This window comes from Melanerpes formicivorus, unplaced genomic scaffold (assembly GCF_026170545.1).
Source record: "Melanerpes formicivorus ecotype bairdi unplaced genomic scaffold, bMelFor1.0.p_v2 SCAF_37, whole genome shotgun sequence".
Taxonomy (NCBI): domain Eukaryota; kingdom Metazoa; phylum Chordata; class Aves; order Piciformes; family Picidae; genus Melanerpes; species Melanerpes formicivorus.
The window spans coordinates 3,909,768-4,050,073 of record NW_027142389.1 but is presented as its reverse complement, the minus strand read 5'-3'; the positions used below and the strand labels follow the sequence as shown (position 1 = coordinate 4,050,073).

Below are 140,306 nucleotides of genomic sequence, written 5' to 3'. Positions count from 1 at the left end.
TTAGCCTAGAAAAAAAAACCAACCCAAAGTTTAATGGAGAATTTAAATGTGAAATCAGAGTGCCTGAAACGATGCTGCCTGTTGTTGTCTCTTCTAGACACTGAGCAAAGAAATTCACAGTCAACTTAGATGATGTGTACAACTTTGTGGGTTTAAGTACTGCTGAAACAGGCTATGGAGATCACAGAAATCTCCTTTATTGTCGCTTTTTTGAGAGATTAGACTGGCTTTTGGCAGCAGCAGTCACACTTCAGAGTGGCAGCTCCTGCTTTCAGTCTCAAAATGCTTTGGTCCTGAAGTTGGTATTAACACAGCCCCATGCTTTCCCCAAGACAAAAATAGGGGAAACTGCCAGAATGTGTAGTTAGGATGGAAACGTGGACAAATCTGCAGTCACCCATGCAGAGTTCTGAGACTTCACCTCACAGACTACCTCTGCATCACAGGCCCCGCTCCAGGAGATCCCTCACGCAGTTCAGCCGGGCTGTGTCAGACCAAAAGGCAACTTAAGAGCTAAAAATGGTTCTGAAAATCCCCGCCTGGCTGTTTCCCAGCCCCAGAGGCAGTTGTATCCCACGGTCACCCCGCTTTCGGCCCGTGGGGCCGGGGCGGACAAAGGCCCTGCGCGGGCAGCGGTAAGGCGGGGGGCAGGGGGGGCAGATGGGGCGGATGGGGCAGGGGGGGCAGATGGGGCAGATGGGGCAGCTGGCCCTTTCCAACAGGTACCGCAATGGCGGGACGCGGCGCTGGCGGCCGGGCCAGCCCAGCCCCTCCTCCCCGGCCCACAGCCTCTACCGCCGCCCGCCCTCGGCTGCCAGGCCGCGGCCCCCCGCCGCCCTGCGCGGCGGGAGGCCCAGAGCCGGCGAGGCGGCCATGTTGTCGTCCTGCGGCCTGTGGTAACTTTCGGGGAAGTTTCTTTCCCGGCCTCTGGGGGGAACGCGGGGAAAGAGGCGGGAGAGGAGCGGGGGATCTACAGCCGCCGACGTGCGCGGAGACGCTGGGAGAAGCGGAGGGCCGAAAGGTGGTGGTGGCGATGCTGCTGCCGCCACCGCGGCTCAGCCTCGCCTGCGCGCCCTGTCTGCCTGCCGCGGGGCCGCGCTGGGGCCGCCAGCGGCGCCCAACCCGCCACCGCGGCGGCGGCGCCGTATTCACCGCGCGCTTTAGGCCGGCGGGGCTGCGCAGACAGCGTAGAGCCGCCGTCCCTCCGCCTGCGAGCGTCTCCGGCGCTACGGCCGCGCCCCGCCCACTCTGCCCCGCGCCCCGCCTCCCGGGCCGCTGCCCGCGCTGCCATTGGTCGCGGCGGCCGTCACTCGGCGGCTGGGCCCATCTGGCGCTCCCCATTCATGCAGTTTGGTTGCGTGTTGGTGTATTTGACTGTTTGCAATAAAGAGGGGGGGATTTTTTTTTGTTCAGTTTCTGCTGCAATTAACTCTTGGTCCCTTAAACATTTTTTTTTTTCCCTCTCTCCTTTTCATTTTTATTTTTTTTTTAAATTTTTTTGTTTTTTGAAATAGCGATTTTGCAGAGCGGTTGAAACAGTTGTGTTTTTTTTCTTTTCGGCGGTTCCATTTATTTTTTTTTTAATACCTATCTCTCTATCTATTTTGCAATCAACTATTAAGGTGCAACTATGCCCAAAAGAAAGGTAAGTACGACAAAAAAAAAAAAACCAAAAGCATAACGAGAAGGGAGAGAGGAGGGGAGCGAAGGGGAGAGATGGAAGCAGCGTTTGCGGAAGGAGCTGTGAACATTTTTTTTGCGCGCGCGTGTGTTGTGTGGAGTTGGGTTTTTTTTTGGGGGGGGGGGCTGTTTTTTGGTTGTTTTGGGGTTGTTTTTTTTTTTTTGCATTTTAAATTTTTTTTTTTTGTGTACGTCCTAAAAGCGGAGCTGGGACCGGAGGGAAAGAGGCTGGGGCGTGTTGGGGCTGCTCGGCGCGGGCTAAAAAGAGTGGTGGTGGTGGTGGTTGGGGAGGGGGGGGGGAGGTGTGTGTGTGTAGTGGAGGGGGGGGCGGGTAAAAGGCTGCGAGTTCACTTCGGGCTGTTTTGTTCGCGAGGCGAAGGGCCGAGCGGTGTGTTCTCCATGCTGGATTACAAACAGCCATAGTGCTGCTGCTGCTGCTGCTGCTGCCCCTATGGAGAACGCAGCCAGGCAGCGCTAGGCACCGAAGGCTCTGCCGCTCGCCCAGGCGCCCAAAACCCCGCCGCCGAACGGCCTCAACCCTCCCAGCCGCCTCCGGCGATGTTTTAAGGCGGATCGGGCAGTTCCTGGGGAGGATTTGGGTTTAAACGGTGCCTCTTTTCTCCTGCGTTTGCCTTTGTTCTCCTTTTTTTTTTTTTTTTTTTTTTTTTTTTTCCCCCCCCCCTCTCTCCTCCTCCTCTCCCACTTCTTGTCATACCAGATGGTTGTGCAATGGTAATTTGGTGCCATTAGGCGGCGCAGAATTTGAAACTGGCCTTGAAGGAAAGCGGGGAAGGGAATTTCACCACCATAATTAGTAACTTTACCTCAGCGGGGCCCCACTGGACCCCCCTCCCTTCCCCCCCCCCCCCCGCCTCCTTCCCCCTCCCAGCCTCGGCCGGCCTCGAGCCCGCCGCCTGAGTGCTCTGAGGCCGCTCCTCAGCCGCCCGCGGGGCTTCGGCCTAGCCCCCGCCGCTCCCCGGACCCTTGGATTCCGAGGGAGGGGGGGAGCGCGGGGGGGAAGCGGCGGGGGCGAGGCCGAAGCCCCGCGGGCGTCTGCGACGCGGAGCGTGTCGCCGACATTGTCCTTGCGCGGGGCTGGGGACGACCTTGTTGTGGCAGGTAATTTGGCGGGAACTTTTTAAACGAGGCGACGCCTCGGCGTGGTGACGTCGCGCCGGCGGGCCCCGGGGCATTGTGGGAGTTGTAGTTGGCGAGGCCGCCCTCGGGCTCCCCTCGGGGCTGGCGCTGGGTGCCGGGGGGGTGATGGCGACTTCTCACCTCTGCTTCTCGCTTTCTTTGCAGGCTCCAGCTGAAGGCGAGGCAAAGGAGGAGGTAGGAGCTGCTTCTGCTCCAAGGATTTGGTGCTCCACATAAATTGCGAGGCCTCCAAAGCCCGGGGGTGGGCGCAGGCTCAGGGCCTGTGCATGGCTTTGGAGTGCCCAGGCCCGTTCCTTAGGCCTGGGTGGGCGCTGAGTGCCGCCCTGGGCTGAAAGAGAGTCCAGTGGAGGGCTGCAAAGATGCTGAGGGGACTGGTGCCCCTTTCTGACAGGGAAGGAAACCTGGGGCTGTTTAGCCTGGACATGCTGTGCTTACCAATGGTGAAGGGTGGGGGTCAAGAGGATGAGACCAGGCTCTTCTCAGTGGTGCCCAGATACAGCACCAGGAGCAGTGGGCACAGACTGGAACCTGGGAGGTTCCATTTGAAGACCAGGAAGAGATTCTTTCCTGTGAGGGTGAGACAGAGCCCTGGACAAGGCTGTGCAGAGATGTTGTGGAGTCTCCTGCATGGACTTTGCAGTTCTGGGCAACCTGCTGTGGGTGACCTGACTTTAGCAGGGAAATTGAACTAGATGATCTCCAAAGGTCCCTTCCTGTGACTGTTTGAGGTTGTGTCCAAACCACCACACTTCCAGACCCCACCACACTGGGATTCTGAGAGCCAAGTTCCATCGGTTCCAGTGGGAACCTGTCCCTGTTTAGTCTTACAGGTAGCAGAGCCTAATGGCACAAGTCCTGGAAGCAGAGAACCTTTATCACTTATCCTCTCAGTGGGGTAAAAGGCCCATTGCATAGAGTGAGAACTCTTGACCAAAACTGCACTTCAGGGAATTCATCTCCACGCTGCCTGTACTTCCATGGAACCATGGGATACCTCAAGTTGGAAGGGACCTTTAGGAATCATCAAGTCCACCACCCTGGATTTCATAAATGCTAGAGTGCATGGGGCTCCCAGACCTGTGCTGTGTCATTCTGGGTTGGAGTTCTGAGTAAACACTGCTCTGTATGCTGTGAATTGTAGTGACACCTCTTTCTTTATGCAGCCAAAGAGAAGGTCAGCTAGACTATCTGCTGTAAGTATCTTTATTTATGCTTTTAGTACTGCAACACACAGGATGCCACCTTCTAGGTGGCAGGTGGAGAGAAGCATCTGTGTTCATTAGCTTTCAGACTGGGCACATGAGCCTCAAGAGTTGAGGAACACTGATTTCAGGATTCATTTGTTCTCTGTTGGTCTTCTCCATAGCTCTGTGTGAATTACCTCCTCTCTGCTCATGCCTGTTACATGCCCATTGATCTTGGGTAAACTGAGACCTCCAGGGTATAAATCTGTGCCATGTGGTAGGCACAGCCCAAAGCCACAGCCTGAAACAGGCTCTTGGGATCCTTTTCTACGGTGCAGTGTACCCAGCACCGTTTTAAGCCATGTTGGAACTGCCAAGTTGCTATTTAAAGAGGAAAATACTTCATTTTAGGGAAAGTTAAGCTGTTTATTGGATAGAGTGAGTTATGCTCAGATGATAATCTTTCATTTTTGACATACCCCTGCCTTCAGAGCAGACAGTAACCTCCAGACACAGTCATGAGCCACTTACTGCTGCTATCAGCACCTCTACCTTAGCTACCACTGCACACGTGAGGAAATGAGGGTTTGGATAACACAAACATAGTGTCCTGCCTGCCATCTCCTCCTTTATGCTGCAGAGTGAAGCAGGCAGAAGCATTTTGTACCTGAATAGTCTGTAACAAAGTCACCAACACTTTGCAAAAGCATTTACATGGTTGCCCTGACTCTCTGTCCTCTGTCTGTTCTGTCCAGAAACCTGCTCCGCCAAAACCGGAGCCCAAGCCCAAAAAGGCAGCACCTAAGGTAAGTTGTTTCAGATCTGCCAAACTGAAGTTGTGCTTTACTTTCTCAGCATGTTTATAGGGGGGAAAAAACATCCACAACTAACCAGGAGAATAAAACCAGCATCCAAACGTCTAGAGCAGCAGGACTAGGGCAGGGACTGCCCTCCTATACTGGGCACTGGGGAGATGACAGCTTGAGCACTGGGTTCAGCTTTAGGCACCTCGCTACAGGAAGGACATTGGGGTGCAGGAGTGTGTCCAGAGAAGGGCAATGAAGCTGCTGAAGGGTCCAGAGCACAAGTCTTGTGAGGAGCAGTTGAGAAAACTGGGATTGTTTACCCTGGAGAAAAGGAGGCTGAGGTGAGACCTCATTGCCCTCCACAACTCCCTGACAGTAGGTTGGGGCCAGGTGGGGGGCAGTTTCTTCTACCAGGTAGGAAGTGACAGGACTAGAGGAAAGAGCCTCAATTTCTGCAAGGGAAGATTTAGGTTGGATATTAGAAGAAAATTCTTCACTGGAAGGGTTCTAAATCACTGTAACAGGCTCCCCAGGGAAGTGATTGAATCCCCATCCCTGGAGGTGTTTAAAGGACACAGAGATGTGGTGCTGGGGGCCATGGCTTAGCCCCAGGCTTGGTAAAGTTAGAGAATGGTTGGGCTCAATGATCTTGAAAGGATTTGCCAACCAAACCAATTCTATAACTGAAGGGAAGAACCATCCACAAGTAACCCTTTGGGGTTTTCCTACTTTTCTTTTAGGAGTTAAAGTTGAATTATGTGAGTTAGAAGAACTTGAAAGATGTAAAGAGAATCCTATCTGCTTCCTTGTGAAGGAATGTGGTAAACTGAGCAGATCTTAAATCAGTTGTGGTGAGGCTTTGCTGCTTGCCTTACAAGGCCATCCCAGAGTTTCACTTAGTGCATTGTTAGGAAAAGGATGTTTGGAATAGAGATCAGAGAGCCCATTAGAGAAGGCATTGAAAATCATGCTTTTCATTACAGCTTCTCACACTGTTTCCATTCAGAGGCACTCTTCTCAGTCAGTTATCAGTTGGTCAGCTTGTAATCATTGCAGATAAAATTCTATAGGCTGGATTCCTTAAGCTGGGTGTTTTGGGGCGTGTCACCAATGCTGGCATACCTGACCTGGCTGAGAAAGTCACTGCTTGAAACTCCTCTTTGCCTTGCAGCTACAGTTTGCCATTTCAGAAGGGACAGTTCTGCAGTCCATGAACCCATGCAGTCCATTGCTTGATCTCCCTTTCCTGGCACAAGGCTCTCCAGGAGTCATTTTTGCAGTGCTCTTCCTTTTAGAAGTATCTGTAAATGTTCAGTATTGCAGGGTTACAAACCCTTAGTGTTCATTTTAACCTGTTCCCATCACACCTGCTGGTTTTGGATGGTCATATGAGCAAAGTGCAGGAGCAAGAGATGTGTTGGAGGAGTTCATGGGCTTGGGAATCAGGAGGTGTTTTCTATACATTTAAAAGGCCTGGGAATGGCACAGCAGACTTCAAGGTGATTGAAACTATCCTACCTCTCAAGCCTGCTGTGTGGAGCAGCAGAGGTGTCATAAGAAATGGACAAGGAGAACCCCTCTTGTTGTTTTGGGCACCTCACATCTCAGCTCTGTCATCAGAGCAAGTTTTTCATGCTGCTTTTGGGTTGTGCAGCTGGATTTCTAGATCCTGTTACAGAGCAGCCCCCAGGAGCTCAGCTGCTCCCCATTCCTGTGGTGCCAGTGGCTGGCACACTGTGGTTGGCACCTCCATCTGGTGGCTGGTACCCTGGGAAGGGGAGGGCCTGCCACAAGTGGTTGCTCCACCAGCCCAAGTGGCAGCTGGCTCAGGGATCTAAAAAGTCCTGTGCTCACCCTCTGCCAGTCACCCTTGCAGACGTCAGTGCAGCTGCCTGTGGTGCATGGTGTTGGTATTTTCATGGAAACACCTCAGGGTTTATACACAAAACCTACACCAACCAACTCTTCAAAGCTGTGAAAATAAGCATTCAGAAGTTAAGGACTGTCAGTGGCTGCCATAACCTAGTTTGGTCCCTTCCTGCACGAGCTGTGTGGTCCAGTCTCCCTCTGGGATCATCCATGGTTCAGCTCTGCTGGCTGGGGTGCATTGGTTGTTGCCCCTGAGCTGGACTTGGAAAGCATTGATCCTCTTGCCTCTAAGATGCTGCTTTGAAGCCAGGACTCCTGAGCTGCATTTTTGGCTCTCCAGAGTTCCTAATGCTGGATCAATACCTATGTGAAGGGGGATGTAGTAGGACTTGTGCAGCCATCTCTAAAGCTTCTTTCCCCCAAATGCTGAACTTCACATCCTCCAGGTTCTTCAGAGGTTTTTTTTCCTTTGTGTGTCAGAACAGATTGCACTTTTCAAACTTGGAAAAGCATAGAGCTGGGAGGAAAGTTTCATCACTTGGTGAACCACTGAATGATGTTGCCATCTGTACAGGAAAAACACTCAGGGACACAGACAGAGTGGTGTTAGCTCAGCACTGGCTGAGAGGATGGAAGAAGCTTGGAAGTGGAAAAATGGCTTTGTCCTTGGGGGTGTTTTTCTTCCTCAACTCATTCATTTGTGGAAGGGGGCCTTATCCCTTACAGAAGAGCTCTTAGCTTGACCCCAGAAGCCATGGAGAACAGAGCAGAGGTCCCAGGATCTCAGCACTGTCCCAGGGCACAGTGTCAGCTGTGTGCTGCCAGACACTTTCTCTCTGATCAGTCCAGCCCTGGAAGCCAGTTCCTGTGGACTCCCCTTGAATGCTTTCTTGAGAGGAGCTTTACCAGCAAAGAGCAGGCTGCAGAGAGCTACCCTTTGAGCTCTGCTGGTGCTTTGTTGTCTTTTTTGAATGGGGTAAGGGAAGAGAGAGCCTTCTTCAAACAGCCTGAGCCTTTAAAAGTCTTTGTGGCTGGAACTGGAAGAGCAAGTGACCAACACACCAGTGCTGGTGAGCTTGGAGCGTTCTGGTGCTGCTGGAGGAACCCTTCACTGGTAATGTGCTCTTCAGAGGTCTGAGGAGGTCTGTTGGAGGGGCACAGAACAAACCAGTGCCATAGTGGTACTGCAGTTCAAAATCTTACTGCCAAAGAGCACTGCAATACTTGGGTGCTGATCTCACTGTGCCATTCATCTGTGGGGTTCTTTTTGCCTCTTGAAAGTTGGAGGTGGACTGCTCAGCCAACAGAGGGGGAAGAGAGTGAGTGGTGGCATGCTCTTCTCTGTCCTCCTCTGGTGACTCTCTTCCATCCTGCTGATAACCCAGTTCCCAGAGAGGAGGAGAGGCCTGCTGAGGGCTGAAACAACCCAGGAGGAGGCAGCTCCTGACACCATGTTGTTGGCTTTCCCAGACAGGCTGAAATTCCCTCAGTGAGGTCAGACTGGAGAGTGGGAGATTAGAAAGAGACCCTCACCCATTTGAGTGCTGCCAAGCCCCTGTCTTAAATATTTTCCATTGTGATAGGAGTTGGTGTTAATTTTGGTGAGCTTTTAATCATCACTGTCCTTGGTGGCCCTGAAGTTCCCCCTTAGCAAGCAGCTCGTTCCTCGTGTGACTTAATTTTCAACACTGAAAAGTGAGGGGTTTAAGAAATCAGACATTTCATGTTGTGGTAACTTCTGGCCACTGGACAACTCCATCTTCTGGCTGTATAGTGCACAGTAATTACCTTGCCTTCACTTACCTGTGAGGAGTAATTTATGGTCCCTTTGTTGGAGCTGGGGTGATCAAGCAAGGAACTGAAGCAGTTTGCTTTGTGCTGCTCCTCCTTGGCAGCAAGAGGCAGCTCCTCAGATGTGAAACTAACGCTGTACTGGGGTGGAGATCTGACCTTGCCACGTGGAAAAGTATCATGCAGAAGTTGGAGCATCAAGTTTTGTTTGGATTTGGCCAGATCCACATAGAAGGAACCAGGCTTAAACAATAAGTGCAGAGTTCTCTCTGTTCTTGAGGCGATGCTGCTGAGCCCCCAGCTTGGCTCTTCCCACACAGACGGTTTGCTGCAGTGGGGAATAGTTCTGGTGGGGAAGGGGGGAATGTCCCTTTGCCTACAGCTTTGTTACACTTCTGAATAGGCATTAAGAGCACATCTGAAGTATTCTGGTATTTCCCCTAGCTGTACATGTTCTTTTTGTTCTGTGGCATGCCTTTCAGCAGCACGGCACAAATACAGGCCAGTTCAACATTTTTTAGCTAATTTAATTGAATGCCTATTTAAAATAGGAATTCTTTTAACCCCAGGCATGACTGCTTTTACATTATGCACTTCCCAGTAGCACACTGAGGGTGGAAGAGAAGGAAAGCACTTCTCCTTGGAAACTTTCCTCTGTGTCACTAGGAAGTTCAGGGTGCAGGAGGAGGTTGTGTGGATGCTTTAGAGCTGAGAAGCTGCAGATGTATGTGGAAGTGAGCATTTACCATATCACTCTGCTTTCCTAACAGAAAGAAAAGGCAGCAAATGATAAAAAGGAGGACAAAAAGGCAGCAACAAAAGGGAAGAAAGGAGCCAAAGGCAAAGATGAAACTAAACAAGAGGATGCTAAAGAAGAAAACCACTCTGAAAACGGAGATACCAAAACTAACGAGGTACTTGAGCTGCGGTGCAGATGGGAATGAAACCCCAGGTATTGGGAGGACTCTGCAGGAGGGAGTGATCTATCCTCCTGGCTGGAAGGCAGTGGGTTTCACTGCCATCATGTGCAGACAAACCAGGAGCAGTGTCTGCCCAGGGCAGCTCCCAGGGAGAGCCTGAATGACCAGTGTTCTCCTTCAGGCTCCTCCTGCTATGAGATAGAGCCCTTCCACAGGTGGTCTGTGCTGGCCTAGTGTCCCTCTTGGGGCTGGCACAAGAGTATTGCAGAATGTCTGAGGAACAATAGAGCTCAGTGAGATGGCTGTCCAGCCCTGAGCTGACTTTGCATATCCTCTCTGGCCTGCTGGATTGCCTCTCTGCTCAGCACAGGCTGGTACAGTGCCAGAAATCTGGTTTGAAGTTTTACACAATTCTCTAAACCAATTCTCCTCAGAACAATGCAGCGAGGTCTGCGAGTTCTGCTTGGGCTGCTCCCTTGATCTGCAGACCTCTTCCTTACAGGTTCTTACTCTGTCAGCTCCTTGCCAGAGAGCTGCCATTTGCTAGCACTAGCTCTGAGCTCTGGTCACCTCCTGATGGCCTTTTGCTGGCAGATTCCTTGCTGATAGTAGAAGCAGAAGGTTTGCTACAGGCTGCTTTTGCCCCTGGAGACAGAGAGTAGCCTGTTGTGTTCTCTTGCTTCTGATTTCCTCATGCTCTGAGTATCATTATCCACTTAATGAGTCAGTTATTCTTTCATTTTGAAAACAAGTTCAGGAGCTTTGCTAAAAATTAGTAGAGGGCTGATGTACTTCAAAGACTCTTTGAGAGGAGCTTTGCCATTTTGATGTGTGTACTCAAAACCAGAGCTTTCCATGGAGTGCAGGTGAGAGCCGATTGCCCCAAAGTTGGGACAGCAGACGAGCATCGTGGGCTTAGGTGTGGGATTGTTACACTTCCCTGTATCACACTAGCACCAAGGTTGAAAGAGACCTCAAAGATCATCAAGTCCAACCCATCACTACAGACCTCATGACTAGACCATGGCACCCAGTGCCACATCCAGTCCCCTCTCAAACCCCTCCAGGGACGGTGACTCCACCACCTCCCTGGGCAGCACATTCCAATGGCTAACAACTCTCCCAGCGAAGAACTTTCTCCTCACCTCCAGCCTGTGGAGATGAGGACCTGAGCTTCCTTTAGTGTAGGATTAATGCTAACCTAAACCCCATGTTAAACACTCCCAAACCAACTCAGTCACCAAGTAATGCTTCATTTGCGTGTTGATTTTTAGCACCACCAGCTGCCACGCCACGGTGCTGATCTCTCCCGCACTAGCTCTGCCCTGGGTTGTGCTAACAAACTCATTCCTCAAAGCTCTACACAGAGAGAGTGATTGCCCATTGGAATGGGCTGCCTGGGGAGGTGGTGGAGTCACCAGCACTGGAGGTGTTCCGGAGGAGACTTGACAGGGTGCTTGGTGCCATGGGTTAGTTGATTAGGTGGTGCTGGATGGTAGGTTGGACGCGATGATCTTGAAGGTCTCTTCCAACCTGTTCTGTTCTGGTCTATTCTATTCTATTCTATCATATTCTATTCTATCCTATTCTATCATACTCTATCCTATTCTATCCTACTACCCTACTCTACCCTACCTTACTCTACCCTACCCTACTCTATCCTACCCTACTCTATCCTACTCTATCCTATTCTAGCCCAGCCTATTCTATTCTATTCTATTCTATTCTATTCTATTCTATTCTATTCTATTCTATTCTATTCTATTCTATTCTATTCTACTCTATCCTATCCTATCCTACCCTATCCTACTCTACTCTAATGGAATCCAAGGAGCCATTCCAAGTAACACTTCTTTGCCCACCCCCTTTCCTAGGCACCAGCTGCTGAAGCATCTGACGAGAAGGAAGCCAAGTCTGAGTAACGTCGCCCCTGCCCTCTATCTCCATCGCTGGGTATCCGTACCTCCACGCTGTATTGTTAACAGAGAGGAATATTTTTATCAACTATTTTATAACTGCAGGTTTTTTTAGCATGAATTTAATTATGGAACATCCTCATCTCGGTTACTTGGGGGGAAAAAATTCGATCCCTTTGGAAAAAAAAAACAGAATAAAGAGAGAGGGGGAAAAACACCAACAACAAACCACAAACAGACAGAGCAGGAGATCATTGTTTTTAACCTTTGTGATTGTAATAGTTTGTATGGTACATGGAAAGAATAAGTGGTGGTAGCTTTTGACTTCTGTCAGTGTGTCCCTTTTTGTGTAAGTCAATGCTTTACAAGACTTCAGATTTTCATTTGGGTTTGGGTTTGGTTTCTTCTTTTTTGGTTTGGTTTTGTTTGTTTCCCCCCCCAACCCCACCCCCCCCCACACCCCTATCCCCTCCCTCTTCCCCAACCCCCCCCCTCTTCCTTTCTCTGTGTTGTAAGGTTTTCTTAAAGTGGGGAGGTCTCAAAAAAAAAAAAAACAAAACAAATACCTGTGTTCAAACATTCCAGTGGTTCTGTGGGTTGCTTTTATAAAAAATAAAAACAAAAAAGAAGGTGAGAAGCTATTTTCATGAAGAAAAAAAAACACAAAAAAAACAAAAAAAAAAAAAGCCCAGAGCTGGACATAAAAAAAAAAAAGAAGAAGAATAAAAAAAGATGAATCTGTTGTTTTTTTCCCAAAGGTAATTTTTATTTTGTCAGTTTTGAGAGAAAAAAATAAAAAAAAGAAGAGGAAAAAAAAAGAAGAAGAAGAGGAAAACAAAAAAAAGAAGAGGAAAAAAATAAAGAAGAGGAAAAAAAAAAGGAAGAAAAAAGAGCAAAAAAAACACAAAACCACAAAAAAAAAAGAAATAAAGACCTAGAAAAAGGAAGTGTAACCATGTTTTTAACTGAACTCACAAAAAGGCAAGAGGGCAGGCTGGCTGTGTGTACCCACTGTTAGGAATTTTGCTGGATTTATCTTAATAAAAAAGACTCCTCAAAAAGCTGGTGGGTTGGTTTGTTGCTTGTGCTGCAAATATGCTGCTGGAGAGGCACCCAAGGCCAGGAGGGAGAGCCTGTGCAGGTGCCAGGCTTTGGGCCTTCAGCCCCTGCCCTCTTCACTTGGGTGCACCAAAATGGGTTTGGAATCATGCCTTGGCTTGGTTGGGAAAGACCTTCAAGATCATTGAATCACAGTATCACTAAGGTTGGAAGAGACCTCGAGGGTCATGGAGTCCAACCTGTCACCACAGACCCATGACTAGACCATGGCACCAAGTCCAATCCCCTCTTGAATGCCTCCAGGGATGGGGACTCCACCACCTCCCTGGGCAGCACATTCCAATGACAAATGACTCTTGGTGAAAAACTTTCTGCTCACCTTGAGCCTAAACTTCCCCTGGCACAGCTTGAGACTGTGTCCCCTTGTTCTGGTGCTGGTTGCCTGGGAGAAGAGACTCTGAGCCTCCTCCTCTCCAGGCTAAACAACCCCAGCTCCCTCAGCCTCTCCTCACAGGGCTGTGCTCAAGGCCTCTCCCCAGCCTTGTTGCCCTTCTCTGGACACATTCAAGTGTTTCGATGTCCTTCTTAAACTGAGGAGCCCAGAACTGGACACAGGGCTCAAGGTGTGGCCTAACCAGTGCAGAGTCCAGGGGCACAATGACTTCTCTGCTCCTGCTGGCCACACTTCCTAATGCAGGCCAGGATGCCATTGGCCCTCTTGGCCACCTGGGCACACTGCTGGCTCATGTTTAGGCGGCTGTCAATCAGCACCCCCAGGTCCCTCTCTGTTTGGCAGCTCTCAGCCACTCTGACCCCAGCCTGTAGCTCTGCATGGGGTTGCCATGGCCAAAGTGCAGCACCCATTATCTAACTCTGCCAGGTCTGGGGCTAAACCATGGCCCTCAGCACCACAGCTCTGCCTCTTCAATTTCGAGCAGCTACAGGGATGGGGAATTGACCACCTCCCTGGGGAGCCTGTGCCAGGGTTTGAGGACTCTTTCAGCTTCTAATATTCAACCCAAAATTCCCCTGGTGCATTTCCTCTCACCTTAGTACCTGGGAGAAGAGACCAAGATGCCCAGCTGACTCTGACCTTTTAGGGAGTTGTAGAGTGAGCTCTAACCTCCTTTTCTCTGGACTAAACCACCCCAGTCCTCTCAGCTGCTCCTCACCAGACCTGTTCTCCAGACCCTTCACCAGCTTTGTTGCTCTTCTCTGGACCTTCAGCAACCCAATGTCCTTCTAGTGAGGGCCCCCAAACCAAACAGTACTCATGGTCCAGCTTCCCCAGTGCCCAGTACAGGGAGATAATCAGGTTCCTGGTCCTGCTGCTTACACTGTTCCTGAGGAAGGACCTTGCAGACCAGCCCCTCAGTAGGTGAAGTGGGGCTAGGTGATTGCAGAGGATGTGAGCTGGGAGCTTCAGGAGCAGTCAGGGGAAGCAGACTGTATAGTGAAGTAAAGCTGAGAGACTCAGTGGTGTCCTTCAGCACTGGAGGTGTTATTATAAATTCTAGGGGGGGGGGGGGGGTTATTAATTGATGATTCAGAGGAGGCTTCTTCCACCTTAGCAGTTCTGCAGAAGCTTAGAGACCACCACGTTTGCCTCAAACCTTACCAGTATAAACCAGCTGAGCTGTAGGGATGTTTCTAGGCCTGGCTAAAGCACCTAACTTCCAGGACTTGTTTGTAGCCTTCTTCTGGAAGCAGGTCTGACTCCCAGAAGGTTTTCTTGTGCTGGCTCAGCTTCTCCTAGCACAACAGCACATGTGTGCACAGAAGTGTTTTCCATCAGTGTAAGCCTCCCTGTTCTGGGAAGGGACTGGCTGGAGCAGGCAGCATTTAAATGAGGGGTTAGCTGTGGTTTCTCCCAACCTCATTTTTTTGTTGCTGCAGCTATTCTCTGGGACTTTTTCAAGGACACTTCCAATTTTTTCCCTTAAAGCCTTTTACATAAAAGTCTCTTCCTGCTGATGACCAAATGCATGCTAGGCTTAATAAGAAGAAAAATGTCTGCAATGCAGAAACCTTATCTTTCTTTGCATGAAATTCCTTTGCAGCCCAGAAACGTGCAGTTCCAAGGGCTTGCATATTTTATCTCCTGCCCAAACCCTAACTCAGCATCTCAGTGCACAGCATCTTGTATTAAATGTCTGTGCCAGGATCAGTACCCCAGGGCACTGGCTACTAGGTGATGTTTAATGTGGATTTCATTTCAGGGCCTAAGGCAGGGGGCATTTTTATTCCTGCTGCACTGCTTTCCCCTCTGTAGGGCTGCTCTATGAGAGCATTGGGGTTAACTGAGCTAGATCCTCCTCAGCAATGAAAGAGAGGCCCTGGTGAGGCTGCATCTGGAATATTGTGGCTGATTCTGGGCCCCTCAGTTCAAGAAGGACCTCAGGGAACTGCTTGAGAGAGTCCAGCACAAAGCCACAAAGATGCTGAAGGGAGTGGAACGTCTCCCTGCTGAGGAAATTGCAGTGACTTACTAAAACCAGGAAGATTCTGAATGTCCCAGATGGATAAGGTTCCAATAGTTCAAATATCATCATGGCTCTTTACACTTAAGCAATATTTACTGTATTTAGCCTGCTTTGGAGGGTAAAAGATCACCAAGGTGCACACCAGGGTGCTTTGGACCCCTGGTATCATCATTTTTAGGGGCTGGCTGCAGGCTGCTTGAAGGATTTGATGATACTTCAGTCAGTCAAAGAGAAATGCCAACAGGGCTGAAAATGCAGATTGGAATGAAATGTTTTCACAGAATCCCAGCATGATGGAAGCTGGAGGAGACCTCTGGAGATCATCCAGTCCAACCTCCCTGCTAAGGCAGGGTCCCTCACAGCAGGCTGCCCAGGGTTGCAGTGTCCAGGTGGGTTTGGAGTCTTTCCAGAGCAGACGACTCCACAACCTCTCTGAGCAGCCTGCTATGGGGCTCCAGCACCACAGGGAAGTTTTCCCTCATGTCCAGGTGGAATCTCCTGGGTTCCAATTTGTGCCCATTGTCCCTTGACCTGTTGTTTGGCACCACTGAGAAGAATCCAGCCTCATCCTCTTGACCCCTGCCCTTTAGATACTGCTAAGCACTGATACTACTTTTATACCCACATGTTCCCCCACCCCCAGCAGTTTCTCTGCAAGGGCTTAAGACAGCAAATCCAGTTGTGCAAGGCCAGTGAGCTCCTTCTGCAAGTGCTGGTACCACTGAGCCATTTCTCTGTGGCTTTATCCTCCAGCCACTGAGCATTTCAAGAGCTGCTCCTTAACTAACAGCAGACACTGTGAATGTGGTTGATGTTTTCCTCTTAGCAAAGGGCTCATCCACATGCCAAGGTATAATCAGCCCATCCTACACTAACTGAGGTTGTTCTCTATGTCAAGTCATGTTTCTCCATTTTAACAGAGAGGTTGTTCTACAGAAACATACAATTGGGTGTTTGGTTTTGTTTATTTCTTCTTCTTCTAGTGCCAGGGTGAGAGTTGTTCTTAATTCTATAACTATTGTTAGAATCAGATTCCTGTTTCCAATAAGTACAGAAAATTGCTTAAGAACTTTTCAGGCAAAACCTCCTTGCCCAAACCCATAACTTCTCTGAGCAATGGGCTATTGAGCGAGTTGCACAACCAAGCAGCTTGCCCTGCCCCCTGCCAAATCCTCCTCATCTCTGCTGCTCCTGATGGCTGGACACAAAACCCAACAGCCAGCTCCCCAGCAGCTCACACACTTAGCTCAGTCCAGAAAGCAAAGGTTTTGAAGGGAGGAAGCATCTTCCTGGGCAAGTCAGCTGGGTCTGAAGCTGCTTTCAGATCAAGTTGGGGTATGTGGAGAAGCTGCCTTCACCAAGGCCCTTGGCTGGCTGGCCCGAGTGCAGGCAGTGCACTCCCGTTGATGGGGTTGCTAGACAAGGCAAAACTGGCTGAGGGAGTTTGGTTGTCAATATTCATCATAACAGTTACAGGATGCCAGCATGCTGGACACTGACAAGAGTGGCTCCAATCCTCTTGCCCCCTGCCCTTTAGATATTGATCAGCATTGATCAGATAACCCTCTCAGGCTGCTCTTCTCCAGGCTCAACAGCCCCAGGGCTCTCAGCCTGTCCTCCTCACAGAGATGCTCCAGGTGCCTCAGCATCTCTGTAGCCTCCTCTGGACTCTCCAGGAGCTCCCTGTCTCTCTTGAGCTGGGGAACCCAGAAGTGGTCCCAGTACTCCAGGGGTGACCTCCCAGGGTTACAGACCTTAGAAGATGCAAGGTGGCAGACAGATTCACAAGTCTAAAGACAGGGATAGTTCTGAGCTGGCATAGGATATTTTAAGCTAGGGGGAGAGCTTTAAAGTGAGGCTGGCAACAACCTGCAATGGTGGGACGCCTGTGCAGCTCCTGAACAAGACACAGACACAGCTGTTGGGTTGGTGAACGGAGGCAACACTGCTGGGGATAGTGGCTTAGACACTAATTGTCATTTCACAAGCAGAAAGTTATCCCAACCAGTGCTGTTAACTGCTGAGCAGGAACCCTGGGAATCAGTAAAATCCTTGAGTTCTACAGGGAATCAGAATCACAGCATTGTGACCTTGAAGACCATTGAGTCCAAGCATTAACCTACCACTAGCAAATCTGCTAATGACTCATGTTCTAACAAGATCTTCAACAGAGATTGAGCAAGACTTTGCTTATTGCTTTGTCAGAACAACAGAAGGCTGGGAAGAGCACTGCTCACTCTCTTGAAATGGGAAGTCTGAAGTAGACCTCTTGACTTCTTCTTGGTGTTCATCATGAGCAAAGTGCTGGAGAGGAGGACAAGGAGAGAAAACACAAGGACCATGATGAAAATCCTTGGGATTTAAAAGCAAAAGGGGAAATTGAATGTTCAAATGGGGGCAAGAAAAATGAATCCTCCCCTGTCCCCCCCAGCCCACGTAGGAGAAAGGCATTTGTAGATCCATCCTACATCCACCTTTGCTCCCTTGACTGAAGCGACTGCACACAAAAGCCCAAGAACGTGGTGGGTCTGACTTGCAGACCAAGGGCAACTTCCCTGGGGTTACACTGGTGTTAATCTGATGAAGTAGAAGGAGAATGGAATCCCCTGACAGAAAGGGATGGCTGTTCTTTCTGACTGTCCCAGTGGTGATGTTCCTTCCCTGTGCAGCTGGTGGTGGAGCCCCTTCTCTGAAACCTGATGCCTGGGACAGACTCCAGAGAGCAGAGAACACCCCTCAGGCCCCGCTGCTGCGTGGCTTCCGAGGAGCCTCTCTCATTTGGAGAGAACAATGTCAGCATGGCTGCTGGCCAGGGACCATCCCCGCGCCCCAACGAGAGGGGAGCGGGGCACAGGCGGCGCAGGAAGTGGGCGACAGAAGTCATTGAGGTCTTTTGACCTCCATCCCCTGCATGATGAGTATTGGGCTTGGGGTGACTCAAGGAGGGGATGGGGAGAGGACCAGTGTGCTGCTTCCACACCCTTCATCGGCCCCTGCTTAGCCACCTCTGCTGGTGCTGCTGGGAGAGGACAGTGAGGGGCTGTTAGGAGAGGATCTGGGAGGGATGAAATGCTGCCTTCCTGTGACACCAGCAAAGAAACTGCTCAAAACATGTCAAAGGGGAAAAGCTAACTGATGTCTAAATGCATCAGTGTGAAGTCCAGACTGATGGCACAGCTGGGAGCAGTGAAATGCAGGAGGTGCTGGGGTGATAGTAAAGGAGCAGAATGACAGGTCAGAAAGTTCTGTGTCTGAAGGAGTGGAAACCCAGCTGACACCAGGAAGCTCTCAAAGGCACACTAACATCTTAAGCATCCCCAGACCTTCTGACAAAAAAAAGGGGGGAAGCAGAAATATAACAACAGGCAAAAATGCTGCACTGAAACCTAAAACCAGAGCGGCCCAGACTGCCTCTCCCACCCCAAGTCAGCATCCCCAGCACAGAGCCAGTGGGGCTGATACCCACATGCAGTCCCCTTGGCAGTGCCCCACTCCTGGTCAAGTGAGGTGTGTTGGGGATGAAGGGTAGCATGAGGCTGGAATTCAGTCACAGCTGCTTGAAAGTTATCTGAGAGCCCAGACCCAGAAACATGGCCAGGGGTTTGTTTGTTTAACATTAGGAGTTTGGGGGGGGGGGAGGTGGAAGTACATTTCTTGGAGCTGAAACCAGATGTGAGACATCTTAGCCATAAAGCTTTCTGCCTTTCTTCTGTTTGTTTTCCCCCCCAGTAAGATAAAAGAAACTTGCAGAGAAGGTTTAGATTGTGGCCACTCATATTTCCTCCTGGCCAGGAGGGTGCTGGCAGATGCTGCTCAGCAAGACCACAAATGAGCTTGTTTTGTTTCACTCATACAGAGCCACCCACTCCCTGAGGCTCAAGACCTGTAGCTAGAGGGGAAGCTGTCACCAAGCCTGGGACTGAGCCTCAGGTTTCTGTGTGGGCTGAAATGTTACTTGGTTTGATTTCTGCCCTCACAGAGGGGCTGGCCATCACCAAGTCACTGCTCCATTTTGCACAGAAAGCATCATCTCAGCTTGGGAAGGAAGGGCTGGAGTGGTCTCTCCAAGCCTTGACAAGGGAAAACCCTGCAGCATTTGCTTCCCCTAAAGCCACCTTCTGTAAACCTTCCCATGCTGCAAACAGCAAACCTAGGCTGAGCTTTCCCTGCTCCCCTTTCTCTGCCGGTGCTGTTACAGAGCAGCTGCATCAACGCTGCCCCTTGGAGTAACCGCTGGCTTCTCTGCCCCATGTTTGTGCCTGTGTGGGCCGCTGGGCTCCTCCTCTGTACCTGGAGAACTGCCCTCAGAGTAATTGAAATAATTAACAAGTGTCATTACCCGTCGGAGGGTAGAGCTTTAGCCCATTATATGAGCAACAATTAAATCAACTACCCTTTTTGTCTTGCCAAGAACTGACACAGGGGAAAGCAGGAGGGAGATGCAGAATCCTGGGACTGACAAAGTGAGCAGAGGTTGATGGCTCTTGTGTGGGAAGACAAAGCAAAGAGCAGCCACCAAGTGAAATTACCAAGAGGCAGATGCAGAACAAAGAGATTTCACCTAAATATTTCTCTTCTCTTCTCTCTTCTCTTCTCTTCTCTTCTCTTCTCTTCTCTTCTCTTCTCTTCTCTTCTCTCTCTTCTCTTCTCTTCTCTTCTCTTCTCTCTCTTCTCTTCTCTTCTCTTCTCTTCTCTTCTCTTCTCTTCTCTTCTCTTCTCTTCTCTTCTCTTCTCTTCTCTTCTCTTCTCTTCTCTTCTCTTCTCTTCTCTTTCTCTTCTCTTCTCTTCTCTTCTCTTCTCTCCCCAAAAGATGTGTAGACATCATGCTCAGTGACATGGCTTAGTGGTGGCCTGGCAGTGCTTGCTTAACAGTTGAACTTCATGATCTTAAAGCCTGCCTAAATATTTTCCCTTCCCTCCCTTTACCTTCCCTTCACAGAGCCATTCCAACCTCAATTTTTGTCTTCTGGCCTTCCCTCTGGCACCAAAAGCTGTGTTCTTCTGCCCTTCACCTTCTCTCCAAGTAAGCTCTCAAGCTATCAGTGGTTTAGTAGGGCATTAGGCAAAGTCATGGAAGGTGGCCCAATGGGTTCATTGAACACAAAGATGTGTCCCCAGTGCAGGACAAGCCAATGTCACAAAACCACAGGAGGGGGAGAGAGGACCTGGAGCCATCCCCTGGCTCTGCCCTTCCCTGACAGCTCTGGCTGGAGCTGGAAGCAAGGGGATACAGGCTTGGACACAGCTTTGCTCTGAGCCCCTCTGGCCACACTCCTGGCACCTCAGAAGGAGAAAAGCTTTGCCCACCCTCACCCTGCACAGCTCTGTGGCTGTTGGTGGGAAGAGACACAGAGCAGTGGCTCTGGTGTGCACCTAAGCAAGGTGCTGCAGGCTGGTGAGCTGCCATGGGTGTCCCTGCCCAGCCCTGTGCTGCTGGGCCTTGGCCTCTCAGCAGCTGGAGCCAAGGGAAAGCAGCTGCTGTGTCCATCCCCTCTTCAGGCCTGTGCTCAGCAATCCTTCTCCACTGGAGCTGAATCATGGCTCCTCCTCACCCCCCCTCAGCCAGGGGAGGATGCACAGGAGGAACAGAGCTCTGCTGCCTTCTGCTCTTTGCAGAGCTCCTTCCCTAGAGGCATTCCCCAGGTGACAGCTTTGCTTGCTGCTGCCCTTGGCTGCTCATGCCCCAGGGCTGGAGTTAAGGTGAGCACCAGCACTGGGCTGGAGGAAGGTGGATCCAGACACCCAACTCTCCTGTGGCTCCACTGGGGCTCAGGAAGTATTTCCAAGCCCTGGGTTTGGCCCATTTGGGCTACAAACCTTCCTAGCTTCATTTAGTGCTCTTGCCTCTAGGTGGTGGTCATGTCTGAGTATTCTTGTGGCACTGCACTGCAAACACAACGTGAGCAGCAGGAAGGACCCTGAGCCTGGGAGGTTCCTCAGCTGGTTGCAGGGGGTGAGGGCACTGTGAGCAGGAGCAGGCACCACAGCTCCTCTGGGCTGCTGGGATGCTCCTGCCTGCCTGCCCTGTGGCCTCTTTGGTGCAGAAACTTGGGGTGAGCGTGTCCCCATCCTCTGGTCCCCAGTGGCAGGGAGCAGGGGCCAGGGTTTGGACAGGCAGCCATGCTTTCCCCTCAGGATGCAACAGAGCCTGTGGGGCCCTTGGTGGCATGCCCACGCTTTGCTGCTGCCCTGGGGATGGTGGCTTGTGCCAGTCCTGTGGTAGGGAAGAAGCAGGCAAGGGCTCTTGCTTCATGTTGCACGTCCTGCTTACTGAAGTATGTGAGCTTGGAGGAGAAGAAAGAGCAGTCTGCAGAAATCCAGGTGGACATGAAGATGAGGTCATCCCTCTGCTGCAGTTAGCAGAAGTTCCTCCGTCAGACAGGGCCATCCCCAGGGCTCTGCCTGCAGCGCCGTGGAGCCCTTCACTGGGACACAGCCATTGCAGCACTGGTTTAGGTTTATTCCATACAGCTCACATTTATCTGCCAGCATTTACACTGAATAAACTTCTGGAACAAAGCAGAGAGACCATCCAGGAGCTGAAAGAGAACAACTGATGAGAAAAGGCTGCTGTAGAAAGGTCTTCTGCACGTCCAGCCCTGCTGCCTCGTGTGCCACGGGGGGGTTGGCTGTCTGACATGCTCCAACTTGTCAAGCTGTCCTTTGGTCTTGGGAGTCAACCTTGTTCCATTTTCCAGAGACCAAGCCCCTGTGCCCATGCCCCCAGTGAGCAGGCAGGACACACTCTCTGTGGGCACTGCGCTCCGTAACTGGAGCTGCAGAGCCTGGCAGTGGAGAACTCCAAGCTGTAATTAATGGCTTCTCTTGCACCACCACGAGCCTGCTGTTACATAAACCAGGCTGGAAATGATCAGTGCTGAAATGCCACCAGAGCAAGGTCCTGCAAGAACAGCCTAATGAAACCCAGAGCAGTGAGCACTGGGAGTCCTGGTGCTGGCAGCTACCAAGAGAAAACCACCAGCTTGCTTTCACAACCCTCTCTTGGCTGTGAGCTGGGAGCCAGCTGCTGAACTCGGGGCAGAGGAGTGATGCCAGCACTAGGCTGCCATGGGCCAGCCTGGCCTGCTGCTTTGGTCAGTACCACAAGCATTAGGCACAAACAAGTGGTTTAACAGTGCTGGAAGACACATGCTGATGACTGGAAGATGTCTTGCTTGGCATTTGCAGAGGTCAGTGGTGTCTACCTGTGTGCCATGTACAGCTGCTGGGGGCATCAGTGACAGCCAGGGTGCCTATCAATCAATTGTGTCTATGGAGGCATCTCACCAGGATGCTTTCTAAAGCTGCTAGCAACTGCCTCATGCACAGGTAAAAGCCCTGGTGCAGGTGGAGTGTGTTTTAGGAATGACCCAAACACATCCAGGCAGAGAGGAGCACAAACTCTCTCCACAGAATCAGAGAATCCTAGACAGAGGTCTTTAAGATCAAGTCCCACCAATAACCCAGCACTGCCAAGCCCTCCACTAAGCCATGTCCCTCAGCAATACATCTACATGGAGTCCCCTCCAGGGCTGGTGACTCCATCACTGCTAAGGACAATCTGTCACAGGGCTTGGAGACCCTTTCAGGGAAGAAATTGTTCCTAATGTCCAACTTAAACCCCACCTGGTGCAACTTGAGGCCATTTTGTCTTGTCCCATCACTTGTTATTTGGCATAGAGACCTGGCTCCAAACTCCTTTCAGGCAGTTGCAGAGAGCAAGCAGGTCTCCCCTCAGCCTCCTTTTCTCCAGGGTGAACAACCCCAGTTTCCTCAGCCACTCCTCATGAGACTTGTGCTCTGGACCCCTCACCAGCTTTTGATGTCTTTATTTGGAGTTGCTCCAGCACCTCTGCAAACCAAGGCAGGACAACAGATGAGGAATATGTGCTGTAGAAGCTCCCTAATTAGTGCCTGTGTTGGGTAGAGTGAGTGGTTTTAATCTTTGGGGCAAATACACCTCGCTGCCAGCAGCTCCAGTGTGCTAGGAACAGAGCTGTGCCTTCAGCCTGGAGAGCATGGTGCCAAGCCACAGCCCCCTCAGAGTCACAGGATTCGTCTTTTATCCATAGAAAGCTCCAGTCATAACTCAGGGCATCACAGAGGAAAGGCTGGCCCCATCCTCTTGACCCCCACTCTTTAGCTATTGATCAGCATTGAGCAGATGCCTCTCAGGCTGCTCCTCTCCAGCCTTTCCTCAAGAGAGAGATCTCCCAATCTCCTCAGCTTCTGTTGGACTCTCTCCAGTAGTTCCCTGTCTCTCTTGAACTGGGGAGCTCAGAAGTGGACCCAATACTCCAGATTGGCAGGGCAGAGCAGAGGAGGAGGATAGGTTGGACACAATGATCTTGAAGGTCTCTTCCAACCTGGTTTATTCTATTCTAGTCTATTCTAGTCTGAAACCACCCTCGAGCTGCCAGCCCCACTCTTTCTGATGCTCCCCAGGAGATGTATTTGCCTTCTTGGCCAATATCTATAATCCATCTCCTTTAAAACAATATAGAGTGTTTGCAGGTCCCATGGTGGATGCTGGGAGCCCTGTTTGATGTTCCAGCACCCAGCACACCCTCCCTGCACCACGCTGCTCCACCAGCATTTCCCCCTGCCCGCTTCTCCTCTCTTCCAGTCTGTGCAAACCCCAGGGGGTTTGGTTATTTCCTGGTTCCAGCCCTCAGCTCCGGGGCTCACTCCAGTCAAGATCTGCATGACAAAACCACCAGCTCCAGCTCCTTTTGACAGCCACTTGCACCACGAACCTTCAGAGTCTCATCCAAAGCTGGGGAGGTTTTAGGGTCTCGGGTTTGATTCAGGGCGGCACTGGCTGACAAAGCTCATTACATCATCTGTTTGGAAGAGAAATTCTCTGCAGCTGCTTGTGTGGTGTTGGGGAGGGGGGGTGGGGGGGGCCGTTTCAAAAATCAGACAGATTTGTGTTCCTTTCTTTCAGGGCAATTTTCCTCCCAGTTGCTGGAAAAGCAGAGGCGAATAGGCTTCAGGAGCGGGAAGGAGAAGGGCAGCGTGCGGCACTTGGAACCATTCAGGCTTGGTTGGGTTGTTGGTTTCCTTTCCTTTTCTTTCTTTTTTTCCTTCTTTATTATTTCTTTTCCAAAGACATAGAAGGGGGAAAACCAGCCCCATTACCCCACTCAGCCAGCCCAGCCAGCCAGGCGTGAAAAGCAAAGCCAGTGTCATGGCAATGGCAGATGGCACGAAGCGGGAGGGAGGGCTCCAGCCCCGACCTCCGGATGGACCACGCTCCTAATTAGCCCTGGAGCAGAGAGTAATTAAACCTGGTGGTAAGGCAAGTCATTAGTTTTCCTTGGTGAGTGCTTGCAGGATGAGCAGGGGTGGAGTGTGGGAGCAGGGCTGCTCCAGGTGCCCGATGGAGGCAGAGCTGGATCCATCAGATATTAACGCTGGGAAATCACTTTAGCCTCAGCTCAACCCTCCCATGCTGCCAGGGAGCAGGGAAGCCACACCAGCTACCCCTCCCTGTCCCCACATGACCACAGGCTGCAGAAAGTGACATAAAATGTGGCACTGCAAGGAAACAGAGACGGAAATGAGAGAGGCAGCATCTGGACTCTGCACCCAGGGTACAGACATGGCCCCCCCCTTACCTGCAGGTCTGCTGAGACCCCACCTCCAGTACTGCATCCAGCTCTGATGTCTCCAGCATAAGGAGGACACAGAGCTCTTAGAGTGGGTCCAGAGGAAGTCACAAAGATGATCCAAGGGCTGGAGCAGCTCTGCTGTGAGGACAGGCTGAGGGAGCTGGGGGTGTTCAGCCTGGAGAGGAGAAGACTCCAGGGGGACCTCAGAGCTGCCTGCCAGGACCTGGAGGGATCCTGCAGGAAGGATGCAGAGGACTTTTCATGAGAGTGTCTAGAGACAGGACAAGGGGGAATGGTTTGAAGCTGAGGGAGAGCAGGGTTAGACTGGAGCTGAGGAAGAAGTTCTTCAGTACAAGGATGGTGAGACCCTGGCACAGGCTGCCCAGGGAGGCTGTGGCTGCCTCCTGCCTGGGGCCATTCAAAGCCAGGTTGCATGAGGCCTCGAGCAGCAGAGTCTCATTGAGAGATGTCCCTGCCCATGGTGGGAAGGTTGGACCAGATGATCTCGCAGGTCCCTTCCAACCTAAGGAGAAATGTTTTTCTGCAGCCCTGGTGCTCTGAGCCCCAACTTCAGGTGAGGGGTGGGGAAGATGATGGAAAGGTTGTGATGAAGGAGAAGGTTTGCAGAGGCAGCTGGATTTATCTTGGGAGGGGCACAAGAAAGCAGGGGAGAGTGATGGGGGAGGAAGAGATGGTAGTCTGAGTCTCCTTACTCACCTGTGGGGTGAGCTGAATGAAGCAGCTGAGCATGAATACATATTTACTGTTTGGGCTCGGTGTGTTTTCACAGGAGCTCATCAGTGCAAAACCTCCCAGTCCAAGCTTGCCCAGCCACCCCTACTGGCAATTCCTGCTGGGCTGGGGCTTCCCTGGGCTTCCTGAACAAGTGGGGAAAGCTGTGGCTCTGAGGAGCCTCCAGCACTTCTTCATGCATTTACAGCCAGATGCTCTGCACCCAGCACACACAGGAAGGTTGGCTTTTCATAACACCAGCTGCCTTTTTGCTTGGCTTAAAATAGCTCCAGCTCTGGAGCAGGAGCACCAGGCCCAGCCCTCCATCTAAAGCAGCATTAAAGTCCCTGGGGACTTTATGAATTTAATAATAATATCTACCCCTTACAGAGAATCATCTGCTGGAGAGAGTCCAAGGGAGGGCTACAAGGATGATGGACTGGAGCACTGCCTGGTGAGGAAAGGCTGAGAGCCCTGGGGCTGCTTAGTCTGGAGAGAAGACTGAGGGGGGGTCTAATAAATGTACAGAAATAGCTGAGGCCTGGGGGTCAAGAAGGAAGGGACAGGGACAGGCTCTGCTCACTTGCACCCTGTGATATGGGCAATGGATGTAAGCTGCAGCACAGGAGGTTCCACCTCAACACAAGGGGGAACTTCTTTGCTGTAAGGGGCACAGAGCACTGGTGCAGGCTCCCCAGAGAGGTTGCAGAGTCTCCTTCTCTGCAGACTTTCAAGCCCTGTCTGGATGTGTTCCTGTGTGATCTGAGCTGGATTCTATGGCCCTGCTCTGGCAGGGGGGTTGGACTCAAAGATTTCCAGAGGTCCCTTCCAACCCCTAACATCCTGTGAGCCTGTGAGCTGGAGGATCTCAGGATCAAAAGGCACCAGGTCTCTGCTTCCTAGCTGAAATGTTGGACAAGTTTGATGTCTGTTCTGCACTGGATTAGCCAAGGCTCTCTGCAAGGCACAAACAGGGGTGCTGTGCTTTCCTCTGGCCTTATGTTTTACCTCATAAATGCTCTGGGACCTTGACAATCAGGAGAGGGGCTCAGCAGGCTAACTCCCATCTGCTGCCAGGGTTTGGTCTACCAACAAGGTGCTGGTGTGGCTCTAGCCTGGCACAACCTGCAGCCTTGCTCAATGGCACATTTCCCTGACACAGAGATGGTCAAAGCTGGGAGGTTGGACTTGATGCTCTTGGAGGTATTTTCCAGCCTTAATGATTCTGTGAAAGTTATTAGCTGCAGTTTAAAAAGCAGCAAGGATTACAAGACACCCTGGGAACATTTCACCAGCAGCACTGTGGCTAAACCACCATGGTCCCAACCCAGCTGGGATGCCCAAGGGATGAGAAGAGCCAGGGAGAGTTTGGCATTCCCAGATAAACCACTGAATTTCCACCCACTGCTCCTGTTTCATGTGGAAGCCATGGCAAACCAAACCTGGCTGGAGGGAACAAGCAGGGAAATGTTGTTTGGGACTGGTTGCAAGAGCTTAACACTATGTCCATCAAAAATATTTAGCAATAATTAGTCCTTGCTCACTGCCTTCAGCTTCAGACATTAATATTCTGCATCCCACATCAGTCAGGGTAACTTCTGCTTAGCAGCAGCTATCAGGCTTTCCTGCAAGTGCAATTTAACTTCTGCCTCTCAGGGTGTTTGTGAGTTTTTGGTTTTAACCCAAGAGAATAAAGCCAGAGCTGATGGACAGCAGCGTGGTGGGGGAGGAGGGAGCCAGCAGCAGCTCCTTGCCGTCCCCAAAGCAGCCAACATCTGCTCCTAATGATGCTGTTAATAAGCCAATTTGTTTCAGTTACTGGAGTGGGGAATCTCAGTGAGTTGTGTCAGAGGAGTGGGCACTTTCTCTGCCTGCAAACAGAACCCCCTCTCCAGTCACAACAGGCAGAGGGCAGGCAGGCTGCTGGGCATTGCTGCACCAAGTTAGGGAACAGAGGGCATTTCAGTCCAAATTTCAAGCACAATTTAAGGTTCATGCTACCCATGAGAGTGGTGGGAGCTTCACACTGATAAGAACTGGGTATAAAGTGCACTGAAAGGCCAAGTTGCTGCTTCCTTTTCCCTCCTTATATGAGGACAAAACTGCCCTGGGATCGTAATGTGCATGAGGTTTCCCAGGGAGGTGGGGGAAGCCTCATCCCTGGAGGTTTTGAAGGCCAGGCTGGATGTGGGTCTGGGCAACCTGATCCAGTGTGAGGTGGAACTGGATGATCCTTGAGGTCCCTTCCAGCCCTGACAGTGATTCTGTGCTTTTTTTCAAGACTCCAGTATTGCTGTTGACCAATGCAGCAGTGACCTCAGGCCAGTAACCCCTCCTGCAGGAAGGTGCTCTCATATGTGCTCTCTGAGAGGACCCCAAGGAGGACACACTGTGCTTCTTCAGGGGTGCCTGGCTCTGTGATGGAGCTGAGCCAAGGTGGGACCATGCTCATCATGTGACACAAAGCTAAAGGGTAGCTCAGGCACCAGGGCTTCCAGACTAATCCTGTTGGTGACACTGCTGGCATCCCTTGGGGAGCTTCTTGCAGCACTGGAACTCTGGGGGTGGTCAGTTGCATTTCACTGCTGATGGGAATTTCTCTGGGGACAGGCTGAGAGAGCTGGTGTGGTGGGTTAGAAATTCCCCACTACATCAACAAACAACCCCAAAAGGCTGGAGCTGTTCAGGCTGGAGAAGAGAAGGCTCCAAGGAGACCTTCTGGTGGCCTTGCAGTAATTAAAGGGGCCTGGAAGCAAGCTGGGGACAGACATTTTAGCAGGGCTTGTTGTGACAGAACATGGGGTGGTGGTTTTAAATTAAATGAGGGGAGATTTAGACTAGATAGAAGGAAGATTTTTTTTGTGCTGAGTGTGGTGAGAAACTGGCCCAGGCTGCCCAGAGAGGTGGTAGATGCCTCATCCCTGGTTACATTCCAGGTCAGGTTGTCTGGGGCTCTGAGCAACCTGCTGCAGTTGAAGATGTCCCTGATGACTGTAGCAGAGTTGGGCTAGGTGACCTTTAAAGGTCCCTTCCCACTCAAACCATTCCATGGTTCTGTGGAATTGATTTTTCTCTTTCATGTGTGCATCAGGATGTGGTAACAGGTCAAGAGTTCAGGAAGGTCAAGAAAAATTAAGAAACAGAGGATCTGTCTGCTGCTGCTGCTCCCTGAGCATGCAAAGTTGCTTTCCAGTGCAGATTTTATTCCAAGGTAAGTTATTTTGTTGCCATAGTAATATCATTCAGGTTTTGAGCCACTACTGCTTCGGTTTTCTTTGGGGCTAGACTTGTCACAAGCAGTCAGCATCTCCAGCCCCTTCCCGGACAGCAGCTTCCCACCGCAGTGCGAAATACCTTGACACTTCAGCTCCAATCTGCATGATGGAGCATCGCTGCTCTCTGCTACAGCATGGGGGGAGCAGGGGACCCCAGATACTCAGGGGAGAGAGCTGATCAAGCCAGGGTAGAATCACAGAACTGGTGAGGCTGGAAAAGACTTCCAAGGTCATCACACCCAACTATCGACCCAGCACTGCCAGGTCACCACTAAACCACGTCCAGCAGCATCACATCTACACAGCTTTTAAACCACTCCAGAGATGGAGACTCCACCACTGCCCTGGGCAGCCTGTTCCAGGGCTTGACAACCCTTTTGGGGAAGAAATTTTCCTTACTACCCAACCTAAACCTCTCCTGGCACAACTGGAGGCTGTTTCCTCTTGTCCTGTCACTTGTAACCTGGTAGAAGAGCGCAACCCCCACCAGGCTCCAGCCTCCTTTCAGGCAACAGTAGAGTGCAAGAAGGTCTCCCCTTAGCCTCCTTTCCTCCAGGCTAAACAACCTCAATTCCTTCAGTCACCACTGCCCTGGGCAGCTTGTTCCAGGGCTTGACAATCCATTTAGGGAAGACATTTTCCTTCCTGTCCAACCTAAACCTCCCCTGGTGCACCTGAGGCTGTTTCCTCATATCCCGTCACTGTGTGGCATCCCTGGACGGCTTGGACAAGGGCAAAACTTGGACCCAGAAAATGACTCCTCTGCTCATTTCTTATCCTTTCTCCCCAGCCCTTGCAACAAGACTTTGAGAAGGTTAAAGATAACCCAGTGGCTTTTCTAATCAGCACTTATTAGCACCACTCATCTGGCCGTGGTGCCATGGTGCTCCCTCGGCTCTGACGTGGGCAAGAGCAAACCCCTGTTTGCCCCAAAGGGCTTAAAACCTCTGTAAATCCTATTTGTTGCTACACAGGTGTCTCATGTCTTTACCCCAAGCCTAATGGATTTAATTCACCACTGAGAGACCTGTACTAAAATAAAGACTTTAAATCCAAGGGTCTGTAATGACATTAAGGAAGATGCAAAGCAAAGGGCTTCCCCGGTGAGGGGCTCTTCCTGGGGGTCGTCTGGGTGAAACGGGGTCTGGGAGCGTGTTGCACATGAATATTTCATGGGATCCAGTCACCTATTAAATATTTAATCAATCTGTAGCATTAAGATAATAAAATGCTTCCATTTCAATTGGAAATTCTTTTGGCTATGGTTAATGTGATTAAAGGAGGCACGGTGTGCCACGTATTAGCCCCAAACACTCTGCTGCATGGGTGCTGGGCTGCAGGTACAGCCGGGAGCCTGGGTGCCTGCTGCCTGCCACAGTCAGAGCAGCTCAAGCACAGCAGTTGTGAAGGTGTGGGTTTGGGGTTTGTTTGTTTGGGGGTTTTCCTCTTCGTTTGTGGGGGTCTGTTTTGCTTTATTATTATTATTTTCTTTTATTTATTTAAAGCAGAAACCCTTCATTTCCAGATGGATAAACCAAAGCTATGCACACGCAGAAGACCTGAGACACCCCCCCGCCACACACACACACACACACACCCCCCAACCCCCGCCCCACCCCGTAAGCCTTGCCGAGATTGATGCATCTGGATAAATCCAGCGCAGATTAGAGCAAAGCTTTCACGGCACAAACTCTCCCCGAAAGGAGCAGGATGCTGCTGCCCCCGGGAGAAGGATGGCGCCGGGGAGAAGGGGCAGCAAATGACGAGCAAATGAGCGGTGGTGGAGGTGTGGGGCTGCCGGTGCTGTGCCGAAGGCGGCTGCGTTTCTCTCGCCGGGGGACTCAGCAAGGCAGAGCCATTGCGGGAGCCTTGCAGCCGCGGCGGCTCCTGCGGGGAAGGAGCTCACCCCCGGCTCTGCCGCTCCCCGACAGCAAAGCCCCTGGAACACAGCTCTCTGCAGGAACACAATAGCAGCCCAGAAGGAAGCGGCCGCTTCAACGAGGAGTTTCTTTGCTTTGATAGGTTTTAGCAAAGCCCATTGTGTTTCCCAACTCCCCTTTTTTTCTTTATCTTTTGTATTTAGATGTCGAACGTCTTTGGCTGGGGGAAGGGTTGGAAGGGGCACCCAATTTAATTCGATAATCCCCCTAAGCCTGGCTTAATGCAGTCACTGTGGTTTGTGTCTGTGAATCGCAGAGTGGTATTTTGGGCGGCTGGCCAAGGTCCCATCCTTTACTTCGCAGCTCTGCGAGGGCAGCGGCTCCCGGAGCTGGGCAGCCTTGCTCATCAAATACACACTGTCCAAACTCGCAGCCCAGATGGGGCCGGACCTCGGGGCTGCCATGCCGACTCCTGGGTAAGGTAGCTCAGAGGCTGGGTGCAAACTGAGGAAAATCAGTGTGGAACCATGAGGGGGATTTCGCAGTTGGTGAAAAACCTCGGGTTTGGCGGAGGAGGTGGGTGGAGCTGCAGAGAACAAAGCCAAGTCCCCAGCTCACGGATGCCTGAGCTCCCCCGGGATGGTGCTGAGGCGACAGGACAGGTCCTCCTCGCTTCCCAAACCCTAAACATGGCTCACACTGTTTGCCCTCAGGGTGGCCGAGATGGAAGTGCTGCAGGAGGATAGTTCTAAGAGATTTCTTGTTGTCCTGTTGCTTGCTTCTCCTGACAAGGAGGGGCTGCAGCAGTGTGGGTTGTCTCATGGTCACAAGACAAGACTCTGAAAGAGTACCCCCTTGCTTCAAGAAGGAGAATGTGGTGCTGGAGCATGTTCAAAGATGGGTAATGAAGCCAGTGAAGGGTCCAAAGCACAAGTCCAGTGAGAAATGGCTGAAGGAATTGAGGTTGCTTAGCCTGGAGAAAGGGAGGCTAAGAGGAGACCTTCTTGCACTCTACTGTTCCCTGAAAGGAAGCTGGAGCCAGGTAACAATTAACAGGACAAGAGGAAACAGCCTCCAGTCTCCAGGAGAGGTTTAGGTTGAACATGAGGAACAATTTCTTCCCCAAAAGGGTTGTCAAGCCCTGGAACAGGCTGCCCAGGGCAGTAGTGGAGTCTCTATCCCTGAAGGAGTCTCAAAGCTGTGTAGATGGGGTGCTGAGGGACGAGGTTTAGTGGTGACCTGGCAGTGCTGGGTTAACAGTTGAACTCAATGACCTTAAAAGTGTCTTCCACCCAAATCAATCCTATGATTCTGTGTTTCTATTGAAGCATCTCAAGAGCCTCTGCTCTCCTTAAATTCCTCTGATGATGCTCAGCTCCCAGCACTGTCACCATCATTGGAGGTGTTCAGGAGGAGACTTGTTGGGGTGCTTGGTGCCATGGGTTAGCTGTTTGGGTGGGTTGGATTGGTTGATGGGTTGGACACGATGATCTTGAAGGTCTCTTCCAACCTGGTTGTTTATTATTATTATTATTATTATTATTACTTCTCTGATGTTTGCTCAAACCTGATGCACCCAGCCAGCAGTGAACAAAAACCTGTGCCAAGAGATCAGCATCACTCTCACTGGGATTAGTCAATGCTCTGGCTTAGGGTGCATTGTGTCTCCCAAGGAAATGTTCTTCTGCTGTTCTTGAAGCAGCTCAGGAAGAGTCATAACAAAGACAAAAAGCACAAAGCCAAGGGCACACAGGGCTGGGATAGTCAATAAGCAACAGCAACAAAGTCAAGCTGGGAAGAAAGGTTTGGAAGAAAGGTCAGGGTCTGAAGTATGGTAAAAGTCTTTTGCAATCTGAACATTTCTATGGCTCAAAGTTACTTGAAGCAAACTAAGAAACAGGAGAAAGGGGTAAAGGAAGGAAAAATAAAGCAAGAGATTGAGATTTCTGTTTCAGCCCCAGAAATGGAAGACAGGAAGAGACACCAGAAAACACAAGGAGAGAAGAGGATCTTCAACAGGAAATTGGCTTTTAGACCTCACGGAGAATGTGGAGAATAACCAGGCTATGCTTTTGTTTCTCACCTCTGCACTCTGTGCATTGCCTTCCACCTTTATCTTGTAATCCAGCAATAAGGATGAAACACCCCAGGAAAATAAAGACTGATGAGAGAGTTCTGTCTTCATGGCCACCATCTGACTTCACAGCTTCACCTCAGATCTACTGCCTGGAGTGTTGTTTTCCATCAGACACCAGCCCAGCACTCAGCCACAATTAACCTGGAGGCTTCACCAACTGTAGAGCAAAGCTCTTTTACAGGTGGAAAAGAAAAGAAAGAGCCAAAAGGCCAAGTACTTGCAGGTGTCAAGAAACACTTCACCAGAGATTAAATTAAATTAGCCCTTCTGTCAAGAAAAGCTTTAAGGAACCTTCCAGGAACGTGAGTCATCTCCAAAAGGAGCTGGCAGAGAGAACATGTTCCAACAGGATGGATCTCCAGCCCTAACAAGTTAAGTCCCCCCCAAAATAACAAAAAAGGGGAGAATCTGAGAACTGAACTTCTAAGGCTATCAGAGGAAAGAGCTTTGCCAAAGACATGAAGCTGGAAGGCTACAGGAGAATGTGGATGTCCAACAAATGATGGAAGTATGAGAACCACATGAAATGTGTAGGTCACTGCTTAGCACAGAAGAATTTATGGGAGTCTCCTTGTTGGGGTATGAAGGGCTGGAGAGCAGCCCTGTGGAGAAGGTCTTGAGGGTACTGGTGAGTGAAAGGCTGGAGCAATGAGCTGGCAGTGTGCACTCCCAGCCCAGAAGCCATCTCCTGGGCTGCATCCCCAGCAGTGTGGGCAGCAGGTTGAGGGAGAGGATTCTGCCCCTCTGCTCCATTCTGCTGAGTCCACCTGCAGTGCTGGGTCCAGCTCTGGAGTCCACAGCACGGAAGAGAATGGGACCTGTTGGAGCAAGTCCAGTGGAGGCCACATAAATGATCCAAGCACTGGAACCCCTCTGCTGTGAGGACAGGCTGAGAGAGTTGGGGTTGTTCAGCCTGGAGAAGAGAAGGCTCCATGACTTTCCTGTAATTAAAGGGACCTGTAAGAAAGGTGGGGACAGACTTTTGAGCAGGGCCTGTTGTGATGGGACAGGGGGGGATGCCTTCAAACTGAAAGAGGGAGATTTAGACTAGATAGGAGGGAAACATTTTCTGTGCTGAATGTGGTGAGACCTGGGCCCAGGTTGCCCAGGGAGCTGGCAGGTGCTCCATCCCTGGGGCCATTCCAGGTCAGGTTGTCTGGGGCTCTGGGCAACCTGCTGTAATGTCCCTGCTGACCACAGAGGGCTTGAACCAGATGACCTTTCAAGGTCCCTTCCAACCTAAACCATCTGATGACTGTGTGAAAGCCTTTCTTTATGAGGGATAAGATGGAGAACTCATCCTGTACTGCAAATCACTACAAGAGGCTTTAAACTGAATAAACTACAATAGCAGGAACAGAATTCCTGTGTGGGACAGCATTTTGAGAGCTGCAGAGGAAGTGCTGAGATATGAAACTGCCACACTCATTAATCCTGCTTCCAACCCCCTTGCCTGGGATTCAAGGCCCAAACTGACAAACAAAACTCAACCTGGATGGATGCAAACCCATGCAAATGACTCCAGACACACAGGAAGGGGCTCTGACCTGCTCCTGCTCGCTGAGGACACCTTGGCATGGCTGCACTGACATTTTCAGAGAGCTGCACAGGGTGCTCAGAGGCAGTGGGAAGGCAAACAGACCGTGAGGAATTCTTAGGGAGGGCACAGAGTGCAAAGCCAAACAAGTGTTGTTATGGCACTGCACCAGCCCCTGGTCTGCCATGTGTTTCAGCCTCTCTTTGCAGGATGGGTACCCAGAAAAAGGTGGGAAGATACCTGGCAAGGGAGTAATGGTCTGCAAAAATCACATTGTGGGGTTGAACAGAGTAGGGCTTTCTAAACTGGAAGAGATGTCTGGAAGAGAATATGGTGGAGGTACACAAAGAGCAGGATGAAGGGGTGGCTCATGATGGTGATGGATCTCAGGAGGCCTCATGTGAAGTGCTGTGTCCAGTTCTGGTGCCCCCAGCATAAGAGGGGCATGGAGCTGCTCTGAAGTCTCCCCAGAGCCTTCTCTTCTCTAGGGTGGACAGCCTCAATTCTTCCAGCCTGTCCTCACAGGAGAGGTTCTCCAGCCCTCTGATCATCTTTGTGGCCTCCTCTGGACCTGCTCCAGCAGCTCCAGGTCCTTCTTGCGCTGGGGGTCCCAGAGCTGGACACAGCACTCCAGGTGAGGTTACACCAGAGCAGAATGGCAGAATCACCTCTCTCAGCCTGCTGGCCACGCTGCTTTTGATGCAGCCCAGGATGTGATTTGCCTTCATCAGAAACTCACACTCCTGGGGGCAAAGTTACTCAAGGCACTTCCCTAATCCTTCACCTCAGAAGTTCATATTTAATTTCTAGTTTTATAAGACTATCCCAAGGGGGGAAAAAAAAAAAAAAGTACTAATGAGCTTCATGGCTCCAAGCTATGGATATTGACAAACACCAGGCTCACCTCACACTGCTGTGGAACTTTTTATTTGAACAAAAGCAGCACTTTTAAACCTCCTGCAAACCCTTCACCAAGGGTAGTTCACATCTTTGTCATGCTGACAAAAGAATTAAGACCTATTAATCCTCACAACTGGACAGAGAGAGGGTATGGGATGCACAGGAACAGAACTGTGCCTAAATGATACACTTAGCTGAAGGAGCTCCACTGAAAACTGCCTGTCCAGCTCTGCAGGGGGAGAGGAGGTAAATTCCCAGTTGCAGCTGGATCCTGGGCCACTGTGTCAGTCTCCAGGGCACTTTAGGAAGCCAAAAAATGCAAGATTTGGCCCTAAAAAAAGATAAACCCCAAATCACAACCCAAACATCAAAAGGTTATTAACCCCCCCCCAACAATTAGCAAGATTTGAAGTTGTTGAGCTAGCCCTTTCCTCAAATACTGGGTGGTATTCCTGGGGTGAGGGCCCATTGGTGCCCATGGTAACCCCCCAGCCGGGCAGCAGCTAAGCCAGGGCTAAGCCAGGTGGCTGGAAAAGGTTGGGGATGGGGCCTCAGTCCCAAGCAGGGGGGTTCCTGAGGACAGGGAGTCAGAATCAGGCCCTTGGAGAGGGGGGCAGCTGTCGGCAGCTGTGCTCCCAACAATAACAAACATTACCTGGCCACTTACAACTCACTGCAGTCTCCCTGCTTGCAGCACCTGTGGGGTACAAGCACTGCCAGGAGTGACAGTGGAATTCAGTGCTGCTGAGTCCATCCTGGGATGCTGCCATCATCTACCTGCTCCTTCTGCTCGGGCAGCTCTGGGCGCCGCAGATCGCTGCTGTCCATTTCCCTGTGCATCCCATCCACATCTGAAATCCTGCATTTCTGTGCGAGACAGAGGCACAGATACAGGCTTAGCTGGCATCCAGAGGAAAAGGAGCTCTTTGAAAGCTAGGCCGAGAGGAAGCTCCCCCAGCCGCAGCAGCGCTGCACAGAGCCCAGCAGCAGCTAGCGCCAGTTAATGGCTGCCATAAGGAACAGAAGATGTGGATCAGCCCACGGAGTCACAGATGAGAACAGCCCAGGCAGGTGGCATTTTAGGCTCTAATGAAGGGATTTGAACGTTCTCAGGATGAAGAGGCCTCATATTCACATCCCGTGGAACAAGGAATTTATCAACTTAGATAACTATTACACAACCGGGTTTAGAAACAAAGGAGAGCGGCGTCCTGCCTGCTCCCCGGGAGCCTTTCCTATGGGATAGTGCTCCAGCCAGCTCCTGGGCACTGGGCACCATCTAGAGGAAAGAGGAGCATCATGCAGCAGGGAATTTCAACACTCACTCCTTAAGCCAGCAGAAAACATGGAGTGGATCTTGTAGAATATCCAGCAGCTGTTTCAGGTCGGTCAGAGAGGTGATAGATGTCCCAGCCAGCCTGACCTGGGGGTCTGAGCAACCTCACCTGCTGGAGTGGGTCCAGAGGAGGCCACAAAGGGATGGAGAACCTCTCCTATGAAGACAGGTTGAAAGAATTGGGGCTGCTCAGCCTGGAGAAGGCTCTGGGGAGACCTTAGAGCTACATTTCAATACCTGAAAGGGACCTACAGGAAGGCTGGGGAGGGACTGCTTAGAAGGACCTGTGGGAACAGGGTGAGGAGCAATGGTTTGAAACTGGAGCAGGGGAGATGTAGGCTGGACCCCAGGAGGAAGTTCTGCACAGTGAGAGTGGTGAAATAATGGCACAGATTGCCCAGGGATGTGGTTGATGCCCAGGGATGTGGTTGATGCCCTGGCCCTGGAGACATTCTGCCTCAGCAAGTGGAAGCAATGGGTGTTTGAATGCCAAAATCATTTAAGAGCTTTCCATTTCTTATTTGCAATGATATTTTTTTAAGCAGCAGCATGGAAAGAAGCTGTCAGAGTCCAGCTTCCTGAAAGCACCTCTGCTTCTCCACACCTCTGCTGTTCAGCAGTGGAGATCACCTTGCCAGTGAGTTTGCTCTTCACTCCTCGCTGCCATCGCTTCTGCTGGCATTTAAATAACAGAGCTCTGCTTTGGAGCAAGATGAATAAGCACAGCCACAAAGCCTTGCTTTCCCTTGGAGATTTACCACCACCCCCCAGAGAGCTGCCTCTTGGATGCAAAGGATCCAGAAAGAGATGAGTCATGGAGCTGCAGCGTGCTGGGGAGGCCAGCTCCCGAGGAATGTGAGCTATGCCTGAGGATGGGCATTACTCACAGAGAGAGAAGTCCCCAAGGGGAAAAACTGGGAGCAGGGTGGGAACAGGCATCCAGCACTGTCCTTGCTGCAGCCTTAGGGGACAATGAAGCAAGTGGGAAAACGTTAAGGGTAGGAAGCTGAGGTGCCAGGGAAGCAGTGACACGGGAGGAGGCTTGGGAGCCACTGCAGAGCAGCAAAGCACAGCCAGGATGGCGCTGGTGGAGCCTGGCCAAGGGAAGAGTTACACAACAGCTGCTTCGGGCATGACTAAGGCTCTGCTTGTGCTCGACCTGAGTGCAGGGTGCCAGGGCTGGGTACCTGTGCCCTGCCACACACACAACAAACAGCTGGGTGGTTACTAACCTGCTTCTCTCTTGCTGCTGTGTGAATCCAGCTGGGCTGTGAGGAAGGTGCATCAGAATCATTTTGGTTGGAAAAGACTTTAAGATCACTGAGTCCAACCATTCTCTAACTCTACCAAGTCTGGAGCTAACCCTCAGGAGTACATCTGTCTGCCTTTTAACCACCTCCAGGGCTGGGGATTCAACCACTTCCCTGGGGAGCCTGTTCCAGCGTTTCAGTACAAAAGTTTCTTCCAATATCCAATCCAAACTTCTCCTGGAGCAACTTGAGGCCATTTCCTCTTGCCTAATCACTTGTTACTAGGGAGAAGAGCCCAACACACCCCCTTGCTCCAGCCTTCCAGGCACTTGTAGAGAGTGAGAGGGGCTCCCCTCAACCTCCTTTTCTCCAGGCTAAAGCAGCCCAGCTTCCTCAGCTGCTCCTCGGCAATCTTGTGCTCTGTACCCTTCACCTGGACACACTTCAGCACCTCAGTGTCTTTCTGTGAGCGAGGGCTCTAAAACTGAACACAGTGCTAAAGGTGCAGCATCACCACAGCCCAGGATAATCACTTCCCTGGTCCCACTGGGCACAGTATTCCTGACAGAGGCCAGGGTGCTGCTGGCCTTCTTGGCCTCCTGGAGCACTTCCAAGCACTGAGCTACAAGGCCTTTTATTGATGAGGCAGAGTATGTGGTGAGGTTTCCAGTAGGGATGGTGTGGCAAGAGCATGGCAAGGGACAGATGAGTTTATTTTGGGAGTATTCTCCACCTCAGTTTAGTTCCTGTAGAAATTCCCATCAGCTCCAGAGGCCCTAAAAGCACAATCCTGCCTACAGTGGTGCTGCAGCTTCAGGTGTTCACAGAAGCACAGAATAGCCTGGGTTGGAAGGGACCTCCAAAGGCCATCAAGTCCAACCCCCTCTGCAGACAGCAGGGGCATCTTCAGTTAGATCAGGTTACTCAGAGCCCCCTTGAGCCTCACCTTGAGTATCTCCAGGGATGGGGCATCAACCACCTCCCTGGGCAACCTGTTCCAGGGTTCCACTACCCTCATGGTAAAGAACTGAGGGTGATGCCACCCTAAAAGCAAATCATGAGAGCTTCAGTGATTCACTGCCCAAAAGGTGCTGAGGAAACCAGTCCCACTGATGAAGAAATGCATTGGGTAAGTGCTGGCACTAGGACACACCAGGGTGGGTGTTTACAGCACTGCCTTTCCTCCTGGCATAGAATTCTGAGCACAGAACGTCTGATGGGGACTTTCAGGGCACGTTACAAAACATCATCTGTGGTTTCTCCTTTGCATTCCCACCACGTACGAAAAGATGAGCTTGCAGTTCTCGGTTCTGAAGACAGGTGGGAGAAACACTACCTCAAAGGACACGGAATACCGGCAGGCTCTTCCGCTGGCCGGCAGTTTGTTCGGAGAACCGCAGCTCTGCACTGCCTCTCCCGCAAGAAGCAGCCCTGCTGTAAGCTCGGGCGGCTCCAGTGTACTGCTGGAAAGGTGGGAGAGGTGTTACTACCAGCAAGCCACGAGGCTGGCGCCTGGTGAGGTGGCACCTTTTGTCTGCTAGGGGTGAGCTGATCAAAGAGCCTGCCTTCAAAAGATTCCAAGAGCTACCAGGGTGGGGTCTTTCTGAAACTCATTAGCAGCTCTTAAGGGAGACGGTTTCCCCCGGGGAAGCATCTTGTGAAGGCTCCGTTCAGTTTCTGCCACTTTACCAGCAAGCTGCTAATGCATAGGAGCTAGCAGCATTCTCCCGTGTAAGCCAGCGTTGTGCCACCACTGCCACCGCGCTTTGCCCAGCACAGTGGCTCCTCTGCAGTATGCAGGCACTTCTCGAGCTGCCCAACAGCCACGCGATGGTACCGCAGCACTTTTATCTTCACTCCTTTTGTCTACATTTTGTGTTGCGTTAAACAAGTCCACCCTGGAATGGGTTGTCCAGGGAGGTGGTCGAGGCCCTGTCCCTGGAGGTGTTTAAGCCCAGGCTGGATGAGGCTCTGGGCAGCCTGATCTAGTGTGGGGTGTCCCTGCCCATGGCAGGGGGGTTGGAACTAGATGATCCTTGTGGTCCCTTCCAACCCTGACTGATACTATGATACCATGACACTCATCAGCCCGTCCGGCAGCACACCATGCAGCTGTTCCACAGCCCAAGCACCTCCTCACGCCTCTCCCCGTAGCTAGGCCCCTCTCAATAGGAGGCAGGGGGTTTGTGTAGCTCTCTGCTTCTGCCTTCCACCCACGCAGCCCTCTCCTGCGTGCGCCCCTCCATGAAACCCGTGTCGGCTCTGCGCCTCCACCTGCCTGAGGAGAAACTGCAGATCCCTAAACCCTGCGCTTTATTTCAAATAAAGAATTCTTTCCCGGGCCTCTGGGGGTCTCCCTCTCCCGGCAGGGCAAGAGGCCGTCTCCAGGCCCTGCAGCTCCGACGCAGACGCGGAGAGGCGGGGCGGCAGGACGGCCAGGCTCTCCTCCTCCTTCTCCTGTCACAGTGGCAGCCTGCCCGGCGGGGATGGCGTAAGGCCCAGGCAGGGCCCCGGCGCCACCTGCGCCACCCCGGCCCCGAGCCCCGGCCGGAAGTGCCTCCTCCTGCGTCTCGCCCCAGTTGCGTCACCGTCCCTCCCTTCCGGCCCACCACTTCCGCCTCGTCCCCTCCCCGCGCCTCCCGGCGCCGCTTCCCCCTCTCGTGAAGCCGCGCACCGCCCCCGTGCGGCGGGCGGCGCGCCCTGCACCTCGCTCCGCTGCTGCCTCTCGGGCCGGAATATCTATGGGGCGAACGGCGATGCGATGAGCCCGGGCGAGAGCCGGACCGGGGCCAGCGCCGCGCACGGCCAGCTGGGCTTCCCCATGGGGGCTCGGCCGCAGTAGGAGCGGCGTCTCCCCGGGGCGCGATCTGCCACCTCCCCTCCCCCTCGGGCCTCCTGAGGAGGATGGCGACAGCGGCCGCCCCGACCCAGCTCGAAGCCGGTGGGTATCGCTGGCGGCGGGGGCTGCCCTCCGCCCCGCCGGCCACCCCCGCCCTCTCCCCGCCGCTCCGTTGTGACCGTGTCCCCTTCTTTTTCCCTGCCTGCCCCTCCGCAGAGCTCTACTACCTGATCGCCCGGTTCCTGCAGTCCGGACCCTGCAAGAAATCCGCCCAGGTGAGCGGGGAGCCGGGGGCTCCGGCCGGGCCAAGGCGGGCGGGGACGGGACGGGACGGGACGGGACAGGAGGGCGGCGGGCGGGGGAGCCGCTGCGCTGCGGGCGCCGGACTCACGTCCTTTGTGTGTTTGTCTGTGTGTCCATCTGTCCCCAGGTGCTGGTGGAGGAGCTGGAGGAGCACCAGGTAAGGCTCCTGTCCCGGCAGGGCGAGGGAAGCCCTCGAGACGGGGAGGGGGTGTCGGGGATTGCCCTGCCCGATCTAACCCAGCCCATCTCCTCCCGGGGTTCCGGGAGACCCCGCGGGAGGCGCGGGTGCCCCCCGCCGCGGGTGGCGGGTCCGAGGGTTCGCGGCGGAGGGGCTCCTCCCCGGGGCGGACTGGCACCGGCGGGGGCTCCCCTCGCTCCACCGGGGAGAGATCGCTCCGCACGGGGCCGGCTGGGGTCTGACGGCCGTCCCCGTCCTTCCTCCCCTCTCCCCGTCTCCCTCCCGCAGCTGATCCCCCGGCGCTTGGACTGGCAGGGCAAGGAGCACCGCCGCAGCTTCGAGGACCTGGTGAGCCAAGTTTCACTCCCCTACTTCCCCGACAAGTTCCCCCCCGCCGGCCCGGCCGCCGCTCCCTTCCCACCCCCGCCCCGTCCTTCCTCACGGGGCTGCGGGCTGTGCCCCGCCGAGGCCGCGGCTGCCGCCGGGCCGCAAGGAGTGCGGAAGAGAGGGAAGGGGTGGCGCGGCCGAGCCCGGGATAGGGACACACACAGAGACCGGGGCGGCGGCGGCGGGGGCTGCTTGGTGCTGACTGACTGCGACGTGCTATTGTGGGGCCGGGAGGGTTATCTGAGGGCACGTACCGGGGCCCGGCCCGGCGAATGGCGTCGCGTCTTGCAAGCTGTAGAGCGGCGGGAGGCGATGAAAGGCTGCAGCTGATTGGCTGCGGCGCCGCGGAGGAACTGGCAGGGAGGGCAGGCTGGGCGGGGGGCGCAGGACTCCCCCTTCGTGCCCCCCGCCGTCTTGCCAGCCCCTCGCCGGCCGCCGCTTCTCCGCCGGAACCAGGGCGATTTCCCCACGGCCTGCCGGGCCTCCCCCGCCCGGGGACGGCGGGGCGCTTTGATCGGCTTCTGGCAACCGTGCGAGAGCTGCCACTGTGCCCCCTCCGCCCCACGGGGCGGCGGACTGGCTGACACTTCCCCCCCGCCCCGGGGCTGCCTGCGATCGGGGGTGACCGGGGCTCGGCTGCCCCCCAGCCCCGCCGCGCGGAAGTGGCGGTGTGGCTAAACCCCAGCCGGCCGCCGGCCGGCCCCCGTGGGCTGGAGGGGAGGCCGCCGGGAGCGGGTTGCTGCCATGGGCCGGCGGCGGGGGGCGGCCGGGGCTGGGCGAGCGGCTTTGGAGGTGGGGGATTACATGTCGACGTGCCGCCGGGCCCGTCGCCGGGCAGGGCTGCTGGGCTGGTTCAGGGATTCCTGGCCTGCGGCTGCAGCCTGTGCGGGAAGGCTGGGCCTGCTTTAATATCAGAGAGGGGTTTTGTTTGGCTGGTTGGTTGGTTGGTTTGGTTTTGACTTCTATTTTTGAAAATGTAACCTCGAAACTATTAAACGCTGTGAAGTATATGGAGCAGCTGCTTTTGCTGGATGCAAAGCCTACCAACATCTGTCATTGAGGAAGGTCAGCTTCCCTCGGTGCTGCCGAGAAGGGCCTGGTGCAGGGGGATGGAGGTTGTCCCTTCGCAGCCGTGGGATGTGTGTGTGTTCATCCTGGCCTCGCAGTGAGAGCATCCCAACTGAAACCTCCTTTGGGTTTGTTTCCGAAGGGTGCAGATGGCCTCGTTTTCTTCCCTGGGTAGTAATGTGCAGTCCTGATTTGGCACTGTGCAGTTGGAACGCTGTAAATTCACTGAGCTTTTAGACCCTTCATGCACTGCAGAGATGTGGCACCGCTGAAAGTTTGTCCTTACCTCTCCCAGCGAGCACGGTGCAGTGCTGATAGGGAATCTTGACGTGAGCGTTGCTCAAACCGTTTGGTTGGTTGCTCAAGAGTTAGTTTCCCACTTCAGCAATATTTTAGCAGCTCAGACGCAGAGGGGAGAGCTCCTCAGCAGTGAGACGAGATGTTTGCTCTTGCTGGCTTTGCCTTTCCAACGTGTATTAAGAATTGAAGATGAACGTTGTGCTTCGTCATACCTCTTGTGGATGATTCTGGGGCGGGATGTTGAGTGAACAGACAGAGCAAGTACTGCACTCAACACATTTTAATGCTGTACAGGCTTTCACAGAGCCTGAAATCTAACTCTAGCCTGTGTCAGGTTTAGCCTGTGACTACCCCTGGTACCCGAGAGGAATGTTGACAGTGGCAGCATGAAATCTGGTTTCAGACATAATATACCTGATTAAAATGAGCCAAAAAAGAAACCAACCAGTAAAATATGCTTCACCCCCCTTTCATCCTGGGGGGCCTGAATAGCAAAGCTTCATAGCCTTTTTGTGTGTGTTAGATGGCACTGTCCTTTTCTTTCCAACTCCAGAAACAGGGGACAAACTGTTGTAAAGCGAGGCTTGGAATTCATGGGACGTTGCTCCATGTGTAAAATTAACCAAAATTAACCATAGGCTTTCTTTTTCTGTCTTGAACTGATCAACACTAAGCAGTCCTTCGAGATGGCTTCTTTATCTGGCATTATTTAACTGTTTATCATGATTTACAGTGAGGAACAGGACTATAAATAAACCTCTGCAGCGAGGCAGGTTGACGCTGGCTAGGACAAACTGAGTTTTTCTCTCTGTTAATCCTCAGACTGAAGCTTTCACTGCTGAGGATGCTGAAGAAAGGCTTTTTCCCCTCTCATTGTCTGGGGTCTGAGGTATTTGGAATTTGGACCTTTGGTTGCATATGATTGTAGATTAACTTCCACTACTCGACTTCAGGGTCAGCTGGATGCCTGAAAGTCTTGTGTAGAACAAAGCCAGGGTTGTGACGAACACAAGTCGCTCTGGCCTTTGTTTTGATTACCTCAGTCACATAATGAACCAAAACCAAATGATAGAAGCTAGCAGTTGGAGATACACTTGCTGTTTTGTGGTGGTGTTTTGGGTTTTTTTTCCTAGCCCTTTCTCCTCTGTGAACACTTCCAGACAGAGCTCCAAATCCAGTTCCCATCCCTGCCTAGTGCTGCAGCGACACAGGTCAGGCAGGTCTGAGATAATGGAACTTAAGGAGAAGTTGCAAGCCCAGAACAGGCTGGGTTCATTTATTTATTTGTCTTTGTTTGATGCTCTTCTTTTGGCAAACCTGGGAAAACATTTCTTGCTCTCATTACTAAGGTTCCAGCTTTGTTGTCCATTCTGTTTGGCTGTTCAGGTGTATGGTTCAGAAGATACACCAATACTCCTGCCATGGAGTAGGTACCTTTGGAAATGATAATGGAAATAATCACCTGCAAAGTGACTTGTATCTGGGGAATGTTTACTTCCCCTTCACTCAAATTGTTCCTCAAGATCTGAAAACTCTGGAGATTTCTTTTTATTTTAATAATTTACTTCAAATGCCTTTTCTGCACAGTAGAAGAGTAACTGAAGACACACTACCAAGAATCCTACTCAGCAAGCAAAACCACGCAGAGAATAGACACTGGCTTAGGTGCATTTGTGTTTCCTTTGTCTTTTCTGCTGATTTCCACTTCAGAGTACTTCTGTGCAACATGGGACTGCCTCTCTAGGTAATTCTCAGGTGTACTCCAGAGAAGTTTTGCTTTGTTATTAACTGCTAGTGGGCTTGAGACACAAAATGTAGCTGCAAAGGAAAGGGACCTTGTCTTCCCTCTGAGTCATAGAATCACAGAATGTTTAGTTTGGAAGGGACCTTTGAAGCTCCTCTAGTCTAACTTCCCCTGCAATGAGCAGGGACGTCTTCAACTAGATCAGGTTGCTCAGAGCCCCATCCAACCCAGCCTGGAATGGTTCCAGGGATGGGGCTTCTACCAGCCTCTCTGGGCAACCTGAGACAGTGTCTCACCATCCTCGGCATTATAAATGTCTTCCTTCTATCTACTCTAAATCTCTTCATTCAAAACCATCACCTCTTGTCCTCTCCCAACAGGCCTTGCCAAAAGTCTGTCCCCGTCTTTCTTACAGGCCCCTTCAGGTACTGAAAGGCCACAATGAGGTGGCCTCACAGCCTTCTGCAGGCTGAACCTCGAGCACATCCAACTCGCAAGCAGTTAGTGCTCCTATTTTAACTTAACCACAGCAGTTCAGCGCGGAGGCAGCTGTTGCACAGGCGAGTCGAGCTGAACCAGCTCCCATTATCAGAGCAGCCCCCCTTGGACTGCTGTTTGAAATTATCTTTGTTTATTCCTGGTAAAGATGACTGGCTCTGGGCTGATCTTTCAGGGACTTTTTGATGGGCTGTCTCCCCTGGCTCAGCCTGTTCTGTGCTGAAGATACGTCTTCATTTCAGGCAGAAGAGAAAACCCGGCTATTGTTGGGCGGTGGGGAAGCTGCATCTGTGAACGGCTGTGCTGGTATGGAACAGCTTAGGGGATTTGGCTTTGAGTTTCTGCCTTGCCCATCTGCATTGATTTAAAACTGGCTGGAGTCTGAGGTGCTGTTATTTATAGCTCTTGCCAATCCCAGCATTAGCTGTGGAGAGGTGTCACAGTTCTGTCACCACAGGAAAATGTCATCTGGTAGCACGGTAGTTCCAGCCCCTTCTCTCTGGGGCAGTGCAGTGCATAATGGCTTTTTACATCCTTGTGCATTTGCATACTGTTGACATCTTGTGCAGGGCCAGTATCTGAGCTTCCTTTAGCTGAGATTCCATGTTTGAGGTCTTGAGTAATTTCCTGCTTGCTCAGCTGCCTTGGTCCTCTTGGTCTCCTCTCCTGCCTTTCGCTGTAGTTGTCAATTGATTGATAATTGATTGCTATTTTGGCAAACGAGGGAAGTGTTGTACCACTGCTTAGAGGCTAGAAATCTGCTGCACAGCTGCCAGCCTGCCACAGGGGACTGGGCATGAAGGAGCCTTCAGAGGTCTGCCTGGCTGCCTGCATTGCTTCTGACATGCAGCTTTTGTGTCAAATATAGTCTGTGCTTCGAAGCAGTGCCTTGCTGGTCTTCCCACCCAAAAGAGACTTGTCCAGAGCTACCTGGTCCCCATCCCTGGGAAGACAGGCATCTTAGAGTAGTAACACACAAAGAGGCTTTCCCCCTTTGTTTGTTTGCTGTCTATTGAAACCTTCCTTGGAGGAGGAGTTGTCAGCAGTCCTGCCATGGGAGTGAGATTGTTTGTTTGAGGGATCGACGAGCTTCTTGCCTGTGGTCTTAGCTGGCCAGTGAAGACCTTCTGCTTGGCAGCCTTTGAGACTGCCTGGTGATACAACAGCAGAAGCATAAGGCTAGGAGTAGGGCTTTCTCCTAGCCCTGATGTGACTTCACTAATAGCTCTTTACTTGGAGCTGCTTATCACTGTAGCAACTTATTTGCATACTGGTTCAAACAATCCTGACTGTGGGGACGTTCACTCCTGGCTGTTTATGGAGAGGGATTTTTGAAGAGAAGGAATTCACTTCACCAAAATGTGGAGGTCTTCATACCCAAGACCTGTGTGGTTACTGTGTCAGAACTCTCCTGCAGTACTGTGGCTTTCTTGTGCTCTCACACTGGAAGCTTTGCAGAGTTTTTCACATCTTAAGGCAACAAAACTTTGTCCCAGGGTGCAGAACTTGTTCTCACTTAGCACATTTTCAGCTCTTCTGCGTTATTGTAACACTCTCTTTCAAAAGCTTTTGTTAAGCATGGTTTGGGCCTCTGTTGTTTGTCAATAATGTCTCTGATTTTCTGATGATTCTCTAAAACATTTTCTGATGCATTTGAGGAGGTGACAATGTCCTTGCCCTTGTTTAATTTGGCTGTGTGGGGCTTGGAGTAGCATATAGTAAGAGGTGTGGCTCTAACTGATCCTAAGTTTTGCCTCTTTCCATCCTCTCTTTGATGAAAATCTGAGTTGGGAGTCTTTGCTTTCCTCACCTGGGTGCCTGCAGCTTCACATTTTGGACACATGCTGGAAACCCATTTGCAGCTATCTCAGACAGAGGTGAAAGGAAGGGGTTTTGTTTCAGGTTCTTTAGGGAACCTGAAAATAGAACTGCTGGGTTTGCTCTGGGCTGTGGTTGGAGCATTTTATCTGGAATTTATTGTGGAACAGACTCTCCAGGAGAATTTGCTGCTGTTGCTGCCTGCCTATGGAACTGTTTGCTAATAACAGCAGTGATAATATTCAGAGCAAGGGCCACTTAATTTGGGCTGTTCTGGCTTGTTGAAACATGAAAATATGCAGGGAGAGAAGTGTGATAGAGCCTTTCTTCTGTGGTGTGGCCTCTTCTGATTGCAGCTGGCAAATCTGGTGAGGAAAGTGTGTTAATAAAGCAAATGGTCACCTTGCTGCAGGGCCTGCTCTGTGCTGTATGCTCCGTGTTAAATGGCACTTAGAGCAGCTTACAGCCTGAGAAAAGTCTGCACTAAAATCTGGATGCTTCAGCTGATTTCACTCTGGATTAACTTTTCTGGTCTGGGCACACTGGTCAAGCAGTGCCTGCTACCCTGAGCTGCCTAGCTGGGTGGCCTGGGCAAATGACCACCAGGCATGTGCAGGTAGCTGCCCTGTGCTCCAGGAGCCAAGCAGATCTCTCCTCCCTCCTTGTCTGCGTGCTGATGCTCACTTCCCTTGCTATTTGTTTATAAAACTGTGACTTACTCTGCAGATCTTTAAGCCACCAAGTCCCTTTCTGAAGTGTCTGAGGAGAGTTGATCAGCATTGCCTGTCCAGTAACTTGAGCTGTGTCTCCACAGTAGGATGTTTGCTGCCAGGCTTAATTCAGCACCTCTCTCTCAACACAGGATAACAGCAATGCTTCCAAGACACTGTGCTCCTGAGTGAAAAGAGAGCCTTTTGCTGCCTTGCACTAGGAGAATGGCTTGGGCTTCCTGTGGAATGGTCTGTTTCCAGAGGCAGTGCATTGGTTTGGGCTTTTCCCCTACCCTACAAGTAAAATTCCAGAGCTTCTAGCTTGCTTACTCTTCTTACACTTTTCATCCTGGGCTTAATAAATTGCTAGCATTGGCAGCTGCTGACTGAGGAACATGTTACTAATTATCAGAAATGTGTGGGGAAGAAAGCTTTAATACTCCTATGTTATTAAATTGCAGCTTCTCCCTTTGGAATGGCCTCTGTTGCAGATCTTTTCAGGCCCTTTCCATACATGGGAGGATAGCACAGGATCATGAAGTACTTGGTAGCAGTAAGCCTCTTACAATATTAGCACCAGGCATGGTGGAGTTAGATAATGGTTGGACTTGATCTTAAAGGTCCTTTCCAACAACAACAACAAAAAACCCCCAAGTATGATTCTGTGTGAGGAATGAGTTAAGAACAATAGGCAAATACAAAAGGTCAGATAATCCTTTGAGCTCATTTTGACTTCTGTTGTATCACATCATTTGCAATGGAAGACAGTTTGTGCTTGGGTGCTTCGCTGGCTGTACAGCTGGGGAGGTACCAATGTTGGAATTCTAGGGTCTGGGAGGGGGAAAAAAGAAAGACTGGCTGGAGAATGCAGTTTGGGTGCAAGGCAGCTTTCAGAGAGTCACCCCTTGATGCTCACAGTGTGGAAAGCCCTGGGGTGGGAGCATGGTAATGCAATCAGCAGGTTTACCTTTGGGTCAGAGATCAGATTCTCCTGCTTCCATCAAGTGCCAGAGCCACCTCTGTAACAGGCAGTGACTGAGAGCTGTGTGGAGAAGCCTGTGTCCCTCCTGTGAAGATTGCAGTCAGACTGGGGGAGTTTGGGTTGGGTTTGGTTAGCCCATTGGTACACACCGTTGGAAAAGCCTTGCCTGGTTGGTTCTTCTTTGGTTAAAGTCTTGTCTGTGGGCTGGTGCTGCTCCTGTTGGTAGTTCAGGTGACTGGATTATACAAGGCATGAGTCAGTGTGGAGGGCCCCACAGCACCACTGCAGTTGCCCAATTAGGATGGATGCTTTCCCAATGACATGTAGTCATCATCTGTTTGATGACAGCGTTCTGCCAACACCATTTTGGCAGCAGGTCTGAGTCAAGCACTTACCTTCTCCTCCTGCCTGATGTGTGTGCTGGGGCAGGGGCTGGCTGTATCCCTGGGGTCTGGGGAGGTGGGATGATGATGAGGTACAATTGGTTCTGTACCTTGTTTTCCACCAGCTCTGATGCTTCTCTGAATCACAGCTTTGCTCTCCTTGGCAGAAAACCTTTTCCTTCTCCTGTCAGTGTTCCTAGCCAGCCAGGGGAGCTGCAGTAGTTTCTTCCCTCTGCTGGTCATGGCTTTAGCCAATCTGGGAAATCATTCTAGCTCCCAGGAGGGAGCTGCCCTGTCACTGTCACCAGTGTTGACCTGTGGCTGAGCACATCTGAAGCAGTCATGTAGGAGAGAGGGGTATGTGCAGACATGTGTCTGCTGTTACTCCTTTGCAGTGAGCACTGTTGTGGCCCCTTAGGTCAGCTGTAGAATCACTTGGCATTAGTTTATGGCTTGGTGAAACAAACAAAGAAACCCTGGTTTGTGACTGCCTATTTCTTCATGATATTGCAACAGAGACAAAAGGTGTGAATAATGCTAATAAACTGGGGTTGCTTGGAGTTTTTCCCCTCATCAATCACAGGTATGTGAGAGCTGAGTGACTTGTTACTGTTGGGCTTTAAAAAGGAGATGGATGGAGTTGCATGTCCTGTAGTGAAGCAGCTAAACAAACTCTGGTGTGGAGTGTCACAAACTCCACATCAGAGCTTATTCCCTCAGTAGATGGAGAGGAAGTCAGGCAAGTACAGGACACTCAGGATAATGAGATAGAAGTTAATTGCTGTTTGAACAGGCTGCTGGGAGAAGCTCTTGTCTCTCCATGAAAAACAGCCTCTGTCTAAGGGGGGAGAAGAAGGTTTTCCAGAGATGACAAAGCAGAAGCAGAGCCTGCACACGTGGGTCTTACAGATCCTTGTTCCCAGTGGCTAAGAACAGTAGGCTGAAGGTTGCTTTGAGGATGAATTTAAGGGTTTCAGGCTTTAGCTCATATGCTCCTTACAGTAACAGGAGTGTCTGGCAAGGGTTTTTCAGCTAAGCAAGAAATGCTGTATGTGAAAAGAATGAACTGAGGGTAAAAACCCACTTTAAAGAGTCTCCAGGCAGTACTTTTGATCAAAGTACTGCAGTGGGAGCTTTGAGTTTCAGGGATTTGTGTTTGCTGGTAAGGGATATCCCAGAGTACAACAAAAGCTAGGACCACCTGGAGTTTCTGGGCTTTTTCAACACTCCCTGTCACTGTAATTGTACCCAAACTGTCTTCTGAGGGGGGCTTCGGGGGTCCTGAGTTCAGTAACACTAACACTTGCATATGAACCACACTAAAGCATCAGGCTAAACCCACACTCAAACATCTGTCTTATTTCTGTGTTTAGGTGGCTGTCAATGCACACATCCCTCCAGATTATCTGCTTAGGATCTGTGAGAGACTTGGACCCCTTTTAGACAAGGAGATCCCCCAGAGTGTCCTGGGTGTTCAGACGTTGCTCGGTGTTGGCCGCCAGTCTCTCCTGAGGGCAGCAAAAGGTAAGAGTCTCAACTGCTCTGCAACTGAATTGGATTCTGACAGGCACCCCCTGTGTGTTTCACCATTGTGTTACCTGTGTGTGTTTGCATGACCCTGGGCCATCTCCTGTGCTTGGCAGCATTCCTCACCGAATCCCACAGCATGTTAGGGGCTGGAAGAGACCGCGAGAGGTCATCGGACCAACCCCCTGCATCAGAGCAGGAGCACCCAGGGCAGGTCACACAGAACACATCCAGGCAGGTCTTGAATATCTCCAGAGGGGGAAACCCCACAACCCGCCCAGGACAGCCTGTGCCAGTGTTCTGTCACCCTCACAGGGAAAAGATGTTTCCTCCTGCTTCCATGGAACTTCCTATTCCTCAGCTTCCACCATTGCCCCTTGTGCTGTCATTGGGCATCACCCAGCAGAGCCTGGCTCCAGCCTCTGGGCTCTCACCCTGCACATCTTTACAAACATGAATGAGGTCACCTCTTAGTCTCCTCCTCTCCAGGCTAAAGAGCCCCAGCTGCCTCAGTCTCTCCTCGGAAGGGAGATGTTCCACTCCCTTCATCCTTTTGTGGCTCTTGCTGCAGCCTTGCTGTCATGCAGTTGCTGCTGGCTCTGGAGCACACCTTTCTTTGGCTGAAAACACCATTTGCAGCAGCTCTTGCCTGTAGTTGCCTGAATGTGTTACTTGCTTCCTCTGCCTCCCCTCCCCAGCACTCTGGTGTTTGTGTAAATGAGGTGGTGAGCTGCATTAGAGATTGGATCCATCTAAACTGCAGCCATTCTTTCATTTACACCTGCCTGGCTCTAGAAGAGCCCAGCAGTTTATATATTATGCTGGGCTGTTTTGCAGGCTAATTCCTTCCATTTGTTCCATTATTTGATTCCCTGGCTGTGCAGGCAGCTTGAAGGGCAGGCTGGGACTTGGGGCAGCATTTAGAGGATGGTAGGAGGTGAGACTGATTGTTCTGTGATTCTCCTGCTTGTCCTTGCTTGAAAGTTAGTTTGAACACAAGCCCCTGTGCCTTTCATGAGTAAAGCCCCAGCCCTGTTCCTTTTGAAAGCCTGCTCTGCTTGAGATAATGATCCCGAGAGTGCAGGTTGGTGTTACAGCTGACTAGATCTGAGAGCCATCTGCTATTGAAGAGAGTGGTTCCTCCCTTCCCTCCTCACTCCATGTCCCTGCCTCTTCTTCCCTGTCAGAGCCACAACTTATTTGATCCTGTGATGTGCTGATTCAGAGAGCTAATATGTTGCAAAAGGTGTTATTGCCCTTGTAGTGAATCAAATGAGCTCAGGGGAGGATGGAGTGCTGGAGGTGACGTGGGAGAGGAGCAGGGATGGGAGAGCAGGACCTTCCTGTTTCTGGGGCAGCTGAGCATTTAATTTACCACATCCTATGAAGTCACCCTCTGATGCTAACTGGGCCTGTGGCATTCTGCTGAGGCACTGGGCATCACCTGGAGGGATGTGCCACTGGCAGCCACTGCTCCTTATGCAGAGTTTTGGGGCTGAGTCTTGTTCTGCCAGGAATGGGCTAGAGAGTTTCAGGGTTTCAAGGAAGTCTGCAGAGAAACAGCCCTTCACTTCACATTCAGGATTCACCTGAGAAGAAAACAGCAACAAAATACAAAGAAGACAAACAGTTTTGGTGCAGGGAACCAGAAGTTTCTCAGGTGAATTAGGGAACAGAGGCTAGATTAATCACTGCAAGATGTAGTGCTTCCTAAACCATGTGATAAACTCACTGCAAAGAGATTCCTGCTAGATTGATGGTGGAGTTTCTTCACCTTCAGAGGAAGGTGCTGTGACATTGTGCTGCTTGGTGTGTAAATAACACTCAGGAATACCATCAAGCCTTCCTCACAGTTGACAGAGTGGATTTTTGTTCCTTCCAGTTGTGCAGCAGGGTGAAGTTTCCATTTACCATCAGTATTTAAAGCTATTTTCCTCTATTTTAGGAAGTCTGAGTGCTATTTTTAATGTGTATCATTGTAGTACCCTGTGGCACACTTTGGGTCTCAGGCAGGAAGGGGCTTTCAGGAGCCTCTTTGGGTCACGTAAGCTTCTGCACTTCATATTGAGAGCCCTAAAGGGTGATGCACAGACCCACCAATCTGTGGCACTAGCCTTCTGTTTCAGTCCTTACTCATTGTGGAAGCTCATTTCTCTCCTTTCCAGATGGCCAGAAATGGAAGAAATCCAGGTCTAATTTCTGAGGCACTCTGAACAGTCTCAGAAAAATCACTATTGTTCTGGAGAGAAGGCTCTCTGCAGCCAGTTGGCAGCAGATCGCTGGAGAGGCTTTAAAGAGACTGCATCAAACCAAAATAATCAAAAAACCCAGCCCCACACAATTTTTCTTGGGGGGGTGGGGGGCAAAGGAGAATCTGAAGGGAGGGCATATTGCCACCAACTGCAGGAAAACAGATTTTATTGAGGCAAGACCAAAAAAAATCCTCTCACTTCTCTCACTTGGAGGGAGCAAGCGTGTGCCTGTGTGCACAGCTCAGAAGAAGGAAGGCTTCTGTGTGGTGGGACTCAAAAAAGTACCCAAGTTTGGTCTTGCTTCCACACAAAGTGCACCCACTTTTTGAGTTCTCTTGTTCTGTCCCTCAGTTTTGACTCCTCACTCAGCACAACTCAAAGCTGAACCCATCCACAGCCATCCTGCTCAGGAGCTAGGAAGCAGAGTAGCAACTCTTGGGAGTCTCAACACTGACAAACTGTTTAAAAAGGCAAATCTTACTTTGGGCTGCTGGGAGTGGGTGCTTGATGCTCTTGGTTTTGAAGAGCAGAGGAGCTGGAGCTGGTTTGGCTGCTTGTTTCAGTAACCTGCTGTTCATCTTCCTGGTGCAGACTTCAGGCACACGCTATGGAAGGGATCTGCGTTTGCAGCCCTGCACAGAGGCCGACCTCCAGAACTACCTGTGAACTATGGGAAGCCACCAAATGTGGGTGAGTTCTGCCACATACCTGAGGTGGTTTGTTTCCTTTTGTGGTTTTATTACTTCTCCAGCTGAAAGGTGCTGCTGTGAAACGCTGCTGTGGGGCTGTGCTGATGGCTTTTGGGGCATTTCAGCATGTGTCAGGCCAAAGTTAAAAACCCAGGTTTCTCCCTGCCCACAGAATAGCATTCTTTGGATTGCTCAGGCTTGCATCTTCCAGGCCATGTCTACACACCTTACAGCATTGTGGCCATGTGGGAAAGCTTTCCTGTTTGGAGGGCAGCTTGCTGGAGTACTTTTTTTTGTGATACACCACTACATACAATTATAGAATGATTTTGGTTGGAAAAGGCCTTCCAAATCATGGAGTCCAACCCTCCCCTGACACTACCAAGTCTGGGGCTAAACCATATTGTCATAGAGTTGTTAGGGTTGGAAGGGGCCTCAAGGATCATCTAGTTCCACCCCCTCCTGCCATGGGCAGGGACACCCCACAGTAGATCAGGTTGCCCATGTCCCTTGGCATCAATCTCTGCATGTTTTAAACACCCCCAGGGATAGGGATTCAGCACCTCTGGGGAGTCTGTTCCAGTCTTTGAGAACCCTTTCAGTGAAGAATTTTCTTCTAATAATCCAACTTAAACCTCCCCTGGTGCAACCTGAGGCCATGTCCTCTCATCCTGTGACTTGTTAAGGCCAACACCCACCTCACTGCCCCCCCTTTCAATGGGTTGTAAAAAGTGAGAAGGTCTCCCCTCAAGCTCCTTTTGTCCAGACTAAACAACCCCATTTCCCTCAGCTGCTCTTCACCAGACCTGGTCTCCAGACCCTTCACCACATTCATTGCCCTTCTTGGCACCCTCTGCAGCACCTCAATGTCTTTCTTGTTGTGAGGGCCCCAAGAGATGCTTGTAAGAGGGAATGGGCATGGAGACAATCTTTTCCTTCAGGAATCTGACCAGAACAAAGAGCCTGGTTCCCAGGGAACTTTTTTTTTTGCCTGAAGAATTCCTTTGAGTTTGATTATGACAGAAACCAGACTGCTTGCAACACCCTTCTCCAGAAAGGAAATAATCAGCAGACCAGCACTGGTGTTGCTTCAGTTTCAGTTGTCCACACAGATAAAGGACTCCTATAAAACTCAGGTCTATGGAGGCCTTCAGCTTACAGATCATCAAAGAGCTCCAGCTTGTTTTGCTTGAGTTGGAAAGCATTTCCCTTGTATGGCCTGAACTTTCATTGACTACTTTTATGGCAAACAAATTGGATTCTTGCAGGCATGAATGTCAGTCCTGTTGGGTCCTGGCTTGGTTTGTATTAGGGGATTTTGTCTGAGTTTGCCCTGTGTTTGTGCAGCTGGAGAGCCCTTCCTGGCTGGTTAAGGGATGCATCCTGTGAGGATGATGATGACACTCTGCTGTTTTCCACCCTATGCTTCTGTGCTTTCTCATTGCTCAAAAATTCATCTTTGTCAGACACCAAGTGTCAAAGCCTGGGCTCTTTGTGGTTGAAATGGATAGGGTGCTTTGCATGAGCCCTGAGGTGTGCTGACAGCAGTGTGATGGAATAACCAAGTTAAATGTGGATCTTCTGTGTGTAAAAGGAGTGGCTGTGTGCCTGCAGCCAGTGCATGGGGAGCTGTTGGTACTGCAGAGCAGGGCTTGGAGGTGCTGGTGGATGAAAAGCTGGACACAAGTTCTCTCGTAGCCCAGAAGGCCATTTGTGTCCTGGGCTGCATCTTCAGCAGTGTGGGCAGCAGGTGGAGGCAGAGGATGCTGCCCCACTGCAGCACTCTGCTGAGAACCCTGCTGCAGGGCTGGGGCCAGCTCTGGAGTCCTCAGCAGAGACATGGCCCTGTTGGGGCAGGGCCAGAGAAGGCCACAGAAATGATGCCAAGACTGGAAGTCCTCTGCTGTGAAGACAGGCTGAGAGAGTTGGGGTTCAGCCTGAAGAGAAGGTTCTGGGGGGACCTTCTTGTGGCCTTTCAGTACTTCAGGGGCATGTAGGGAAAATGGGGATGGACTTCTAGCAAGGGCCTGTTGTGGCAGAAAAGGAGTGATGGTTTGAAACTAAAAGAGGGGAGATTTAGACTAGATGTAAGAATGGTTTTACACTGAAGGTGGTGGGACACTGTCCCGGGTCAGCTACAGAAGTGATAGATGCCCCATCCCTGGAAACATTCCAGGTCAGGTTGTTTGGGGCTCTGAGTATCCTGCTTGAGTTGAGGATGCCCTTGCTGACTGCAGAGGGGTTGGCCTAGATGACCTTTGGAGGTCCCTTCCAACCCAAACCATTCTCTGATTCTCTGCTTCTGCTTTGGTCAGATAATTTGAGTCATGCTGAGGACCTGCAAAGGAGAAAACCATTTGCAAGTACTAAAACTACTTCCAGTTCCTAATATCTCATATAAATATACATCCTGATGATTTCTGTGCATGTCTGTGTGTTTGTTCCTCTAGGCTGGCTCTGCAGTTCCTTTGTTGCTAGACCTCGGGCTGATGGATTGCAAACCCCCCAGATACACTCAGCTCCTGTAGGTGCATTTCTCTAAGGCCTCTTGGGTCAGTTCTTTAAGGTCTCTTCCAACCCCCCCCAATCTATGAGTTTGTCATTGCAGTGTGACAGAGGTCTGTGCTGCTAGCTTGGTGACTGTGCAGTGACACAGACACCAGGATGAGTTGGTTTGAGTGCTTTCTTGACAGCTGTTTTTTGAAGGAGTGCAAAGGTCTGAGGATGGAACTGGGTCTTTCAGAGCCAGAAGGGAATTCCTGACAAGTGTTGCTCCCTGAAGGAATCCAGCCCTCCCTCCTGGGGCCAGTTAGTGTGTATACAGACCCAAAGAAGAAGCTGACCACACTGAAGCTGTGCAGAGGGCAGAGCTTTGGTATTGGGATACCCTGTTGTGATTTCTGAGGTGGAAGTCACAAAACTTCGGAGTTTGCAAGCTGCATGCTTTGTAGCTGGGGAGCAGTGACAGCCACAGGTGCTGCAGTGTGTCTGTGGCTTGCTGCCAAGTACAAGCTGGTGAAGTATGCCCAACCTCGTTAGTATAGGGGTTTAATTGGGACTTCCTCTGCTCTGATGGCTGAGATTTGGCTTAGATGGGATGTTAGGAAGAAGTTCTTCACCATGAGGGTGGTGAGGCACTGGAGCAGGTTGCCCAGGGAGGTGGTGGAAGCCTCATGCCTGGAGGTGTTTGCAGCCAGGCTGGATGTGGCTGTGAGCAACCTGCTGTAGTGTGAGGTGTCCCTGCCCATGGCAGGGGGTTGGAACTGGATGAGCCTTGAGGTCCCTTCCAATTCCAATCCTATGATTTAGAGGTTTCTGGAGTTACATGCTGAGGGAGTTGGGCTGAAGTAACAGACACCCATAAGAGTGTGTGTTCCTGGGTGAGATGAAATGCTTGTGTCATTGCCTGGGTAGACTGGTTCTGCTTAGAACCAGCAGCCAGAAGTGTTCTTAGATCACTTCCCTTCCCCTGATAAGGATTTGAGTTGCCACTGTCAGGGTGTTGCTCTGCAGTGAGAATGGGATTGCCCTCCCAGCTGGAGGAGTCCCTTGCTGCAGGGCTTTGCCTTTCCAGCTGCTTGGGATGGGACCTTGTGGTTTGTATGCCAAAGCAAAAGGTCATGCACAGCCAAACTGGAGCAAGAAATCAGTGCTGACTTTCCCCAGCCTGTTTTTGCAGAGCTGGGAATCTTCTGGCTGGGAGAGTCCCAAGAAAGTGCTGACCTGTGGAAGTTGTGCTCAGGAATGTATTGTTTGGCTGCTCAGTCGTGGAGATGTGTGGTGATCTGCTGGGGGAGGAGAGGGATGGAAAATGCTGCCTGACTTCTGCTGCTGCTGACAGGATGCCATGGCAAATACAGTGAGGATGGTCTGAGAGCACCTCTGCTCTGAGGGCAGGCTGAGGCAGCTGGGGGTGTTCAGCCTGGAGAGGAGAAGACTCCAGGGGCCCCTCAGAGCTGCCTTCCAGTGCCAGAAGGGATCCTACAGGAAGGCTGCAGAGGGACTTCCCATAAGGGTGTCTAGAAACAGGACAAAGGGGGAATGGTTTGAAGCTGGGGCAGAGCAGGGTTAGACTGCAGCTGAGGAAGAAGTTCTTCAGTATGAGGGTGGTGAGTCTGTGGCACAGGCTGCCCAGGGAGGGTGTGGAGGCCTCCTGCCTGGGAGTGTTGAAGGCTAGGGTGGGTGAGGCCTTGAGCAGCCTGCTTGAGAGGTGTCCCTGCTATGGCAGGTTGGAGCAGATGGTCTCTGAGGTCTTTTCCAGCCTGAGCTATTCCATGATTTCAGACCAGTTCTTTGCACATGTTAGCAGTGCTATGTTTAGGACTCTTGGTGCCTTTCCAGTTAAAAGGCTGAGGGATTGGTGCCTAGCTCAGCAGTGGGAGTTACTCACAACAAACTCACTCTGAAACACTGCTTCCATTTTGCCTGAACTTCTTGCAGGCAGCACGAAGCAGATGAGGAGGAAGGTGCTTGGCCTTCTGTAGCTGGTGGCTAGAGCTGCTCTGAGTATGAACAGCTTTTTATGTTGGTAACTGTTGCTAGTGAAAGTTTGGAAGCAGAAGGTTCATGGCACAGTTTTGGGGAGCCAGCTCAGCTGGCTGGGAATGTGCAGTCAAGGTGATCCAGCTGCCTGCGGCCTGCCAAGCAGCAGGGCTCTGGTGAGGTTGGAAATCCCTGGTCTTTCTCTGCTGTAAATGAGTTCCATGCGCTCAGCAGCTATGAAATTTGGAACACTTTGTTCCTTTGGTGCTTTAGCTGGGCCTGGCTGGCTTTGTGGCCACACAGCCATGCTCTGATAAGCTGTGTTGCATGTGTGAGCCAACTGTTTGTTTCCCAGTGCTCTTAGGAAATCCAGACCTGGGTCTCTCGGGCACGCTGTGAGTGGAGCCTCCTCGGAGTGCTCTCTCTTGGGGTGGGGCCCCCAGCACAAGAAGGATGTGCAGAGAAGGGCCACAAAGATGGTCAGAGGGCTGGAGCATCTCTCCTTTGAAGGCAGGCTGAGAGAACTGGGGCTGTTCAGCCTGGAAAAGAGAAGGCTTCAGGGAGACCTTAGAGCTACACCAGTATCTGAAGGGCAGCTACAGGAAGCCTGGGCAGGATCTGTTTAGGAAGGCTTGGAGCAATAGGATGAGGGGCAGTGGTGTGAAACTGGAGCAGAGGAGATGTAGGTTAGACACCAGGAGGAAGCTCTTCATGAGAGTGGTGAAACACTTCAAAGACCAAGGGCTGTGAGAAGGAAATGCAAACATGCATGGATATTGCCACAGGCTCCTCTCAGGTGGTACCAGAAGCTGATGCTTGTGTGCCTCTGGCAGCCAGGGCTTTCCCCAGCAGGCCTGTGCTGGTGCTGAGGTGTGAGCAGGATGCTCCTGCCACAGGCTGAGGGACAGCAAGCCCTTCTTTCCTCCTGGCAGCACTGATGGCATCCAAGGGGCAGCCAGCTCAGCAGCTGGAAGTGAGGAGCTTCATCTGAGGAGGCATCCTCTCTGTTTGTGAACAAAACTGGATCACTTTTCTTACTGAGCAAGCTGGGTGTGCTGCCTCTCCTCACCAGGCTCCTGGGTGTGCTGCCTCTCCTCACCAGGCTCCTGGGTGTGCTGCCTCCCCTCACCAGGCTCCTGGGTGTGCTGCCTCCCCTCACCAGGCTCCTGGGTGTGCTGCCTCTCCTCACCAGGCTCCTGGGTGTGCTGCCTCTCCTCACCAGGCTCCTGGGTGTGCTGCCTTTTAATGTGAAATAGGAGCAGTGCAGCTTTGTCAGTTTTTCCTGGCAAGGCAGAGTGAGGGGGCAGACTTGGCTGCTGTTGGCCCCACTGTGGCATGAAGCACAGCAGCTAGGAGATAGGTTGCTGGAACTCCTTTTCAGGGCTACTAAGTTGCTAATTCTCTGTTTAGGAATTGTTTATTTCTGATGCATTCAGGCCTTAGGAGCACAACAGCTTCACTGTACTGAAGAAAGCAAACTGCACAGGGATTGATTGTTTTGGTCATGTGTGGGTAACTCCTTAGTTAGATCCTGTGTATTAACCTTCTCCCAGGAGAAGGGGAGTTGGGGATGGGTTTGTTTGGTGGGATGGTTTTGCTTTGCAATTCCTTTGAAAGCAAAGGTAGTTTATGAAGTGTGGGGAGACAGAAATCTCAGTCACAGCTTTGGGTGGAGATTTGATTTTGTCTTTGTTATTTTGCTATCCCCTGAACATTCTGGAGGGAGGATCAGATAGGTTGAACACTTGCTGCTTTTCAGTGGCAAGATGCTGTTGCTTTGCTAGAGGTGGCATCTTATGGCATGACAATGGCTCTGTGTTTCCCTGGAACTTGGGATCAATCAGGCTGGGCTGGATGCTGAACAACTGACAGACACTCTCTATTAACCTCTCTCCCTTCCCAAGGGGGAAAGAAAGAGAATAATGGACAGGGGCTTATGAATTGGAGAAGAGAACTAAAACTACTTTAATGAAAATAGTACTAAACTCTCTAGCAAGAGCTGCAAGGCCCTGCTGGCAGCCACACCACTGCCACCACTGATGCTGCTGCAGGAGTCCCAGGCTGGACTCAGCAGCAGATGGGAGCCAGATTCAGGAGCAGGATTCTGGAACTGGGTTCAGGACCTCGTGGCTCGGGATCAGAGGCAAAACAAACAGAGTCCTCCTTGGGCACTGAAGAGAAGAGGCTTGTCCCTGGTAACCCCTCAGCTTTGGACTGAATGTGAGGGAATGGAATCCCTTGTTGGTCACTTCAGGGTCACCTGAGCTGGCTGCTCCTCACTGTGGCTGCAACCTTGACTCTGTACCTCCAACACAGTACACAAGATGTAGCAGTGACCTTGGTCTGCCCCCCAGTCCTTGGTACTGACTCTAACCAGCAGCAGCAGCACTGCTAGAAGCAGCCTGTGAGAGCATGCCAGGAAGTCCAGACAGTGCCAGCACTGAGAAGAGACTGAGCTGGGAAGGGAGATCCCTGAACAGAACCAGCCCTGCTCTATCTCAAGGCAGGACAATTTCATAGCTGTGCTTCTTATCTGCTAATTCTCCATGGGAGCTGGAGGAGCCCTGTCCCTGTTGTGCAAACAGGGAAACAGCAAAACTGAGGTGATGTTCACATCCTCTGAAGCTGAACTGAGGGCGAGTCTGGGACTGGGCTGTTCAGGTCAGCTTCCGAATGCCAGGGGGTGTGACGTAGCTGCCTGACTATCTGTTACACCTTTGAGCACTTTATTCCTGCAGTTACAACAAAGAGCAGTGGCAAACCTTCAGAAGCATTGTATGGGAACACTGTAGTGCAGAGAAGGTGGTGGGATTGTGGGGAATATTTGGGGGGGCTTGGACTAGGTGAACTCCAGAGGTCCCTTCCAAGTCCTGTGCTCCTGTGCTTGTGCAATGCAAGCAGAACTTCTAGATTCCCCTGCATGGTGCTTGGTATGTTCAGAATAAATCAATCAGTATGTGCAAAGCCATTTGAAAGTGTTTAAAAGCAGATACTCTGTCAGTGTGTGTTTAAATGACTGAAGCATTGAAAGGCACAGCAGAGTTACAGCAGAGTCCAGTGGAGGCTAAAAGGATGCTGACAGGACAGGAACATCTCTCTGGCAAGGAAAGGCTGAGACACCTGGGGCTGTTTAGCCTAGAGAAAAGCAGCATGAGAGGGGTTCTGATCTATGTGGAGTGGGAGGGTGAGAAGATGGGGCTAGACTCTTTTCAGTGGGGCCCAGCAACAGGAGAAGAGGCAGCAAGCACAAACTGGAACCCAGGAGCTTCTGTCTGAACATGGGGAGAAAATTCTTTGCCATGAGGGTGCCAGAGCCCTGGCCCAGGCTGCCCAGAGAGGTTGTGGAGTCTGCTTCTCTGGAGAGATTCCAGATCTGCCTGGACAGTGTGATCCTGGACACCCTGCTGTGGGTGACCCTGCTTTAAGCAGGGGGGCTTGGACTGAACATTCCCCAGAAGTCCCTTCCATCCGTACCAGCCTGGAGTTCTATAATTAACATATTGCCCAATGAGTACAGCTCTGTGTGGCATGACAGTGGCCACAGGGTGGGGGAAAGGGGTCTGTGGTATTTATAAGAACTTAGCTTTTATGCTGACAGATAGCAAATAAAATCATGTGGAGGCAAACCTGATGCTGCCTCTGTGCAGCATTTCTCACCGTGGGCTTCTTGTGCCCTCCTGTAAGAGGTGGGACAAAGGAGTTGCAGATGAAGCTTTCCCTTTGCTGGAGGAGAGAGCTTCATGTAGCAGTGTCTGTACAGCAGCAGCAACTGAACAGTAGGGAGAAAAGAAATTCATGTGGTTCAGTGTGTTTTGCTTTTTCTTCGTGCTGCTGAGTGTGTGCTTTTACATGACAAAGGAATGGTGACTGAGGATGAGGTCAGGCTGGGAGCCTGATGGCTTTGCAAGCAGCTCTACCTTTGCAACTTCCCCCCCACCCCAGTACATAATGTTTCAGTTGCACTGAGTGATTAAAACCAGCCCCAGGTTCAGAGCATCAAACAAAGCACCTTCATGGAAAGCTGGAAACAATTTCTTTCCCTTGCCCCTTTCTCTGCCTGCTGCATATAAATACTTCAGTCTCCTAAATGTACCCAAGTGTGCTATGGGATAGCAATGCTCTAGAGTCATAGAGTTATTAAGGTTGGGAAAGACCTTTAAGACTGAGGCCAACCCTAACTCAACTCCCGTGACCACTAAACCATATCCTGAAGCACCACATCTGCAGCTTCTCAAACACCCCCAGGGTTGGTGACTCCACCACCTCCCTGGGCAGCCTGTTCCAACGCCTCACCATTCTCTCAGTCCAATTTAAACCTCCCCTGGCACATTTCCTCTCATCCTGTCACTAGTTACTTGGGAGAAGAAACCAACACCAGCCTTGCTCCAACCTCCTTTCAGGTAGCTGTAGAGAGCAACAAGATCTCCCCTCAGCCTTCTCTTCTCCAGACTAAACAACCCCAGCTCCCTCAGTCTCTCTTCCTATGATGCCCTCCAAACCCCTCCCAGCCTTGCTGCCCTTCTCTGGACACACTCCAGCACCTCAGTGTCTTTCCTATCCTGTGGTGCCCAGAACTGAACCCAGTACTCAAGGGGTGGTCTCACCAGTGCCAAGTACAGGGGCACAATCACTTCCCCACTCCTGCTGGACACACTGGTTTTGATCCAGGCCAGGATGCCATTGGCCTTCTTGGCCCCCTGGGCACACTGCTGGCTCCTGGTCATCCTGTTGTCCACCAGATCCTTTTCCACCAGGCAGCTTTCCAGCCACCGGCGTTGACCTTGCAGTGCTGGGTCAAAGGTTGGACTGGATGATCTCAAAGGTCTGTTCCAACCAAATACATTTTCTGTGATTCTGTGAGATTCCAGGAGTGAATCCCAGTAAGCAGATCTGTTGGCTGCTGACCAACTCAACGCTTGGAGTAACTTGTCACTGTGATGGGAAGTCTTTATTTTACCTCAATTTTTGCCCAGCAGGCAGGGGTGGTGTGGTAGGTGTTGAAGGGCATCCCCAGGAGTGAACTTTCTCTTTTACAAGACCATGCAGAATGATTTGGTAAGGTGGAAGAGGCTGAGGTTTGTGGGATGTGGTAACAGAGCTGTTTCCAAGCACAGTCTTTGATTTAATGTTTGTTTATTTTGAGCTCTGGGGGGAAAAAAAACTCTTGTCTTCATTTTCCTCTTCTTTTCTTCTTTTGTGTGTGTGTCTCTCCCAGTAAATATAATCTCTGCCAGGCAATTAACTGGATGTGGACGTTTCAGCCACTTGTTCCCAACATCCACCTACCAACACATGAAGATGCACAAGAGGATTTTGGGCCACCTCTCGTCGGTTTATTGCATAGCCTTCGATCGCAGCGGGAGGAGGATTTTTACAGTAAGTTTACATCCAGGTGGGGCTGTGCTTGGGCAATGGATTCCCTTGCTTTGAGGCCTTTCTCTCTTGAGTCCTGCAGCAGCCTCCCAGGCACTGACTGAGGAGCAGACATGGCTTCCAGCTAAGAGGAAGGGCGGTGTGTGGAGAGCTCCTCTCTTGCTCTGCTCACTTGCGCTTGGCGTTTGCAAGCTGCTGGCGGCTCCAGCAGACCGAAACTTCTGCAGCTCTTCTGCTTCCCCACCTTTGACAGCAGCCCTGTTCCAGCCCACAGCTTGCAAACCTCACTTGAGACACATGCTTGATCTGCTTTATTTATCATCCTTCCTCCTGAATGGCACCTGCAGTATTGTGGGGCTTGGAATCCATTTGGGTGCTGCTTGCTGGGCAGAGCTCAACACTTCCTTTCCAATTGCATTTTACCTTTGGTAACCTTGGAAATGCTGGCAAGCCTTGCCTTGCATTTCACTGACAACTCGATGATGGGTAGAAAATCTCATTACTTCAGCTGCAGTTTACTTCCCTCCTAAATTTACTCCCTAGAAGAGTGAAGCTATGAATGTTAGTGGAAGTTTCTCTCCAGCCCGTGTTGCCGTACAGTATCCTGTGCTGCTTGTTCTTCTGCAGCTTCAAAACTGAGCAGTCTTAGTCCTTTCAGGCTAAGAATGCACCTTCTAGCTGGTAATGTTAAGGCCTGGATTGGTTTATCTTTGCCTTCTGCTCTTGTCACTAAAAAGCTTAGAAGCAGGTTACCTGGCAGGCTGATTGTTGTCTGTCTGTATCCTCGGTAGCTTTTCCCCTCACTATAAACTGGTCAACTAGCAATTACTAGTGCTGTTAATGCTGATTGCTCTGGGTCACAGTGAGGACCTTTCCATTTCTGGGTCACAGTGAGGACCTTTCCATTTCTGTTTGCACCAGAAAGAAATCTTTCTCCTCTGCAGTTAGTGTGAAGAGCTGGAAGTGATTTGGGTTTGAAGGTGGCTGCAGTTACTAGAATGTCATTTCAAGTCAAAGGGTGTTGCTGTTGCAGTTAGTTTTGTTGTCTTAGGCTCATGAACACAGAGTGCCAATCCTAGTTGCTAGGAGGAGGAGTTTTTGTAGTATCTGAATAGTGGAAAGGTCCAAAAGCTTTGGTCAATATTGGGATTGAGGATGAAATGAACCTGACAGCTGCTCCTATAGGTTCAAGTATTCTACAGTGATATGAATTGGATCTGGTTTGAGTCGTGTCCTGTGCTGGGCTCAAATCTCACTGACACAGCTTTTTGGCAGCACAGTCTCTGTCTTTGATTGGTCCAGTGTTCTCCTAACAGAAATTGAACCTCCTTGTGCAGCTGCCTCACAGCTCCAGGAGGCTCTGAGATGCCTCAGATGCTTAAATGCTCTTTTTCCTTAGAGCTTAAGTCTTGGGATTACTCTGATTCTACGACTGCCTTGATGTGGCCTACACAACTAAATGTGCTTTGCTAGTAGGTAATGAAATGCTTTATCTGCCTAAATTTACCTTAATTATTACTGGACTGTGCCAAGAAGGAGTCGTATGAGCAGCACTAATGAGATTTTAGTATGAAACAGAAGGCAGTGGCTTCTGTTCTGGCCTCACAGGATGCTTCCCAGCCTCCAAGGGTTGAGCCTTTGTGGTGTCCCATAGAATCATAGAATCAATAAGGTTGGAAAAGACCTCAAAGGTCATCAAGTCCAGCCTGTCACCCCAGACCTCATGACTACTAAACCATGGCACCAAGTGGCACGTCCAATCCCTTTTTGAACACCTCCAGGGATGGTGACTCCACCACCTCCCTGGGCAGCACATTCTAAGGGCTAACAGCTCTCTCTGTGAAGAACTTTCTGCTCATCTTGAGCCTAAACTTCCCCTGGCACAGCTTGAGACTGTGTCCTCTTGTTCTGGTGCTGGTTGCCTGGGAGAAGAGACCAAGCCCCACCTGGCTACAACCTCCCTTCAGGTAGTTGTAGAGATCAATAAGGTCTCCCCTGAGCCTCCTCTTCTCCAGGCTAAACAACCCCAGCTCCCTCCGCCTCTTCTCATAGGGCTGTGCTCCAGACCTCTCTCCAGCCTTGATGCCCTTCTCTGGACACATTCAAGTGTCTCAGTGTCCTTAAACTGAGGAGCCCAGAACTGGACACAGGACTCAAGGTGTGGCCTAACCAGTGCTGAGCACAGGGCAGAATGACTTCCCTGCTCCTGCTGGCCACACTCTTCCTGGTGCAGGCCAGGATGCCATTGGCCTTCTTGGCCACCTGGGCACACTGCTGGCTCATGTTCAGCCGTCTATCAGTCAGTACCCCCAGGTCCCTTTCTGCCTGGCTGCTCTCCAGCCACTCTGTCCCCAGCCTGCACGGGGCGGTGCAGGTTGTTCTCCTGGCAGGTCGACGCCGCGCCGCTGCTTCAGCCGCTTGTCCGCAGCGCAAGCAAACTGATTCCCTGTCCCCTTTGGACATGTTTTTTGTGTGGCATTAGGGGTCAGATGATTGTTTGGTCAAAATCTGGGCTACAGATGACGGGCGGCTGCTGTCGACGCTGCGAGGGCACTCGGCCGAGATCTCAGACATGGCTGTGAACTACGAGAACACGCTGCTCGCGGCCGGCAGCTGCGACAAAGTCGTCCGGGTGTGGTGCCTGCGGACCTGCGCCCCCGTGGCAGTGCTGCAGGGCCACTCAGCTTCCATTACTTCCATACAGGTAAGAGACAGCATGGCGTTGGTTTGGGGTTTTTGTTTTGCTTCTTTTTGTCTTCCCCCTCACCCTTTGGATTCAAATGATAATAAGAGGTGTGGGTAGCAGTCGGAGAGAAAAAGTCTTTTGATCGCCGGCAGTGTAGGTTTGTCCTGACTGCAGGGTGTTGTTTCCTCACAATTCTCTGCTGTCAGAGGCCAGCTGCTGCCTGAGGTGATAGGATAGGGGATAGGATAGGATTAGGATAGGATAGGATAGGATTAGGATAGGATAGGATAGGATAGGATAGGATAGGATAGGATAGGATAGGATAGGATAGGATAGACCAGGTTGGAAGAGACCTTCAAGATCATCACATCCAACCTATCAACTAATCCAGCCCACCTAAACAACTAACCCGTGGCACCAAGCACCCCATCAAGTCTCCTCCTGAACACCTCCAATGATGGTGACTCCACCACCTCCCCTGCCAGCCCATTCCAACAGGCAATCACTCTCTCTGTGTAGAACTTCTTCCTAACCTCCAGCCTAAACTTCCCCTGGCGCAGCCTGAGACTGTGTCCTCTTGTTCTGGTGCTGGCTGCCTGGGAGAAGAGACCAACCCCCACCTGGCTACAACCTCCCTTAAGGGAGTTGTAGAGAGCAGTAAGGTCCCCCCTGAGTCTCCTCTTCTCCAGGCTAAGCAATCCCAGCTCCCTCAGCCTCTCCTCACAGGGCTTGTGATGATCCTGCTACTTCCAGCTACCTTTCACTATGCAGTCCCATTGCTGCTCCCTTAGATACAGCAAATACATGGTGGTGTGGGTTGAAGTTCCCCCTGGCATTAACTGTGCCAGACCAACTCAGTTAGAAGCAAATGGAAGCTGCACTTACAAGCAAAACCTACACTCTACAATGGAATGCAATGAATATGTACAAAAATACGCAGTATTTACAATAGCGTACAGATATTTACAATGAGCAAACAACACAAAAAGCCCCTTGGTCAGAGACCAGGGAAGCTGTTCCACTGCCCCCTCTCCCCCTGTACCACAAGAGAGAAAGGAGCAGAGAGAAAGCAGTGGGTTAGACTTAACTAAACAATGCAGCTGAGGTCAGCTGGCAAGCAGGTAAGTCTCTCCCAAGTGAAGCAAGCAGAGAGATCAGACAAGAAGAAGGAATTGTTTAGGTACAGCCTGGTATAGGGTGGGTATTCCTCCAATGAATTTGTTTAGAATAACCTTTAGTTTTCCTTTTCACACCCCATAGTGATTTAGTTATAGTTTTGTACTTTTTCTACTCAAAATCTGTGACTAATTTTTAAAGGCACAGCCTAAAACCACCACACATGGTCACCAACACTGTCAGGCTGAGCCAGGGGCACAAGGCTGGCACCTTTGGTGGTAGCTATTGCACAGGCCTCTACCCATAGGTAACATTTATTTGCCTGAAGAGTGCTGTCAGTTAAAATTCCTTTCTCCATGTTTCTCATTTCCTCTTTATCTTAGCCTTATGGGAAGGAGCTGTTCTGGTCTCCAGAGGGTTTTGGACCAGATGACCTTTGGAAGTCCCTTCCAACCCAGACCATCCTAGATCCTGTGGTCAGGGCGTTGTAGTCTGTGTACATGCCGCCCCAGCAGAGCATGGTGTTTGCAGAGCATCTCTGCTTGTGCCTGTGCAATTCCAGTTGCAATCCAGTGAACAATAGTGGAACAGAAAGAAATAAAAAGACTAAACTGCCAGCACTCAGCTCTCTGTGGAGGCACAGTCGGTAATGAGGAGCGATTTGCAGTTCATTTGCCTTCAAAAACCCCACAATTGCCGGGCAGAAACCTCCAGCAAAACAAAATCCAGGATAAAAGAGACAGCCTCTGCAGTTTGGCAGGTTTTGGATGTAGAGGGGAGAGTGAGTGGGGATGTTTGGTTCACAGTCCCTCTCATCTGGATGTTTACTGCCTTTGGTTATTCAAGGTCATCTCCAATATGCCAGCAGTCCCTGGGGGTCCCATTTCTCCCCCTTCAGCCAAATTTTGTCTGGTTTCAGCTACATTGCAAGTTGCTCACTTGAAGGTGACCGTTTTGGTTGTGTGTTTTGCATACTCTTTGTTTACATGCTTACACGTTGCTGACAAGTGTTGGTAAAACCCTGGTAATGTAGAAAACAATCAGTTATGGCTTTTTGAGGGAACTATACTTGATCCCTTAATCAAATACCAGGTAGCCAGAGGATTAAAGGCCTTGCTGCAGTTGGGAAATTAAAATGAGAGAGACTTTAGGATGAAAACATTTCCTGCTCCTTGGAGGGGCAGAGGAGAGGTTCAAGGAGAATCATGGAATCACAGAGTGGTCTGGGTTGGAAAGCACCTCCAGAGGTCATCCAGTCCAACCCCCTCTGCCCCTCAGGGGCATCCTCATCTACATCAGGTTGCTCAAGAGTGTTTGGAGCCTGACCTTGAATATCTCCAGGGATAGGGTCTCAACTACCTCCCTGAGCAACCTGTGTTCTATCACCCTCATGGTAAAGAACTTGTTCCTAACATCCAATCTAATCTAAGAGGCTGTGAGGCTTCTTCTGTGTTGTGGTTCTTCACTGGGCTTGGATGCAGGAACTATTTTTGTCTGGTAGCATGTTTGATCCAGTTCAAGCCTAGGAAGAAGTATTTCCTCATCTTGCTACCCATTAAAATAGCCTAGGCTCGTTTCATTCTCCAATTTACTTAATTTTGTGTGGCAGAGACAAAAGCCTTGCCAGCCAAAAGCTCTTTTCCATCCCCCCAGCTTTATTCTCCTGGCAGTTCCAATCCCCTGCTCCTCCCTGGTGCTGCTCTCTGTCCTCCCAGGGAGCAAACTCCTGTGTTTGGGAAAAAGCTTCTTGTCCAGGGCCATTGACAGCTTTGCAGCACGTAAGGGCAGAAAGAGATTAGCTTTTGTTTAACTTACAACTTTATTTTTAGTTCTCTCCAGCAAGGAAAGGAACAACGAGATACCTCACTTCTACTGGTGCTGATGGAACAATCTGTTTCTGGCAGTGGCACGCGAACACCATGAAATTCAAGTAAGCCTCTCTGGATCCTTCTAATTATCTGCAAGAAAGGACACATTTATTTTGAGGTTTAGTGTGGGGAAGAAGAGCAGTGAGGTAATGAAATGAGGACCTGTTCTTTCTTCAAGGAGCAAGTTTCTTGGGGTGTGCTCTCCCGTGCGTGAATGTGTGAGGCAGGCAGCACTTAGAATCAGAGAATCAGTGAGGTCGGAAATGACCTCAGAGAAGTCCAACCTGTTACCTAATACCTAACACCTCCTGACAGCTAAACCAGGGCTCCAAGTGCCACATCCACTCGTTTTTGAACACCTCCAGTGATGGTGACTCCACCACCTCCCTGGGCAGCACATTCCAATGGCCAATTACTCTTTCTGAGAAGAACTTTCTCCTCACCTCCAGCCTGAACCTCCCCTGGTGCAGCTGGAGACTGTGTCCTCTTGTTCTGGTGCTGGCTGCCTGGGAGAAGAGACCAACCCCCACCTCGCTACAACCTCCCTTCAGGGAGTTGTAGAGAGCAAGAAGGTCTCTCCTGAGCCTCCTCTTCTCCAGGCTGAGCTACCCCAGCTCCCTCAGCCTCTCCTCACAGGGCTGTGCTCCAGACCCCTCCCCAGCCTTGTTGCCCTTCTCTGGACACATTCAAGAGTCTCAATGTCCTTCTTCAACTGAGGGGCCCAGAACTGAACACAGGACTCAAGGTGTGGCCTAACCAGTGCTGAGTACAGGGGCAGAATGACTTCCCTGCTCCTGCTGGCCACGCTCTTCCTGCTCCAGGCCAGGATGCCATTGGAATTCCAGCCCAGAGGGGAGGCAGAGATCAGGGCTGTTCTTCCTAGATTTCAGAGTTCACTCTTTTTGTTGAATAACATTGGAAGAAAGTAATGGAAAGTGACAATGTTGTGTTTTTCCACATAGGGATCGCCCTGTGAAGTTTGCAGAGAGGTCTAGGCCTGGTGTTCAGATATCTTGTTCATCATTCAGTTCTGGTATGTATGCATTGAGCATCCATTTCCGCCCCCCCTGCCGTGGGAAGGGATAACTCTTGCTAGACCAGGTTGCTCAAGGCCCCATCCAACCTGGCTTTGAACACTTCCAGGCTTGCAGCCTCCACAACTGCTCTGGGAAAGCTGTTCCAGTGCCTCACCACCCTGCAGAGGAAGATTTTCTTCCTCATGTCTAATCTAAATTGATCTTCCAGTTTGAAGCACCTCTCATCCTGTCACTACCTGCCTTTGTGAGAAGTCCCTCTCCAGCCCTTCTGTAGGCTCCCTTCAAACACTGGAAGGCTGCTGTAAGGTCTTCATGGAGTGCTCTCTTCTCCAGGCTGAACAACCCCAACTCTCAGCTCTCTCAGCCTGTGTTTAATGGAGAGTTGCTCCATGCCTCTGATCATCTTGCTGGCTCTCCTCCCCTGGTTTCATGCCCTCCCTGTGCATTTCAGATGTACTGAAATACTTTTCTTTGATATGTGCAGTGAGAATATGAAACTATTCCCCATCTGCTTTCCCAGCTAGGCTGATGGAGAGCACTGTGGTAATTGCTGAGGGAAGGCTGAACAGTCTGTTGGATGAATGTTGGAACTTGCAATATCCCTTTGGTCAGAAAGGTTTGCAGCTGGGATATATCGTGGAGCTCATAGTTGTGCTGATAAAGCCTGAGAAAACGCAGCTCAGAGCAGAAGCTGGCAGAGCTAGCTGCTTTGTTCAGCATGTGTGTTTTATCTACATTGAACTGTTCTGTTTAAAGCTCTCCTTTGCTGCTCTGCCCAGAAAGCAGTGATTAAATGAAGTTGTTCTTTGGCCTGGCCTTGCTTCTCACAGAAGACACTGTCTCCCTTAGGTGGCATGTTCATTGCAACAGGTAGCACTGACCACGTGATAAGGATTTATTATTTGGGCTCAGAATCTCCAGAGAAGATGGCAGAGTTAGAATCTCACACGGTAAGAGACACAGCAGGAAGCAAATCCCTTCCTTCTTGTCTTTCCTTCCCCTCCCTTGCTCTACCTTATTTCAGCAGCTTGGGTTTTGTACATCCTGCTTGACTTATTTTCTGTATTTGGGCTTGAGCTGGCTCTCACCCCTGTGGTATTTAAATGCCTGAAAATTTGTGGTATGTTTATTTTTGTACTCCTCAGTGGCAGGAGATGTGTGCAAAATATGTTTCATGTATTTTATTCCCCCAAGGAAGCTGAGGGACTGGATGATTTTCTCATAGTCCTGAAGGCAGCCTGTGTTGGAAGGAGGCATTCAGAGAGTTTCCATGCACAATGTCATCTTTCCTCTGAAATTTGGTGTTGAGTGTTTAACTTTAGCTATGGCCACAAATCCCCCTAAGAAGAAAAACCAAACCTATTCTGGGTTGGGAGTGTGCAGTCCAGCTTGGGCTCACCCTGCTGATTTCATTTAGAACATGAAGGATGCTTAAAAGCTGCTTTACTCAGGTGATGCAGAAGGGTTCTCACAAGCCCTCAAACCATTTTAACTGCATACATGATGGCTTTCAATGTCAGTTTCCCAGTTTGAGTCTGGAGAGCATTGATTAAAACCATTAAATCCCTCAGTTTTAATGCAACCCCATATAAAGTCACCCAGTATCAAATCTTTCTTGATCTCTTAGTTGTTCCTGAGAGCAGGTGATGATTGCATTGTTTATTATGTGCGTGGCAAACAATCCATCAGACAGGCGAGCTTGTAGCAAGCCTGGCAGGGCTGTCACTTCTGTGGAGCTTGGAGCATTTATCTCTGAACCTTAATAGCCTGGCTGCCCACCTTAACAAGGCTTTATGGATTCAAGTGGAGGGCTAAATTGATTCACTGAACTTCAGTGGGAGTCGTGGCTCTCACATTTAAGTCTCAGAGCTCCAAGCCAGCAAATCTAACAAGGATCCTGCTCCTAGCAGGTCAGGTTTGGAAGGAACTGTAATTCCTTTAATGTTAGAAAGTCTACTGCTCTTAATCCCACAGACTGCTCTCAGCCTGCCCCTGCAAACCATCCCCAGTTGGACTGCTGGTTATCAGGAGCTGAGAGACGTCAGTGGGAGTTGACAGCAAATGCATGCAGCCAGCACAAGTATTCAACAAAATAAAGGCAGGGAAACCCACCTCTAAGCCACAGCATTTGTTTCTCAACAATTTGATGGTGGAAATAAAGCCAAGGCCTGCATTTTTCTGGGATGAAATATTTTTGTGTGCTTTAATGGTTAGGTCTAAAAGCAGCAAACCTCCTGGGATCAGTTATTTGGCTAAGTTCTTGCCCTGTCTCGTGGAGTGCTGCACTACCAGGCTTTGGGAGCTCCTGGGCTTCCTTACTCCTAACTCTGTGGAGTCTGAGAGGTGGAGGTTTTCCCAGGCAGAGCTTAGCCTGGGGTGTGCATGGTCCTGTGACATTGCTCAGGCAAGAGCAGAGCTGCTGCAGCTGCTGCTTCCTTCATGTCAAAACGTTAGAGAAACTGAGTCAGAAACCATTCAGTGTCTGAGCCTCTCTGTACTTTTCTGGTTGAGTTTTCAATACAATATGTCTGGGGAGCTTCTCACTTCGACTGTGACTCTTCTGTTCTTGAATTTGTATGATAATATGTTGTAGGAGGTGTTGGGAAGATGCAAACTGCTCAACAGGAGCTCAACCATTAGGATCTTTTTGGATGAGTGTTTCAGCTCACAAATCATTCACTGCTGTTTTTTCTCTTCCTCCCTCCTCTTTAGGACAAAGTGGTTGCAGTCCAGTTCTGTAACAATGGTGACAGGTGAGTGGCTGTCCTGGGCTTTTGACATCAGAAGTATGGGGTTTGATTTTGCAAAGAACTTCTCAGAGCAAACCTGGTGCAACAGGGCCCAAATGGGCTCTGATTAATCTCAGACAAATTGTTTAGAGTACATTGCAAGATGTGTGTCCTATCCTTGAACTTGGACTGGCTGTGCTCTGCTGTAACAAAAACATTCTGTAACTGCTTTTGCTTTGGTGTGGGGGCTATGGTTTGATGTGGGGGGTATGGTTTGGTGTGGGGGTGTTTTGCTTTGTCTTCTTGGTGGGTTTTGAGCTAATTGTTCCCCTGTACTCAGCAATGGTGGGGCCACACAGGTTGAGTATCAGGTTCAGTTTTGGGGCCCTCACTTGGAGCTTTTCAGAAGGAATTGGATGTTTTATGCAATAGCTTTGTGGTGTCTCCTTGCAACCCACTATCTTTAGTCTTCACTGAGTCACCAGTACATGGGAGCAGCTTAACATTACCAAGTGTGATATTAGATGGGCTAATCTCAACGTTTCCTGGAGCAAAGGCTGTGGGATTTTGTGTTCCTTGGTGACTAATGATGAACCACAGGGCATACTTTCACCAGCTGCTGGACCTGGGTACACAGAATCACAGAATCAATAAGGTGAAAAGACCTCAAAGATCATCAAGTCCAACCTGTCACCCAACACCTCATGACTACTAAAGCATGGCTTCAAGATATGGGACACACCTCTCATGGTGGGAGACTTCATAGTGGCTTTTCAGTACTTGAAAAGGATGTGTAAGAAAGGTGGAGACAAAACTTTTTAGCAGAGCCTGCTGTGACAGGAGAAGGGGTGATGGTTTTAAACTAAAAGAGGAGGAATTTGTTGTGCTGAGGGTGGTTGAGAGACTGGCTCAGGTTACCCAGAGAGGCAGAGGCCTCATCCTGGTTGTACTCCAGGTGAGACTGGATGAGGTTCTGAACAACCTGATTTAGTTGCAGATGTCCCTGCTGACTACAGAGGGGTTGGATTAGGTGACATTTAAAGCTCCCTTCCAACCCAAACCATTTCATGGTCCTCTTGACCTTGCAGTCCATGGTTGCTGCCACCTGTTTAGAAGCAGTTACATAGGTCCAGTTGTAAGACCTTTGGGTCTTGATGATCACTTCATTGGTCCACTTTATTATCTGTAGTGCTCTACTTCTCTCTGACAACATAGCTGGCAAATCTGTGCATTTCTAGACCAATATATGAATTTCCCAGCTAATTAGTTTAGATGATGAGAGTAATCCTGTGCCCTTAAGATTTATGAAGCAAACCATTGCAACCTGCAGAGCTGTCAGTTTTTAGAGCTGTGCTAAGTCAGGCTGCTGCTGCTGCTTATATAGCAATTAAAGTCAGGGTGCTCATGATGGAATGTATAAAGGTGCCTGTGTGTCCAACTGCTGCAGCCTGGCTGTGCTGGAGGGTGATGTAACAGGCTTTGATGAGTGATCAACATCAGAACCTGACTGGGCTTTTGGCAGCTTTTGCTCATATTCCTTGTTGTGCTTGGCAGGAGGTTTAGGGATGCGGGCAAGCAGGAGCCTTCCAGCAAAACTAGCTTTGCTGGTAGAACTGCACCTGTACTCAGAGATGCTTGTGTGAAGTGATGGGGGAAGGTACTGGTGTCATTGTATCATGGAATCATAGAATGGCTCAGGTTGGAAGAGTCCTCAGACAGCATCTGGTCCAACCCTCCCACCATGGGCAGAGATGCCTCTCAACTAGACTCTGCTGCTCAAGGCCTCATCCAGCCTGGCCTTAAACACCTCCAGGGAGGAGGCAGCCACAACCTCCCTGTGCAGCCTACTCCAGAGTCTATCCAGCCTCATACTGAAGGGCTTCTTCCCAAGATCCAGTCTAACCCTGCTCTCCCTCAGCTACAAACCATTCCCCCATGGCCTGTCTCTAGACACCATTAGGAAAAGTCCCTCTGCAGCCTTCCTGCAGGATCCCTGCAGGTATTGGAAGGCAGCTCTAAGGTCCCCCCGGAGTCTTGTCCAGGCTGAATAACCCCAGCTCCCTCAGCCTATCCTCTCAGCAGAGGTGCTCCTTGGATCCTCTGGTACTAACATTGTCCTCACAGGGTGTGGGAGAACAGTTTTTCCCTGCAGGTATGAGGTCAGGTAGGATGTAATTGTCACTGACTCCAATGGTGCCTTCAATGGAAAAGGGGTAACTGCCTTTTCATTTGTAATACAAAGAAGAAAAAAGGAAATAAATGGCACAAGCATCATGGTGAAAACATTGAGCTCAGAGAAGCTGAAAAGGTGGAAGAAGGACTTACTAAAATCAGATGGCACAGGCTTGCCTTTTTACAGCCAGTCAGGGCATAAATGGAAGCTGCTTTTAAAGACATTGGCTGGCCTGGGCAAATTCCTTACTTGAGGGGAGCTTCCTCAGAAATTCTCAGCAAAGATGGTTTCAGTGACAGCCCAAGCCTGATGGATGGGCAGCCCAAGCCTGATGGACGGGCAGCCAAAGCTGGATACTTGACTTTATTTAAACAAGGAGGACTTGAATGAGGAGGAGACTCGTGCTCAGCTTCCTAGGCGGAGCTACCTGCTTGTCTTCAACTTGGGTATTTCCCTTCCCTGTCTGCACCCTCACCCTCAGCTAATGTATTATAATTTATGCCAGACTCCTGGCATGCAGCTTTGCTGCCACCACGAACTGCTCAAGAGATTTGCTGATGTCATTAAAAAAGGGAATGTGCAGCTTGGATGAATTACGACATTGAAGTCAGGCCAAGGCCATCTGCTAGCTGTAGCCAAATGTAATTAATGTGGTGGGGTAGAAACTCTTTTGTCCCCTGCAGTATCTGATAGGAAAATTGTAACCTCACTGTCTTTTAATTACATTCTCCAGATCAGAGAGACACAAACAATACAGAGAATAAGTGCTGAAAGAAAGAAACAAGAAAGATTCAATCCCTCCTAGCTTCTGTGCTGGGTGTGCTCCTGGCTCCTGAGCGGTTTGGAGCTGCCTGTTTCCTGTGCAAGTGGTTTTGTGGCTATTTTGTGTGTTGCTAAACACACCCATGAGTGGGCATACACAGAGTGAGACAAGGATTTAGACACAAGTCTGTTTCCAGCTCTGTAGATGCCTGTGTACATCTGCTTGTTTGGTGCAGAGTAGCATTCAAGTGAGTGCTTGTAGTGACCTCTCCTAAGGTGAATGACAATCCCCTGCCAAGTTCCTAAATACTCTTGCCACAGGAATTAGCAGGCCCACACTGCTGGTGAGGATCTTTATTCCCATACACAATTATCATATTACATAGCTGTAGGATGAGGGAGGTGATTCTCCCTCTCTGTTCTGCTCTTGTGAGATCCCCACCTCCAATACTGCATCCAGTTCTGGTGTCCCCAGCATAAGAAGGACACAGAGCTGTTGGGGTGAGTCCAGGGAAGAGCCACAAAGATGATCCATGGCCTGGAGCACCTCTGCTATGAGGACAGGCTGATGGAGCTGGGGTTGTTCAGCCTGGAGAAGAGAAGACTCTGGAGAGACCTTAGAGCTGCCTTCCAATTCCTGAAGGGATCCTACAGGAAGGCTGCAGAGGGACTTTTCATGAGTGTCCTTGTTAGAGCCATGAGCTACTCAGAAAGTTACCTGAACCTCAAGCCACCACAGTGAGGGTGTCTAAAGATAGGACAAGGGGGAATGGTTTGAGGCTGAGGGAGAGCAGGGTTAGGCTGGAGCTTAGGAAGGAGTTCTTCAGTACAAGGGAGGTGAGAGTCTGGAACAGGCTGCACAGGGAGGTTGTGGATGCCTCTTCGTGGGGGTGTTCAAGGCCAGGCTGGATGAGGCCTTGAACAGCTGAGGCCCTGTAGGGGGGGAGGTTGGAGCAGATGATCTCTGAGGTCCTTTCCAAAAAAGATAAGAAAACTGCGCAGCAAAACTACTGAGTAACTGTAAAGTAAGATCCTGAGATGGGCATGTGGGTATTAAGCCAAAAGCAGTGGTGCCTTATGCTTATTTGGAATCTCATGCTTGCTTGGTTGTTCTTTTTGTGTTTCTTTTCAGCTTAAGATTTGTCAGTGGAAGCAGAGATGGAACAGCAAGAATATGGCACTATCATCAGCAGGACTGGAAGAGTGTGGTCCTGGATATGGCTACTAAAATGACAGGGTAAAGCAAAGAGAAACAGAACTCTCAGAATCACACACTGAATTCCAGCATGGTGGGGGTTGGAAGGGATCTCTGGGGATCATCGAGTCCAGTGTTGCACCACCCTCATGGGGCAGAACTGGTTCCTAACATCCAATCTAAATCTCTTCTGATTTCAAACCACTGTCCCTTGTCCTGTCCCAGCAGGTCTTTGCAGACAGTCCCTCTGCAGCCTTCTTGTAGCCCCCTTCAGGTACTGGCAGGCTGCTATTAGGTCTCCCCAGAGCCTTCTCTTCTTCAGGCTGAACACCCCCAGCTCCCTCAGCAGCTCCCTCAGCCTGTCCTTATAGCAGAGCTGCTCCAGCCCCCTGATCAAATTCGTGGCCCTCCTCTGGACCCACTCCAGCAGGTCCCTGGTTCTGTGTTTAGTGTTAGCTGACAAAGTAAGATTTGGGTTTGTTCAGCAGGTAATTTCCTATTCTAGAGTTTACTCATGTTGAAAAATGCCTTGTAGGAAAAGAAATGAATAGAACTGACTAGAAAGGACTGGGGTAGATCAGGATGATCACTCAAGAGCAGAAGAGAAATTTGTTTTCTTTAAGGAAATAAAGCTCTATAAATCTTAGTGGCACTGGGTATTTCCTGTGTCTGATTTCACCATCCTTCATTCCCCTGCCTCTGATTTTTCCATCCTTCATTCTCCTGCCTCATTCTCCTGCCTTAGCCAGAAGCCACAGCGGTGGCAGCCATGCTCTCCCTAATTCCATACTGAAGTAGCACTGCCAAATGTTTCCATGTGCAGTTACTGATCTATTTCTTCTTCAAATTATCAATTTCTTCAGCAACAACACAGCATCTGGGGAGGACAAGGTGACTAAACTGAAGGTTACCATGGTGGCTTGGGATAGATACGATGCCACTGTCATCACTGCAGTCAACAATTTCCTTCTCAAAGTGTGGAACTCATCTACAGGGCAGCTTCTGCATAGCCTATCTGTGAGTAAAATCATCCCAAATGCTTATAGTTCAGTTCTGAAGTTGATCTGAGGCTCATCTGCATCATCCTTCTCTGTGAGGAGGAGTGTTTGGTCCTGAAGTGTGCCACCCGGCCTGTGTGTGGTACCTGTCACAGGGAAAGGAGCTGAGGACTGAAACGCTGCTAACCCCTGGTGTGCTGGCTGAGGAGCCACCAGATTAGAGGCTTGCAGCTGTCCTTGCTGCTGGTTCCTGTTTCATCCCTGTCAGTCTCCATCCCCCCTGTGCTGAGCTGCAGTCCAAGGCACACGTAAAGTGGACAGTGATAGTGCCCAGCCTCTGACAGAAAGCTCGACTGAGTGCAGTTCTAGCCTAGGATCCAGGGAGTTCATACAGTCATGGAATGGTTTGGGTTGGAAGGCACCTCCAGAGGTCCTCCAGTCCAACCCCCTCTGCACTCAGCAGGGGCATCTTCAGCTAAATCAGGCTGCCCAGAGCCCTGTCAGGCTTTACCTTGAACACCTCCAGGGATGGAGCTCCAACCACCTCCCTGGGCAACCTGTTCCGGTGCTCCACCACCCTGAGGCGGCTGACTGCCTGAACTGAGATGTCCCCACACTGAATCTTAGCGTGTTTGGAGCTACCCCATGGAGAAATACTACTTTGTTTTTCACCCTGCTCTCATTGCAGGGCCATGATGATGAAGTGTTTGTGCTGGAGGCCCATCCCTTTGACCAGAGGATTGTCCTCTCGGCCGGGCACGATGGGAATATTTTTGTTTGGGACATAGACAAAGGAACGAAAATCCGCAACTACTTCAACATGGTAAGGATGAGCAGGGCAGGACTGGGGGGTTGATCACGAGCACAAAGCAGATTTCATTCTGTACCTCCTGTGGCCAGTGTTGCAACAGGGTTATGGGGGAAACCTCTATGTATCAAAAAGAAAGCTCCACGCGCTTCAGTAAGCGGTGCCCGAGTCTGGGCCTGTGCATCCCAAGTGCAGCAGCAAGTCTTTCCTGGGGTCTGTCACCCCTGAATAGTATTCATGTGTGTGGGCATGATTGTACCATGGAATCCCAGAGTCCCAGCATGGTGGGTATTGGAAAGGACCTCTGGAGATCAGCCAGTCCAACCGCCCTGCTAGAAGAGTCGCCCACAGCGGGCTGCTCAGGGCTGCAGTGTTCAGGCAAGTTTGGAATTTCTCCAGAGGAGGAACCTTCACAAGCTCTCTCTCTGGGCAGCCTGGGCCAGGGCTCTGGCACCCTCACAGGAAAGGAGTTTTTCCTCATGTTCAAATGGAACCTCCTGTGCTCCAGTTTGTGCTCATTGCCCCTGATCCTGTTACGGGACACCACCGAGAAGAGTGACCCCATCCTCTTGCCCTCCACTCTTCAGATACTGTAAAGCATTGAACAGATCCCCTCTGAGTTCAGCCTCTCCTTGTCAGAGAGATGCTCTAGTCCCCTCAGCACCTTTGTAGCCACTGCTGGACTCTCTCCAGTACTCCCTTGTCTTTTCTTAACTGGAAAGCCCAGAACTCAACCAAGTACAGATGTGGCCTCACCAGGTCAGAGCAGAGGGAGAGGAGAACCTCCCTTGACCTGCTGGTCATGCTTTTCTCAATGCACACCAGGAGACCATTTGCCTTCTTGGCCATGAGTGCACATTGCTTGCTCATGGTGAGCTTATCCATCAGCACTCCCAGCTCCTTCTCTGTGGAGCTGCTTTCCAGCACGTCAGCCCCTAACCTGTACTGATGCAGGGGGCTATTCCTCCCCTGGTGCAGGACCCTACTCTTGCCCTTGTTGAACTTAATGAGGCTCACCTTTGCCAAAAAGATTGTAGTGACTGCCAGGGTGGGGCAGTGAAAAGCAGTCAGCCTGTGTGGTGTGGCAGAGTGCTGTGGGCTGGGAGATGGCATGGTTGGCTCTGTACCACCTTAATTGCCACATTTATCTTGAGGTGCCCAGTGCCAGGTTTGTTGGTTTGGCTGCAGTGCTGAGAGAAGGCAGCTGTGCTGCTCCAGGACCTGAGCTGGCCTTCTGGCACATGGGGCTGGGAAACCTGCTCATACAGAGCCAGGATGTCTGAGGTCTTTGGTGCAAGCTTGCCCTGTCTGCCATTAACATAAAATGTAGACTTCTAGGGAGTTGTTTCAGGACAAAGAGAAAATGCCAGGTTTTATTTCATTGTTCTGAAAGCTTTAATAATTAAGTGGTAAAAATTGTACATGTAAATCAGTCTGGAGCAAGAGGAGAAATCACACAGAATTAAGATGAAACAGGTGAAACTTGTATAAAACCCTTACAGTGAAAGGAATACTCTCTGCTTGTACACAGATTGAGGGCCAAGGCCATGGAGCTGTTTTTGACTGCAAGTTCTCACCAGATGGACAGCATTTTGCCTGCACAGACTCCCATGGACATCTGCTGCTCTTTGGTTTTGGATGCAATAAATATTATGAAAAGGTGAGTTGAAGGGATTTTAAATTCTTCTGTGTCTTGTCCTGGTTTTGTCCCGGCAGTGTTTGTGTTACAGTGTTTGTGTTACAGGTCATTCCTGCAGCCTGCCTCAGACTAAAGAGCAGTTGCTGTTTTGTAGTCAGAGAATGGCTTAGGTTGGAAGGGACCCAGAGATCATCTGGTCCAGCCCTCCCACCATGGACAGGGACACATCTCAAATAGATTCAGATGCTCAAGGCCTCATGCAGCCTGGCCTTGAACACCCCCAGGGAGGAACCATCCACAACCTCCATGGGCAGCCTATTTCAGAGTCTCACCACCCTCATGCTGAAGAACTTCTTCCTCAGCTGCAGTCTAACCCTGCTCTCCCTCAGCTTCAAACCATTCCCCCTTGTCCTGTCTATAGACACCATCATGAAAAGTCCCTCTGCAGCCTTCCTGTAGGATCCCTTCAGCTATTGGAAGGCAGCTCTAAGGTCCCTCCAGACTTTTCTCCAGGCTGAACACCCCCAGCTCCCTCAGCCTATCCTCACAGCAGAAGTGTTCCAGCCCTTGGATCTTCTTTGTGGCCTCCTCTGGACTCATTCCAACAGCTCTGTGTCTTTCTTATGCTGGGGACACCAGAACTGGATGCAGTATTGGAGGTGGGGTCTCACCAGAGCAAAGGGGAAGAACCATGAAGATTTAGGCAAGAGAATCCCTAGACAGAGGAACAAAGCCATGAACATTTATCTCTTCACCTCTGTTGGCATCTTCTACTGTTGAAAGGTTACATCAGACCTTGATAATAAAAGAGATCTGTGGTAGGGATCTGTTCTCTGTCATGACCAGCACCAGAACAAGAGGACACAGTCTCAAGCTCCTCCAGGGGAAGTTTGGGCTCAAGGTGAGGAGAAAGTTCTTCACAGAAAGAGTAATTTGCCATTGGGATGTGCTGCCCAGGGAGGTGGTGGAGTCACCATCCCTGGGGGTGCTCAAAAAAGGAGTGGACATGGCACTTGGAGCCATGGATTAGTCGTCAGGAGGTGTTGGGTGATAGGTGATAGGTTGGTCTTGATGATCTCTGAGGTCTTTTCCAACCTTGTTGATTCTGTGTTTCTGTGATCTCTTCTGGTGATCCTAAGTGTGGGAGGTGTGGTTGATGGGGATGGGAGCCACTCCAGATGGCCACTGCTTGCCTCACCAGCTGGCTGTTGTTGCAGATTCCAGATCAGATGTTCTTCCACACGGATTACCGACCGCTGATCCGCGATGCCAATAACTACGTGCTGGATGAGCAGACTCAACAGGCTCCACACCTTATGCCTCCTCCATTCCTGGTGGATGTTGATGGAAATCCTCATCCCACGAGATTCCAGCGGCTGGTGCCGGGGAGGGAGAACTGCAAGGACGAACAGCTCATTCCTCAGCTGGGATATGTAGCTAATGGTATGCTGGCTAAAACTCCTGCCTAACACATGTCCTGCGCAGTGCTGAGCACCGGCTCAGTGGGATGGGACTGCGAGGGTTTGTTTGTTTCAGTTGCCTTCTGAAACTGGTGGTTTTAATGCAGTGCAGAGGTAGGAGATGGGGGTGGCTTTATGGCATAAAGGAAAGGGTGTGGAGTTAACATGACTGGAGGCAAGACAAGGAGAATACAGAGTTATAAAGTCTGTGGGCTTCCATCAGGTGTATGACAAGATGTGACAAGATGCTCAAAGAATTTCCCTTAGACCTCAGTGTAGCTGTGTGTGTGAGTAAGGAAGCAGGAAGGTAAGAAAGACACTGTCAAAAGAGCTTTGGCTTTTTTTTAAGCAGGTTTTTTTTTTGCTGTGGGGCTTGTTCAGCCTGGAGAAGAAAAGGCCCTGGGGAGACCTTCTTGTGGCCTTTCAGTACTTAAAGGGGCCTGTAAGAAAGATGGGGACAGACATTTTAGCAGAGCTTGCTGTGACAGGCTAAGGGGTGATGGTTTGAAACTAGAAGAGGGAGATTTGGACTAAATACAAGGAAGAATTTTTTCCACTGAGAGTGCTGAGACCCTGGCCCATGTTGCCTAGAGAGGTGGTAGATGCTCCATCCCTGCCAACATTCCCCTTAAGGTTGGAGTAGGCTCTGAGCAACTTCATTAGAGATGTCCCTGCTGACTGGAGGGAGTTTGGACTAGATGACCTTTCGAGGTCCTTCCAACCTAAGGCATTGTGATTCTATGATACAAACTTCTGCAATCTGCTGATCTGAAGGAGAGATCTTCCATTATTACCTACAGAGGCATTGGTTTTTCCCTGCTGTTTTCAAGGGTTTGTATTCGTATTCTGCTTGTGGTGTGGAATGTTAGGCTTTTATTTAACTTCTGTTTCAAGCTTTGCCTCCATTCACCACAGGAGAGGGGAAGGCTCACTAGTGTTCAGCTGTTTGCCAGAGCAGACAAGTAACTGTGCACAATTTGAAGTACTCAGGAAACCAAAAATCTTTTTGTAAGCAGTTGTGACTCTGTTCTTGTCAAGGTGATGGTGAAGTAGTGGAACAAGTCATTGGGCAGCAAACAAACGACCAGGATGAGAGTATCCTTGATGGAATGATCCGGGAGCTGCAGAGGGAGCAAGATCTGAGACTGATCAATGAGGGAGAAACTCTTCCAAACCCTCCTCTCAATAGATCCCACTCTGTTAATGGAGGTAAGTGTCTCTCTAGGTGAAAATGTTTACCTAAAGCACAGTGAGGTACTAATCAGAATATGTTAGCTAAGATAGAATAGAATAGAATAGAATAGAACAGAACAGAACAGAACAGAACAGAACAGGTTGGAAGAGACCTTCAAGATCATCGTGTCCAACCCATCAACCAATCCAACCCACCTAAACCACTAACCCATGGCACCAAGCACCCCATCAAGTCTCCTCCTGAACACCTCCAGTGATGGTGACTCCACCACCTCCCCAGGCAGCCCATTCCAATGGGCAATCACTCTCTCTGTGTAGAACTTCTTCCTAACATCCAACCTAAACCTCCCCTGGCACAGCCTAAGACTGTGTCCTCTTGTTCTGGCTGCCTGGGAGAAGAGACCAACCTCTGCCTGTCTACAACCTCCCTTCAGGTAGTTGTAGAGAGCAAGAAGGTCACTCCTGTGTCTCCTCTTCTCCAGGCTAAGCAACCCCAGCTCCCTCAGCCTCTCCTCACAGGGCTGTGTTCCAAGCCCCTCACCAACTTCATTGCCCTTCTCTGGACTCGTTCCAGCAAGTCAACCTCCTTCCTAAACTGAGGGGCCCAGAACTGAGGCTGTCTTGGAGGATTTTTTCTTTCTGGTCCTTACACACTTTGTTAACCTCTGTGGAGCAATTGGACATTCAGCAGAGACTAGCAGAGGTATTAAGAGTTGAAGGTGCAACTGAGGGCACACAATAAACTGGGCTGTATCTGATTACCTCCAGCCATTAGACTGTAATCATTGCTGTTATAAACCTTTCCTAAGAAACAAAGTTCACTGTGTAGTCTTGATGGCAGTCACTGCAGAGGTGATCCATGATAAGTGCTATGAATTCTATGTCAAGATAACAGAGTAGAATTGGAGATTGTCAGTGGAATACAGCATTGTGACAGCAACAGGAAGCCATTAGGCTGCCACAACGTGATATGCTAGGGCTGAGCATCAGTGTTTAGAAATAAACGTCTGCTCTGCCTTAGTGTTTCCTTAGAAAGCCTGAGATGATTCTCTTGGTAAATGTTCTGCTACTGTGATTTCATTTCTCATCCTCAAAGTGATTAAAAATTGAAAGCCAACTCAATCAGATGTGAACAGCTGACTGAGGCAGCTGATGGAGTGCAGCTGATGTAAGGGAGCAGATGCTGCTGACTTGTGCTGCAAGTCATTCCCAGCTCCTGAAAGGTTTACATCTGCTAATCAATTAGTTCTAGGTTAAATGACTGATTGCACATGTTTGAATTAGATTTCCTGGTAAAGCTCATTGGGATTGCTAGATTTGAAGTTGCTTGTTTTGGAATTCAAGAAGGATTAGGAAAAATATGAGAGAAAAATGCTGAACATGCACTTCTGCTTTGCTCTGAAATGGTATTGGCAAGAAGGTAGCCTGGAAGCCAGCTTCAGCTCACAAGAAGTCTGTTCTGCTTCTTGTGTGGTGAAATCCTGGTTGTCCATTTCCTTTGCATAGCCCTGTCTTTGTGTGCAAGGGAATTCCCAGGCATGAATGATGCAGAAATTACTTACCTTACACTACTGGCACTTGGCTGCCCCAGCTGCCCATTTGTGGGGGTTAATCAGAGGATGTACAAAACACCTCATATCTAAATAGCCTTTCGTTTTCAACTGCAGGTTTACACAACTGTGAATGCAAAGCATTCATGCAGTGAACCTTATTTAAGCATCTGGGCATTCTGTTGATGCATTCCCAAATGATGAGATAAATAAAGGCAGTGCTGGCAGTGGTTCTGATTCTGTCATACAATCATTAAGGTTGGGAAAAACCTCCTAAGATCATTGAGTCCAGCCATTAACTGCCAAGTCAGTCTTTCTTCTCTCACTTTGTGTCCCAGAGTGTGTTTTCTCCTGACCATGTGGCACCACGTTGTTGTGCTACCTGATGAAAACCCCAGTAGATAAGTATTAAAAACACAGAGGAAATGGAGGTACAGAAACCTTAAGCCTTGCAGCAGATTATTGGTTTAGATGTTACTGTGTTAGATGTTGACCTTTAGACAGTTGACGAGACTTTGATTTGAAAGTCACAGAAGCCAAACATGGTGGGGGTTGGAAGGGACCTCTGGAAATCATCTACCCAATGCCCCTGCTAAAGCAGGGTCCCCCACAGCAAGCTGCCCAGGATTGCAGGATTCAGTCAGCTTTGGAATATCTTCAGAGGAGGAGACTCCACAACCTCCTGGGCTGCAGTTTGTGCCTGTTGCTGCTCATCCTGTCACTGGGCACCACTTAAAAGAGTCTGGCCACATCCTCTTGTCCCCCACCCTTTAGACATTGATAAGCATTGATCAGATTCCCTCTCAGGCTGCTCTTCTCCAGGCTAAGCAGCCCCAAGGCTCTCAGCCTTTCCTTGTCACAGAGGCCTCCAGGCCCCTCAGCATCTTTATGGCCTCCGTTTGGACTCTCTTCCGTAAATTCCTTGTCTCTCTTGAGCTGGGGAGCTCAGTACTGGCCACAATACTCCAGATGTGCCTGTGAAACTTTTCTCATAGGTTATGTTCTTTGCTTGCCTTGTATTTCTCAGGTGCAGCAAGGCTCAGTGATGTTACTGTCGCTTACACATCGCCAGCTGTCTGAAAACACTAAGGGTGCTGAGCACAGAATTTGTTTGTTTATCACCAGAAAAGAATTTCCATGCAGTCCTTAAGCTTTAAATTCTGCCTTTTACTGATGGTTTATAGAACTGAAGGGGGGGAAAAAACCCATCTTTTTGTTCCTTAGCTCTTCGAAGTCCAGGTTTGGATGTGTCATCCCCACCCAACGTTGGTCTCCGGAGGAGCGGCCAGATCGAAGGGGTGCGGCAGATGCACCACAACGCGCCCCGAAGTCAGATGGCAACCGAGAGAGATCTCATGGCGTGGAGCAGGAGAGTCGTGGTGAACGAGCTTCCTCCAGGCATCAGCAAGTAAGATGCTAAGCTCATGATCTTCCATGCACCTCTGCTGGGTTTTAAATAGGGTTTTTTCTCACAGATGTCTCGGCTATTTTTTGCATGTCTGTTTGCAGTTCCTCCTGGGGTTCCATCTCTGCTGGGTAGCTGAGAACAGCAATTCCTTCTCTTCACAACTGAGCCTTTTCTCAGTAGTTCAAATACCACATTTCCCTGAAACTTCACTAAAGAGACCCCATAAAGCCAATCTTAATACCTTTCAGTGTACTTAAAAATAATTATGCATGCTCAGCTAACAAATTTACTTCCTTAACTGGTGACTTCAGGAGTGAAGTTGGTGGGGAGGCTTCTAGGAGGATTTGTGTGCTGTCTTCTTGTAGCAAGGGGACCAAAAGCATTTGAATGTGTCTGCTAATGAGGCTGCCAAGTTCTTTCATGATCTATTGAATAAAATGGATGTTTTCCTGTGTGTGATCAGGGTGCAGGAAGAATGCCGAGCTGCCAAAGGTGAAATCGAGATCAGTTTATACACTGTTGAAAAGAAGAGGAAGCCCTCCCACACCTTGCAACGGGTGAGTTAAGTTACTCACAGAGAGAACCTGCCTGTGGAGCAGTTCTGAGCACTAGGTGAAAAAAAAGACAAGTAAAGCCTCCCCCCAGCATTTTATTAAATGATTGAGAAGATCAACAGTTCTGTTTCTCTGTCTCTCTGTTCTCCTCTAACTGCTTTGTCCCTCTTTATAGTTTAATATGTAGACAGCAATGGTAGATCCCTTTCCCCAAGGCATCCCAAGATGCTGGGAGAGGAAAAGTGGAGCCACAGTGGGTGTTCAGTTTGACTTGTGGAAACTAGGAGAAAGAATAGAGGTGACATCAGCTTTTATCTTATCCAGAAACTTCCTAACTTCCTTTCTCAGACTGCTGCTTGAAAAAGTAGAATTGATACTGAACCAGCCCCCCAGCTGCGTGTGCAGCGAAACGAGCCACGAGTGGGTAGAAGATGCCTTTTCCCTGGGATACAGCACTCACCTCAATGAGGCAAATGCTAACCCTGTCGCTCATGATTAAGTCTCTAACCTTGTCCTTTCTGTCCCTCCTGTGCTAAAAGAATGACTACCAACCAGGGAGTGGCAGGTCCTTGAGAAGGAACCAGCGCAAGCGGCAGCACGCCTACCAGACGCGCTCCACCATCGAGCACAGCCAGCCAGGAGCAAATCAAACCACGCGTGCACGGGAGGAATCTGACAGCTCCTCAGAGGTCTGATACAGCAAACAACCATTTCAATAGCTTCCCTGTTCCCAGACAGTGTGGTGTGACAACAGATATACCGAGAGCACCGTTTACCCTTAAGGCTCCAAGGTTCTCTGTGTAGGAACACTCGGATGATTGAGCGTCTCGGACGCGTGGTGTTTACTGTAGTGTGTTGATCTTGGAGAGCAAAGGATCAATGCCAGTACAGTGTTCAAAACTAGCTCAAAACAGCTTGGGTATTTTTAGAAGTGTGAAACATTCTGAAGTAAGTTTAACTGGGTTGTGTCAAACCTCTTGCTATTTTGGGATTTCCTCCTGCACGTGTATTCTGGGTCATACATACTCAGCACTTTGATTGCATCTGGGGTCTGTAGGCTGCTGTTGGAGGAGATGGAGTATTGGTATTAATCACTAGTGTTGGCAAGGGAAGAGCTTAAAATATACCAGGTTAAATAGAACCTGGTATATTTTAAAGTGAAGTAAAAAGACCCTGAACATTGCCACTTGTAAGTGCTCTGAATGTACAGAGCAGCTAAAAAGCTGCCCACTTGACACTGAGATTTATTAATCATAGAAATAAGACCTCTCTATAGTTCCCATACCATTGAAAATTGCTTATCTTTCTATATTAATTAAGATACAGACTTATTTAAAGCTAACCCAGTCCTGAAATACAAAGCCCTCCTCAGGTGAGACAGGTCATACAACTTGCTCCAAACAAAACTGATGCAAACAAAACCTTTGCTGTTTGATTCCCCCCTAATCCAGGAGGATGAGACTGTTGGCACCAGTGATGCATCTATGGATGATCCCATGGCAGCGTGGCAAAGTGAAAGCAGTTCCAGGTATCACAGAATCCCAGCATGGCGAGGGTTGGAAGGGACCTCCAGAGATCGTCTAGTCCAACCCCCCTGCTAAAGCAGAGTCACCCACAGCAGGCTGCCCAGGATTGCAATATCCAAACAGGTTTGGAATCTGTCCAGAGAAGGAGACTCCACAACTTCTCTGGGCAGCCTGCTCCAGGGTTCCAGCACCCTCACAGTGACAAAACTTTCCCCTCTGTTCCTGTGGCACCTCCTGTGCTTCAGCTTGTCCCCACTGCCCCTTGTCCTATCATTGGACATCCCTGAGAAGATCCTAGCTCCATCCTCCAGACACTGCCCTGCACATCTTTATCAATATTAATGAGGTTACCCCTCAGGCTCCTCTGCTCCAAGCTGAAGAGCCCCAGCTCCCTCAGCCTGTCCTCAGCAGGGAGATGTTCCACCCTCTTAATCATTTTTGTGGCTCTGTGCTGGACTCTTTCAAGCACTTCCCTGAGGTCCTTCTGGAACTGCTGGGCCCAGAACTGGCCACAATATTCGGGACGCAGCCTCCCCAGGGTGGAGTAGAGGGGGAGGAGAACCTCTCTCGACCTACTAACCACAGCCCTTCTAATACAGCCCAGCATGCCCTTGGCCTTCTTGGCCACAAGGGCACATTGCTGGCTCATGATCATCTTGTTATCCACCAGGACTCCCAGATCCCTTTCCCCAGAGCTGACCTCCAACAGGCCAATCTCCAACCTATACTGGTCCACGGGGTTGTGCAAGACTCTGCCCTTGTCCTTGCTATATTTCATTCAGTTGTCCTTGCCTGGCCCTCCAGCCTATCCAGGCCTGGCTGGATGGCAGCACAGCCTGAGGGGTGTCAGCCACTCCTCCTAGTTTGATGTCATCAGCAAACTTGCTGACAGTGCCCTCTGTGCCCTCTGCCAGTTTGTTGATGAATAGATTAGCTCAGTACAAATACTCTCTCTGTGTTATTTGCATATTAAACAGCTCAGAGCTGGGTTTTTAGGAGACTGCTCCAATTTTCTCAGGTTTTTGTGCATTTTGTGCAGTCAGTTCTTACAAAGTCTGTGGACCAGTGAGGTAATAAGTATGAAAATAGGTATCAACCTAGTTCCACCATGAGTTTACAACTGATAATCTCATCAAATACACAAATTAAGATATTTGAAACTCACATGAGGATGGAATTCTCGGCCAGTCCTGACATCTGGTCCACATAAGCAGGAGGAAGAGCAGGTTGAGTATTTGGACCTTTCACTCCAGTGTGTGAAAACTGAGGTGCTCTTCTTCCTGACCACTTTTTATTGTCTCCAGTGATTCATCAAGTGAATATTCAGACTGGACAGCAGATGCTGGAATCAATCTGCAGCCTCCAAAGAGACAAACCAGGCAGGCAGCTCGCAAAATCTGTAGTAGCTCTGAAGATGAAAATATGAAGGGAACCAAAGGACTGGAGCCAAAACGAAGGAAACTGAAACAGCCTAGAAAGAAGGTCAGCAGCTTTCATTTTGGTGGTGCCTTCTTTACTGTACTTCTCTCTTGTCTTTTTATCCTTGTGCATGTACATTTTCTGGTGAGTGGTTGCTTTCAAAGCAGAATGTTTCACAAACAAGTATACGTGACAAAGAACCCCGGGATGGCACAGGAATTGTGGTTCTGGTTCCACAGCTTGCACTGGGTTGGAAGGGACCCCCAAAGGTCATCATGTCCAACCCTCCTGCAGTCAGCAGGGACACCTCCAACTAGATCAGGCTGCCCAAGGCCACATTGAGTCTGGTCTTGAATGTCTGCAGGGATGGGCTCTCAACCCCATCCCTGGGCAGCCTGTTCCAGTGCCTCACTGCTCTCATTGTGCAGAGCTTCCTCCTGATGTCCAGCCTAAATCTACTCTGCTCCAGTTTCATCCTATCTCCACAAGTCCTTCTAAATAGTCCCTCCCCAGCCTTTCTGTAGGGCCCCTTCAGATACTGGACAGCTGCTATTAGGTCTCCCCAGAGCCTTCTCTTCTCCAGGCTGAACAGCCCCAATTCTTCCAGCCTGTCTTCATAGGAGAGCTTCTCCAGTCCTCCGATTATCTTTGTGGCCCTCCTCTGGACCTGCTTCAGCAGCTCCATGTATCCCTTGTGAGCTCACCTAGACTCAGCTGCTCAAGGCTTCATCCAACCCAGCCTTCAACACCCCCAGGGAGGAGGCATCCACAACCTCCCTGGGCAGCCTATTCCAGGGTCTCACCACCCTTGTACTGAAGAACTCCTTCCTAAGATCCAGTCTAACCCTTCCCTCCTTCAGCTTCAAACCATTCCCCCTTGTTGTCTTATTGCCAGTTACCTTCAGGCAGTGCTGTGTGTGCTTTTCACATGGTAATTGCAGCCTGCATTCTGAATGTGATGCCATCTCTTCCAGAAGCCAAGTGGTCTGCTGTCGATGGAAGGGGAGCCCAGTGAAGAGTGGCTTGCTCCACAGTGGATCTTGGACACCATACCCCGCCGCTCGCCTTTCGTCCCGCAGATGGGCGATGAGGTAAAGAGTGCAGCAATCCTGACGTCCCCACCTGGGCTGAGGAACTTGTTTTGGTCAGGACTCTTGTATCTAGCAACTGTTTTATGTGACTCACGCTCAAGACAGGCTCAGTTTGGATGCCCTTTTGTATTTTCAGGCAATCAGTTATTTATGGGTAGCCATCCTGTCTCTCTCTTTGTACAGAGGAGTAGCAGGGAGGCCTGACTTGGGCATCTTCACACAAGCCTGCACACTTGCAATGATCCCAAGTGTGAAAGCATGTAGCAGGTGCCTCTTTTGGGGCTGATACAAATATTTGTGGCTCTGAACTGCCTGATCTAGTGTGACATGTCCCTGCCCGTGGCAGGGGGGTTGGAACTAGATGATCCTTGAGGTCCCTTCCAACCCTGACTGATTCTATGATTCTATGATTTTTAAGCGCAAGAGTGCTTTATGATGAAATAAAGCAGTGTGCAGTATGCTGTAAGGCAGTGTGCATTATGCTCTAAGGCAGTGTGCAGAATAGAATAGAACAGAACAGAATTAACCAGGTTGGAAAAGACCTTTGAGATCATCAAGTCCAACCTATCACCCAACACCATCTAATCAACTAAACCATGGAACCATAGTCTCTTCCTAAACACCTCCAGTGATGGTGACTCCACCACCTCCCTGGGCAGCACATTCCCATGGCCAATCTCTCTTTCTATGAAGAATTTCTTCCTAACATCCAGCCTAAACCTCCCCTGGCACAGCTTGAGACTGTGTCCTCTTGTTCTGGTGCTGGGTGCCTGGGAGAAGAGCCCAAGCCCCACCTGGCTACAGCCTCCCTTCAGGCAGTTGTAGAGAGCAAGAAGGTCTCCCCTGAGCCTCCTCTTCTCCAAGCTAAGCAACCCCAGCTCCCTCAGCCTCTCCTCACAGGGCTGTGCTCCAGACCCCTCCCCAGCTTTGTTGCCCTTCTCTGGACCCCTTCCAGCACCTCAACATCTTTCCTAAACTGAGGAGCCCAGAACTGGGCCCAGGACTCAAGGTGTGGCCTAACCATGATGAGGCCTGTGTTCAGTGTTCATGGAAGTTTTGGAACAAACTGGAAAAGATCTGTCAGCAAAATAATTTCATGTTCATGATTTTCTTTGCAGGTCATCTACTTCAGGCAAGGCCATGAAGCTTACGTGCGGGCAGTGAGGAAGGCAAAAATATACAGTATTAATATGCAGAAACAACCATGGAACAAAATGGAACTCAGGGTAAGTCAGACACTAAAAAAGAGCTGGATGTCTCTCTGGTGTTAAACTGAGAGGGAAAACCAAGCTGAAAACTATGGAGAAAGCAAGGCTTGGAAATGTCAGTGTGAGAACTCAAATCAGTGTTTTCATCAGCACAGTCTTCACAACTGTCCAGTTCCTCAGCACAGGAGGGCAGAAGGATGCTAAAGACTGTGAAAGGTTATCTAGTGAGGGATCCTTGCCTGATGGTTAAGAAAAAGATGGAGAATATTGGATGATAAAAAGTCAAGTGAGAGCAGTTAAGCACTGGAAGAGCTGCTCAGAGAGGCTATGGACTCTTCATAGAATCAGTCAGGGTTGGAAGGGACCACAAGGATCATCTAGTTCCAACCCCCCTGCCATGGGCAGGGACACCCCACACTAGATCAGGCTGTCTTGAAAGACCTCATCAGTCTGAGGGAAAGGAAACAGCATTTCACTTAGGTTAGAGATCTTGCCACCAGCTGATGTTTGCCAGGACATGAACATAAAGCCTATTGTTGAATTTCCTCTTTAAGAGGAAGCAATTCCTTTCATTCCCCCTGTGTGCTGCTACACAAGGGTGAGAGGCCCTGGCTTTGCACAGGTGGAACTTTTGGTGCCATCGGTGTGGTTCACACCACAGTGGCTATGTCCTTAGAACCTTACTATAAAAATGGCATAGTCTGTGGGTGTCCTGTTCATGAATCTTCCAAGAGAGTGAGCATCTTATGCTTTGTTGTGGTTGGTTATTTCCTTTTCTAAGGTGACTGTGGCTGACTTTTAGTGTTTGGAAAAGAGAAGCTGGTTCAAATGATCTGGGTAGTAAAGTGGAATTTATTTTTCTTTCATTACTATGTTTGCTATTTCTTGTGGATGATTTTGCTCTTGGCAAGTGAAAATAATGCTGTTCCATGCTGCTTGATAAATAGGAACAAGAATTTGTGAAGACTGTAGGAATTAAATATGAAGTTGGGCCTCCTACCCTCTGCTGCTTGAAGCTTGCATTCCTAGATCCAATCACAGGCAAAATGACTGGAGAATCATTTTCCATAAAGTAAGTCACTGAGTCACAGAATGATGGACTGGATCAGGTTGGAAGGGACCTCAGAGATCATCTACCCCAACCTCCTGCCCTGGGCAGGGACACCTCTCAACTAGAGCTGGCTGCTCAAGGCCTCATGCAACCTGGCTTTGAATGCCCCCAGGGAGGAGGCATCCACAACCTCCCTGGGCAGCCTGTCCCAGAGTCTCACCACCCTTCTACTGAAGAACTTCTTCCTAAGGTCCACTCTAAACTGACTATTCCTCAGCTTCAGACCATTCCCCCTTGTCCTGTCTCCAGACTCCCTTAGAAAAAGTCCCTCTGCAGCCTTCCTGTAGGATCCCTGCAGATACTGGAAGGCAGCTCTAAGGTCCCTGTAGAGCCTTCTCTTGCCCAGGCAGAACACCCCCAGCTGCCTCAGCCTATCCTCACAGCAGAGGTGCTCCAGCCCTTGGATCACCTTTGTGTCCCTCCTCTGGACTCTCTCCAGCAGTTCAGTGTCCTTCTTGTGACTGGGACACCAGAAGTGGATGCTGATGTCATTCTTCAAGAGATTTTTCTTGCCCTTTAGAAGCTCTCCCCCACCTCTTATTTTCTCTTGCAAGACCTGATGATTACTCACTACACTGACCTTGCAAACAGAATGCCTGGAATTGTCTGTCTTGTGCCTGTGGAGCCATGTTTCGAGGTGTCAGAAGCAATGTTCTTTGTCTGTTTCCTGAAGGTACCATGACATGCCAGATGTTATTGACTTCCTTGTGCTGCATCAGTTTTATAATGAAGCCAAAGAAAGGAACTGGCAAATAGGTGATTACTTTTTTTTCCCCACTTCCATATGTTTTGCACTATTTCTGCAGCTGTTTAATAGGACACAGCCTCTCCCTTACATGATGTAAAGGCTGGGATCACACATGATGTTATAGTGATTGTAGGTGTTCTGCTTGCTGCAATTCCTGTTGCAAATGACAAACCCCAAATGAGAGAAATGGGTGTGAGGCCTGTGACAGCAGCAGAACCTCCTCTTGTGTTGTGATTTGAGGCGTGGAGGGAGCTGTGACTAACTAGGGATGTGCAAGCTCTCCCTTCAGGGGAAAGGCTTGATTCCTGCAGTGCAAACTGCAAGAGCTGAAATGCTTTACTTCTGAAAGGTGAAGCTGATTCCCCCCAGAGAAGGGTTTCAGAGTGATTTCTGTTGTTCTTTTCCTGACTGTTCTTTTCCTTGTAGGGGATAGATTTCGCAGTATCATAGATGATGCTTGGTGGTTTGGAACTGTGGAGAGTCAGCAGCCTTTCCAGGCAGAATATCCTGATAGTTCCTTCCAGTGCTACAGTGTTCAGTGAGTATTGCTGTGGCTGTAGTGTGTCTCAGGTGTTTACCTGCTCTGGGTCTCGTAGATGGTCACATGCACCTTCAGTGTTGGACCTCAAGAGCTTTCTTCCCATCTGACTACATAATCAGACACTTTGGGTTTATTTATTAACATATGAATTTACTCATAAACATTTGAATCAGTGATCTGGATGAGGGGATCAAGGCACCCTCACGAAGCTTGCAGATGACATGAAGTTGGGTGGAAGCCTTGGTCTGCTTAAAGGCAGGAAGGCTCCGCAGAGGGATCTTAGTAGGTTGGGTCAAGGCCAAGTGGGATGAGATTCAACAAGGCCAAGTGCTGCCCAGCAGAGAAAGATCTGGGTGGTGGTGGCCAACAGCCAGTATGTGTCCAGGTGGCTGAGAAGGCCAACAGCATCAGCAATAGTGTGGTCAGCAGGACCAGGGCAGGGGCTGTCCTGTACTTGGCACTGGTGAGGCCACAACTTGGGTACTGGGTTTGGTTTTGGGGCCCTCACTACAAGAAAAACTTGAAGTGCTGGAGCATGTCCAGAGAAGGACAACAAAGCTGGTGGAGGTCTGGAGAAGAGGTCTGGTGAGGAGTGGCTGAGGGAGCTGGGGTTGTTTAGTTTGGAGAAGAGGAGGCTGAGGGGAGACCTTGCTCTCTACAATTCCCTGAAAGGAGGTTGGAGCCAGGTGGGTGTTGGTCTGTTCTCACTAGAAATGACTGATAGGGTGAGATGAAACAGCCTCATGTTGCACCAGGGGAGGTTTAAGTTTAATAGTAGAAGAAACTGCTTCCCTGAAAAGGTTCTCAAACACTGGAACAGGCTGCCCAGGGAAATGATTGAATCCCCATCCTGGGAGGTGTTCAAAGGACACAGAGATGTGGTGCTGAGGGACATAGGTTAGCTCCAGACTTGGTAGAGTTAGAGAATTGTTGGACTCTGTTCTTAGAGGTCTTTTCCAACTGAAACAATTCTGTGATTCTCTAAACCAAGACTTCTGGTGTAAAGAGCAGTGCAGTGAATATACAGGAGACACAAGAGGAAAATAAGGAGTGGGGATGTAGCTGGTGTCATGTCTTGTTTCTGACAGGCAGGACCTTTGTGTTTGAAGGCTGGTAGAGCAAAAGTGTATCATTATATTCAGCTCAAAATACATCTGAATGTGTTTCCTTTAACAGCTGGGACAACAATGAAAGAGAGAGGATGAGTCCATGGGACATGGAACCAATTCCAGAAGGAAGTAAGTGTGTGTTGCAGTTGTGTCCACGTGCAAAGCAAGGAGGTTTTTACCACTGCTAAAACTCACTGGGTTTGAATTCCTCCTCTTCAGCTGCTTACCCGGAGGAGGTTGGTGCTGGGGTTCCAGTGACTCCAGATGAGCTGACAGCTCTGCTCTACAAACCCCAGGAAGGAGAGTGGGGAGCCCATTCCAGAGATGAAGAGTGTGAACGAGTCATCCGGGGCATTGAGCAACTGCTTTCCCTTGGTACGATAGCTGGGAAGAGGTGGAAGGGTGTTGGGCAGGAGCCTAGTGGCACACAGGGCTGAAGAGCAGATGGGATGGAGTGGTGGGAGTTGATGTGGAGTGTTAGAAATGGGCTCAACTACATCACTGAAGTGAGCCAGCCTTTTCAATTCCACACAGTCTCTTTTTCAGCTGTAATCCCTTTTGTCCTGGGGCTTGCTCTACTTCCTTCCCAGTTAATGGTGATTCTCAGTGGGTCATACCCACTAGGCTGGATGGTAGGAAGAAATTCTTCACAGAATGAGAGATTGGCCATTGGAATGGGCTGCCTGGGGAGGTGGTGAAGTCACCATCACTGGAAGTGTTTAAAAGAGCCTGGATGAGGCACTTGGTGCCATGGTTTAGTTGATTAGATGCTGTTGGGTGATAGGTTGGACTCCATGATCTCCAAGGTCTTTTCCAACCTGGTTAATTCTGTATTCTAATGTGAGCAAGCACAGCAGTGAATGAAACCCCTCCAAAACACCCAACCAACAAATCCTCACCAACAGCTACCTCGGAGCTCCTCTGTGGCTGTTTAATAGCAGACTGTGATTGACATTCTGTCCTCTGTTTGTATCCAGGGCACCTCTGTGTTCTTAGCTGGTGTTGCTTCTTGTAGTACTCCTCTTGTTAGTGCAGATGCCATGCTGCTTGTTAGCAGTGCAGCTGGCTGTTGGTGTGCTGCAAACCTCAGAGCTGGTACTTAAATGAAAAGTGCTTCTTCAGGGGCAGCTAGCAGATGGTACAGGAAGAATCCTCCCCTTTGGGTAATGACATCACCACCTGTGGATCTGCACTGCTGCTGCTAGAATTGCTAGAGAAGAAACCTAGAAACCTTTCTAAGGAATCTGATTATCTTCTAACTTCCCCTCAGGTGCCTTCTGAAATATCTAAATGATTCTGATCTTTTTGTCTTTCAGACATTTCTAATCCCTTTGCTGTTCCAGTGGACCTTAGTGCCTACCCCATGTATTGCACTGTTGTTGCTTATCCAACTGACCTCACCACGATCAGGAGGAGACTTGAAAACAGGTTTTATAGGTGAGTTAGATCTTTATCTGGTTGTGATCTATATTTGCTGTAGCTCCATTGAGGACAGCATGTTCAGCTGAATACTGTGTAATGCCACTGCATTTCTTCCATGAGCCACCAGCAGAAGGTCAGATTCTCTTTGGCCTTGGGCACAATGAGTCTTGTCCTGAAGAATAATCTCTTTTGGCCACGTAGTTTAGGCAACAGCTGATATAGCTGAGGTGTCCTCTTTGTTTACCATGCAGAGCTTTATCCTCTGGATGTGTTGTAGGCAGAGCACATTTGCTTCATCTGTACCTCTGCTGCCTTTAGAACAGATTCTTTCCTTGGTTTGTTTCCTCTTTTCATCCCAGTCATTGCTGATTTGAAACACCTCTGCTACAAGGGCAGGCTGAGGGAGCTGGGGCTCTTCACCCTGGAGAAGAAAAGGCTCCAGGGAGACTAATAGCAGCCTGCCAGTACCTGAAGAGGGCTACAAGAAGCCTGCAGAGGGACTGTTTGCAAAGGACTGCACTGATAGGATGAAGGGCAATGGTTTGAAATGAGAGAAGTGATTTAGATTGGAAGTTAAGAACAAGTTCTGCACCATGAGGGTGGTGCAACACTGGAACAGGTTGCCCAGGGAAGTGGTTGAGGCCTCATCCTTGGAGATATTCAAGAGCAGGCTCAACAAGGCTCTGAGCCACCTGATCTAGTGGAAGGTGTCCCTGCTGACTTCAGGGCAATTGGGATGGGTGCCCTTTGGAGTTCCCTTCCAACCCAAACCATTCTGTGATCTTTCCACAAAGCTGCTGCAGCCTGGCACGTTGGGGCAGTCAGGAGGTCGTAAGCAGAAACAGCTTCCTTTGGTCTCCCACAGGATCTCTCTCTCTCCTCAATCTGAGTTGCCTGATGTGTTTGTGGGTTTTTACTGAGCTCAGAAGGAAATTCATGTAGCTCTTCCCTTCCTTTTTGTTTCCAGGAGGATCTCTGCCCTGATGTGGGAGGTTCGCTACATTGAGCATAATGCCAGGACCTTCAACGAGCCTGACAGCCCCATAGTCAAAGCTGCCAAAATCGTCACCGACGTCCTGCTGCGCTTCATCGGGTAGGCACGCTGCTCCTCTCACCCCACACTGCTCCCTCACACCCCACACTGCTCCTCACACCCCACGCTGCTCCCTCACACCCCACACTGCTCCTCTCACCCCACACTGATCCCTCACACCCCACACTGCTCCTCTCACCCCACACTGATCCCTCACACCCCACACTGCTCCTCTCACCCCACACTGCTCCTCACACCCCACGCTCCTCCTCTCACCCCACGCTCCTCCTCTCACCCCACACTGCTCCCTCACACCCCACACTGCTCCTCTCACCCCACGCTGATCCCTCACACCCCACACTGCTCCTCTCACCCCACGCTGATCCCTCACACCCCACACTGCTCCTCTCACCCCACGCTGATCCCTCACACCCCACACTGCTCCTCTCACCCCACACTGATCCCTCACACCCCACACTGCTCCTCACACCCCACACTGATCCCTCACACCCCACACTGCTCCTCTCACCCCACACTGATCCCTCACACCCCACACTGCTCCTCTCACCCCACACTGATCCCTCACACCCCACACTGCTCCTCTCACCCCACACTGCTCCTCACACCCCACGCTCCTCCTCTCACCCCACGCTCCTCCTCTCACCCCACACTGCTCCCTCACACCCCACACTGCTCCTCTCACCCCACGCTGATCCCTCACACCCCACACTGCTCCTCTCACCCCACGCTGATCCCTCACACCCCACACTGCTCCTCTCACCCCACGCTGATCCCTCACACCCCACACTGCTCCTCTCACCCCACACTGATCCCTCACACCCCACACTGCTCCTCTCACCCCACACTGCTCCCTCACACCTCACACTGCTCCTCTCACCCCACGCTGATCCCTCACACCCCACACTGCTCCTCTCACCCCACACTGATCCCTCACACCCACACTGCTCCCTCACACCCCACACTGATCCCTCACACCCCACGCTGATCCCTCACACCCCACACTGCTCCTCACACCCCACACTGATCCCTCACACCCCACACTGCTCCTCTCACCCCACACTGCTCCCTCACACCTCACACTGCTCCTCTCACCCCACGCTGATCCCTCACACCCCACACTGCTCCTCTCACCCCACACTGATCCCTCACACCCACACTGCTCCCTCACACCCCACACTGATCCCTCACACCCCACGCTGATCCCTCACACCCCACACTGCTCCTCTCACCCCACACTGATCCCTCACACCCACACTGCTCCCTCACACCCCACACTGATCCCTCACACCCCACGCTGATCCCTCACACCCCACACTGCTCCTCACACCCCACACTGCTCCCTCACACCCCACACTGCTCCTCACACCCCACACTGCTCCCTCACACCCCACGCTGCTCCTCATACCCCACGCTGCTCCCTCACACCCCACACTGCTCCTTTCACCCCACCCTGCTCCCTCATAGCCCACACTGCTCCCTCATACCCCACACTGCTCCTTGACACCCCTTCCTGCTCCCTCACACACCTTCAGGCTCTGAGTTCTTGGGTTATGGATTTTGGCTTTTGTTCTGCCCTTGCAGGGATCAGAGCTGTACTGATATATTAGAGATCTATAACAAAGTGAAAGCAGAAGATCTCAGCAGTACTGATGAGGAAGAGGAGGTAAGAGCATCAAGTCTGCCTGCCAGAACTTTGTCACCTTCTTCAGTTCAGCACTGGAAGAAACCTGGGGGCAAAGATTGTTTGTTGAGGTGTTGTTATATGGAGTTTTTCAGAGGGCCCTGTTTAGGCCTTTCCTGTTGCTCCCCTGGGGCAGGAAAGCTGGGAAGGGAGTTTTTACAAGGGCTTGCAGTGACAGGCTGGGAGGGAATGGAGTGAAGCTGACTTCTGGTTTGCTTGAGCCGCCGGTTGCCTTCGGCAGTGCCCAAGCGCTTGCTGTCGGCTGGTGCTGGTCCCTTGCACACCGCCGGGGGCGCGGGGAGCGCGCTGTGTAACCATCGCCTTTGCCTTTAGGTGGCAGAAGTCGATGTGGATTCCGACGCTCCAGGAACTTCCTCTGGTAAAAGAAGAGTGAGTAAAACATTTCTGCTCGCTGTGGGATAGAGCAGGCACTGAAACACTCCTTTAGGTCTGGGATGGTTGTGGAGTGTCCTTCCTCCAGAGATCTTCAAAACTCACCTGGATGTGTTCCACCGTGACCTGCTCTGCAGGGGAGTTGGACTTGATGGTCCCTCAAGGTCCCTTCCAACCCCTAGCATTCTGTGATACTGTGGTTAAACTCTTTCCTAGCATGTAGGACTCAGAGTCCTATGAATGGATGAGAAGTTAGCTATAACCTGGCAGCCTTTGCTCTGCATCCCCAGCAGTGTGGGCAGCAGGTCAAGGAGGGGATTCTGCTCCTCTGTTACACTCTGCTGAGAGCCCACCTGTAGTGCTGGCTCCAGTCTGCATCTTGTTGGGCCATCAGCTACACTTTATCCTTACTGTGACTGCAGAAATTTGCTTTAAACCAAAATGCTGGGAAATGAGCAGGAATTGAAGGGGGAGCAGGGGATGTTGTGCAGAGCTTTGAAATGCCGGTGCTTGCCTGCAGGTAAGGCGCCGAGTGAAAAGGCAGCCCTTGAAAGCAAGTCCTGATGCTTGGAAAGAGCAGTGCAAGCAGCTGTTAAACCTGATTTATGAGAGAGAGGACTCCGAGCCTTTTAGACAGCCAGTGGATCTCTTCTCCTATCCTGTAAGTACAGCCTCTAGATTCAATGCTTCAGAAGCCTGTTGTTCCTCTTTTGGCAGACCATCCGCGGCTGGTGTGTTTCAGACCTCTCCCTTTGTGAGCTGGAAAGCACCACCCTCTGGGCACTGATGTGCTCAGACATTACCTGTCTCAAGTAGAAGTAATTACTTGAGGGCCACTGTTGTGGATTGTCAAGGGTCAGGGCTGGGCTGGCCACGAGGTGAGTGGCAGATGCTCTGTGTGAACCCCTCTGCCTTCCCAGAGGGAAGAGAAAGGGAATAAGAGAGAGAGAGAGACTGCTGGGTTGGAAACTAACCCAGCTCTGATGTCAGTAATAACAAGAACATGAAATAGACACAAACCAATATCAACCCCAGCCCCTGATGGCAATGATGTCTCTGTCATCACTGATGCTGTGGCAGGCACCAGGGAAGTCCTAGACTGGATTTGGCAGCAGATGGAACCAGATTCAGGAACTGAATTCTGGAACTGGATTCAGGACCTCATGGATCAGAACCTACGGCAGAGCAGGCAGAGTCCTCCTCAGACATTGGCCATTGAAGGAGAGGTTTGACCCTGGTGCTGGCTCAGCTTTACACTGACTATGACATACATGGGCTGGAATCCCTTGCTGGTCACTTCAGGGTCATCTGAACTGTCTGCTCCTCCCTGCAAGTGCTACCTTTTACTTACTGCACCCCAATGTGGCACATGGGATTTATCTGTGACCTTCTTCTGCCAGCCCTTGGTACTGACTCTAACCATCAGCAGCATCACTGCTAGAAGCAGCCTGTGAAAACAGGCCAGGAACTCCAGGAAGTGCCAGCACTGGGAAGAGACTGAGCTGGAAACTGAAATGCCTGAACAGAACCAGCTCTGCTCTAACTCAAGGCAGGCCATGAGGGCAGACTTTGGTGTTCTTCTTGCTGTAGGATTTGACAGCCTTGCTTGTTTGCTTGTGTGGTCTTACAGGATTACAGAGACATTGTAGACACTCCTATGGACTTCAGCACTGTGAAAGAAACCTTGGAAGCAGGAAACTACACCAGTCCCTTGGAATTCTACAAAGATATTCGTTTAATATTCTGCAACTCTAAAGCTTACACTCCCAACAAAAAGTCTCGAGTGAGTAGCACATCTCAATGCTTCCTTTCCAAAGCCTCTGGCACATCTCAATGCTTCCTTTCCAGAGCCTCTGGCCCTTGCATGACCACACTGTCTGAAACAAGGTCTGTATCTGCAGAGCAAAGCACTACGTTGTGAGAGGGCAAAAGGGCAGTCATAAAACCAAGTAATAGATGTCAGTTCTGGGAACTCTGGTTATCAATTTGCCTTGGTCTGCTAACTCAAATCACTTCTGAGCTGCATTGTCACCTGAACTTTGTGAACTTCTGAGAAGTGGTGTGGCTGCTGGTGAATATTTGTAGCAGAGACTGATTGCCTGTTGCTTTTCCTCTTTCAGTAGCCTCGCTTCCAGGAATAAATGATCAGCTTGCTAGCTGCATAGCTATGGATAAGGATCTTTGTCAATCTCCTGCTAAAGCAAGTGTTAGGCAATACTTCTGTTACTGGAGGAGACAAGCATTATGATAGCTAATTGTTTTCTAGCTGACTTAGTATCCTTACAAAATCTTTCCCAGAGTGTTGCCTTTGTTCTCAGGTGCTGAGGTGTTGTTTTTTCTGAGTGCTGGCATAGAAATCTACTTAGAAAAATAAATGGATTCCACTGGAGCCCTGAACAGGGTATGGCAAGAGGGAAAGGGGAGAGCAAAATGTTAGAATATGGATATTTTGGTCTATGAGTGGCCATGTAAAGATGGCTGTGAGTTCAGCCAGCAGGACCAGAGAGGTGTCCCCCTGTACTCAGCACTGCTGACACCACACCTCGAATGCTGGCTTCAGTGTTGAGCCCCTCGCTACAAGAAGGACATTGAGGTGCTGGAGTGTGTCCAGAGAAGGGCAATGAAGCTGGTGAAGGGCCTAGAGCTCAGGTGTTCTGAGGAATGGCTGAGGGCCCTGGGGTTGTTCAGCCTGGAGAAAAGGAGGCTCAGAGGAGACCTTCTTGCTCTCTACAACTGCCTTAAAGGACGTTGGGACCAGGTGAGGGTTGATCTCTTCTTCCAAATAACAACTGATAGGCCAAGAGAAAACGGCCTCAAGCTGTGCCAGGGGAAGCTCAGACTGGATATTTGGAACAATTTCTTCCCCAAGAGGGTTGTGAAGCCATGGAACAGGCTGCTCAGGCAGCAGTGGAGTCCCCATCCCTGGAGGGGTTTAAAGGCTGCGTAGATGTGGTACTGAGGGACATGGGTCAGTGCTGGGCTTGGCAGTGCTGCATTAAAGGCTGGACTCAATGAGCTTAAAGGTCTTTTCCCATCTAAACCATGGCATGAGGGAAATCAGTGGAGGACTCCAAGAAAACCAGGAATCTTGGTGAGTTATTTACTGCTGCCACTCCCTGGGATCTTCCCTGTGCATTAATAACTGCACAGCTTGTGACTCAACTCCCAAATTACTTTAACAGAGTGGCCCATCAATATCCATTTGCTTAAATACTGTGAAGTGCCTCAGTGAGGTGATCCTTGCCAGAGGGCTGGGGCACACAGCTGGGCCTTCTGCCACACCAGATTCATCTGCTGCCAAAGGCCAGCATCCTGAGGTTTTCCAGCCCATTTTACCATCTTTGCTTATAGCATCCTGAATGGAGGCAAGAAGGGCAGGGCTTTATATACCAGAGCTAAAGAAGGAGACAGTACTGAAATAAAAGGGTCTGGGTTAAAATTAAGTTACTGTATCAGAGAGGTTTTATATCCAAACTGAAAGAAATGGGAAGTCAGAGTATAGGATGATGATAACATCATCTTAGAATCATAGAGTGGTTTGGGTTGGAAGGGACCTGCAAAACTCACCTAGTCCAACCCCACTGCAGTCAGCAGGGGCATCTTCAACTACATCAGGTTGGCTCAGAGCCTTCTCAAGCCTGATCTTGAATAGCTCCAGGGTTGAGGCCTCATTACCTCCCTGGGCAACCTGTTTTAGTGTTCCCTCACCCTCATGGTGCAGAACCTGTTCCTAACATCCAATCTAAATCTGCTCTTCTCTCATTTCAAACCATTGTCCCTTGTGCTGTCACTGCAGGGCTTTCCAAACAGTCCCTCTGCAGCCTTCTTGTAGCCCCTTCCAGGTACTGGAAGGCTGCTGTTAGGTCTCCCTGGAGCTTTCTCTTAGTGGTGGTGATGTGATTTTCAGGGGGCTGAATGCAGCAGGAGGATGTGGGTATAAGGAAGGAGTCAAGAACTTGTATTTGTGCTGAGTTTGAGCTATTATGTGTTGTAACTCAAACACATCCAAGGTAAGATCTGGAACAGAAGCCAACAGTCTGAAACAGGCAGAAAGAGCTGTGAGTGAAGTTCTGGGTGAGGCTACAGAAAGAGGCCAGAAAACTGCTTTAAGGGGTTTGACATCTGGCATTTGACATAGGAATGAGGATATTTTAGTTGGCTTCTGCATGCAGCTTTGTGGGGCTGGTGTAAGGACTTGTCACTAAGGCATTAAAGCAAAAACAAAAGGGGGGGGAGGGTGCAGCAAAGCTGAGTTGTTTTTCCCTTGGGACTCGGGGTTATCTCACGGCGTGGTTCCATGCTCCGTGGAGGTGAAAAAAGGAGCCTGGATTTCAGTAATCTCTGTATCCATTCTCCTTTGACTCTGTCAATATTTTGTACTATAAGTAATTAAATCCTTTTGTGAGAACACTTCCTGTTGCAAGACCAGACCTGTGCCATGGGAGGAAAGAACCTGCCAGCTGAGTGTCACCGTGAATTTTCCTTCTGTGCCACAAAACCCTGCGCAGCTTGGGGATTTGTTTAGCTTTTGTTCCCCCACTTTGCTGATCTTCTGCTTAAACAACTTCTAATCAGCATAACCATGCTTTCTCCCTCCAGATCTACAGCATGACACTTCGACTCTCTGCCTTATTTGAAAACCACATGAAGAATATCATCTCTGAGTACAAGTCAGCAGTGCAGTGCCAGAAGAGGAAAAGGCCACGCTACCGAAAGCGGCTGAGGAGCAGCAGCAGCTCGCCCTCCACTAGCAGAGCATCAAGGTAACAGAATGCTTGGGAGAGCTGCTGCTGGTGCCCCTGCAGATGACAGTGGCAGACAGGTCTCTGTGAGGAAGCACTCAGTGACAGCACTGCTCATTCCCTGATGCTGTTGCTCTTGTGGGGGATGAAGGCAGGAGCTTGAATTCCATGCCCAGTTTGGAGTTTGTGCACAGTTCTGGCAGTGAAAGACAGTGTGATGAGAAGTTGTTCTGCTGGAGGAAGTGGAAGAGCAAACTTCTTTTTGCCTCTGTGCAGTAATTGTGTTGTGTAATGCTTTTCTGACTTTTGCATCAGGTGTTATCTGAGTCAAGGGAGGGGATTTTCCTGCTCTCCTCTGCTGAGACCCCACCTGCAGCGCTGGGTCCAGCTCTGGAGTCCTTGGAACAGCAGCTCCAGAGGAGGCCACATCAATAACCCGAGGGCTGGAACCCCTCTGCTCTGAGGCCAGGCTGAGAGAATTGGGGTTGTTCAGCCTGGAGAAGAGAAGGCTCCAGGGAGACCTTCCTGTGGCTTTGAAGTACTGAAAAGAGGCCTTTAAGCAAAGATGGGGACAGATTGTTTTTTCAGCAGGGCCTGCTGTGACAGGACAGGAGGTGATGGGTTTAAACTAAAAGAGGGAGATTTAGGCCAGATAGAAGGAAGGCATTTTTTCCACAGAGCATGTTGAGACCCTGGCCCGTGTTGCCCAGAGAGGTGGTGGATGCCCTATCCCTGGAACCATTCCAGGTCAGTTTGTCTGGGGCTCTGAGCAACCTGCTCCAGTTGAAGATGTCCCTGCTGACTGCAGGGGGTTTGGACTAGATGACCTTTAATGGTCCTTCTAACCTAAAATATTCCGTGGTTCTATTCTAAGTGGAGTGTTTGTTTTGAAAGGTGAGAGAAAATCTTGTTCTTGCAAGCTCATATCCCTTTAGCAAACAGAACGATACTGTAACCATTTTCAGTGTGCAAGCAGTGGGAGAAAGAGATCACTTGTGGTATGCAGTTGCTGTGAAAAGCAAGGCACTTTGCAGGGGAAATTGGTTTTGAGTCTCTTGGTACTAACAGTTTTATCTCTCTGGGATGTTTTGTGTCTTCAGCCCAAAAGGGAAACAGAAGCAAATGAAGATTCAACCCAAGCCCAACCAGAATACCTCACTGCCTTTGACCAGGACTAGTTCTTCAGTTTCATCTCATGGTGAGGAAAATGTTTCTAAGTGCATCCTGTCTCTTGCAGCAGCTTGTGTGGGCAGGTTGCATTTTATGTTCACCAGACACGTGCAAAAGCCACCTGCTGAGAGAGCAAGCAGCAAGGTCATGGAAATCAATGTTGTCTGTAGGCTGGGTTATGTTGAACTTGTTCCTTGGTGAGGGTCAGAGGGTAGGGAACCTAGGTCTGCTCTTGGTAAGAATTAACCTAGTGACAGGAGCCTGGACTTCCTGGACATGGGCTGCTCTCACACAGCCATTGCAAAGGCACTGAGCTTACTTTGGATGACATCCTGGAGGAACCTGTGTCTTCGTGACTGCAGAGGCAGCTTGGGGAGATTAACCTCCTGACTTGGGCTAACTCAGGTGATACAAAACCTCCTCAGAAGGCTTTGCATTGCAACCCTATAAATAACTAGAGGGTAAACATTTCTCTGTCACATTAGTGGTGTCCTGTCTAAAGTTTCAGATACAGCAGAAGAACCTCTAGGTTCAGCCACTGGTGAAGAGCTGGAAGGTCAGCCATCTTCCTCAGGCTCAACTGCACAGAGCCGAAGTGGAAATACCATTGATCCAGGGAAAAGCAGGCCCATCAGGAGCAAATCTACACCAGTGAAGCAAGGTGAGGAATGGTCACTCTCCTGGTCTTGGAGTGGCTGCTTTCACTAGACATGGGAGATGCTGCTTCTCTCTGATGCTTATGATATGGTCACCTGAGTCTAGAGTTATGCTGTGTTCCCAAACCATGCTGAACAGTTGGATTTCCCTTTCTTCTCCCAGTTCTGTGGTCTCCTGTCTGAGGTGTGATGTGCACACAGTGCTCTTGAGGTCCTTTAAAATTCCTCCAGACAGAAAAGCTTGTTTGCTCTTAAACTTCTTGAGAATCACATTTCTTTTGGGAGTCACAACAAAGCAAAGCAAACCAAACAAATCTTCAAGTGAGGTCCTTTAAAATTGCTCCAGACAGAAAAGTTTGATTACTTTTAACCTTCTGGAGAATTGCACTTCCCTTAGGAGTTACAACAAAGCAAAGCAAAGCAAAGCAAAGCAAAGCAAAGCAAAGCAAAGCAAAGCAAACCAAACCAAACCAAACCAAACCAAACCAAACCAAACCAAACCAAACCAAACCAAACCAAACCAATCTTCCATGTTGAAACCAAGGAAGAAAGGAAGTTGTAAATATTTCAATCCTAATCATGACTAATTGGTTGTGATTAGAGGGGAAATACTGCCCAAGCTGTCCCTGGGACAGAGACAAACTAGTAACCAGACTTTTCACTGAGCTGGGTGATGGGTGAGCCTTGGCTGAAAGCCTGAAGCCTCTCTCTGCTGTAGCAGTGTGGTATGTTGCAGGTGAGCTATTTGTATCCTGTGTTTAAAGGAGATATTTAATCACACTGAAAACATGCAGTCTTTTGGGTGCCAGGCCACCAACAGCCTTTCTACATTTTAATTAGGCTGCTCAGCAATCCTAGTGAGCTTTCCTGGGCTATTGCCTTGAAACTGTGCTTGCCACAAGTGTTTCCTGCACTAAGCCTTCTGAGAACATGCATCTGATAGGGAATAAATACTGCTTGCAGAGTGGTCTTTATTGAATATAGGTTTGAAGTGGATTATAGAAGGGTTTTTTTGCCTGCTTGCACCCTGAGCAGGACTCATTTAGCTAAATGTTAGATGTTTCTGTCTAACCTAGTCACCCTGGCTCTGCACTGAACAGAGTCAGCAGAGTTTGCAGTGCTTGCTTCCAGACAAGGTGATCTGTGTTTGCTTTGTCTGATAAATTTTCCCTTAGAGCACCTGTTTGTCTCCACAGCATATAAAGGTCATCTGTGGTGAGTAGCTCAGAGCTGGACCATTTCCAGAGCACAGCCCAAAGGCAGATGAGGCAAATCCCACTTTGTGTATCCTCTTTGGCTGGGGCACGGTGCTGATAACTGATGGAGTTGTTTTGTGTTTGCTTAGATCACTCTCCTGATGGACCACTCACAAACGGTGATGGCAGAGAACCTCGGGCAGGCGTCAAGAGGAAGCTGCTGAGCGCATCAGAAGAGGATGAGCATCTGGAGGAGGTGGAGGAAGAGGAGAAGAAGAAGAGAGAATTAAAGGAAAAATCTGGTTTATCTTCATCAGAAAGTGGGGAGTCAGGATCCAGTTCCAGCTCCGAGAGCAGAAGCGGCTCCGATTCGGACTCGGAGTCGACGTCTCGAACGGATCAGGATTACATCGACGGCGACCACGACTACAGCAAGGTCGTGCAGTCCAAAAAGCCCAAAAGGAAACTCAAAAGGAAAATCAGCGGTGGGAAACGGAACTGGCAGGGCAGAGGAACAGGGAGGAGAGGTAGATGGGGGCGGTGGGGCAGGTGGAGTCGAGGGGGAAGAGGCGGTAGAGGCGGAAGAGGCTGCGGCAGGGGAAGAGGCGGCGGCCGGGGAGGAAGAAGAGGCCGAGGGGGGCGAGGAGCTTCCCGAGGAGCCACCAGAGCCAAGCGCGCCCGCATCACAGACGACGAGTTTGAGAACCTCTTCGGAGGGCAGTTTGGGGAGAACATGTTTGGGGGGAGGTTCAGCAGGCCACCCCGCATCAAGACGAGGAACGAGGGCAGGAGGACCGTCCTGTACAACGACGACTCCGACAACGACAACTTCGTGCACACCGAGGATCCTTTGAACCTTGGTACTTCCAGGTCAGGCAGGGTGAGGAAAATGACAGAAAAAGCCAGGGTCAGCCATCTCATGGGATGGAATTATTGACAAAGCAAAACAAAACAAAACAAAACAAATACTTTTGGAACACTTTAAAAAGAAAAACAAAACAAAAAAAAAAAGGAACTTCTAATGGCCTTTTACTGCAGGGATTTTACCAGAGATAAAATATCTACCGAGCAAGTCGTGCGGGGACTCCACTCACCTTTCACAGTGGTGCTTTTCCATGATGTCAGTTTCTGCATTTGTTTGAAGCTCCAGCTTTGCCACACTTCATTGGTCAAAACAAGCCTTAGTCATTAGGCCTTAAATTAACAGAAATTCTTCCCCACACACTACCAGTTCATCCCATTAAAAAGAGGCCTCCGGCTTCTCAATAAGAACCTGATGGTTTCCAGTCACCGATTCTGACTTCTCTCTCTCTCTCTCTCTCTCTCTCTCCCTTCCTCTCTCCCTCGTTTGTTTTTGGTTTTGTATGATAGAACTAGCACCTTCTTACAGAGTTTTTATGTGGGTTCTGCCATAAATCCTTATACACAGTAATAATGATAACTTTTTGCACAATACACCAATCCTAAAGGCAGCTATAAAATGTTTACAGTTTCTATATTGTAAGAAGGATCTGGATTATTTGAAGCTTCCCAGGCCAAACGTGGATGGATTGTGCTGAGCTGAAGTATGTCTATACTTACAGTTGAGGGGGGAAAGGAGGGGGGTGGGGTGGGGGTGTTCCTGACGTGCTTTCTACGGCTTCTTTTCTTCATGTACAAAGTGACAAAGGGTTGGTGCCTTGTAAATATGTAGCAAACCTTCGATGTGGTGTGTCCTATGTGTGCATTAACTTTATTAAAAAAGAGAATACTTGAGAAGTTATCAATATCCAGACACAAAAGAAGACAAAAGAAAGGTGCCAAATGCAACAGTTAACTCGCTTCTGTTTCCTGGCTTGGTTTGGTTTGTTCCTCTTTTTGCCCTCTCCTCTATTTTTATGGTGTTGAACTAGAGATTGTGCAGCTAAGGGGTGACTTCAGAGTTGGAAAGGTTCCTCCTCTTCAGAGCATAAGGTGATTCTGTTTGGTTTTGGTTTTGTTGTTTGAATTGTAGCTCAGCTACCTCTGTTTACAACAACTACTGGAAACGTGAAAGGAAACAGATGCTGTTCATCAGCACCTGGTGAGGAAGAGGCGAGAAGGGGCGTAGAGGGATGGAGCTGCTCGTGAAGTTGTAGAGTAAAATGCCTTCCTTACATTTCCCCAGTGAGGACAAATCTAAGTGGTGGTCAGAGTTTGCAGAAGCAGACTGTTTGCAGCAGATGGGCAGCCTGCCTCCCACAGGTTCCTGCTGCCGCTTGCTCGGTGCAAGGCTGTGTTTGGTTTAGTTCGCTCCTCGCAGGCGCCGAGGGAGCGGGATGGAGTTTGGGTACCTCTGGGGGCTGGCAGTACAGATAAGCTCCTGTGCTCATCCTCCAGACAGACTTTGGCATCTTAAGCTTCCTGAAGAGAATTCATGTTGCACTGTACTCTTGCTCTCTGTCAGAACTCTGACTCGAAAGCAGAGGAGTCATGTTGGTAGTGATTAGTAGAGTGTGTCAGCACCTTTGTGGCGTCGCTCCTCGGTGACCGGCAGCAGGTGTTCGGCGTAGGCTGAGCTGGAGATGAGCAGCCTCTTGCAGCCTAGGGTGTGGCTGGAATATAGCTGGGACTTAATCCTCTCCTGTTGTCTGAACCAATCTGGCAGTTCTGGCTTGGTTGAGAGAGTTGAGTTCTTACAGAGAGAACAAACTAAAAGAGACTTGAAAGTTCTGGTGGAGTTTTTCTTTAACCTTTCATCCAATATCCTGCAGTTCTGTGCATAGCTTGGTCAATAAATCTGGAAACCCTCAGGCAGCAAAGAGTGACCCCTGGCTACTCTCAGATGCAGAAGGAATTTGGTTTTTTGGACCTTCTATATGAAGAACTAGCTATTTTATCTCTCTCTCAAAAAACAAAACCAAACAACTAAATAATCCTAGTTAGACACAAAATGACTTGAATAAAACACAGAGGTTTAGTTTTGTGCTGGAGGAGAGTTTGCCCTGAATTGCTCAGAGCATTAATGTGACTTTATGGCATAGTACAAAAGAAAAAGCAGTCTTTTAATTTTTGGAGGGATGCTTTGAATCAGCTGGAATTGATGTCTGGACTTGATTCAGTTGTGTTTGCATGGCAGGGAGAGAAAAGAAGTGCAGAGGCTCTCCTAGTTCTGATTCAGTTGTGTTTGTGTTGGGGGAAGAGAAAAGCAGTGCAGAGCCTGTCCTAGTTCTGATTCAGTTGTGTTTGTGCTGGGGGGGAGGGGGTGTGGGGAAGAAGTGCAAAGGTTCTCCTAGTTCTGTGTTGGGTTTTAAAATAGAAACAGCTGCCCTGTCACCTCTCTCATGTATCTGTATGTGTATATATACATATATACACACACCTGTATATTTATATGCAATGTATCCTTTCTTTGACTGATCCTTCTACACATGGTAAGCAGGAATAGCATGTACACCTCAGTGCATAGCCAGAATCAGACCCTCCTTTAGATCAGTCCCCTTCAGCTGAGGCAACACCAGGATCTCTCTTCTAAAGCCTGAAAACCTTGAAATGCAAACAAGCAAACAAACAAACAAATGCTTCTCCCAGATTTCTGCCTGGCTGAAAATCCACCTTATTTATTTTGTGTGAGGGGTTTGGGGAGAGAGAAGTGGTGTGGATTTGGATTCCAGAGAAATCCCTTTGGGATTTGGGTTGGTTTTTTTTTCCCCCCTCCTAAATTTGTGTATTTTTAGCAGCAGTTAGAATACTATGAAAGATGTTCTTGAAATGTACCTTTTCTATGTACTGAAGTACTGTGAAGATAACAGTGAAGCATCACTTTGCTGTGGCGTAAGTATCAATCACATGTGTCACCTGGTGCAGAGCTAGGCAGCAGGGTGTGCTAGAACAACAGAACTATTGCTTAGTGGAAAAAACAAAAGAAAGAAACAAAAATCCCCACAAAAAAACCCCAACCCTGTGTGCATCAGAACCTTTTCTAAAGCATGCAAGAGAGAACCTGGGTTTAGAGATGTTGTTTTCACTTGGGTTTGTAGCTGGGTTCTGCCTCTCAGTTAGGCAGTTGAGTTCTGGTAGCCTCCTGCTGTGGAGTGATGATCATTTCCTCGAAACTTAAGCACTTTCAAAACCCAGATCCCACCAGGAGCCACTTCTGCTTGCAGAACCCTCAGTATCGACCCGGGAGGTGCAGCAGCAGCAGTGGAGTGATGTAAGCCTTGCAGCGTGTTGCCCCCCAAGCCAAACCCTGGCTGCTCAGCCAGCATCTCGAGCTTCTGGCTGGCTGTGCTGCCTGGTGTGTGGCAGTCAGGACCACAGCCCCTCTCCTTCTGCTTTTAATAAGCTCTACAACTCTGCTTAAGACAAGAGGTTGAAGGTCTGAGTAGGCATCGGGCTTCTGAAGGCTAAGGCGGCTGCGGGCAGGCTGTGGGTCCCTCTGCTGCTGTAGCATGACTTCCTGGGCATTGCTGCTTTCTCTAGAGGTACAGTCTTGTGTGGTCCCTCATCACTTGCCAGGGCAACTTGAGGGCATTCAGAGACACCTCATAGAACAGGGCCAGTGTCCTGTTTCTTTAGGCCCTCACATCTCATCCTCTGTGGAGGAAGGGCTGAAGGGCTGGTGTGCAGCTTTGTTCTCTGACTTCTCCTGGCTACAGATCTGCTCTGTCTGCTCCCAGTTCTTTCCACCCAGGGCATGAATGACAAAGCTGGCTTTGCAGGAGTGATGTGCTGCTGTTTCAGTTCAGTCCAGTCTTTGCATGTTATTTTCCCTCTTGGCTATGCTCCATCTCTGCTCTTTGTTGCCCCTGTTGTTATTCAGGATGCTTTTTGGGGAGCTTAGGATACCTTGGTGAATTCTGGTTTGGCTAGATTAAGATTGAATTCTTTCTATTCCACTTTCCCCCCAAGGCTTTCCATGTTTTTCAGATCTACTTTCTCTTGTTGCCCAGTAACATTCCCAGATTTAATGACAATGGGGAAGGTTTGAGGGCTGCCACCTTGGCTGCTCTGCACTTCAGTGGCCAACTATAGCCCACATGGAAGTGCTGCTGGATCCCGTGGGGAGGCCAGCAGCAGGACTGTGCTACCTAAAACCTTGCTTGGTTCAACCCCCTGTCCCTTAACACATCTCTGCTGAATGAGTCCTGTTTTGCCCCTTGCTGGGTGGCTCACAGTTGATGTAACCCCTGCAGAAGTCCTGCACTTCCAGCCTCATCTTTCTCTTCTGAATAACCCACAAAAGCTTTCTGTTGGTGCTTGAGCTCCGGTGGGTCTGAGCAGTTTGATCACTTCTCTCTCTCTTTTCTTATCACTCCTTCCTCCATCAGCTAAGCTGAGGCCACCCCTCCTCTTCCCAGCCAACCCCAGCCAACCCCAGCCTACAGATAAATAGAATAATGAGATAATTTGTGGAGGGGTTTTCTGGCTTCTTAAAGTGTTGTGTTCTGTTGTGTGTTTTAAGTTTCCCTGAGTGTTTTCTTAAGCAAACACCTTGGCTGCTTCTGCTCCACAGCTGTGGAGACAGAGAGCACTGCAAAGAGCTGCACCCAGCTGCATCCTCAAGAGAGTTCTTGAGCAATCCAAAAGATGTGGAAGAAGCAACTGCAACATGTTGCTTTTGACGCTCTTTGGAGGCTCTCTTGTCTGACAGAAAGGAGATGAACCTTGTGGAGCCTTTGGAAAGGCAGCTCCTGGGTGTCTGGGGTGTTTCTGGCAGCCATTCAAAATCACATAGTGTTAATGCATGAAACCAAGCTGAAATCACTGATTTCTTAGAACAACTTGATGAATGAATGAATTCTCCCCCATGAGGGTGGGGAGAGCCTGGCACAGGCTGCCCAGGGAGGTGGTGGAAGCCTCATCCCTGGAGGTGTTTGCAGCCAGGCTGGATGTGGCTGTGAGCAACCTGCTGTAGCGTGAGGTGTCCCTGCCCACAGCAGGGGGATTGGAACTGGACAATCCTTGAGGTCAGTTCCAACCTTAACAATTCTATGAATCTCCTTCACCTGAGCAGTGAATGCCAGGGAAAAGTGGATAGCTGTGGGGTTAAGGATGTCTTGCCAGCCCTGCCATGGAGTCTCCTGCTGTCCTTGCTCTGTGTCATGGGTTCAGTGTTTTTCCCACGTGCGTTTACACTTCTGGATGTTGACCCTTTCCACCCATCAGGCAGAGTTCCTTACAACCCTGATTCTTCCCCTGCTAGCCTGAAATGGAGCAGTTTCCAACCCCCTGGGTGATTCTGTGCTTAGTATGGTAGGGAGCTGTCCTTGTGTCCTTTGCAGTATGCATTCTAGACACTTAGCACGCTTGTGTGCTAGATCACTTCCAGTGGCCCGAGGCTCACACACAGCAAAAAGCAAACTCCTCTCTGTACAGTAAATAACAGCCTGCAGAATTTACTCTAAAATTGTCTGGGGTTTTTTACTTTTTCGTTTTCCTTTCTTTTTTTTTTTCCTTTTCTTTTACTAATAGAGACTCAAAGACCTGTTGGAAGCTTGTACATTTTCACTCTGTCATGTTCAGCCCACAGCAATCTTTTAACTGTGCTACGAATCCCTGACAAATTCGGTTTCCAGTGGAATTGCTGTCACAGCCTTAATTAACTCCTTTAAGTGTTATCAAAATGGTGCTTAAATAAGTTGATGTGCATGGATGTGGGTACCTGGTATGAGTTTGTGAAGGTTCAGAGGGAAACTGAGGGGCTCAGTGCTGTGCTTGCGAGTCGATGGCCCCTTGCTAGGTGACTCCAGCCACAGCTGAGAATGGGCAAACGTGGAAATACTTGGACAATGAATTCATTAATGCTTAAACCCATGGACAATTAAGAGCAGCTTCTTGGGGTCTGGCTTTTGGACTGGCAAGTGCTGTGGATCTTCCTGAGCTTGGTGTCTGTGAGGAGCTGTGGTGGGGGAGCCACGGGCCGGAGTATCAGCAGGAGGAGGTTGGTGTTGCAACCTCTGCCCTGCAGCTGCACCCCTCTTAGGCAGACCAAACCAAAACCCAACGTTTCTCTTCCTAAAATGCCTCTTCTGAGAGTGCTGCCTGCTGGGATATCTTCAGAGACTGGCACCTGATGATGATGATGATGGTGATGATATATTGTTGATGCCTGTAGGAACCCTCCCAGAGGCTCTTCGTTCCTCCACCGGTCATTACCGCAGCCTTCAGTCGGAGCCACGGCATTGAGGCTTTCTGAGGTTCACTTCCTGGGTGGTTGCAAACTCCTCCAAACAAATGCACAAAGCTATTAGAATTTTATGTGGTTTATGAGTTTTTAATTCTAATCTTCTTTTATTTTTTTTTTTGGAGGGGGGTGAGGGTGGGGGGAGGTTGGTGGTGGGGGAGGGTGGGTGTTCTCTTTTTTCCCCTCCCAGGTGATATTTATGCCCATATCTTCACATCTGCTATCTCAGGTCCCTTTAAATGAAACGCTTCAGGGATTTTGATGCCACTCGTTGGCAGACCAAATGTAATATTTATATGCAATGAGCTGTTTAGTTTTTTGTATTGTACAGATGTAAATTTGTAAAGATTTTTTTTTTTCTAGAGGTTTTTGTTTGGTTTTGTTTTGTTTTTTTGTTTGGGGGTGGGTTTGTTTTTTTTTTTGGGGGGGGGGTTTGGTTTTTGGTTTTTGGTTTGGAAGTCACTTCTGTAATCTAGGATGTTTCATTGTTGGTTTGTTTTTTTTTTTTTCCAGCTGTGGGATTGTCTTAATAATAAAACAAAAAGATTAAAAAAAAAATAAGCAAAGCTAAACTCTTCCTTTGGTTTTGGTTTTTATTTGCATTGCTTGCTGAATAGTTTAGAGGTTAAAAGGGCAAAAAGGCTTCAAATGGAGTGGTTTTCGGTGCAAGAAGTGCGCTGAGAGCACTGTGTCCAGTGCTTTTCAACTGGTTAAAGTGCTCCTCAGAAGAAAGGAAACTTCCCCACACTGGATGTGGAAGCTTTAGAATAAACTCTGCAGATCCTCAGGACAGGGTGGAGGTCCTCGAGGGCAAGGACTCAGTAGGGTCTGTCCCCCAAATCAGCACCAACCTGGCTCCAAAGTCCTGTTTTTCATCCAGCCCAGGGAAGAGAAGACTCCAGGGGGACCTTAGAGCTTCCTTCCATACCTGAAGGGATCCTACAGGAAGGCTGCAGAGGGACTTTTCATAAGGTGTTTAGAGACAGGGCAAGGGGGAATGGTTTGAAGCTGAGGGAGAGCAGGGTTAGACTGCAGCTGAGGAAGAAGTTCTTCAGTACAAGGGCAGTGGGACTGGAACGGGTTGCCCAGGGAGGCTGTGGATGCCTCCCCGCTGGGGGTGTTCCAGAACAGGTTGGATGAGGCCTTCAGCAGCTGAGTCTAGTTGAGAGGTGTCCCTGCCCATGGCAGGGGGAGGTTGGAGCAGATGATCTCTGGGTCCCTTCAAACCTAAGCCATTCCATGATTCTCTGATTTCTTGGGAAACTACATGAAATTGTTTTCTGGGGTGATAGACCTGTGCAGACCTCAAACAGCACCAGTGGGGGTGAGCAGGAGGAGGAGGAGAAGTCTTCTGTCCCACCAAGAGGCACAGGTCTGCTCTGGTGCTGAGATTCAGCTCAAGGAGGGAAGTCCTGCCTTTTGTTAAAAGGGGTGTTTAATGTGAAACACAAAACTCCTTTTCCCCTCACTGTTCTGGCCCTGCAGTTCAATGGCAGTGATAATATTGTTTAAACAGGGCTTTCCCTGCGTAAGCAGCGCTCACAGCCGGGGGTGGCTGGTGCCAGGCTTGCCTAGAAGCTCCTTGGTGTGGGGGCCAGTGTGGCTTGATGTTGCCCCTTGGGGCTGAGGGTCTCAAGTTTGGCCAGGGGCTGATGCTGAGCACCAGCAGCAAGCAGTTAAACAGCAAAGCTTGGCGAGGCTGACCCTGTGATGTCCCAAAGGCAAGCAGGGAGGGGCTGGGGACTATCCCACGTCTGTGCTTCCTACATGAAGTCTTCAAAGCCTTTGTGTCACATCAGGCAGAGGCAGTTGCAGTTTCAGAACCAGTTGTTTCAGGTGTTAGCTCCTCAGGGTCAGCCTGTCCTGGGCCATTCAGCTCTCCCTCAAGCCTGTCTCACCCCATCTTGCTCTCACAATACGAGTAGTTTGGCTTTGCCCCTCTTTAATCCCCTGATACTTCATTGCACTGATTGAAACAGGGCACATGGAAATTCCTGTCAGGATCAGATTTCATTCCCCAGGCCTCAGGAACAGAAGGGATTGTTTTATTTTCTTCTCTTGACCTTGTTGGTTACAGAGAACAAAATTAAACTTGGTTTGCACCAATGCTGGAGCTCCCCTCCTAAGGGCATCCATGAAGTGGAATTAGGAGGGATCACACTCTTCAGAGCTGCTTTCCTCTGTCAAGCCACCCTTTGCTGTCACTCCCGTAGGTAGCAGATGATAGGTGTCTATTATCCACTTTATAGGTGTCATCATGGGCCAAAACATCCTGCACTGAGGTCAGATGTGATCAAACATGTTCTGAAACACATGAGGTAAGATACTGATGAGGTAGAGAACAAGTTCTGCACAATGAGGGTGGTGAAATGCTGCAAGAGGTTGCCCTGAGAGGCCCCCTCCCTGGAGGCATTCAAGGTCAAGCCCTGGGGCCCTGAGCGACTTCATGTAGTTGGAGGTGTCCCAGCTGCCTGCAGGGGGTTGGACAAGATGACCTTCAAGGATCCTTCCCAACCCAGTGCAATCTGTGACTCTGAAATGCATTTTGTAGAACCTTCTTTTGGTTTTTGTTCAGAGGCAAGTTTTGCAGCTGTTTCAGAATGAATTTGTGGGTTTGGTGCATTTCAGCAGTGTGGGGGCTAAAATGCTCCCTTGCCCTCATGTGCAGGCCAGCTCTGGTATCCCAACACTCATTTCCAGCCTGGAACCCCCCAAAGCACCCTCTTCCATCTCCCTGTCAGCTTCATATGGGATGCTTCCCATCTGCAGGGCACTGCTGGTGGTGTTAGCAATGCTGGGGCACTGTCTGGCTTTCAGAGCCTTGCCAGCATCACCCAGGACAGGGGAAGCCAAGCTCTGCCTCCATCCCCTCAGCTCCGTTCAAAGCAGGTACTGAGGTAGGGTGATTTGCCCTTCAGTTGTTAAATCCTTATCAGGAGCTGCTTTCTGAGGCACGTTCCATGGCAGACTGCTGTGTGTTTGCATGCCTTACCTCCCTTCAGAGCTGCCTGAGGGCATTTTTGGGGTGCAGGATGGAAGTACCACCATGGGGAGAGGAGGCTGCAGGCACACCCCTGGCAGCCCAGACTTTGGGGCTTCTTGTTTCTCGGTGAATAAAAGCCCTTTGTTTTAGGAGGGGGAGGATCGGAGGTTGAGCCAGGAGAGCCTCTCCCGTGACGCTGGTGGTGCTGGCAGCCCTCCCGCCCAGGCTGCCTGCCTCCCGCTCTGCCTCTCGCGGAACCTCTTTGCTCTCCCCGCCGGTGGCTCGGGGCGGTGGGGTCCAGCCCGGCAGCTGACGCAGGACAAGCTGCCCTCCTCCATCAATATTTGCTCGGGCACCGGGACAGAAGGTTTTTAAGAGCTTCCCGTTGACGCAGGGAGCTCCAGCTTCGTGCCTCCCCTCCCTCATGTGTCACCTGTCCCACGGAGGGTGCCGGTGGCCGCTGCAGAGCATGAGGGACCGGCGCAGAGCATGAGGGACCGGCTGGCGGAGCTGCGGCAGCGAGCCGCGGCCGAGGGGGGCTTGCATGAGGATTCCATGTGCTTCGACAACCCAGCCTTGGTCGGGGACGATGCCAACCCCGTCAGCCAGGCTCTGCAGGAGGCGGCCAAGCTCTGGCAGGCGCTGGACCGGCTGGAGCAGCTCTCTGACAGCATCGACAAGATGCAGCAGAAGGTTCTGTGCTGCACCTCCGAGGACAGCATCGTCCGGGAGAAGCTGGAGCTTGGCGCTGCCAGAGCCACCTTTGCTCGGGAGGCCATGGCCCTGCAGCCCCAGCTGGGCGCTCTGCCGCTGGCACCGGAGCGGGCGCCGGGGCGAGCCAGCCCCCGGATCCGCCAGACCCAGCTGTGGCTGCTGCTGCGGCGCTACCACGCCGCCCTCGCCCGCCACTACGCCCGGGAGAACCGCTACCGCCACCGGCTGAAGGAGCAGATCAAGAGGCAGGCCGAGCTGGCGGGCATCCACCTGGGGGCCAAGGACTTGGACCAACTAGCTGAGAGCCCCGAGGTGCCCCGCATCGTGGGCCGGGACCTGGAGGGTCTGGAGGCCAAGCGGCACCTGGCCTTGGCCGAGATGCGGCAGCGGCAGCTGCTGGAGCTGGAGATGCAGATGGTGGAGCTGCACGGGCTGTTCCTGCAGCTGGAGGGGCTGCAGGCCGAGCAGCACGGCGCCGCCGACAGCGTGGAGCACCACGTCCTGCGCACCCTCGACTACATCGCCCAGAGCGGCGGCGAGGTGAAGAAGGCCATCAAGTACCAGCGGCCGTCGCGGCTCTCGGCCCTGCTGACCGCTCTGCTCGGCCTCTGCGCCTGCTGCGCCTGCCTGCCCTGCCTCGGCGGCGCCCTCCGCTGAGCCTGCGCTCTGCCAGCGCCCTGACCCGTGCGCTTCCCCACCTCTGTGCAAAACCAGTGTCACCAGAGGCTGCTGCTGGCCTGCAACGGTTTCACAAGAGGCTGCTGCTGTCTTGTACTTCTTGCACGGCGGTGCAGGGACCATGCACACCTTGCACGAGGGCTCAAGGACCGTGCAGACCTCACGTGGCAGCATGGGGACCGCACAAACCTTGCACGAGGGCTCAAGGACCAGGCTCGTTGCAGGATGGCACAGGGACCACACACACCTTGCACAGTGATGCAGGTACTGTGCTTGCCTTGCCTGGCAGCGTGGGGACCACACACGCCTTGCACAATGGCACAGGGACCATGCACACCTTGCACAATGGCTTGGAGACCACATTTGCACTGCAGGACAGGCACCCAAAGCACTCCAGCACCCAGCAAGGCAGAGCACTTTCAACACTAAGCAGAGGAGACTAGAAAGGCTGTCGAAGCTTGTGGCACATGTGTGTTGTGTGCGAGGGAGCCTGATGGCTTGGTGCCACTGTGGAGCAGCTCGAAGGCTCCTCCACCATGCCTCAATCTTTGCTCTCTCCACTTTCTCCCCTTCCTGGCTGTTTTTCACAGGCATCACTGTTGTGTTTTCACTGTCTGCATGCTGGTCTGCACACAGGCAGTGAGACTTGGGCTGGGTGGCTGTGTCCTGCATGGCTCACCCCGTGGGGTGACACCAAGAGGTGACACCCTCATGCAAACGAAGCAGGGTTTTTTTGGAGGAGATGGGCTCGCTCTTCACCCTGCCTGTTGCTAACCCAGCCAGTGTCACACATCTGTTGGAGTCTTGCTGTGTCCCTTTCCTCTGGACCCCACACTACCACCTGAACTTCCCCAGACCCTCGACAGTTAGGGGCTGGTTACATTTCTCAGGAACTCTTCATGGGAGGTCCCTCTGTGTCACAGCAGTGTCTGGGGTCAGGTCCCAACTGTCTTGGCCACCCTTAGGTTTGTTTCTATCTCTGTCTGAGCCTCAATAAAACGATTTCTGAAGAAGCTCTGGAGTGTGGGTGGGTGAGTTTTTTCTTTGCAGCAGGTAGCCCAAGAGCAGAAACTGAGCCCTGGCTTGGGTCAGCAGGCAGCGGCCCTGCAGAACTGGTTGAGCTGCTCGGTCAATGATTATCCACACAACACAGGAAAGAAAGCCCTGTGGTGCCCTCTGTGCTGTGAGCCGGGGCATGCTGGCAGGGGTTTGCAGGGAGCACAGCAGCCTGCCGTGGAGGTGAAGATCCCTGAGCACTGGCTCCTACCCTGGCAGCAGCAGCCTAGTCTTGCATACAGAATTAGCATGGAAATAGCCCTGATGTGTGTGATGGGGGTGGGTGGGGAAGTTAAAGAAGCAGGAGCATTGAGGATGATTAAGACTGAGGGAACTGAGGCTGTTCAGTCTGGAGAAGAGAAGGCTGAGAGGGGATCTGATTAATGTCTATCAATATCTGGGGGGTGGGTGCCAAGAGGAAGGGGAGAGGCTTTTTTCCAGGAATAATGGATATAAGCTGGGACACAGGAGGTTCCACCTCGACATGAGGAGAAACTTCTTTACTGTGAAGGTGACAGAGCCCTGGAGCAGGCTGCCCAGAGAGGTTGTGGAGTCTTCTTCTCCGGAAGCTCTCAGAGCCAGCCTGGATGTGTTCCTGTGTGATCCTGCTTTGGCAGGGGGGGTTGGACCCAATGATCTCTGGAGGTCCCTTCCAACCCCTAACATTCTGTGAGTCTGAGGAAAAGAGGAGAAACTTTGCCCCTCAGAGCAGACCTGCCTTCAGCAGCTTGTGAGACTTCAGGAGTTTATTTCTCACTTCTTTTCTGACACTTGCTTTGCCTGTCCCTAAGTATTGGCCTCAGACAGAGGCTGATTCCTGTGTAGCAAAGTAAGTAATAATATTGTGACGTGAGTGTGGACATTCAGCAGGATGGGGAAGTTTCCTTCCTCTTCTGAGTAAAGGCTGGGACTTCATTTGGAGCATATGGATGTTCTTGGAGGGGATGGAGGCAAGGCAGAGAACCTGCCTTAACCATTCTGAGTATTCCTCACATGAGCAGCATCTGTGTAGAGAGTTCACATTCAAAGGGTGACATTAGAGAAAGCCCAGCATGTGAAGTTAAAATGAGGATCCCCAGCCCCCTGGGCTCTGCTCTGTAAGGACACATTCAGGTGTCAGGATCAGGTGACCCACCTGGTGGATGTGGGGCAGGCTGTGGATGTAGTCTACCTGGACCTCAGCAAGGCCTTTGGCACCGTCCCCCATAGCAAACTGCTGGCCAGGCTGTCAGCCCATGGCTTGGACGGGAGCACACTGCGATGGGTTAGGAACTGGCTGGAGGGCCGAGCCCAGAGAGTGGTGGTGAATGGTGCCACATCCAGCTGGCAACCAGTCACTAGTGGTGTGCCCCAAGGATCAGTGCTGGGCCCTGTGCTCTTTAACATCTTTATTGATGATCTGGATGAGGGCATTGAGTCCATCATCAGTAAATTTGCTGACGACACCAAGCTGGGGGCAGGAGTTGATCTGCTGGAGGGTAGAGAGGCTCTGCAGAGAGACCTCGACAGGCTGGACAGATGGGCAGAGTCCAACGGCAGGAGATTTAACACATCCAAGTGCTGGGTGCTGCACATTGGCCACAACAACCCCAGGCAGTGCTACAGGCTGGGGTCAGAGTGGCTGAGAGCAGCCAGGCAGAGAGGGACCTGGGGGTACTGGTGGATGGTAGGCTGAACATGAGCCTGCAGTGTGCCCAGGCAGCCAAGAGGGCCAATGGCATCCTGGCCCACATCAGGAACAGTGTGGCCAGCAGGAGCAGGGAGGTCATTCTGCCCCTGTACACTGCACTGCTTAGGCCACACCTCGAGTACTGTGTCCAGTTCTGGGCCCCTCAGTTTAGGAAGGAGGTTGACTTGCTGGAACGAGTCCAGAGAAGGGCAACAAAGTTGGTGAGGGGCTTGGAGCACAGCCCTGTGAGGAGAGGCTGAGGGAGCTGGGGTTGCTTAGTCTGGAGAAGAGGAGACTCAGGGGTGACCTTATCACCCTCTACAACTACCTGAAGGGAGGTTGTAGACAGGCAGATGTTGGTCTCTTCTCCCAGGCACCCAGTACCAGAACAAGAGGACACAGTCTCAGGCTGTGCCAGGGGAGGTTCAGGTTGGATGTTAGGAAGAAGTTCTACACAGAGAGAGTGATTGCCCACTGGAATGGGCTGCCCGGGGAGGTGGTGGAGTCGCCGTCATTGGAGGTGTTCAGGAGGAGACTTGATGGGGTGCTTGGTGCCATGGGTTAGCTGTTTGGGTGGCTTGGATTGGTTGATGGGTTGGACACGACGATCTTGAAGGTCTCTTCCAACCTGGTTTGGTTTATTCTAATAAAGGTTTATTCTAATATTCTAATAAAGAGTGGGAGTCACTGAAAGAGGCACTTTGGGGTAGAATGTGTTAAAAAGAGCTGCCTTAAAAGTAGAAAGCTTCATACCTGTGCTGGCAGCAGACGCTGCTTTCCGCTTGCAGAGCCTCTCAGCTGAGGAAATGTCACTGCAGATGACTTTTTTTTTTTTGGAGGAGTATAAAATCTTTCCACTGACATTTCAACAAGCAAATAATTCCTGAGGGATTTAATCACCCTAATAGAAATCTTGTTTAAGGCAAGGTAGATCACTACAGCTTCAGCCACCAGCCGCTCCTGATCAGAGACCCCGAGAGGACTCCTCCGCTCCAGTTCAAATGCTGGGTTTGATCAGAGGATCGTGGAATGATTTAGGCTGGAAAAGACCTTTAGGAGCATTAAGTCCAGCTCTTAACCCAGCACTGCCAGGCCACCACTAAACCATGGCCCTCAGAACCACATCTACACAGCTTTGAAACCCCTCCAGGAATGGAGACTCCACCACTGCCCATTGCAGGGCTTGGGAACCCTCCTGGGGAAGAAATTGTGGAGAATCACACAGAGTATTAGGGCTTGGAAGGGACCTTGAAAGATCAGAGAATCATTAAGGCTAGGAAAGACCTTTAAGATCATTAAGTCAAACCATAACCCAACTACCATGGCCACTAAACCACATCCTGAAGTGCCACATCTACACACTTCTTCAGGGACTCCACCACCTCCCTGGGCAACTTGCTGCAGTGTTTCCCCACCCTCATGGTGCAGAACTTGTTCCTATCATCCAGTCTGAATCTGCTCTCATTTCAAACCATTGTGCCTCATCCTATCCCTGCAGGCCCTTGCAGACAGTCCCTCTGCAGCCTTCTTGTAGCCCCCTCCAGGTACTGGCAGGTTGCTATTAGGTCTCCCCAAAGCCTTCTCCTCTGTAGGCTGAACACCCCCAGCTCCCTCAGCCTGTCCTTGTAGCAGAGCTGCTCCAGCCCCCTGATCATTTTCATAGCCTCCTCTGGAGCTTCTCCTTCAGGTCCATGTCCTTCCTGTGCTGAGGGTCCCCGAGCTGGACACAATACTGCAGGTGAGGTCCATTCCATTCCATTCCATTCCATTCCATTCCATTCCATTCCATTCCATTCCATTCCATCCCATCCCATTCCCTTCCCAGAGGAGAGCAGTCTCAGAATCCCCTCTCTCCATCTGCTGTCCAAGATGCTTTTGCCTTTTTCATTTGGAATGTACTTAGCATCAAACCAGAAACTCCTTCTTCTGTGTGGGCTACCAAGTTATTGCACTGCTTCAAAACACTTTTTACATCTCATTCCCCCATACAGAAATGTGTCAGCAGTTTAAATTGACTTGATTTGTTTTTCCCCCCAGACTTTCCTGTATTTTCCAGTGAATCAACAACTCTATTCATAGAGCTCATCAAATATCCTCTGCTTGCTGTCTGCCTGGGAAGAGCACAGAGAGCTGGCTCACCAGCACTTCTGCAGGAGGAGGGCTTCAGGAATTCTGCTGCCAAGGAATCCAGGGAAGCCACTTCTGGTCACTCCAGCAACAGTTTGGAAAGTCCACCCTTGGGCTTTATGGGCAAACTGGGCTCATTTCAGTGCCATTTTGGTGCTTACTTGGCTGTCTTTGGTGGCCCAGCAGCCTGACCTGTATGGGCAACATAGAGCAGGTCACCACTCCATTTCAGATCCTTTCCAAGGCTGTTTTCTCTCCCTGGCATGAAAGAAGTTGTGTTTGCTGTGTTACAAGAGTGTTGGATTTCCCTGGCAGGGATGGAGTTTGATCTCCATGCCTCTTTCAGCAGCTAAGTCCTGCAAAATCTATCAGGAATAATTTGGGCTGAATCACAGCATCATGGAATCATTTGGGTGGGAAAGGACTTTTAAGCCTCATCTAGTCCACCCCCCCTGCAACTGCAGGAGGTTGCTCAGAGCCCCAAACAACCTGACCTGGAATGGTCCCAGGGATGCAGCACCTACCACCTCTCTGGGCACAGCATCTCACTGCCCTGATCATGAAAACTCTCTCCCTTCTGTCTGGTCTCAATCTCCCTCTTTCAGTTCAAACCCATCATCCCCCTTGTCCTGTCACAACAGGACCTGCTAAAAGGTCTGTCCCCATCTTTCCCACAGGCCCCTTGAAGCACTGAGGCCACAATAAGGTCTCCTTGGAGCCTTCTCTTCTCCAGGCTGGGTAACTGCAAGCAGTTCATGCTGGGTTTTTTTCCCACAGGGTTCCCTCTCTCAGACAATTTTCTGCTGTGGTTTGTGGACCTGCAGGTTCCTATGAAGCTTTCTCCAACACTGCCTTCTAGTGGGTCTCCAGGGATGTGTTGCTCCAGCGCGGGGGGAGCCCTGCCTGGAGCAGCGTTTCACACCCAGGCTCGGGGGCATGGCAAGCCCAGAGCAGTGCTCCTCACAGCTCCACTGCCAGGAATGATGAACTGGAAGCCTTCAAACTGATCACTAACGAGCACACCACATTTGCTTAATTTCCTGCCCTGCCTTGAAATGGTTTTGTCACCAATTAATCTCAAGCAGCAGGAAAAAAGCCTTCAGCCTCCAGCAAGGCTTGTTGCTGGGGTAAGGGGGAACTCTCCAATCTTATGCTAAGTGATTAGTTACCTGAGTAGGCAACTGACCAGTGGGCTGGCTGGATGATTTCCTTCATGAGGGCAGTAGCCATGAGCCAGCAATGTGCTCTTGTGGCCAAGAAGGCCGGTGGTCACCTGGGAGGCATTAAGAAGAGTCTGGCCAGCAGTTCAAGGGAGATTGTCCTCCCCCTCTATTCTGCCCTAGTTGAGGCCACATCTGGAGTGTCCAGTTCTGGGCTCCCCAGTTCAAGAGAATCACAGAACTGCTGGAGAAAGTCCAATGAAGGCTACAAAGATGCTGAGGGGCCTGGAGCTTCTCTTTGAGGACAAAAGGCTGAGACCTGGGGCTGTGCAGCCTGGGGAGGAGCAAACTGAAAGGAGATCTTCTTGATGCTAATCAGCATTTAAAGGGTGAGGGGAAGAGGATGGGGCCAGACTCTTGTCAGTGGTGCCCAGCAATGGGAGAGGAGACAACAGGCACAAACTGGAACCCAAGAGGTTCCATCTGAAGATGAGGAAAAACTTCTTTGCTGTGAGGGTGCCAGAGCCTTGGAACAGGCTCCCCAGAGAGGGCAGAGGAATCTCTCTCTGGAGAGCTTCCAAACCTGCCTGGCCATTGTGATCCTGGGCAAGCTGCTGTGGGTGACCCTGCTGTAGCAGGGGGTTGGACTGGACGACCTCCAGAGCTCTGTGATTCTGTGACTTCTGGTGCAGTGCCTCAATCCACACTTCTCACAGCAGCATGCATGTGGAAAATTCCCTATTTGGGTCTCTTAGGCTGCTGCTAACAGGGAGGCTGCTCCCACAGGCAGCATCACAAAGCTTGTGTGCCTGTCAACAGCCTGGTTGAGTCCTCCTGATTCTTTGCACAATCGTGGGAACAAATCCAAAGTGAGATTTCAGTGGGTCAGTGCCCCGGTGGGGAAGTGCAGAAGCCAAGGAGGACCAGCTGCTTGCCCTACTTGGCTCAGGCTGGGTCAAACCATCAGGCAAACATCAGGCCAGGCAGCTCAGACTGGAAATTCCTGCTCACCAGAGCCTGAAGCCTTGTTTGCACAAATCTCTTTGTTTTCCCAAGCAGAGACCTGGAGAAGTTCTTCACTGAGGCTGATTTATGGTCTCTTCTCAGCCAAGAGGACAAAGTACTCATGGTAGGAGAGAGAGGAAAGGGATTTGTGACTATTTATTGTGCTCACAACTCTCCCATCAAGCCACTCCTGAATGGAAAGGAAGGAGGCACATCACAGTCTGCCAGGATCTCACATTAGCATCTGATGATGAGACAAGTAGATAATAACATCTCCAGGGATGATCTGGTTCTTAACTGCTATCTCTAAAGCTTCAAGACACATCCAGGGGACAGTTTGATACTGTCACCAGCAATCTGCATCATTAATGCACTCGGGGGAGTGAGTCACAGTGGCTGTGGTGTAACACAGAGATGATGACAGCATCTTGGCTTCTCTTTGCAGTGGGCTGCAGCCTCACCTTTGCTGCCCAGGGAGGCCACAGTATTAACCAGGTCTTTAAGTGGCCCCTGCAGGGAAGTTGTGCTGTGATCCAAGCTTCACAGATAGGTTTTCATTTAGTTTTTGGTTTGGTTTTCTTTTTCCACCACAAAGCCACCCCTCTGGGCTTTGCCACGTGGATCCATGTCCAGTCCTCTGAACATGGGGCTGGCTTTAGTAGTTCTGTCAAAGCAGATGCAGCCTGGGTAGCCAACCTCTACCAACCCTCCCCCCAAAAACCCCAAACAAACCCCCAAAACCAACACCCAACCCAAACAAGCCTTGGTAGCCAGTCTCTACAGAACCCAAGCCTTCTGCTGCCTCTGCATAGAGAATTGTTCAGGGTGGATTGAGAGGGAGAAAAAGGACTCTCAATTTCCTTCAGAAAACTGTGCTTCTGCTCTCTGACACTTGCTGATTCATTGCACAAGGGTTTGGGCAGGGACCTGCAGCCCCTGTGCCTCATCCCAGTGTGCAAGTGCCACCTGCCAGAGCAAACTGATGGCAAGTATCATCCCTTTAGTGCAGCTGCATCCCTGGTACCCCCGAAACGGCCTCATCCCATGGCACTCCCTACACACAGGATGCTTTCAGCTTGAGGGGACGTGGTTCTGACTCCTCCTATGAGACCAGGCACCCACTGCCTTCTGGAAATCATCCTTTCTGAGCTATCTCCCCATTCCTGCTGGCTTCCCTGCCTACTCTGAAGAGAAAGTCAGGTCCACTGCTTTGTTCTTGGCTTACTTCTCCTCAAAGCCTTCCTCACGTTTGCCTCTCGCTCTCTCTACACAACTCCCTTCTTGGCTTTGCTGGGTTTGCATCAGGCACAGACAAAGCACAGCAAATGCCACAGTGCTCAGCTGAGCCCTTGGTGATTTGCCATTGTAACACACTGCAGAGCAGAGCTGACAGAATTCCTCTTTATTCCCAGCACACGCCGGAGCGGCGCGAGGAGAAGGGGGTTTGGAGCTCAGCACAACTCCTGAGAGCTTTGCTGGGGGAGCTGCCTGGCACCAGCAGCTCTGGGGTTTAATTAAAGGATCAGAGCTGCTTTCTGGCTGTTTCAAGCACTAAAGGAATGGCTTGCAGCTCATCCTTCAAGATTTCCATCCATTTCACATGTATTTCCCTACAGTGTTTTCTAATGCAGAAGCTGTTCCCATGGCTGGTGGGAAAAGGGGGCTCGCAGGAGCACAGGTGTGGGGAGTAAGGCTGGCAGAAGCTGAAGGAGAACATCTAGTCCCAGGCTGCTTTTCACTGCAAAGGAGCAGCAGCAGCTTGAAAGGCAGATTTTATGGAAGTGGAGGAGGTTGGCAAGGTGCAGCAGGCACAGCCCAGACAAAAAACCTGAGTCCAGAGGGCCCATGGAGAGTGTATGTTGAAACCCAAGCACCAGAACCACTCACTCCTGATGCTGGCATTTCATTAGTGAGAGTAAACAGGAAAGTGACTGGGGCTGACAGGTACAAATGAGCTACAGCACAGCAAAACATTCCCCAGCTCAGGCAGAGCCTGGATGCTCTGGTGTCTTAAAATAGAGCCAAGTGAAGGCATGAGTCACCTCATCCACTGGGTAGGAGCATGGTAACCAGCCAGTGGGATGGAGAAAAGTCCCTGTGCTGGGCCATCTTGTCTCTAGCATTGCTGTTTTATTTAGCTGAGCTGCTTGGGGGGTGTGCATTGCCTCAGACATGCAGCTGGCACAGGAATAAAGCAACTTTCCAGGAATGTTGTCAGAGCCACATAGGACATAGTGTGGCACCATCACCCTCTTCGCTCTGCATGAGGCTCCCAAGCTGCAGCAAATGACATTCCAGGTGACAAAACTCCCCTCTGAGCTGTGGTACGAGCACACAACCCTTGCTGTAGCTGTGTGTCAACCATGAGCATCTCAGGTCATGCAGCAGGTGACCCAGGGGTGGGGGTGGATCAGCATCCTGGCAAGGAGCCTGGCTCCCTCATTGCCATTTACACCCTGGTTCAATGGCTTGTCCTCCCCACCAACATCCCTTTACTGCTGTGTGATGTACACACAACAGAAACAATGCCTGGAGCAACTGCAGACCCTTTTTGTCTGGAGGTGTGCAGGTTTTGGGGGGTGTTGCCTTTCTGGAGGGGGCTGGCTGCCAAACAGGCACTAGATGGGAGCTGCTGGGCCTGCTGGGTGCTGAGGGCTATCAGCACCAGCCTGGTGTCTCACCAAGGCTTTTAGCCTGAGCCACAGGTAGTCTCATTGCCCTGAATAAGCACCACTTACTGAAACCCGATGTTGAAAACCATTGTGAAGGGGCAAGGGCATCTATGGAAGAGACCTGAGAGGAGGCTGGAGCTGGGTGGGGGTTGGTCTCTTCTCCCACATGACAAGTGCTGGGACAAGAGGAAACAGCTTCACAAGGTACACCAGGTCTAGACTGGATGTCAGAAATAGTTTCTTCCCCAGAAGGGTTGCCAAGCCCTGGAACAGGCTGTCCAGGGCAGCTGTAGAGTCCCCATCCCTGCAGGGACTGCAGAGCTGTGTGGATGAGGTGCTGAGGGCTGTGGCTTAGTGGTGACCTGGCAGTGCTAACAGCTGGGCTTGATGATCTTGGAGGTCTCTTCCAGCTGCAGTTGTCTGTAATTTCATGAGTGTTTTCCAAAACAGAGAAGGGCCTAAGCTCCCCATAACAAGAAGATGTCTGACAGATGGAGTTGCAGGGTAATGGACTGGCTTTTCTCTCTGGCACAACCCAATGTGGGCAAGAGGCTGCAGGTGCTTTCTGTCAGGGGGTTCTTTGGTTCTGCTGTTACAGATGTGCACTGTAGCAGTCATTGTCAAGACACATCTGCTGGGAGAGCTCACTGCATCTAGAGACCTGGGGCTTCTTTCTCGCTCCTCCTAGATCTTTGTTGCCATTTGCATCCTTATTTCAGAGGCACAACCTCTGTAATTCAGCTGGCAGGTTAAAGGCAGCTGCAGGCTCCAGATGGTTTGACACCCTGCTAAGGAGGGAAGGGGTAACTTATGAATTTGGACAAGATGACCTTTAAAGGTCCCTTCCAGCCCCAAACACGCAATGGTTCTGGGTGCTGAGATGAATTTCTGGGGCTCTGTCACCTCTTCCACCGAGCCAACACACCGTGAGGGCTGCACCTGGCCTTTGCTTGTCCTCATGGTGCTGCCCACATGGCAGAAAGCTGTGATGTGGGGGAGCTGCTCCTCAGCCTGTGTGTCCTCCAGCCAGCTGCCAGGCTGGCTCTGAGCAGAGCAAGCTGTCCCTCGCTGCCAGCAGGCATTGATTCATCCTGACTCATAGCTGCGCGCCCTGCTCGCGGGGAGCAGCGCAGCAGCAGCGCGCAGGGCGAGGGGGCAGCGTGTCCCTCTCCAGTGGGGACAGTGCCTGCTGCTTCCCCCAGCACAGCAGACCCTCTTTGCCCCACGCTGAGCAGCACGTGGGTGGGGCAGAGCTCAACACAGGCGCTTTGAAGCAGCCTACAGATGTGCCAGCAGCTGGGAGCACATCCTGGTGAACCGCAGGCTTTTGCCCTCCTCTGCACTGCCCTCAGGCTGCAGTGGCAGCTGCTGGATTTGCAGTTCAGCACTCGTCCCAAAACAGAACAGAAATGCATCTTGTCTTATTGACCCTCTCCACAGCTTGGTCAGGAGCAGCCAGCTCCCTTGCACCACCTCCCATCCACACCCAGCCCAAGGAGAGGCACTGGTGTGGTGTGGGGTCACAGCGGGGGTGGCTGGCTCTGCTCGGTGCCCATGGTTTGCACAGTGAGGTCTGGGTCTGTGACCTGTCCCCATGGTCTGGGGCCCAGCCTCAAGGCCACAAGCAGCTAAGCCAGGGTGTCTTTCTTTAGCAGTGTTTCTGCCTGCAGTGTATGGAGACACCTCCTGATCCCAGTTCTTTAGGACTAAGGTCTCCAAAGGAGGCACATCTGGGACATCTTGCTGCTGGGATTCCTCCTTTTGCTCCAGTGGCTGCTTCAGCAAGTGTGCTCCTAACTTGGGGCTGCAAAACACTGAAGACCTTTCCTTGGGTCTCTTCTATGGAAAAATCCAGAGCCATTCCCACATCCTCATCCTGACTTCAAATGCACAACATTTGTATTTTGCCCCTTCCCAAAAAGCTGAAAGGTGAAACTGAACTTCCCTGCAACACACATAATTCAGAGTGAATTTCACACAGCAGCACAATCAGCACCAAGCTGCTCTTACTGCTCAGGTGTGCTCTCTGCATTGGAGGAGGCTTCTCTGGGAACCAGGCTGTGGCACCTGTGTTCTGTAGGAGAAGGTGGTGCCCCCTCTGCTCTCCAGGAAAGCCCCAGGGATTTTTATTCTTCACAAGAGCAAGGCAAGTGAGTGCCATCATTTCCCTCACATCCCTCAAGAGTGGATCCTAATTCCATAACATTAGGGCAGAAATAAACTTGAGGCCTGGGGAAAGCTCTGGGGACATGGGCTGACAGCTTGGGGGCTTCTCTTGGTGGCTTTCAGGTGAAAGCAACCAAACAGCAGTGGTCAAGGTCATAATCCATAGTTACTAAAATACCTCATTCCCTGGGCCTTGAAGAGCACTTTTCATTTGTATTTCATTGTTGAAAGGCAGTGAGGAGTTTCTTAGATGTGAATCTAACATGAAGGTGGAAGACTGGAAGAGTAGTTCCAAAAGCAATCCTCTTTGTGTGTGTGTGTGCTTGGATGAGCTGGTGCAGCCCCCAGCAAAGCCAGCTCCTCAGACCTGCACTGCCTTTTTAGGCTTGAACTGGAAGAACTTCAAAGGCTCCTTCCAGTTCAAACCATTGTGTGATTCAGAGGGCTGAAGCTCCCCTCCCACAGAAACAAACTGGGAGCTGGGGTTAGGGAAGGCTTTGAGGAGACCTTATTGTGGCCTCCCAGCATCCAAAGGGGGCTACAAGAAAGCTGATGAGAGACTTAAGGTAGTGATAGGACTGGGGGGAATGGAGCAAAACTTGAAGTGAGTAGATTCAGATAGGTGTTGGGAGGAAATTCTTCCCCATGAGGGTGGTGAGAGCCTGGCACAGGTTGCCCAGGGAGGTGGTGGAAGCCTCATCCCTGGAGGTGTTTGCAGCCAGGCTGGATGTGGCTGTGAGCAACCTGCTGTAGTGTGAGGTGTCCCTGGCCATGGCAGGGGGGTTGGAACTAGGGGATCCTTGAGGTCCCTTCCTAAGAGTTCTGTGATTCTCTGACTTTTGCCTGCACACTGGATCCATTCTTCAGGAGGTGGCTCTCCCTGGATCTAATTCTGAAGCTGTGTATAAGGGGAGAGCAATCATTGTGTCACCAGCGACTGCCAGGAGCTGAAGATGCCCTGTCAGCAAGGGCAGCAAGCAGGGTGGCACAACTGCTGTCAAGAGACACTCAGCTCAGCCCTGGGAGGGCTGCTTTTAAAATCACCCCATTTTATGTGGTGTTTTTTTTATACAGAGCCTGCCAGGAGAATAACTGGAGTGGAGACTCTTAAGACTAGAGGAGCAGGGAAGAGAAACAATATCTTGATGGCAGCATACACAGGCTGCTTGTTCTGTGCAGGCACTGTCTCCAAAAGAATCAATTAGCACCCTTTAAAAATAGCTTATATTGTGCAGTCAGAGCCCCCAGATTGCTGTGTTTGCTGTGGCTGGGGATGTATCAAGTTATTCACTGTGAGGAAATGGAGTTTGTTTAGGACAGATCAGAGATAAAAGGCTTGAGAACCAAACTCCTGCTGGAAGGGAGTGAGGGCAGAATGCTGAGTGCAAAAGGAGGCTGGGTTGGCTCAGATGGACAGCAGGCACTGGGGAGTTTGCTGCTGAAGTTTCTGGAGGCTTCTGAAGTTTCCCTAATCCTTGCCCCAGCAGCCTCAGCTGAAGTGGCTCCAGGTGTCCTGTTTCAGTATCACAGCATCATGGACTGGTTTGGGTGGGAAGGGACCTTTCCAGGTCATCTAGTCCAGTACCTTGCAGGCTGCTCAGAGCCTGAAACAGCCTGACCTGGTATGGGTCTGGGGCAGCCACCACCTCTCAGGGCAACCTGGGCCAGGGTAAAACACTTCTTCCTTTTATCTAGTCTGAATCTCCTCCTTGTCAAAGCCACCACCCCTTGTCCTGTCACAGCAGGCCCTACTGAAAAGTCTGTCTTCATCTTCCTATTGCCCCCTCTAAGTACTGAAAGCTCCAGGGAGAGCTTCTTGGGACTTTTCTGTTCTCCAGGCTGGGCAACTCCAACTCTCTCAGCCTGTCCTCAGAGCAGAGGGCTTCCATTTTTCCTGAAGCAAGGCTGTTTTCCATTGAAAATCCTGAAGCAGAGATAAGTGTGGACACAAAAGCTCTGGAGTCCCTCACAGCATGCCCCTCTCTGACCTCTTTGCTGTACTTTTTAGCTTCTTCCACTCTTCCTCTGATTCTGAAGTAGTTACAGGGTTGGTTTTTTTCCTGTAAAGCTCAAAGAATGGTTTGGGCTGGAAGGAACCTCCAAAGCTCACCTAGTCCACCCCCCCTGCAGTCAGCAGGGGCATCCTCAGCTACATCAGGTTGCTCAGAACCTTGTCAAGCCTGATCTTGAATGTCTCCAGGGATGGGGCCTCAACCACCACCCTGGGCAGCCTGTTGCAGTGTTCATGGTGCAGAACTTGTTCCTGACTTCCAATCTAAATCTCTACTTCTCTAATTTCAAACCACTGCCCCTTGTCCTATCCCTGCAGGCCTTTTCAAACAGTCCCTCTGCAGCCTTCTTGTAGCCCCCTTCAGGTACTGGAAGGCTGCTTTTAGGTCTCCCTGGAGCCTTCTCTTCTGCAGGCTGAACAACCCCAGCTCCCTCAGCCTATCCTTATCCTTAAGCAGAAACTTTGTGCCCTTCTCATCACTTTTGAGCAGACCACTGGAACAGCACAGAGTCCTGGAATGGTTTGGGTCAGAAGGGACATCTGAAGGGCTTGAGACATCTCTAGGTGCGTTCCCTTTCCTTGTGTTTGACCCATGCCCAGTTAAAGTTTGCAAACTGTTAACTAGTGGCCAGAGCAGATGTGCAGCAGTATCACAGGCAGGAGAGAAAGGCAACATTTGCTCCTTTTGTCTCAGAGCTGGTGAGACAGCAGTGGAAGCAGCAGCTTTGGGCAGAGCCACACCATACATATCCCGCCGCAGAAGCGAGCCTCTTGTGCTGCCGCAGAAGGGAGTTCAAAAGGAGCCAGGCTGATTTCCATACTGACTCATTGCCTGCACTTTGTTCAGAGCCCGTGGAGCAGAGCCTCATTTCAGCTGGTTGGGAAGCAGGGACAGGTGCAGAAGATCATCTCTTTGTTTCTGTGGCAGATGCGAGCGGGGCAGGGAGCGACGCGCTTCTCCTCCAGAACGCAGCCACAGAATCGCTTTCAATGAGGCCTCAAACACTCCTGATGAGCTAAAGCAGAGGCACAAAGTTCCAGGGAGAAAAAGATATGCCACAAAAAGAAGTTTTCCAGCTTGCAAAATAGGAGCTGCTTACAAAGCCAGACACTTAGAACCGTTCATCGTGGTGGGGTTGAGGCTGATGAGGCAAGAAGGAAAGGGCAGGTTTGCTTCCAGGGCCATCTATCAATTGATTTGGGCAGCTGCATGCAACCATGAGAGTGGGGAAGGTTTTGTAGTCTCATGGAATCAGCAAGGTTAGAAAAGACCTCCAAGGTCATTAGAAACTAAGGCATAGACCTAAGGACTATGGAGCTTTACAAAGCAATTTCTGACCCAGATAGATTGAAGGATAAATCAAGGGATGGAGGGCAGATAAGGCAATAAAACTCCCCAAGATGAACAGGTCACCACCATCATTTTTGCAGCCATCCCAGAGCCAGGGGCAGGACCCTTAACCAGCCAAGACCCCACCCAGAGGAGCTCAGCCCCAGCCAGCACCCGTGGATGATGTTGGAGGAGTCATCAATCATAGCCCTAACAACCGGGGGGCCACCAGGCCCCCCGGCCTTTGTAGTCACCACCACCATCACCCAGTGTGCACCAGGGGCACTCACCTGAGATCAGAGGAGGATCCTCCAGCCCAGAAGGGCTCAGCTTGGGGCTGCTGCCTCTCCTGGGGGAGATTAAATAGGGGAGTGGGTGGGGAGGGCAAAGTGGCCACACCTGGGGTGGGAGGAGGCTCCAACAGAGCCCAGGTGCTGTGGGTTTGAGGGGAACAAGGGGAGAAATGGGTCAGGTGAGGGATGTTTAGGGTGTCAGGGAGTGATAGGAGTGGGGGGAGTGGAAAAAAATATTAGAAATGGGTAGATTGAGATTGGATGTTAGGAAGAAGTTCCTCCCCAGGAGGGTGGTGAGAGCCTGGCCCAGGCTGCCCAGGGAGGTGGTGGAAGCCTCATCCCTGGAGGTGTTTGCAGCCAGGCTGGAGGTGGCTGTGAGCAACCTGCTGTGGTGTGAGGTGTCCCTGCCCATGGCAGGGGGGTTGGAACTGGCTGAGCCTTGAGGCCCCTTCCAACCCTGACAATTCTCTGATTCTATGATTCTAAAGCAATTTAGCAGTTTAGGCTGGATGCTAGGAAGAAATTCTTCCCAGCAAGAGAGCTTGGCCATTGGAATGTGCTGCCCAGGGAGGTGGTGGAGTCACCATCACTGGAGGTGTTTGAAATCATACTGGATGAGGCACTTAGTGCCATGGTTGAGTTGGTCAGATGGTGTTGGGTGGTAGGTTGGACTCAGTGATCTCAAAGGTCTTTCCCAGCCTGGTTAATTCTGTGGTTCTGTGATCAGGTCCAACTGTTACCCTGACCCTGCCAAGTCCACCCCTAGATCACGTCCCTAAGTGCCACACTGATGCATGTTTTCAACCCTTTGAGTGATGGTGACTCCACCACTGCCCTGGGCAGCTTGTCTGGGGCTTAACCACTCTTTCAGTGGAGAAAGTTTTCCTAATATCCAACCTAAACCTTCCCTCTGGCACAACTTGAGGCTGTTTACTCTTGTCCTATCAGTTGCTCCTTGCAAGAGGAGACCAAACCCTGCCTGGCTCCAACCTCCTTTCAGGGAGCTGTAGAGAGCAATGAGATGTCTCCTCAGCCTCCTTTTTCTCCAGGCTAAAGGACCCCAGTTCCCCCAGCTGCTCCTCAGACACCTTGTGCTCTAGATCCTTTGAAGCAATTCAAGCCATGTGCCTTTCTCAGAGGTGATGTAGTCACAGACACAGCCTTGTATTCTCAGCTCTCCTTTGCTCTGCACATCCTCTCCTGCAGCCAAGCAGAGGGCAGATGGGGCAGCTGGGACATGCAGATTCCCATTTCTGGGATGCCAGCCTGGTTTTAGCAGCCACATGTCCCCTCCCAGGCTGCAGAGAGGGAAGGTGGATGTTGCTCCAGGCTTGACTGCCCATGATGTCCATGACTTCATGATGTCCATGAAGTCATCTCAGCATGTCTTTGATCCAAGATGTGCAGCCTGGACATCAAAGCTCTTTATAATTGATGGCTACAAACACCAATGGGCAATCTGTGTCCCCCCCAGCCTCCATCCAGGCAGCAACCAGAAAAGCTGTGGGGGTCTCTTCTTGCACCTCCCAGCAAAGCTGTGGGTTACTGGCTATGCCAGAGGTCTTGCAGAAAGTTATGGACCCCAATGCACATGACAGGGTGGTGCCCTTGGGCCAGCCATGCTGGGCCATGGCCCTCCACAGACATTCCTTACCCTGTCCCCCATTTCTAGACACCAGCATCACAAGGCACTGGGGCAGGTGGTAGTTTTCTCCTCCCATGAACATTTTTAGGGCCTTTTTAGGGCCTTCTGGATAAAGCAAACCCTCAAAAGTTTGTCTGACTGATAAAAGCATTTTGTAAGGCTCCTGAGCAGATCTAACAGTGGCAAAGCTGGAGGATACTCTTCACTCTTCTGCTCTAAATCATCCTTTCTGGGTTTGGGGCAGCCAGCTTAGGGGCAGGAGGATGCACAAGCAGAGGCTTTGGGGTGAAGGGAAACTCGTGGTGGTTTCTGGTGGGCTCCATCCTGGGCCTCACACCCTGCAAGCAGGGATAAGCCATGAGCTGTGGTTTCACTCCAGCTCAACCACTCCATCTCTCCTTCAGCCAGCAGCCTGCCATGCCCCAACATTACTCTCCTGTGTAGTGACAACACATGCAGCCACTTAGCTGCTTGGCAGCACCAAGGATGCTGCTGAGACTCCTCCAGCCCATCTGCTCCGTGGGTACCAAGGACTGATGTCTCCACTGGTGATGGCACAAGGTATTATTTACGTGGGGGTTCACACAGGCTCCTCCCAGAACAGCCACGGCAGATGGAGCTCTCCAGAAAGCTACAAATCCCTCACTCAGGCACCTCCTGAGCTGAAGGATGGGGAGGGACTGTGTGGGCAAGGGATGCTGGAAGAGAGGAAGGCTGAAAACAAGCCTCCACTGGGCTTGGAGGAATGTCCTGTGCGGGTGCCAGACCCAGGGCCTGCCCTCCAGGTGGAAAGGAAGAGCTGGCTGAAGACAGGGCAGGTGTGAGGATGCATTTTGGAGGACAAAAAGTGCCAGAGGAGAGGAAAGAGCTGGGGGCAGTGTGGATAGCTTGCAGGAGTGCTGCATGCTCTGACACACAGGGTGCGAGAGAATGATGGGGCCGACGTCCTGGCTCCGGAGGTCAGCCTCCACCATCCCCCTGCAGACCTGCCACACTGAGCAGACTCTGCCTGGGGCAGCCTCAGCTGCCTGGTGCTCAGCTGCAGGACCCACAGATGCCATTGCTCAGTGTGTTTTGATGGCTTAAATGCAACTGCTTAAATCAACTGCTTTTGCTGTCTTTGCATGCAGCTTGCACAGAATCCCAGCATGGATCAGGGTGGAAGCATGCCCTAGAGATCACCCATTCCAACTCCCTGCCAAAGCAGGGCACCCACAGCAGCTTGCCCAGGATCACAATGTCCAGGTGGGGTTGGGATATCTCCAGACAAGGAGACTCCACAACCTCTCTGGGCAGCCTGGACCAGGGCTCCAGCAGCCTCACAGTAAAGAAGTTTCTTCTCACCTTCTGACAGAACCTCTTGGGTTCCAGTTTGTGGAACCCATTGCCCTGGTTTGTTTTGTCACTGTGCAACACCGAGAAGAGCCTGGGAGGCTTTTATCACCACTGAATAGAGTCTTTGCTAATTGTCTGAGTGGCTTAATCTGGAGCAAGGCAGGAAGTTGTTGTGCTGTCCTGGAAATCCAGGTAAAGGAAGTGTCTTGGCATCCTGTGCACTGAAGATCTTCATTGATTTCCTCCAACCTCCAGCTTCTCTGCACCGTGCTTGCACAGACCTGCCATCACCTTGCATGCTTGCACACTTGCACACTTGCATGCTTACTTGAGCACAGCTGGAGCTGGCCCCTGCTGACACCTTCCTCACCCAAAAGCACCTGCAATCTGCAGCCTGCTGTGGGTGACCCTGCTTTAGCAGTGGGGTTGGACTAAATGGCTCACCGAGGTCCCTTCCAACCCTGACCATGATGGGATTCTGGGATTCTTTGACAACCCCTCGTGGACACAATCAAAAGGAAGAAGAATTGCCCTTCACTCCGCCACTTAAAGCCCAACCCAAAGAGCTTTCAGCCTCTCATTAACCCAGGAGTGAAGGCACCAAAGGCACCTCTTGTCTCTGCTGATGGCCACATGTCAGCGCACAGCTGGGAGCTGAGCTTCCCACTCAACCTCACCCCAAACCAGCTCATTTCCACCAATCTTCAGTGTAATTAAGTGTTTTATGAATAGCAATGGTTGCACTAATTAAATGCTGCTGCTTATTATTAATTAATGGCACTCATTAGCATACACCAAGCAGCTGAGGTGCCGGTGGCTGAGCACTGCTGCCTGCTAGTGCTGCATTCAACCCAGGTCCCTGCAAACTCACTGCTCCAGCACAGGATGGACCCCATTTCCCCCCCCCCCCCCCCACTTTGTGCTGAGGGTATGAAAGCATTTTCACTTGTGCAGCCACAAATACTTGAAGCTGGGAACATTTTAATAGGCTGTGCAGCAAAACATCCATCTGCATGCTGGTTTGGATCACTTTTGATCCCTTTAGAGTGTTCCACAGGCACTTGGCTGGGGGGGGAAAAACCCCACACCAACAGAACTGATCTCAGGCACACTCCCAAGGGGAACATTTTTGCATTTCTACAAAGCTAAATTGATTGCAAGCATGCAGCCAGTCCTGAGACAAATTTAAGCTCATTATTTTGCTGGTACATCACATCACAATGTTTTCATGAGTGCTGTGCCGTTGCTCCAGGGTAATTTTCCCATCTCCTGAGCTGAGCTGAGCAGTGGGGTATGCAAGATTCAGAGCTGTTGAAATACTCACCATGTAAAACCTTCACACCCCTCCACCACTGATTTAAAACATGCCAGAGATCGGGTCAAAATAGAAGCTGGGGGGGTGGGGTGGGGTGGAACAGCCAAGCAAAAACCAAACAACCAAACAGAAACCAAACAACCAAACAGAAACCAAACAATCAAACAGAAACCAAACAACCAAACAAAAACCAAACCACCAAACAGAAATCAACCAACCAAACTGAAATCAACCAAACCAACCCAATCCCCAAACAACCAGACAAAAAACCTCAACCAAACAAAAAACAATCAACCAACCACAAGCCCAGACAACCAAACAAAAACCAACCAGACAAAAACCAACCAACCAACTAAAACCCAAACAGACAAAACCCAACCAACCAGACAGAAACAAACCAAGCAAAACCCAACCAATCAAGAAAAACCAAACCAAACAGACAAAACCCAACCAACCAACCAAGCAAAACCCAACCAACCAGACAGAAACAAACCAAGCAAAACTCAACCAAACAGACAAAACCCAACCAACCAAGCAAAACCCAACCAGACAGAAACCAACCAACCAACCAACCAAGCAAAACCCAACCAAACAGAGAGAAACAAACGAAGCAAAACCCAACCAAACAGACAAAATCCAACCAACCAAGCAAAACCCAACCAGACAGAAACCAACCAACCAACCAACCAAGCAAAACCCAACCAAACAGAGAGAAACAAACGAAGCAAAACCCAACCAAACAGACAAAATCCAACCAACCAAGCAAAACCCAACCAAACAGACAAAAACCCAACCAGACAGAAACCAACCAACCAAGCAAAACCCAACCAGACAGAAACCAACCAACCAACCAAGCAAAACCCAACCAAACAGACAAAAACCCAACCAGACAGAAACCAACCAACCAACCAACCAAAACCCAACCAGACAAAAACCAACCAACCAAGCAAAACCCAACCAAACAGACAAAATCCAACCAGCCAAGCAAAACCCAACCAGAGAGAAACAAACCAAGCAAAACCCAACCAACCAGACAAAATCCAACCAAGCAAGCAAAACCCAACCAGACAGAAACCAACCAACCAAGAAAAACCCAACCAAACAGACAAAACCCAATCAACTAACAAACCAAACCCCAACCAACCAGACAAGAACCGATCAACCAACCAAGCAAAACCCAACCAGACAAAAACCAACCAAAAACCAACCAACCAACTAAGCAAACCCCAACCAACCAGACAAATACTGATCAACCAACCAAGAAAAACCCAACCAAACAGACAAAAACCAACCAGACAAAAACCAACCAACTAGACAAAAACCAATCAACTAACAAACCAAACCCCAACCAACCAGACAAAACCCAATCAACCAACCAAGCAAAACCCAACCAACCAGACAAAAACCAACCAAAGCCCAACCAACCAAGCAAACCCCAACCAAACAGACAAAACCCAATCAAACAACCAAGCAAAACCCCAACCAGACAAAAACCAAGCAACCAAAATCCAACCAAATACACAAAACCCAACCAAACAAAACCCAACCAGACCAAAAACAATCAACAAACCAAAACCCAACCAAGCAAACAAAACCAACCCAACCAGACAAAACCCAGCCAACCAACCCAAAACCATACAGATATAAACCAACCAACCAAACCCCAACCAAACAGACCAAACCCACCCACCCAACCAAC

At 50.5% G+C, this 140,306-nt stretch overlaps 3 protein-coding genes and 1 long non-coding RNA gene across 4 annotated transcripts; 3 read left to right on the top strand and 1 right to left on the bottom strand.

Annotated features, from left to right (window-relative positions):
- Positions 1-1,314: 1,314 nt before the first annotated feature.
- On the top strand, positions 1,315-12,385 carry HMGN5 (high mobility group nucleosome binding domain 5). The gene is made up of 6 exons (XM_068157647.1): positions 1,315-1,645; positions 2,983-3,012; positions 4,002-4,031; positions 4,778-4,828; positions 9,259-9,402; positions 11,283-12,385. Exons 1-6 carry the CDS (start codon positions 1,631-1,633, stop codon positions 11,328-11,330), a joined length of 318 nt encoding a protein of 105 aa, XP_068013748.1. The 5' UTR covers positions 1,315-1,630; the 3' UTR covers positions 11,331-12,385.
- Positions 12,386-34,962: 22,577 nt separating this feature from the next.
- LOC137450760 (uncharacterized) lies at positions 34,963-38,414 on the bottom strand. Its single transcript, XR_010989627.1, has 4 exons — positions 37,510-38,414; positions 36,267-36,434; positions 35,609-35,808; positions 34,963-35,272 (listed from the first exon to the last, which is right to left on the bottom strand). It is a non-coding gene; the product is annotated as an uncharacterized lncRNA (long non-coding RNA).
- A 1,796-nt stretch (positions 38,415-40,210) lies between these two features.
- On the top strand, positions 40,211-114,582 carry BRWD3 (bromodomain and WD repeat domain containing 3). Its single transcript, XM_068157645.1, has 40 exons — positions 40,211-40,468; positions 40,583-40,641; positions 40,797-40,826; positions 41,136-41,195; positions 50,111-50,261; positions 53,108-53,206; positions 62,903-63,063; positions 65,543-65,764; positions 68,692-68,792; positions 69,693-69,763; positions 70,617-70,717; positions 72,480-72,520; positions 76,564-76,668; positions 77,490-77,643; positions 78,313-78,447; positions 79,964-80,092; positions 81,289-81,514; positions 82,570-82,740; positions 85,500-85,683; positions 86,147-86,240; positions 86,777-86,926; positions 87,689-87,765; positions 89,068-89,245; positions 90,157-90,273; positions 91,392-91,499; positions 92,429-92,553; positions 93,266-93,348; positions 93,767-93,878; positions 95,058-95,119; positions 95,210-95,365; positions 96,307-96,427; positions 97,380-97,505; positions 99,048-99,129; positions 99,481-99,537; positions 100,061-100,201; positions 101,171-101,323; positions 104,140-104,303; positions 105,383-105,480; positions 105,955-106,113; positions 107,454-114,582. The coding sequence occupies exons 1-40, from the start codon at positions 40,432-40,434 to the stop codon at positions 108,239-108,241; spliced, it is 5,388 nt and encodes a 1,795-aa protein (XP_068013746.1). The 5' UTR covers positions 40,211-40,431; the 3' UTR covers positions 108,242-114,582.
- Positions 114,583-117,794: 3,212 nt separating this feature from the next.
- LOC137450676 (syntaxin-1A-like) lies at positions 117,795-119,825 on the top strand. The gene has a single exon (XM_068157497.1). The coding sequence runs from the start codon at positions 117,921-117,923 to the stop codon at positions 118,800-118,802; it is 882 nt and encodes a 293-aa protein (XP_068013598.1). The 5' UTR covers positions 117,795-117,920; the 3' UTR covers positions 118,803-119,825.
- The last annotated feature ends 20,481 nt before the right edge of the window (positions 119,826-140,306 follow it).

Excerpts from the sequence above, each read along its gene's own strand:
- BRWD3 (XM_068157645.1), top strand. The coding sequence starts at position 40,432 with ATGGCGACAGCGGCCGCCCCGACCCAGCTCGAAGCCG. Across the intron at positions 69,764-70,616 it reads TTGTTCATCATTCAGTTCTG|GTGGCATGTTCATTGCAACA; the intron begins GTATGTATGCAT and ends TGTCTCCCTTAG. Across the intron at positions 99,130-99,480 it reads GTACTGATGAGGAAGAGGAG|GTGGCAGAAGTCGATGTGGA; the intron begins GTAAGAGCATCA and ends CTTTGCCTTTAG.
- HMGN5 (XM_068157647.1), top strand. Across the intron at positions 4,032-4,777 it reads GGTCAGCTAGACTATCTGCT|AAACCTGCTCCGCCAAAACC; the intron begins GTAAGTATCTTT and ends TGTTCTGTCCAG. Across the intron at positions 9,403-11,282 it reads GAGATACCAAAACTAACGAG|GCACCAGCTGCTGAAGCATC; the intron begins GTACTTGAGCTG and ends CCCCTTTCCTAG.
- LOC137450676 (XM_068157497.1), top strand. The coding sequence starts at position 117,921 with ATGAGGGACCGGCTGGCGGAGCTGCGGCAGCGAGCCGCGGCCGAGGGG.